This window comes from Numenius arquata, chromosome 2 (genome assembly GCF_964106895.1).
Source record: "Numenius arquata chromosome 2, bNumArq3.hap1.1, whole genome shotgun sequence".
In the NCBI taxonomy this organism is placed as follows: Eukaryota; Metazoa; Chordata; class Aves; order Charadriiformes; family Scolopacidae; genus Numenius; species Numenius arquata.
Window position 1 is genome coordinate 7,471,347 of NC_133577.1, and position 144,179 is coordinate 7,615,525.

General features: G+C 39.6%; 3 protein-coding genes across 4 annotated transcripts; 2 read left to right on the forward strand and 1 right to left on the reverse strand.

The window, feature by feature from the left end:
* Window positions 1–39,979: 39,979 nt before the first annotated feature.
* NMBR (neuromedin B receptor) lies at window positions 39,980–57,577 on the reverse strand. The gene is made up of 3 exons (XM_074168753.1): window positions 57,162–57,577; window positions 42,782–43,130; window positions 39,980–40,381 (listed from the first exon to the last, which is right to left on the reverse strand). Exons 1-3 carry the CDS (start codon window positions 57,575–57,577, stop codon window positions 39,980–39,982), a joined length of 1,167 nt encoding a protein of 388 aa, XP_074024854.1.
* Window positions 57,578–64,823: 7,246 nt separating this feature from the next.
* On the forward strand, window positions 64,824–67,087 carry GJE1 (gap junction protein epsilon 1). The gene is made up of 3 exons (XM_074144379.1): window positions 64,824–64,862; window positions 65,497–65,679; window positions 66,695–67,087. The coding sequence occupies exons 1-3, from the start codon at window positions 64,824–64,826 to the stop codon at window positions 67,085–67,087; spliced, it is 615 nt and encodes a 204-aa protein (XP_074000480.1).
* Window positions 67,088–72,358: 5,271 nt separating this feature from the next.
* Window positions 72,359–112,304, forward strand: VTA1 (vesicle trafficking 1). 2 transcript variants are annotated; one of them, XM_074167177.1, is made up of 8 exons: window positions 72,359–72,535; window positions 86,976–87,070; window positions 90,251–90,378; window positions 91,034–91,109; window positions 93,089–93,200; window positions 100,261–100,434; window positions 102,308–102,388; window positions 110,199–112,304. In XM_074167177.1, exons 1-8 carry the CDS (start codon window positions 72,427–72,429, stop codon window positions 110,342–110,344), a joined length of 921 nt encoding a protein of 306 aa, XP_074023278.1. In that variant the 5' UTR covers window positions 72,359–72,426; the 3' UTR covers window positions 110,345–112,304. The 2 variants fall into 2 exon arrangements, with proteins under 2 accessions (XP_074023278.1, XP_074023286.1); XM_074167185.1 differs by lacking the exon at window positions 102,308–102,388 and having other exon boundaries at window positions 72,427–72,535.
* Window positions 112,305–144,179: the final 31,875 nt, after the last annotated feature.

Sequence of the window (144,179 nt, forward strand, 5' to 3'; positions counted from 1 at the left end):
GTTGTGCAATTAGAAATCCAGCCATTCAGTCTCTGAATACATAGGATTGGATTAGATAATTTGGACTCGTGTATCTGTCTAAGAATCAGGATTCTTGATTCCTGTTTCACTATTCAATTTAAATAACTCTGTACCTCCTGCCCCTCTTGTTTCCTCTACAGTGTATTTTCAGGACAGAAGTGCATGGTGCACCCCTAGGTCATAAAGCCATCCCATCACCATGGGATGTGGAGTGCCACTGCTTGCTACAGGCTCTAGCAAATACAGTAACCAGCGCATTCAGAAATAGCTTTGTCCTTCTTAAGACTGAGTATTAAAGTTGCTTTTTTAATCAGTTGTAAACTGAAACTTCCTGAGGTTTTTTTTTTTTTTTTTTTACTTTGCCATCTAACTTCTGCCCAAGCCCCCAGTTTTTTCCCAAGAAATTGTTTTAAGGGAAAGAGACACAACTGTGATGGTTTGTGTAACTGCAGTAATTTAAACTCTCTTTTGTTACAAACCAGCCTGGACCCTGAACTGACATCCTTACAAGATAAGCTGTTATCACTACAGATGAGGACGTTTGTATCTCACCATACCTGAACAATATGCCCTGCAGAAAAAAAAAAAAAAAACAACAACAAAAAAACAAAAACAAAAACGAAAAAAGACATTCCCTCAGGACCATTACAAAGAAAGGATGAAAAAGCAGAGGAAATATTAAAAATGAGCAAACAAATAACCCCCACCCCCCAAAATAAGAAATGTCTCGTAAGAGGCATGACATGAACTAAATACCAGCTTTTCCTGACGGATTAATTTTTGGCTAGCTTGCACCCTTTATGCCATCTTCTGATAGTTTATGATACACTACTGACTATTTCCTGCACCTACCAATTTTTCATCATTCCCCCTAAATTTTATGATGTCTTTGGTGAATATAAATGTCATTGCCCAGGCAGCCCAGGCATGATAAGAAACAATCTGAGTGCCGGACCATCTTTAAATATATAGTGGGCTGGCAGAGCCAGGAGGGAAACGTTCACAAAGATGTGACCAAGGGGTATAAACCTCTTTGGGGGTGTTGGACCTCAGTATACCCAAATTAAGAGGCACGCCTCTGACATTACCCATGCCTGGTACTCAGTGTGTTAAGAAAGAGGAATTACTTCTCATTTGTGATTTCTGACCAAGTAGAGTTGGAACATGTTTCAGGTTTTTTAATTTCCTGAAAATTTTAGGGTGTAACATTTTCAAATGTTACTTATTTATTCCTTATTTACTCTTCTATACGAGGTCAGTGTTAACACTTTCTCTAATTATCTATATTTAAATGTCTTTTTGAATTTCTCTGAAACAACTGATTCTCAGTTTTCCTTGTGGTGTGGATCTTTCAGAAGTGCCTCCTTCGAGTCAGTATCCCTAATATGCCTCTTGCCTTGCAATACCCAGCAAAGCAAAACTTCCCATGTATACTCAGAATTTTTTCTTTGCTAACAGATAAGTGAAACATTTGCTTTATCAGTCAAATTCAGCTTCTTGAAAAGGTTTCTTGATACATAAAGAGGTGCAGTTCACATAACTGCAATATAGAGGAAAAACACAAACCGCTCACAGCTACATAGAATTGTCAGCATCATCAAACACTGTTGACATGGTTGAACTGTAACCAGATACTCTGACCTCATCCTTGATGGCTTGACACATTTTCCCATGTGTGGGCATTTAAAACGTGACTGGAGGCCTGGTACAAGACCTTTCCATGTCTGCTCAGTGTGACCCAGCACTCTGCACATTGGTACCTTCAGTCAGGACTCCTGACTAAATTTATCTCCTGTTCCCATCACTTTTCTGAAGATCAGCTCCAGAGCACCTCTGTAGCAGAAAGTGGGAATGAGTAAGTGGAAATACATTAAACTATCCCTCCTCTCCCTGTTCTTTTGCAATAGTATTTGTAGTGAGATGCAATTGCAGGTCGTTATGGCTTTTCCCAGAGGATGTTGCCCTCAGCCTAATCCTTTCATTAGAAAATATGTTTAAAAATTAGATCCTGTTTATTAAATTTGTTACTTCACTAGTAAAATTATTTGAATGCATTAAATATGTTTCAAGAAAAGAAATTTTGAAAATACTCTCTTAAAATTCATATCAATGAAATTCTGAGAGAAAATAGCATGAAACAGGTGACACAGGTTGCATAAATGTAAAAGAGCAGTGACAGTGGAAAAGAAGTATATGATAAAAAGAGGCAGCTTTTTTCCCTCTCTTCTGCAAATGATAGAGCAACTAAAAGGAAGTAACAGAGCCTGAAAATCACAGGCCAAGCATATGAAAAATAGAAACAGACAAAGGAAATTAATAATTTCCTGTACAACCAGAACAATGTTTTCAAGATACACAATAGGTTTACAAATGAAAACAAAAAGGGAGCAAAAGTTTCTAGAGATCATTCTTTCTTCTTGAAATACCCAACAGCACAAATTCTCTTTATGTTTTGAAAGAAACCATTTTGAGAAAAAGCTTTGTGATTGAGCTAAATGCAGCAAATATATTTCTTTGTTCTTTTCTTATACAATTAAGTGGCTCTGACATGTATAACAACATTTAGCCCAGAAGATAAATCATAGTTACAGCTTTTCGTGTGGATGCTAAGAATAGACAGCTAAAATGTTCTTTGCATAAAATTATGTGTGCTTCTTTATGATAGTTACTTTATTTGCATTAAATAGCAAGTTAAGGATATATTATATAAAATTATATAGGACATTATTACGCATGAATAAAACATGCTTTTGGTAATGTAGAGGATAGGAATATTTTTGAGGGGTGAGAGTCCCTAAAATTTAATGTAGGGAAAAATACACTCTGTGGAGCAGAACACAGCATGGGCCGGCACACACTGCTACAGCTCCACTCACATCGGTGATGCTGATTTATATCAAGTGAGGGTTTGGAATGAAACACTCCCTTTTCCCATTAACAGTCACCAGGTAAAGCAGATGTAGATATGATTTAGGGCAACTGAGTGATACGGCGCAAGACAGCTGATCAGTGGCCCTTTAACATCCTGCAGCTTGCGAGCAGCTCCAGAGCAGCTCCCACTCCACGGCAAAGTCACACAACCAGCAATGAGAATCTGGGGACAAAAGATTGCCAAGTAGTACAAATTCTCAGCTTTGGGAGCAGCTGCTGAGCCAAGCACAGGCTAATGAGTCTGATATCAGTGACTGCCTCGACACCCAAAGGGACCTCCAGGCCCACTCTGCAGAACACAGGAAACACATTGGTCTTTTAGCTCTTGGCTTTGATTTTAGGGCCACAGTAAATGGTCACCAGAGCATAATGGACGGAGACTCGGGTCAGCGGGACAGAGACTCGAGGCAGACACTTTGTTCAGGTTTCAGATTTTGATTCTCTAGCACCTCTGACAAAACTGAAAAAACTGACAAAAGATGCTCCAAGCTTGATATTCAAGAACCGAGCACTCAGTCAATATTAGCTAAAATCAGCATTTCTCCTTCTTGCTAGGACTGTATCAGAGACAAGACTGCAACTAGTGCAGAAAAGGATAGGAAGTGTAGGGTTGCTTTTTCTATTTCATTGTTCTTCAGTACTTCTGAATGTTAACTTAGTTTGATGAACAACTAGAAATTTTAAAAGCCGTTGCAAATGAATTGCCTGGCCAGAGCTAAATGGTAGATAATTCACACAGACTATAGAACCTCCTACTAGTCATGCTTGATAAGCAAGACGTGATGAGTTTCTTCTGCTTCATTTCCCCTACTATTTTGACAAGAAAATGAGGGAAGGATGTGATGTGATTGCAATGTGTATACAAGAAAAGAAGAGGGAAGGACTGAAAACTTAATTACAAAACATAGACTGACATAATACTGAATTTTTGTCTATCATAGATTTTTTTTAAAAAAAGAAAATATTTCCTGTTTAAAAAGAATAAAGAACATAGAAATAAAGACATAAAGAACATTTAGATGACCATTTTCCGTTTACTTGGGATAGAAGTGGTATCATCTCTGCCTTATACTGATTACACTGTAATGACACTGAGCCCTCTTCTTCAACGGATGTGTTGGCCTTATACTCACCTTGTCTGGAGTACTTCAGCCTTAAGCTGTGTGTCATACTACAAGAAGTTCACAATAGGAGCAAACAATCTGTCCCAAAGAATACTGTGGATTTTAAGCTAAATCACCACTCAGTCCCAGCAGCCTCTTGAGTTTACTTCATAAAGATAACAAGATAAGAAGTTCAAGCATTAGTATTATTCCCTAGAACACTTATTCCCTTGGCCACTAAAGGTTTTTACTGATGTAACTGCAAAGGTTTTTGCATTATTTATTTAACTACCGGCTCTGAGGGTGTTTGAACATCATCAGTGGTGAAAGTCACTGGAAGTCAATGAGATACTCTGGGAGTTCATTAAGCTAATAATTCTATTTAGCATAATGATGTAATGGAAAAATGACACAAATACTTTACACAAACATAACAGTGTGTAGGGATTACAATTATTTGGATTACCAATTAAACCTCCCATTTGGCCTCTTTGCTGCAAGTTTAATTTTATAAACTCATCATGCGTGTCATTCTATCAGTCATGAAGTAGTTAAACTGGTAGGCTATATATAAATTTTATGTCCTAATGGAGAACCTTACTGGGATTTTCCTTTGTGTTTGGGGGTTTGGCTTTTTTTTTGCTGAAAATACTCTGAAACAGTGGTAGTTAGTCAAATTCAAAGCCAGTTGAACCCCAGGGGTTTGATTCAAAGGTCATTAAAATCAGTAGGAAGTTTTCATGGGTGTCGTGGTTTAAGACCAAGTGACAGCATGAAGGTTAAATGCATTTGGATAGCAAATCACCAAATATATGCAATTGTTTGAATTCCCCAACTTTTCTGTTCTGTGGGAACAGACTCTGTGGGAGAATCAGTGCATTCCAGGAGGAAAGTCAAAAGGGGAGCCACCATGCCATGAGCTGCTGAACAAGACTAGAGCTAAGCTTTGATCCAAATGTGTTTAGGCTTAAGGACATAAACCACATTAATAGAAATATGAGTGTTACAAAACTTCTGATGTCTCTGGTAGGTTCAATCAAATATTTTCCTAGGAATGAGAGCTTGAATCACTGTGTTCAACCTCATTCCTGCCTTTGATTTGAAATGCATAACTTCTGCATCTTCCTGTCTTAAGTTTGGAAAAGTATGTTTTGAAAACAGTCAAACTAGTTTTCAGTGCCGTGCAGACACAATCTCTATTGCACAAATGATTTTTTTTAAGAAACCTTCTTTTCTCCCTCTTTTGATGCTAAGTATATTTGTAAAGACTGCAAAAAACATTGTCTTGGCAAGCGTGTCTGGACTCAGTACTCTGCCATTTTAATTATGGATTTGGTTCATGTCTTTTTAATAGACAGAGACTCACTAAGATTAAATTCTATCTACTCATGCTCCATTATGATCTATTGACAATGCAAACTCCCTTTAGCTGTGTGGTTAAACTGTGCTTGTGATGCCTGGGATTGCTGAAGAAATGTGGTCAATCCAAGAATTTCTCTTTAATCATTTCTGTGCTGTAAATTTTTAGCTGAAACTTCAGATGTGCACTTCAACATGCTATGCCCAATGACAGTTCATAAAAAATTATAACTGTTACTTATTATTGTTCTGTATAAAGAAAACTGGACCTCTTACAGCATCTAAGTAAGCAGGTTAAATCTGAAGATATATACAACCACTTTACAAATTTTCATAAGTATATATTCGGTCTGGACTTGACATTTACTTCTTTATATTGACTACATCGTTACTGTAAACAGAAAAGTGGTACCATTTTTCACGAGCAGAAAAGCAATTCATATGAGAAAGGTAAGTATAATTTACAAGACTTCGCTTTAAAGTTTGTGATATAAAAAAGATTCTTTTTATGACCAGTTAGTAATAGATGAAAGAATTTTGTTCTACAAATTTGAGAAATTATTCTTACAAATATGTTTTATGTGGTTAATGCTATATAATATCCTAACCATGTAATACAATGGAAAATAAAAATTAAATGACCAATCTATGTCTTGACAATATTATCTACATTTATCTTGCAGAAAATTCCTAACTACTGAATCATAACTTCTGAGCATTAATTTATACACGTTCTTTACATTTAAAAGGCAAAATTGAACTTCTTGTTACTTGGGTCTCATTGATTTTCTGAAAGCACAGAATTTAAATCTCTAAGACACAATTTGTGCAGTAGCATTAACACTCAGTAAGAGTCCCGTGGTGCTTTCTTGAGAATAGTCTTTGGTCTACATAATGGTTTGAATTATTACCTGCAATGATTTGCAGGTACCTCCCTTACCTGCGATGCTGTAGTCTGAAAATAAAAAAAGGGAGATGTCAGAACAGTATTAAATGCAAAAAGGGTTGATAACTTGAGGAAGTAATTTTAGTTAGGAAAAAAAGTTTAAGAAAACTGTTTATTCCTTGAGTATGAAAAAACTGAACACTGTCTTTTTCTCTTTGTATGACTTTTATAAGATGAAGGCTCTTCAAGGAAAAGTAGAGTTCACATTGTTTCTCCTACAGAAAGTAAATATACACCATTCTGATAGAAACCTAATTAAAACAGTGCATCCCAGGGGGGTGCTGTTTAAGGTCTACATTATACAGTTCCTGTTAACAACTGCTGAGGATGAATGACTCTTTGCACACACCAAATGCAAAATTCTTGTCATTTTGTTTTTATTGCGCGTCGTAGTATCTCTATGCTTTTTGGTTAGGCACTACTGGAATGAGTGCTACGAATCCACAAAAAAAGCAATTCCCCAGAGTGAGGAAGTGGTAGGACACCTCATCTCACACTACGAACAAAGATGTGATTCATTACAAGGGAAAATATAGAAGTGCTTATAGGAAAATTAACACCATAAAAGTTGTCCTTTAATTTGCCAAACAAGGTGTGAAAGTAGAAACAGAAGAGGACTAAGGAAAATAGAATAAAAATATTTATTTCCAAGCCAATATTTGTATCCCATAATCAATATCTTTTTTTGAAATGCACAAGTAACTGAACAGGTCATATAGTATTGAGTCTAAAATAGATTTTCATTAAGTTTGGTAGAAAAAGTAGCTTCATAGCTCATTCTGAATAAAGTCTGAAAACAGTAGAAGTAAGAAGGAAGCAGTCGAAAACTTAGGAAATCTTTAAAATATTCAGGGCCTGGTGCTTTTGATATTATATATTATATTAATAATTGATATTAATATTATATTGGTATATTTATATTTCTATATATTATACATATTATATTTTATACCTCAATTGTACACATATAACGTGCACAAACATGGACATGTTTATACCCACATATGCATACAATTTGATTATATTACATGACATATAACAAACCACAAATAAATAATATAATATGTGGACAGAGAGAGTCACATATATATATGCTACATTTGTAACATTTGACATCTTGGCCTTCATTTTGGTTTGAGTGTCTATGAAATTTTGATCGAAGATTTTTCTTTGGAAAAGACTTGCCTCTCTATAGAATCCCTATTTCTGGGGATTTTATAATGTTGGGAGAGACCTTTTTATTTTCATAACATGTATGCACATTCTTTTTGCCAGATGAGGAATATTTTTGGCATAGTTTCAAAGAACAATTTTAATTAACATTATCACTGGTGATAATCTTTAGTTACTTGGCACACAAGCAAGGACTAAACTGGTGTGCACTTTGGAACTGCCAAGACCAAAGTGAGAGACACCAGGCAGACTATTGGCATCAAAAGGTTTCCAGATTAAGAGCATTTACAGTGATTTTAACTGTCTCCAAGAGGCTAAAATTATAGTAGCTGAATCCAGAATAACGAGCTTCTGCCAATCCTTAATGCTTTGGCTTCAGGGACGTTTTGATTTATTGAAATGCACATAAGGTAATGGGAAAAAAAGAAGGAACTTTTAAAAATATTGCAATAATTCAACAGTTTTCTATGTGTTCAGATAGATGTGTATATACTTCACTCCCAAATCTCTGTGCCAAATTCCTACCAGCAGCAGCTTGTTACCATAGAGAGAACACAACGCATAAGATGGTGAACCAGGTGACAGAGCGAACTATGTACATCTGTTATCTCTGGAGACGGGATCGCCTGTATCAGCCGGGGACAAATGGGGTCGAATAGAGTTATCCAATGTTAGTGTCTGCCAAAACCCAACACAATTTGGCTAATTCTTTCCTCCTGATACAATTATCTGTTTAGCACAAGAGTTACCATATTCATTATAATTCTGGACATCTCCTCAATCTATATTAATTATAAGGATAATATTATTTAAAACACAGAGCTCACAGAGTCACATCGCCAGTCAGGGAAGCACATTAGCCTCAGGCTAATTGCTCAAGCAAATTGTTGTGCTTCTGTATGTATCATTTAGATTCTGTTCACAGCATAAATAATCACTAGCTTGGCCTAAGCTGTCCTTTCAGTACGAGTTCCTAGGCATGCATAAAAGAGGGAAGTTTCTGCCCTGTGGGTAAAGAAAAAGGTTTTGTTTATCTTCAGGTATCTGGAATTGCAACGGTCATTCCCTCAGCAGTGTCTGTGCCCTTTTATCATAAGATGGAGGCATGATAAGAATGAAAGAGGAAGCCAGTGTGCACACATATTTAATGGGATCTGGCTTCTTCAATCATTTGTAAAATCTAAGCAGCAAATGTATCCCACTGCATAAGACAGGATAAATGGCAAGCGATAAGGCAGCTGCAATGAAAAAAAGTGCAAAGCTAATTGTATCAGTCAGAATTGATAGAATAATAAACAGAGAAAAATGTGGGTATATTTCGTTGGTTTTATTGACAATCAACCAAAGCCACTAAGTTCATGAATTTTAGCCTTGCAAGGAGGATTAATCTAGATGTGTTTTGCAGAGCAGACTGATGGAGCATTTACCCTTGCACAAGAAAAAAACCAGCTGATAGATCTGGATACTCTAGCAAAACATAATGCAAATAGACATAAGTAACCATCAACCTTGGTACAGTAAATTTAAAAAAAAAAAAAAAAAAGTAAACCTGTTTTGGCAATGATTCATTCCATTCCAGATGTGGCAATTGGAACTTCTGCTTAGTAGAAATTTCATGTTGTTTAAGACATCATGACTAACTCCAGTTGGATTACGAAATGGATCAGTGGTAAAGAGAAATGTATTATGTCTGCTTTAGAAATCCATCAGGCCGTATGGGGGGAAGTGTGGGGCTCTGGAATAGGCAAATTAACACTAGCAGATTCGCTGAAATCAGACCAAATCAGATTTAATTCAGGATACATTTTCAGCGCAAAGATGCGTTAGGAACAAGACGTATAGCCATTTCCACCGGCAGATTTTTAATTTTGAAATAATAGTTCTTGTCTTGTCACCAGTCCCAAATGACAACGGTTTCTGTCTTCTTAGACTACTCAATACCATCCTAAACACACTTCCCCAAACATGACAGGTAATTGCGCAAATTAGCTGCTCTGCTTGGAAGAACTACCCTTTTCTCTGGGGTATGAAGAACCTGGTGCCGTCTCTGCTTCCATTTCACGTGCCCTTGGTTAAATGACCCTCCAGCACAGGGGAAGGCTCATTCCGAAATGTTCGTAAAAACCCATTCAGGTTCCTTTGAAGTCTCCAGTAGTCTTTCTGCTGACTTCAAACAGCTTGGGAGGGGCTCTGTCACGGGTAAACAAGGAGGAAATATAAGGTGAGCAAGGAAAATTGGCTGACAAAAATAATGTTGGTACTGATCTAAAAAGAAAAAACACACATATATTACACAGCATGTGATAAAGGCAAGGCGTTCCCGTGTAAAAGCTGCGTCATAATCCATTTTACACGCGTGGGCATTAGAGAAGGAAATTTCAGCATAATTATCAAGATTGTAGGTGGTACATTACTGAAGCTAATGCTTCAATACAGTACGCTGCTGAGGGAAAATTTTCCAGAAGAGTTTCATGCCAACAGACCCCTCAGAAGATTGCTACCATTACCTGATCCACCAAAGCTCATCCTGAAAGCTGTGTTCACCTAAGGCTGCCTCTAAGACTCACATGGCCTGCCTAGAGAAAGCACCTCCTGATCATGCCTGGATCTGACCTCCAACACCTGCAAGACATTTCTGCCCCACCATGTGAACTTGTGTCCAGGGTTAAATTAGGGACTTTCTGTCTTGGTCTCCATTTGCACTGCGAGCATGCTCAACATCCTGAGCATTAATATTCGGTGGTATCTGCTGCTTCTGAAGGTGTTAGATTGATCGGGAGGTTTCATCACCACCAGACACACATGCCAGGTATTCCTGGCTGCTCCGAGTCTGCTGAGGAGACTTTCCCATTGCAAAATGACTGCCCTTCTTCTTGCACAAAACCTTCACTATCCAAAGGAATTAGGTAACACACGTACACACACAGAGAATGGTAAGGGTTGGAAGGGACCTCTGGAGATCATCTAGTCCAATCCCCCCACCAAAGCAGAAACCTTCTGCGTGAAGTAAAATTGTCTTGACTAGGATCATTTTCTAATCCTATGGTGGTGTTTTGATAATCAGCACCTTAGGATGCTGTGATTTTGCTTAAAAATAAAAAAAAAATATTAAAAAAAAAAATCCAAGGCTGATCTAAAAGCACTATCTGAGGGAATAAAGTCTAACCTTGCATTGCAAATATTTTGATTAACAGACCACAGTCACAGAATTCCAGTGCTATAAACAAGGTCCTGATGTCAGCTACAGTGGTGTGGTGTTCTGACTGTCCATCTGCTCAGTTTTTGGTTATAAAAGTTACATTTTACTGCATTTTGGACCAGAAGTTAGGAACGGTGGGGTTTATTACCACGCTCCAGATTATATTAGATATTGCAACTGATGCATGGAACAACCTCACCCCGTCTCCTCCAACACGTTTTATAAATTTATCAGTTGAACTGGCAGGTGCTATTGGTAGTTCAGACATAAAAGAGTTTTTGCTAAGTATTACCTCCATAGAGCTTTCCTATCCTTCCAAGAGAAATCCTTCGCTATGCAAGCTTAGTGGTCGGAAACTACTCTGAGAGTTTGGGAGAAAGAGAGGAAAGAGAAAGGTGTTGCAGAAGATGCGCAGAAGTAGACTTCCCCTTTCCACCCACACATCCTTTATGTCTGCTCCATACTTTGCTACTATATATACAGTACATTGGTTTAAAAAATAAACCTGGAAGTGCGGATGCAAAACCTGAAAACTGGGAAAAACTGGCAATTTCTTTGACTTTTAATGTATCTTGAATTTCTCTCAGTTATTCTCATATTAACCTCATTAATTTGAATTTGACCACCATGTTTTTCCAGAAATAATTCAAACTTCATTTGAAGACCTTAATCAATAATAACTGATAATAATGTTCTTATTAGTATTTACTGCTTATCTTGGTAGTTTGTGTAATTGCGTAATTATGGCTTTTGTAAAAAATGTACTTAATTTTTCATCTAAATCATTCAGCTTTAATTTGAGATCATTGACTTTCATCCCATTTTATTATTTAGTTGGGCTGAAAAAAATTTTTATAAAGCTAGTCTTTTTCCTCCTGAAGATACTTTTATAACTGAATCACATCTCCTCTCACTCTTCCTTTCTAAACAAAGTGAACCCTTCTATTCTTTAAGAGAAAGCCATGTCTTACAGACCCCTCATCGCTTTTAGTCCTTGCACCTCCCTATGTGCAATTTTTCATCGTCCTTCTAGAAATGTGGGTAGCCATGGGATTCAATAAGTTCCTTCTGTAGGAAAAAATCCACTTAGAGAGGTAAAGTCATGCTTCTATTCCCTCCTTCTATAAATAAGGGTATAAACTAGACTTTTTGCTACAACAGAACATTGTGATTTTATTCTTGGTTACCTCTTTTGAAAATGCATTTTTCCATTACAGAAGTGCAGCAGCTTCTGTATTTGGGTCTGGTAATGTTTATGCATCCTTTTATTTGGAAATTATTTATCAAAACTTGTAAGTATAACTATCTGGTCTTCATTATTTGCCACTCAGTGGCACCTTCATGTAATGTGTACATTGGCATTAATTTATTTATTTTTTTAAATCTGGTTCTTGATTACTGATGAAAATATTGAGCCATGCTACACTGAAAACCACTCCTTGAAAGTCCTCAATGGAAACTCCAGCACAAGAAACTCCATTCACCGGTTATTTCTCATTAATGACAAGGTTTGAGAGCTCCAGGTCAGCTCTCATCTCGTTATCATGTGCATATCAAATGCCAGTTTTCAATTTGAAGGTCATTTTTTGCCCCATCCCTGGAAGCGTTCTGCCCCATCCCTGGAGGTGAGGTGTTCAAGGCCAGGCTGGATGGGGCTTTGAGCAACCTGGTCTGGTGGGAGGTGTCCCTGCCCATGGCAGGGGGGTTGGAACTCAATGATCTTTAAGGTCCCTTCCAACTCTAACCATTCTATGATGCATAAAGTAAAAATCAAACTGCTTACCAAAGGCTTCACGTTTTATAGAGCCTTTATCAGCTACACTCACTATCTCAATTTAAAATGAATATATATATTGTAAAACAGCTAGGCCATGTGCTGGGGATTTTTTTCAGTTTCTGTGGGGGTGGTTTGTTGTTGGTTTTTTCCCCCATAGGAAGTTACAGTGGCTGCCATTAATAATATTCTCTCTACTTCTTTATGGATTGAATCCAGTCGGATTTTTTCTGTTAAGCAGACTGTGACTCTCCAAGCAAAATAATGTCTGGTCTGCAGGAGGAGTAAAACAGCATTTGATGCTGGTGTCATGACAGGCTGTCTACAGGAAAAGATCAGGATTGTTGATTAGTGTATATAAGCAATATAAGTAAGTAATGTAAGCAATAACGGACAGCAGGGCAGATTATCTTTCTAATTCATTGAACCTCCAGGAACTGGGAAGGTTACCACCAAACATCCTACACACTGCAGAAAGCCTTGCATTTCACAAGGCACCTTTCTAGTTACTAAAATGCGTTGTATCAGTAGAAAAGCAACCCAGAGATTTCAAATTTACTTATCTGTGACCTTTCTGCCTGAATTTGTATGATCTCTGAATCCAAATGCAAAACTTGAAGTATCATCACATCTTTGGTTGCAAACTTTAAACTGGGAGTCCTGGTAGACAGCAAAATGACAATGAGCAAGCAGTGTGCTCTTGTGGCCAGGAAGGCCAACGGAATCCTGGGCTGCATAGGGAAGAGTGTGGCCAGTAGGTCGAGGGAAGTCATTCTCCCCCTCTACTCTGCACTGGTGAGGCCACAACTGGAGTATTGCATCCAGTTCTGGGCTCCCCAATTCAAGAGGGATAGGGAACTACTGGAAAGAGTCCAGCGAAGGGCAACAAAGATGATTAAGGGATTGGAGCATCTCCCTTATGAAGAAAGGCTAAGAGAGCTGGGACTCTTTAGCCTGGAGAAGAGAAGGCTGAGGGGAGACCTTATTAATGCTTACAGGTATCTCAAGGGTGGCTTGAAGGAGGAGGGAGCCAGACTCTTTTCAGTGGTTCCCAGTGACAGGACGAGGGGCAATGGGCACAAGTTGGAACATAGGAGGTTCCACTCGAATATGAGAAAGAATTTCTTCACGGTGAGGGTGACAGAGCCCTGGAACAGGCTGCCCAGGGAGGTTGTGGAGTCCCCTTCTTTGGAGATTTTCAAGACCCGCCTGGATGCAGTCCTGAGTAGCATTCTCTAAGCAATCCTGCTTCAGCAGGGGAGTTGGACTAGATGATCTATATGGTCCCTTCCAACTCTAAAAAAAAAAAAAATTCAGTGAAAAATTCAGTGAAAAAAATTCAGTGAAACTTTAAACACTGGTGATTTTGCTCTTTAATTTTGTCTCAACCCTATCAGTCAATTACAGCTTTTGAATGTATATGTTTAGTCATGTTGCTATGGTTCCTTTTGTTATGCTGAGCAAAACCCCATGAAAAGAATTTGCATTTTGCTGAGAGAAATCTGTCTTTTGCTTCTTCTCACCAGGAGATTCTTCTTTGTGCTATTTCAGTCTCTTGCTGAGAACATTGTCTTAAAATCTCGGAGAATTATGGCTTTATATCAGATGGCAATAACAAAAAAAAAAACCACCTACATGATTACTCTTAAAGCAAACACTATTCTTTATCAAAATGCTGTGTTGAAATTTAACAAAGATTATTTCATCAAGTTAAAAAAAAAAAACAAACAAGAAGAATCAATTAGAACTTAGGACACTGTACTTAACAGCAGTTTATTATAAAGGTGCATAAAAAAGAACACCTCAAATTTAGTTTTCTCCTATTTATTTTTTTTTTTTAGAGATAGAAACAAGAAGAAAAGAACTAAGGTATTGGAATAGATGCAATGAAATGCAGAAACTTTTTAATTGCTTTTACTTTCATATTTCACTATTAGAAAAAAAAATCAGTCAGATATTGAATAAAACCTTCAAATATTTTATATTTTCACTCCAAAATTGAGAAAAAAGAAAAAATAGGCTATTTTTTCTATACTAATTTTGTAAGCCAACATTTTGTGTTACTGTCTGATGCACTTAATAATGAAATAATCTGATATAAGTAATCTGCTTAATTCATGGGTTAGGGAATAACACTTATAAAATGCCTACATCTCCTGAACTAATTGCATTTGTAGGAAAAAAAAAAAAAAAGAAAAAAGAAACAGAACAGATGTTGTAATTGCAAAAAGAGGTGGTGCTTTGAGGTGCTATTGAAAATACAGGGATACAATTTTGCTAAAGAGCACTTTGTCAGCCTAGAATGAAAAGGCTGCACCCCAGGAGTCTAAATTGTGCTCGTTGCCAAGATCATGGCAAGGGTGCAAAGGTATCTATATATGTTGAGGATATATCACTTGTTCCTCCTCTCAGGAGGCAGAGAGAGGAACAAATTTGGAACTGGAGCCCATAGGACACTGAGTTTTCTGTTCCTACGGCCACACGTATTGGAGTGGTGTTGCCGATGTAACTTAAGGCAATTTACAGACACAAAATTATGGCAAATATCACCTTGATGGATAATTGCAGTAACGGTAGAGGTGCAAATGGGTCTAAACCTTTGTCTTTGAGCAGGACCAAGGTAGTTAAGGCTTCGTTCCAGTTAATCAATGGATGTATCATTCTTTACCTGCAGCAAAGACTGTGTGGCTCTTTTTTCACTTTAAGGGCTTGTATTATTTATTGTTTTACATCATATGGGAATTTAGTCATAAATAGTAAATAACTGTGGCTATGTGTAGATGTTGAATAAAAGGATAGCTTCTCCTTTTGATGCTAAAAGAGGAGGCAGATATAGACATATAGATATTCAGACATGGAATTAATAGAATTGACTGACACACCCTAAGGAGTTGCATTCATTTTTTAATATTTAATCACATTTTGACTTCGCAAATTAATACGCCTGCACTTTAGCAAATATTAGGTTTCTTTTGTAATAATTTACTTTCAGAGAAGGAATTACATTTGGCTAAAACAATACTGTAGATAAAATTTTGTTAGTATGTTTCATACCTATAGATCTCCACTACTGTGTTAGCCCAGAATAGTGCCCCACAAATGAGGCACATTTTTACAACTACAGATTTCAAGCCATGTTGAAGCCACACTTCTTCTATTCACACTTTAATCCCTCAAACGTGCCAGCACATGCTGCAGTTGCACCTAAAAGTGGTGGGAGTATCAATAGGAGGAAGAAGACACGAGACAACCATTCTCTTTTGTTTTTCAGAGCAAAAAGGAAGAGTTTAAAACTCCCTGCCTTAATGAAACATGGATTTTCGAGTGACAGAAGCCCACTTCCACTGCACTCCCTTTCCCTCCTCCTTCCTCCCTCAGGGTGAGTGAAGCAAGGACCAGATAATACGTTAGCGTCGTTCCTGGTGTTAACGAGTCCTCATGCTAGCATGTGGAGCTGCAACTTTTGTCAAAGGAGAGAGAAAATCTATTTCCTACAGGCCGCCATGCAGAAGAAGGCCAACAGGCCGCCACAGGGATGTCCAGAAAGGAAGGGCTGAATAACTAAATGGTATTTTTTAACAATAGGGAGAAATGAACCAGTTCTAAACAATTTGGGAGATAGTAGTGCATTCCAAACTGTTCAAAATGTTCAAAATAATCCTGTATAGCATCCACCTAGTACCTTTGAAGCTGATTTGTTATTCCAGGCCTAGCCATCAGAAGATGGTGCTATCTCCAGACACAAAATGAGAAAAGCTAATAACTAAATCAGCCATGTGAGATATTGAAATTAATTTCCAAGGCTAGACTTTGATTCATAACACCCGCAAGCCCTACAGTATTAAAAAGCATTGCTAGAGAGTTTGTGCCTAAGACCAATTCTCTTCTCAGAGAGCAAATCAGAGAGCACACGTTCATCAGCTGAACTTTACACAAGTGTCATTAAGAGCAAACATCTACTTTATCTTCATGCGAAAGGGCATTCTTCTTCAAAAGCTCAGTCAGATGACTGATCACAGCCAGCAATTATTCAAGCAGATAAGTCAAGATTTTGTCGTTAGTGGAGACAGTAATAGAATTGCATTGATTAATGTAATTAAGTGTAATCCAGCATTCAGACTTGCAGCCTGAGTTGGCATTAGGTGTTATTCACAGTTTTATTTTGTAAGAAGCTCCACACAAACATATTTTCTGAAAAAGATTAGAAGGTACTTTGCTGCTGGAGGTAGTGACTCTTAGTGAGATAAGATAAAAAACATAGTTTTCATTATAGAGATAAACGCAAATGCTGAATGTATTGGAGTAAAGAAAGTTAGAAGTAATTCTATTTTCTTTGGTGTCCCTAGCATAAGCATCTCAGAAAGCCACAGGTTTTAAGAGCAGAGCAGAAAGAGCACCCAAATAATTTGTTCTGTCTTCATATTTAATGATAGAGCAAAGCTTGCTTTTTAAAAGACTTGAGAATAAAAGGAGATAAGCCACATGTCTTAAAAAACATGGCAAATAATTTTCCCTCTTCCCTATGCTAAGCAGGCAGAATATTTACATTTCATTTTAATATAATCTAAGTACTAGTACAGACACCTTCATTTCCCACCTCATTTAGGTGTCATTAGATGTGGGCCACCATGGAACCAACTGAAAACTGGCTGGCATGGGCCATAAACACCACGAGAGGCAGTGTTTCCCTGTGCAGTTACTATTGGGGTCCTCACAAATGTTGCTTTGGTTTAATGCGAGACTGCAAATGTATGTTAAGTCCATGGTGACTTCCCTTTTATTGCCCAAGAGACAGAAAATAATGATTAATTTGGATAAATTCCTGTGCCTTAATCTTCTGCTGAGCCCGTAGCTCCTCAGAATTCCATTTTTGTGATCTCATTTTCATTGCACAAATAGCCAGCAGCAGATTTGTACAAGGAGATATAAGGTTTTACAGGATATGATTGTATCTGCAACTACAGTGAAAGAAGCCCTGGGGAATGGAAGGATGTTCAACAGGACTCTCCTGTCGGTGCAGTAAGGTGTTTCCAGTTAAAAGCTTTTTTTTCTTTGCAAAGGTATGCGTCCTCTGGGAGACCTGCGTGAGGCTGTGACACAGGGTGACACACTTTCCATGGCATGTAAAAAAGTTTAATGGCTTAGACTGTGCTCCTAGCAGCACTTCAGCTACTCAGAAGAGAGGCTTCTAGGAAACTAAAATGAAAACCATTTTGGGATCTTACACTGTGAAAATCAAACTACATCATTATAAGATTAATTTTTTTAAATTTCCTCTGAAGTGCCTTCTTTTTTTTTCAGTTAAATTCAAGAAGATAGAAGAGGAGCCTAAGCCAACATTTTAATGAATGTAATTCAGAAGGCTAACACTAATTTCTTAAGGAGTGACAAAGGGATCAGAGGGGTTTTTTTAGTGACGCTTCTCTGACTCAATACTTTATTAGAGAAAAATTAATGGGAGACAATTCTGACAAAGGTCATGTAAATCAGCACTTTAGGACAGGAACCAGCTATTCTAGTTACTTCAGAGGAGAAAATAAGTTACTGTCCTCTTAGATATACAGAAGAATTAGGACAGTGAAATATTAGAAGGAAAGTTCAATAATGCCAGTGTATGAAACATCAGGTCAATGGTACTTATCGGAAAGGCAGAGTATGGAATCATGAGTGGAATTATCCTTTTATTTCAAGATAGACTTCATAACTCTTTATCAGAGACAAAATATCAGTGGTTAAACTTGCTGTTATAGAGAACTGGCTGAGCAGGCCTTTAAAATTCTTTTCGGCTCGTGTTATTTCAGACTTCTCCTGTCCATCTCTCCTTTCACACCACCCCAAGAGAGAAACAGTATTATTTCAGTCTGAGAAAAGTCTGCGTTTGAGATTTCCTGACAAAACACATCATTCTGGAAGTTAGCAAAGTTCATTAAATGTATTTAAGCAAATCATTCTTTGTGATTTAACCTTATTCCTGAATTACCATTACAAATCCATTACCTGTGAAGGAGCTACAATGAATAGACAAAAGAGACAAAACAGATTTTAAAAATTTATTTTATTTTTCTTTCATAGTGATAATTATCTTTTTCACTCTCTATCCTTTTTCTGGCTATTCTTGCCCTTTCTTTCTTCTTTTTCTGCTTGCTCCTGGCTACAATAATTGTAGTGAGTAATAGTAACTCATGCTCTATCAAAAACCACATGGTGTCCATGTGATGAATAAGGTGATTAAGAAAGTGATTGCAGCAACCATTTTTGAGCATTTGTAGAATAAAATAACATACCTTCTAGAAGACTGTGCTGTGTTAGCAATGCGTATAAATGACGAGACAGGCAGGAAAGTTGTTGAACTAATATGTGGGAGATAAAACAGAGAAAGGAATTGGATGAGTATTTACGGTGCCTGTGATTAGGACTGGCCTTCTTCCCAGTCAAAGAAATCAAATGCTTTTAATATTATTAAGAACCAATATTGTGCTGAAAAGGCAATACATTTTGTTAACTGATCAAAGTGGATCTACATATTCAGATCTAAATGAAAGATATTTCATCTATAATTATCCCTTCTTTTCCTTAATTGCACATCCGTTAATTTAGCTCTTTCTTATCACATTACTGAAAATGAGTCTGCCCATCTATCTATCATCATTTGCAAGCAGTTCGGTGAGGAAAGAATGCCTAAATTCTCTTGTTTGCATTACTGGTTCGTTGGGCCTTGTTTTTATCAGGAGAAAAAGGTGTTTTCACAGTGTGGCAGCTGAAATGGAGCAACTAATCCTAGTGAAGGAAAGGTGACCTTGTAGCTGTCACATGACTTAGCAGAATGTAGTAAAGGATGATAGGAAACCAAGCATTTACCATGAGCTGGTGTCCTGGTAAGAAGTACTCGTTACACCTATGTTATCCCATGCTTTTTAGCGGCCATCATTAACCCCTGGAGGTTTTGTCTTAGGTCACAACTGTGTCCACCATAGCAAATAAATAAAATAGCTAGAGTGAAATAGAGCAAGAAAATGTATTTTCTCTGTTACTAGAAGATGAAGTCCATGCCCCATGAAGGCAGAAAAACTTCTTTGCAAAATCATTAATACACCTCTGGGGTAAGCAAGTAAGTGGCCTTAGTTCTGTCAACCAGCTACCTATGTCCTCTTCAGATTGGTTCTCATACTGCAAAAAGGTTTCATACTGTGATCTTTTTTTTTCATTCGAACCTTTGTCTGAAGTGTTAAAATTTCAAAACTGAAATAATGAAGTCTGAGATATCAGCATCAATGCATTGACGTTTAAAGTAACTTGTTAGATCATTTTGTACCCACGGATTATCTTTATGAGACTGTCATGGTCACAGATGACACCACCCACCAACTTTGGACTGAATGATTTCAACACAGGGGATACACAGAAAACAATCTCCTGTCGACAGCTAGGAACTTGGTAGCTAGAAATTTTCATTATCACAACAAGTTATACAAATGATGGCATAATTGCTATTTAATTAGTCAATTGAATTTTGCTGAACCTTAAAAATAATTCTGTCTTTAGCATACTCTTAGCTTAAGCAACAGGAAACAACTGTTGCTGGGTTCTTGCTAGTATATGCTACATATTTTAGTAATAATCATTTCCTGACACTTACGCTTAGCACAATTTTTTCCTCTAGCACAGAAGAGTGTTTGTTCTGGGAGGATGACTAGAAGCTATAAGCTATCATTTATGGCTTCCTCTGCTGGGAGCTGATCTCAGCTGGCCTTAAGGCTACACCAGGTAAGAACTGGGAGGACACAACTACGCTGCCTTTCTGTGCTGGATCCTTCCTTCACTGCAAATAGCAGTGGCAGGGATGCTACCTAGAGCAGCTTTAAACTAGTTTTTCATTTGAAGCAGCTTTCTTCTAATCTGTACTGCCTCAAAAAATGAGCTGAAATGGAAGAGACCTTGCAATACACTGTCCAAAGATTATTAGCTAGTAATTAGCTAGCTGCCTGGCAAGTCTTTTCTAGGAAGACACGGGTACAAGGCCAACCAATTTGTTCTACCTAAATAACCAGTGACTTTGCAACTTGCAGTTATAGTGAGCAGCTGGCAGTGAGACAGGATCTGGAGCTTTCAGCAAAGGCACACAAGGCTTACCTCCAATTCGTGTTTTGAACCAAAGGGTATTCTCAGCTGTACTTTCCTCTGTGCTATGGAAGATGTTGCAGAAAATACCTGGATATTCCCTGGACCATGGATCCTTGGATTTGAACTGGGTGGTTTTCATTGTTTGTGTACTGAGAGAAGCTAATATCCCCAGTGCTAGAATCCACATTCTTAATTACCTTAGGATAATTAAAGAATCATGTGATTTGAGCCCAATCAGCAAGTTTCCTCCCTTCCCACCATTTCCTTAAAGGACTAGATTTTTTTTCCAGCAGCTTCCATGGTTTCCCTCCAGTTTCTTTAATTTCTTTCTCTTTGACACTTATGTGTCTGGTTTCTACCATAAAAGCTCTCCTCGCTCCTTCTAGGAGTTACTTTCTAATGGCAGGTTTCTTGCCTGACCCACGAGGGTCAATCACGAGGAACATTTTATTTCCTGGATTACCCAGTGGCTTTCAGGAGAGGAAGCCTCTAGAGAGTGCCACAGGAGCCAGGCAGCATCACCTAGAAATGAGCAACTTTCCTTCTTGCTTCTCAGCTAGACCTTTTTCACAGAAAACAATATACAGTAAATTGAAAACAAATAAAGCTGTTACAGCAGCTGCCAGAAGTCCCACAGGTGCTGCACGGTTTTATCACTGAGCCATCATCTCTTAGTGCAGCTGTCTTCCCTGAAGCGATGAGAGCTTCTGTATGGCCAAAAGCCTTGTGTGACAGCAGCCTACTGACAAGCATACTGAGTAGCTTCACCTTCCCCTCACACAGCTCCCTGCTTCCCAGTTTCCCGCTTCCTCTTCCCCCTGCAGTGCCTTGTCTCCAAGCTAACGGATACAGAGTCATCTGCCTACCCCAGCCTCTCCTGTGTGTCCTCTCACATCCCCATTACCGTATGACAGCTTCTTGGCATCTCCCTACTCTCCGCAGCTAGTCTGTCTTTCTGACACCTACTCCACTCAAGGCAACACTGGCAAGTAAATTAATCACTTTCTCCCTCTCCTTCTTCTCCCATTCGCTCTCGTCATTTACTCAAAGGCCAAGGTGGCCCCAAACAGATTGTCACCTTTGCTCCAAAGGATAAGTCTTGTTTCAGATTTAGGATCCACCATTCAATACAGTGTGTGGAAACTGCTGGTGGTCCCCACTCTGCTGGGGCGGCTGGCTTCCCCGGCAGCCTTAGTGGAACACATGCCTTAGAAAAGGTAAACCAAATGGGACTCAAATGAAAAATAAGATAGGAGGGTATCCTGTGAGTGTTAATCAGAAATCTAACTGGAGAATTACCGAACAAACTCTATGAATCCCCAGAGAAAGGGGTAGGTTGGTAGGGCATACGAATGAAACAGATTTAGATGCTGAAACTCGCCTGATAGGTTTCAACTCCTTCTCTACTTACCTCATTAGTACCCATTCTGATGGTTTCCTCATTTTTTAAACTTCAAATATGGTGCTCAGGGAATATTTCCTCTCAAGTAAGATCATCCTTTTGTTTGTGGTTTGCAGAATTTCAGCCACTTCATGAGTGGTGGGCTGAGCCATTGCTACTTAACGGTCAGTCACATTGCCCCGGACACACCAAAAGAGCACCCCTTTGTCCAAGGAAGAGAATTTTTCTCTTTTTGCAAGGTTGATTCTTCAGCTTCATTTTTTCTTCCTGAGAAGCTTAAGTCTTCTTGGTATTTATATTGATGAAACATCATCAGTATAATAAAATAGTTGGCTTTAAGCACACAGCTAGAGGATTAATTATTTGAGAGAGAAATATATATTTGGATTCCTATTTGGTCAATCCCAAGCGCATAAATCCTTTGGAAATCCTGCATCAAAACATTATATTTTATGCAGAGCCAGAATATCTGCCAAGGACTAGTACAAGGTAACAACTCTGCTTAAAAGTACTATGTTGAAAACTTCTGAACAAATGAGGTTTGAGGTTGCATATTATGAAATAGTATTCTGGGCAAGCAAACTGGCAAAAGTTTGAGAGGCCAGTCATTAGGGGATTAAGCAAATTCAAATTCCATTCAGCTGTGTCAACAAAGAGTCTAATCCATTGTGGCTTACTACCAAAATGTGAAATTCACACCCTCGGAGAGAAAAGCCTTAATTAGGAAAGCTACCACACTATGTACTAATCAACCCTCTTCTTGGCAGTCATTACAGACACGCCGACAGCTGAATGAACATGACGTCTGGGAACCAGGCAGCTGCTGACACTTTTTGGAAATAGGAGGTCCACCTCAGACAAATTATTTATTATATGGTCTAGGTATTGAATATTGTCATTAGGGGAGAGGCATAGTGTTGGACTAAGACTAGTGATTAGGCTTCTGATTTTTCCCCTTCTTTTTCACAGCTGGATGAAACAGTTTTAGAGAGAGGGAATGAGGAATCAAGCAACACACTTTTTGTCACTTTATCAAAAATACTTTCAAATGAGAGCTAAGATGCATGGTTCAGACCAACATTCTTCATTCTAAGTGAGATTGTATTTATCATGCTGAGATAGGGAAAAGAAAAAAAAAAAAAAAAAGGAAAATATTTCACAACAGAAAAGAAAAGTAAACTAATGTCTATATAATTCAATGATACATCTACTTGTCTGCTGAGTACAGGAGACAGTAAGTCTGAGTTTATGAAATGTTCTTTTAGAAATAAACCATAAGATGGGTAAAATTCAGGCTCTCAAACCGCACGGTTATTGTCCCGAATGGTAAACCACTGAGGGTCATGGAGTATACAAAAGGCAAACATTTTATATAGCAGCATTTACAGAGAAGAGTAGGAGTTATGAATTAGATATTTTGAGTAGGATGTAATGAAAACATTTGTGTAATATTGCATCCAGACTTCAGAAATAGATACCATGACATTATTTTTATTAACTTTAGTTTCATTATACTAATGCCTAAAACACCAATATAGAGTGGACACCTTTAAAGGTACTGTATAGACACATGTTTACAGGATAAATAGATAAGCCAGTGAAAGAAGAGGAAATTAAATGGAGGACCATTTATCTTAAAGCACATTGTGGCCAGGAAAAGATTGCACTGCTGTGATTGTCATGTCCGTGTCCATCATGCTGGACCAGTGAACACCTTAGCAGGGACCTGCACTCTCACAAACCTAAACCTGCCTGGGGCTGGATACGTGACTGGGAAAGTGCAGTTATGCAAGCACGTAAAGCCAACGTATAAATATTTTAAATTAACATCTCTTATTAGATTTACTGCTGATCATAATTTTACCAGGACAATACATTTAGTGTTAATTCTTATCAGCACTTGCTTGTGTGTGTTAATGAGCCTGATTCTGGAAAGGAAGCCCGTGACTGTCAGCTGTCCATATATAAGGGAGTTAGGGAGGTGTAGCATATCCATCAGCAGTTTCTAATCTGTGCATAAGACAAGATATGGATATTTGTAGGGAGTGTAAGGGCTACTCAGCTTGCCCACACAGCCCTGGGGAGGGCCCAGAGAACCAGCATGTTGCTGTCTTCATATCTTGAGTGCCTGAGTGCCCTGAGCACAAGTTAAAGTGCTCAGATGGTGGCCACGATGGGGCACGTACTGTGGTTACCAATGTTTCCAAGGCTGGTTTTTCTGGGGCAAGGTCAGGCTGGCTCTGTCAGCACAAAAGGCGCTTTCGGGCACCAGGAGTCTGATGCTTCTCAGTCTTTTGTGGGGCCTCAGAACTAGGCAGTTTTTGAACTGGAAAGAAGATATTGCGGTAGCTTTTGCTCTCTGTGACAGCTTGAGAATTATTCCAGGCACGATCTGCCCTTAAAATTTCCATTATCTGCTCGGGGTGAAGTAGCAGTGTCCTATCTCAGTAAGGCTTTTAAAACAAACATGAGATCTCTTCTGTCAATACAGGATGCTGGGATTTATTTTTAAAAGTAAATAATAGTATTTCTTGGTCCTTTTACCTACTTTCTCAGCTACTTTCCTCTCTCTCTGCTGTACTTCTAATAAAGTGTTTCTCCAAATCACAGTAAGGGTCCTACCACAAAGACTTACCATTCTTTTTTCAGATAATCACAAAAAAGAGAAGTTTCCTTTTTACTAAAACTCCATGTATGTGGCGATTGTCTTAGAGACCAGCCTCAATGATGCTGTATTCTTTCTTCCTGAAAGGCGTACCAGTGCTGTAAGGATCTCTCTGTATTATAAGACACTTTCCAATTTTCAAGTCTGGATGAATGCCCTACCTATATACCAGCTTCAAATCAGCACAAGACCCTGGCACATGCTACGTTCCCCAGAACATCACAGACAGTAGTCTGTAGACAGCTTAAGTAATTTGCTTTCCTAAGCACCATAAACTTTCTGTAGGTAAAGTTAGTACTGCATAGTCTGTGTAGTCTCATATATTACCTCTTAAGACTTAAAGGCTGGTCTCAGATGTCTCCTTTCCCCACTCCATAAAACTATAATCTTATGAGGACCATTGATTTTTCAAGCTAATGTTCCATCTTCAACTCCCACCATGGAGAAAGTGGTTTTATTTTGTTATTTGCACCATGGAGTTTTTCCAGAAGGAACAACACTAACACTGCCACAGGAATGGGGAAGGAGAAGAAAAGCAAAATGTTATTTATCACCATAGCCCGAGGGCCTAAAAACAGACTGAGAATATCATATTCCTCCTTTTTTCTTTTAAGGCATTTCTATCATGATATTACTATATGAAAGATTAATTTCTGGCTTTGGGGTTTTTTTCTTTCTCTTCTGGAACTGACAAACTCACTGAATTTAAATAGAAAGAGAAAAAAATGTCTCTCTTAACTGCCACAGCACAAACTGCAGCATATGAAATTGTCCAGATGTTTCTCACGGCGCAAACTATCAGAATACCTGATAGAACTGAAAATCCTTGCATGTGCATGGCATTGTAATACACATTTAGAAGTGCCCACTGAACTCTCTGTTCGTGCCATACTGTACCCGTGCATCTTCTTATAGAAAGATGTTCCACTACCAGGAAGATGTAGGAATACCCATATGGCATTGACCTGTTCTAGTCCCCCATACCCTGGGAAAATACAATGTAGTCCTTGAAGTACATGTCCACTTACCCCTGGACTGTAAGTCCCAGTATGAAACCAAATCAGGTTTCCAGAGTAATATCTCCTCTATTTGGGAAACCTTAGCTTGTTCTCTGATACGTTCTTATTGTCTTCTGTTATTTCCTGTTATTTCCCCATCTCGTGTCAGAGGAACTCCTCCTTCTGGGTGAACGCGTTGCTGTAGCACCCAGGTAGGAGCATGTGTCATGCCCACCTTGTTGTGCACGGTGAGTAGCTATGGAATTGTGCAGGACTGACCAAGCTGTCTTTTCCAGCCAGGGAAGGGGGCTATTATTTAGGGCAGTCAGGGAACATTATGGTCGTGGTACAGTGTTGTCTGAGATACTCAACCACTTCTGCTTTCAGCACTGGTCTTATAGAGGTTATGTCTTTCTCTCCTGGCTTAACGCCATTATTTGCAGATTATGGGCTGCTTCTGTTATCGAGTCTTGAAAAGAAGGAAGGTTTTCCACCTTTATTTTGCAACAGTTATGATGTTTATGATGAGAAAGAAGGAACATGTGCAGAAACCAGAGTGTGCTCATTTGTGACTGCCCAACAAACACCTTCCTTTTAGTTACACGACTGTACAAACATCGAGGCATCCAGGCTGTACATTACTCGGGATGAGGGCATAGACATCTACAGCACAACACACTCTGTAGAAGGTGAACTACACATCTGTGGTAGCAGAAGTGGATTGCAATTAAAATGAGCACCGATTCTGGAAGATGTGCCCAGCCTATATTTGGATGAATACTTACAACCAGATGAAGAACATTGTTAATATTTACATTAAATTTAATTACTTTAGATTAATATTTAATATCTTCAATGATTTACCTAAAGACTGATACTGATTTGGTTTTGTGGACTTTTGTCAAATCCATTTTCCTGATGAGTCCTGTGCTGTTAGCTGTCCCCACATCTGACCAATGCCATAAGGCAACACACTCTTTGGAGGGTACAGAAGCCCTCAGCAAGCCTACATGAGTGTCTACTCAGCAGTGTCAGCTTTGTGAATTATTCCGGTTCTCTGCTATGTATTTATGGCTTGTGAGGGTTTTGTATCTTTCTAAACCTATTCGCCCCTTAGCAAAGAGAGCACAAAACAGATGCCCTGCAAAATCAGCATTCTCCCATTGTTTACGCCACCCATAGTATTTTCCGCTCGCTTGTCACGCTTTATTTGCGATATTTTTGAAAGCACAGGAGAATTAAAAAGTCACAGACTTGACATTTTATCTTGCTCTTTATGAGCATTGTGCACAGTCATTGATCCAACAAGATTTCATGAAAGACAATTTACCAAAAAAAAGGAAAGATTTTAATCTATTTGACGTGACTCAAGGGTGTACTCAACAGCAATATCTGCAGTGCCCATCTTTGCTTCAGTAAGAAGAGAAACTGCTTTTGCATTAAAACGTTCTCTTGGCTCTGCCGTTGTTAAAGCTCCGGGAACAAGCTGAAGGGTTCTGATGTGCCATGGCTTCACTTGTGCAGTGTCTGATATAAGACTTTGTCAGAAAATATCTTAATTTTCACTTGACAGACTGATGGAATAACCATTTTTACTTTCTGCCTTTCAGTAAATTACTATGTTGTGCTTGTTCATATCAATATCTTTCACATGAAACAAAAATCCTATGTAATTTAGTTAAATATAAAGGGGATTGTCTAGTAAAAATTCTCTGTACACAAGGACAGATCCTTTAAAACTTGACCTTTTGCAGATATCGTTGCTGCATGGGGACTGTCAAACAGTTCCCCAGATTCAAAAGTGATGCCAGAGAGTTTGAATTGAGCAGTTCGGGTTCTTCTGCTCCTCAAAACCAGAAAATCTCTGGCATTAAGTATAAAATCTGATTTTTCTCTGCTTTTTGCTTAGATTCAAACAGGACTGTCATTCTTCTTAATAGATTTTAAATTAGGTTTTTTCCACGTAAAATTTGATATTTTCAAGAAAAAAAATGTTGGTATTTTTTATATGAATTCTTTTTGGGGGAAGAATTTCCATTTTTCAGACAATCCTAGTACAAACCATCACTTAGGACACCTGAGTGTGGTTTTCAGTTGTTCTTTGTTGGGTTTGTGCTTCTGTGGGAATTATAGAGGCTAAATGAGATGAATAAATGGATTTTTAACAGGCTTATTACAATGAACACTTGCCAACATGTTTTCAGCTTGAAAAATAAAGCTCTTAAGATTTAATTTTTAGCAGCCTTTCTCCAAAAGTAAAATTTAATTAGAACCCAATTATACTGAAATTGAAGTAGTACTGAGGTAGTGCAATGAATACGCTGCCCCATATGGTCATATTTATAATCCATAAGCACTTTGAAGTACTATCCTATTGTCCTCTCTATATTCATATGCATTTCCTCTTAATATCAATAAGAATTTTATGGCTGATTTGCACATATTTGAGAAAATTCTTAAATAAATTAACATAAGAATCTTTATTTTATTGTATATTTACTATGGCTTTACACTGCCAAGAGTAAAAATGCATAAATTAATGTGAAATGTCAGAACCTTAAAGTTCCTGTTAGAAAAGTAAAGAGGAAAGTAAGTGAATCTTTTAGAAACATCAGTATCACATTAATTCTTTAGTACAGAAAACCCTTCCTGAAAAATTCAGAGTAAATTTTCCTATTTATACCCACTTCCACCAATGTGATCCCACAATAATGTTTCTGAAATTATGATTTGCAGTTATTCCTGACTTAAAATGAGTTCTAACAAACATCTCCAGGCTATATGGCGAACCATAACATAAAAGTTGGGTGTTTGTTTTTTTTAATAAAAAAAATCCAGAGATATTTTGCCAGACCATTTTCTTACCCTCCATCATTTTTCTCTCAGTGAATTCCTGACACTTTTAAAGGGCTTGTATCTGAGATTACTAGTTAATTACATGACCGGAACTTAGAGCAGGAAGCATCTTCACGCTCTCTGTACTTAAGGGGCAATGTAAGGTACAAGACAATGGAAAATCAGCAGAGTAAAAACAGTAAAGGAACAGCTGGTCTGCAGAAATGGCCGTTCTTGACTCATGCTCTAAATAACTTTTGGTCAAATTTCAAGTCAGAAATAGCTGCAATTGCTTATGTTTTAATGTCTAACTGGAAATGTTAATCATTGAATGGTAATTGGTTACTTACACAATTAGCACGTCCAACAAGATAGTTTTGATGTGGACTAAAACTAGCTTGTTAGGATCAAGTTACCTTCCCCAGGGATCATTTTGCATTTTCAAAATGGTTTCTGCAAGGTAGCAACCTACTTTCTAAAAAACAATTTTCTGTATGAGCAGCGCGATGATCAGGTTTTGCAGGCTACCCAAATGGCAGTGAGATACCAAGTTAGTGTACTAAGTGTTTTCTTAAGACCTAAAAAGCCTTTTTTTCTTTTGTAACCGAAAGCGCCTCTTACTTCCTCTCATTTTCTTACGTACAAGAGGCTTAAAAATGCTTTTATTGTATCTATTTTCTCCAGTTACACGGTCTGATTGCAGACCTGACAACGCCATGGGAATTGCCAACAGTTCTGCTTGTTGGCAGCTAAATGTCCCTGAACACTGATGCTGTACATCACCGCGTAACTTCCCACATCACACTTGCACCCCCAATCCAGGCGCTGCCACAGGAAGTTAACGGGTCTTCCTAAGAGGAGACGGGACTCTACAACCTCCCACGCAATCACTGATCTGCAGCTTTCAATGCTTGATTACACACTGTTGAAAGGTAGAAAACTCGGTAGCAATGTGCTCTTTTTTTAACCCAATTCAGGCTACTACTGTCATTATAGAATCATCATAATGACATCACCTGGAGAGCAGCTCTGAGGAAAAAGACCTGGGAGTCCTGGTGGACAACAGGATGACCATGAGCCAGCAATGTGCCCTTGTGGCCAAGAAGGCCAATGGCATCCTGGGGTGCATCAGGAAGAGTGTAACCAGCAGGTCAAGGGAGGTCATCTTCCCCCTCTGCTCTGCCCTGGTGAGGCCCCATCTGGAGAACTGGGTCCAGTTCTGGGCTCCCCAGTTCAAGAAGGACAGGGAACTGCTGGAGAGGGTACAGCAGAGGGCAACAAAGATGATTAGGGGCCTGGAGCATCTCTCTGATGAGGAAAGCTGAGGGACTTGGGGCTTTTTAGTCTGCAGAAGAGAAGACTGAGGGGGGATCTGATCAATGCTTATAAATACTTAAAGGATGGGTGTCAGGAGGATGGGGCCAGTCTTTTTTCAGTGGTGCCCAGAAACAGGACAAGAGGAAACAGGCACAAACTTGAACGTAAGAAGTTCCATCTAAACATGAGGAGGAATTTCTTTACTGTGAGGGTGGCAGAGCACTGGAAGAGGATGCCCAGAGAGGAGGTGGAGTCTCCATCTCCAGAGACATTCGAAACCTGCCTGGACATGTTCCTGTGCAACCTGCTCTAGGTAGACCTGTTTTGGCAGGGGGTTGGAGTAGATGATCTCCAGAGGTCCCTTCCAACCCCATATCATTCTGTGATTCTGTGATCATAAAACATCTTTACATCTTTGAAAAGGAGTTGAGAAGTTGAACAACTTCCAAGCATGTACTTGCCCATTTGGGAATCTCGCAAGGTGCAATCATCAGCACTGGCCCTCCTGTACACACCGTGTTAAAGGACCATTTCCTCTCCTCCACACGTTGTCTCTGTTCTCTATTGCATTTGTGGGCAAAAGAGCCAAACCGTGAATTTGCATCCGCTTAGGTTTTAATAACGTTATACAGAAATACATCTTGATTAGTTGTTTTTCTGGTCAGGCGCTGCTAAATCCTGTCCAGGTATAGGCTGATTTGAAGCTTTGATGTTTAATTGAAGTGTGTTCCTGAGCCTGCCATTAGTATTGGCCAGCAGACTGGAAAGTGCAGCCTGATTTCTTGTGATACAAGCTGTCAGGGTGACCCAGCCACTTTTTTTCAATAAAGGCTAAACCTACAAAAAAATACTCTTCCTCTGTGAACATCACACACAACATTCAAGAAAATCATAGTAAAAGGTCATTATTTAAGCAGCAAAGCAAAGCCCTCCAAAATTAGGAAATGCTGGATATACAGTGACCATTGCTATCTTTAGCTTCTGCCCTGTGCAATGAATAAAGAGAAGTCCAGTGGGAGTGGAAGAGTTTGTGGTCCTAGAAGTAACAACAACCTCAATGATGTCTCACTCAAAAAACAAGTGAGAGACACCAGTGATTTTAGCTTTTCCTTCTTTGCCATCGCTCAGGTCCATGAGCTGAGCCAGGCTATGAGAGCAACCACAATATAACGCTAAACTGAGGCGCAGGAGACCATACAGATTCCTAGGGGTTCACAGGTGGTTTAGGACAATGCCATTCCTTCACTGAGTGGAGCGCCGCTGCCGTCCCCAGGTTTTCTTCGCTGAATCTGTAGGGAAGTGATGAAAATGATGAAACATGGCAAATACTTCTGCCTTTGCCTAGAGAGGAAATGAAACCAAACAGTGTCTAGACATGGGAGAAGCATTTAACTGAGCTGGTGCACAGTAATATTTGCCATTGCTGGCATTCTCTCCTACGGATACCTCTCCTGCTGCTGACGGCTCCGTTCTCTGCAACTACAGGATCGGCTCAGAGAAGCTGCTGTAGACTCACAAGCCCGCTCAAAGATGGGCTGTGCTCTTCTGAAATGGCTGCACCATTACAGAAATTAGGTAACTCTTCTCTCAGACTTGCAAAACTGCTGGGGGCTTGGGCAGCATTTAGCTTGAGGCATTGGCATGCTTGAAAGTAAGGGTGCTTTGTCATCTTAGCACTTTGGCAGTGCTTTTAGTTCATATTGATTTTATTTCATTGTCTTGAGATCATCTACCCTTAGCTCTAAGTATAACTCCAGACCCTCACAACTCATGAAATACATTTAGTCCTATGTTATGCATAACTTAAGGCTGGAATGCACTCCTGTCCTGGGTTGAGAGACACAGGACTAATTTTTCTTCTAATGCTGGGGAAAATTGCACTTTTAGAAGACTCTAGTGTCTGAATTTGTGAAAATATTTACTTTATAGCCAGCCAGGCTCTGGGGGATTCAAGGTTAGTGTTTTCAAGCCTTGCCAGGTGCAGGGACAAGGAGGAGCAAGGCCTGGGCATTTGGCCCAGACTGGCCAACAGGATTATTTCATACCATGAACGTCACATCCAATATAAATTAGAAAAGTTTGCTGCGTATCTCTCTCTCTCCCTTGATGGTGGCAGTCCAGACAACTCCTTGCCCTGGTGCTGGAACCCTGAGGCCTTCCCTTCCTCCTGAAGCCATTGCGCTGGCAGTGTCCGACATTTGCTGTCCCTGCTGGGAGTGCACAGCTTCCTACTGATATAGTTGGCTGAGTATAATTCCTGTATATCCTATATCAGTATTGGGATTAATACTGGTTCTTTAGTATTATTGTTAATTCTTCCGTCTTAGTCTATTAAATCTATTTATATTTCAACCCTTGTGTTTCTTTGTGTTCCCCAATTCCCCTTTTCCGGGTGGGGAGGGGTCATGGGGTGATAGAATAATTGTCTAACGACAATAGATTGTTATGGGTTCTCTCAAACCATAACAACTCCCCAGCTCAGCCCGGGCAAGAGGCTGCGCACAGCTGTGCAGAGCACTGCAAAAAGGCTGAGAGAGAGAGAGAGAGTACGTGCTGCTGGGAATAGGGGTGCTCTGACAGCAACAGTCATGGCGCGCGGGCAAGGGCTAGCTGTCCAGGCCAGAGGCATCAAAGAGAGGAGACAAATCTTAGGATGTGCTTGTAGGTTTGCCCATCTGCTCTGGGGTTTGCAGTGAGAGGAGTGACAGTCGCAATGCATGGAGAGAAGGCACAAGGGGTTCTCAGGAACTCACCTTCTATGCCTAAAATATATATAACATTTTTGTCAGTAGTTCGGATGGACCACAGTCAGCTACATCAAGCACAGCTGGCTTTCCAAAGATGTTCACCTGTGGTGGAGCTGATTTCCCGTTATGCATATAGGAAGGGGACAAGCGTGTATAGGATATATCAGAAACACCTTCTCATCCTTGTCCTGTTATCCCTTTCCTATCCCCAGATACTGTGAGAAGCTGGCTGCTACTGGCCTTGGGCTTGAAATGAGAAGATGCTGAGAGGACTGAAATGAGAAGGGCCTTAAGTGACAGGCAGGTAAGTACTACATGGTACAAACGCTGGAAGGGCTGTCTGCTATAGAGCAAGGTCTTGCAAAATTGCTAATGTCAACAAGGATACCTTGTCTCAGATGCCGTGTAGATGGGACCCTCCAGTTTTACGGGAGCTAAGGCGGAAAGTTGCAACCCACGCGGATAGTGGGTCTGCTGAAGGTAGGCTGCTGGAGATGCATGGGAAACACAGCCTGTAGGCACTGGGAACCAGTAATAGACTGGTTCATGGAGCAGCTCAGAATCGGGAAGGGTTTAAACTACCTATGCCATGGTACCATCCCTCTTGGGAGAGAGAGAGCATTAATATCTTCTTGTGTTCACTTGATAGAAGTGTCTTTTCTGAATCAAACCCACACTGCAAAGTGAATCTGTAGTGCGCTGAGACAGAAATGACACAGAGCTTCTGACTCACAAATTACTCCCCTTGTTTTAAGAATGAAGCAATAAAATCTCTCTCCTGATAGATTAAAAACAGTTCACCAGATTGGATAAGCATGGCCATGTACTATACCTTCTCTGTTCAAAATCAACGCTATAGAAATTTGTTAGCTCTATCATGTTGTAATACAAATTTCAAACTTCTTTAATTTACCTTCTACACCAATAATCTTCATGGTCTCTAAAAGAAAAAAGAACATATTTATCTCAGTTTATTGCCAGTTTCTTGTTGACGTTGGTCATAAAAGTCATTAGTGGATGTTTGTTAAAAGCAAACACTACTCTTTTACATTGTTGCTAGTCACTAAAACAGCAGTAGTATTGGGGAGTCAGAAATAAGTCAGAAACAATCAGAAGTTAAGGCAACTTTTCAAAACTGAATTAAACGATTTTCTAAATTAAATGAGAAATCAAAAGCAGATCTGGCTAAGCAACATATTTTTGGTGCCAACCCACTGGTTTAGTGGCTGCAAAATGTGCTGTAACGTAAAGCACGGAGACAAGTTCTTCAGTCAGACTTCCCCCTTCCCTCCACTGGAGCAGGACCAACCCCAGAAGGGTCTGAATGTACTTGTGAATTGTACTTGGTTCTACCTTCGTTGTATATTTCCATAGCTTGAAATACAAAACGTCTTTGGGAAGCTACAGCTCTTGAGTTACAGCATGCACTTTTCAGATGTCTTTCTCTCTCATCCAGGTCCCAAGGGACTCCTACCCTATTAAAACTTTTATGTCTTCAGACTCTGTTTGCCAAAATGCAGTCATGCTGGAAATTTTCTGAGTCAGCAAATGCTATTTGAATACACATAGAATCATAGAATCATAGAATCATCCAGGTTGGAAGAGACCCTTGGGATCATCGAGTCCAACCATCTACCCTACACTACAAAGTTCTTCCCTATATCATATCCCCCAACACCACATCTAAACGGCTCTTAAACACATCCAGGGATGGTGACTCAACCACCTCCCTGGGCAGCCTATTCCAATGCCTGACCACTCTTTCTGTGAAAAATTCTTTCCTAATGTTCAGTCTAAACCTACCCTGCTGGAGCTTGAAGCCATTCCCTCTTGTTCTGTCGTTAATTACCTGTGCGAAGAGACCAGCACCAACCTCTCTACAGTGTCCTTTCAAGTAGTTGTAGAGAGTGATGAGGTCTCCCCTCAGCCTCCTCTTCCTCATACTAAACTCCTTCAACCGCTCTTCATATGATTTGTTTTCCAAATTCCACATTCCAAATTCCACATCTTTTTGGTCTATCCTTGTTCTCATTCTTCCTCCTCCCATACCCCCTTCTGGCACAGCGGATGGGGCCCCTCTAGCATTACACAGGCAGGAGAATGAGAAGACTCATTGTGGTACCAGAAAGAAGCAAGAAGCCAGGAGCAGGTAACAGCGAGCACCTGTGTAGAGCCCTGTGACTGTTACAAGCGCTGCAAACATACAGGAGGATGTTCAAAGGCATCCAGTGATTTTGTGAGGTTGAGTTGTGATTTCATTGAAAGGCTGACTATTGTGCAACAGATTCTTATTTTAGAAATAAGTGAAGAATGAAATGGGTACTGGAAATCAGCACTGCAAATCTTCAACTTAACACGAATCTGTTTAAATTATGAGAAAGCATTTTTCTCTCCTACTCACAAATTTACTTTTCCTGTGCTTATATTTCTGTGAATCTGCTTTGACTGAGTTAAGAAAAACATCCATGAGGCAGACGTGTTGTGAAAAGTAAAGACATTGTTCTGTATTGTAACCAAAGCGGCTTTGTTGAAGACATTTATCACTTCACACTGCAATGCTAAATGAGGTACTTCAAGTCTGTTGAGAATTCAACCACACTGACACTTCAGGATTCCGCGTTGTAATGTTTCTGTCACAAGCAGGGTGGGGTGACAAGATGCTATCAATCGTGCTAGTTCTAGTCTAGAAAAAAAGAAGTCATACACAGAGAAAGCAGTAATTACCTCTATTCTCTCATTTTTCAGAGACTGTTGGAAGGGATGGTAGTTTTCCCAATTGTTGCAAAAATATTATTGAAAGAAACCAACTCAAAATTCAGGAGAGAAAGATAGAAAAGAACTGATATTTCCGAAATAACAAATTTTTCACAACAGAAAAAAAAACAATCAAATGGCATTTTAATAATTGTTTTGGCATAGATCTCAATGGAGTACCTGAAAAGTTGACATACTCACATTTACAGATTTCCTTTGTTTCTCTGACTACAGAGTTCAAAGAAAATACTTCATGTAATGCATTCTACAGTCATTTTTTTAATTGTTAGCAAGCACTGCTGTTTAGAAATAGCCTCGTACATACAGCTGTACCTGTATACAATGTGTACAAAAGCACAGTAACAGACACTTCCAAAATGTGCATGTGGGGTTAGCGATGTAAAGCTCCAGACAGATTAATGAATTCCCACACACAGAATTTGAGAGGAGGTACACACAATTTAGGTTACTTACGCAAAACAGGCTTTGAGTACTAGGCCTGGGAAATAATGAACCAAAATGAACCTCTCTGACAAGAAGGAGTTATAGTCTAACTGGGAATACCTTCCCTGCACAACGAAAAAGAACAGGCTGTAGCTTGCATTTCTGCCAGAAGGCAAACTCATGCTGTCCATACCACACACAGCAATTTAAGACACTGAGAGAAGAGTGTAAATCAAACACAAGCATCAAATCTACTATAAATCAGATTATTATTTTTCCGGCAGGGTACCTGTATCATCTGGTAATGTCCACATCAGACAAATGCCTTCAGGAAATAAAAACCACAATGGATTTAGAAGGCCCATAAAATGTTATGCTGTGTAGAGAGATTGCCAAACAAAATGAGAAGCAAGGAACCAGAAAAAAAAATGCAGAAATAAAAGGGCAACTTGATCATAGCCAATGATCTCCACTGAGAACTGCGAAAGAAGGGCTTTAAGCTTTTGTGTTTTGTGGATGTAAAATACCCGGGGATAAAAATGATTCAAGACTGATCAGAGTCCTTTTAAAGGAGGCTGAGGGGAGACCTTATTGCTCTCTACAACTACCTGAAAGGAGGCTGTAGAGAGGTGGGGGTCGGTCTCTTCTCCCAAGTCACGGGCAACAGGACTAGAGGAAACGGCCTCAAGTTGCGCCAGGGGAGGTTCAGGCTGGATATTAGGAAAAAATTTTTCACTGAAAGGGTTATCAGACATTGGAATGGGCTGCCCAGGGAGGTGGTTGAGGCATCATCCCTGGAAGTGTTCAAAAGACAGGTTGACGTGCTGCTGGGAGACATGGTTTAGTGATGGTGTTGCATTTTGTTGTTTTGTGGGTGTTTATTTTTGTCAGTTAGGTTGTTGGTTGGACAAGATGATCTTGAAGGTCCCTTCCAACCTAGAAGATTCTGTGATTCTGTGATTCAGAGCAGAGGAATCTAAAACTCTGGCTGGCATCCAGGAAGAATTAGTGGCATAAAACTAAAGAGGAGTTCTGAGAACATGTGGGCTGACATGGAATTAAGGCACGGAGAGGGAAAAGAAGAGGTGAAATTTAGAAAAAGGAGGATGAGGCAGCGTCAGGCAGTTGACAACCTCCTAAACCGTTACAGATAGATTTACAAGATCATGTCAATCTGCTCCGTCCTGTAAAGTCTCCCAAGGAACCACAGGGCTACTGCAGTCAGCTAGGGCAGGCAGTATGGAGCTAGTCCACACTGAACTTCATAAATTTTGTCATTTGAATGCTGCACACAACTTTACATTACTTACTATTGGTCTCACCAGCTGGACCACGCTGGTTGACGTTCAGACATTCTATCTGTGACTTTCTCTGTTGAGTGCTAACAACTGGGGATTTTTTTTCCAGGTAATTAGCTAAAATCATGTACAGCTTATATCGATGTACCTTCTTGTTGCTTTAAAAATTGGGGTAGGAGGATAGCTGGCCTTGAAGTTACGGGAATTGGGAAAGAAATTTTGAACTTCAGCTGGCTACACAGAGTTAAAAATAGAACTAAATTAACAGCAAATGCATTAATAAGGACAAAAGGAACTATAAGCTACTACATTGTATTAGCACTTCAGCTTTTGAAATTTTAAGACTAGAAATTAATTCTGAAATCCAATCTAAATTTCTAGCATACTTTCTACTGTTCACCTTAGAGAAGTCACTGCAGAAGTACAGGCGACAGTGTTTTGACAGAGACAGATCTGTGCTGGAGCGGTTCCACTCAATTTGCAAGAAAGAGCTACTTAAAATTACATTTGGCTCATGAACTGGCCATAAAAAACTACTTTCCACAAGGTGCCATTGTCTGCCACTACTGCCCTTTCTCCTGAGAAGGACCTTGTGAGCATCTCCTCTCTGGACCTCAGACCCAGAACAGACCCTGCCCCAGCTAACCTCTCACCTGGCTTGGGGAACGGTTAGTCTGACAGCATCCAGATGTATAAAGGGGAAATCAGCTCCAATCCCATCAGCTCTTTCAGCAAAAGCTGATGCACCCCTGGAACAGATTAGAAACTTGTATATGAGTTTTTGCAGCAACAAGCTTCAGTCATTGTGTCTATTTGACTACATGTGTTGACACGTGAACTGATTTTAAAAAACAAAAGAGTCAAAAAAAAAATAAAATGAGGCATCACAAAGCTGAACTACATTCTTTCTTTCTTGTGGTCTGAAGGGCAGCTTTGCAAGCCTTGTATATGGTATCCCCAGCAGAAGAGTGTGAATTAAAAGAGACAGCAGTAAGCCCTCGTAGCGAATTTATTCTGGATAGGATGGAAATTGGTAACTACAACCTCACTCACCATTACCTACTGTTTTAATCTCAGTTCTGCACTGACCACGTATGCTCAGAATTTTCTCCTGGGAATACCAACAAAGACCTGTGCACTGGCCACGGCACTGAAATGTCTCAAAAAAAAAAAAAAAAAATTTGAAAATCCTTCTTTTAGGCAGCCCAGCTAGGATTTTCAGAAGTGCACTGACTGCTTATGCACAAGGGCCTTCAGGAAAAGAAAAAGAAAAAGTGCCTTTTAAAGATGAGATTTTCAATAGTACTTGGGCTTTGTATAGACTGGTAAACAGTACATGCAAGAGGAATAGTAGATCTAGACACCAAAACAGCTGGTACTGAGCCACCAATGCCAGCTACCCAGGTGTCATCACTTGGGGTTTATTTCATACTAGAGCTTGTCTGGTCCCATGGGCTGGATGATCACCAGTGATCAGAATATGTTAAGTATGTTCCCACAGGGCATCTCTCAGTTTGGTTTTTGTCTGGTAGTAATCTGGGTTCTGCACTCAGAGGCTGCTCAGAGCTGTAAGAAGCCTTGCCACAGACCCTCTCTGAAAAAGCCCCTTAGGACTTGACCTCTTTGAATGTTCAGCCATCTTATTACACTTAGCGTCCTTCTTAGCTGTGTACTGGTATCATGGAATCATAGAATCATAGAATGGTTAGAGCTGGAAAGATTATTGAGTTCTACCCCCCTGCCATGGGCAGGGACACCTCCCACTAGACAAAGTTGCTCAAAGCCCCATCCAGCCTGGTCTTGAACACCTCCAGGGATGGGGCATCCACAGCTTCTCTGAACAACCTGTTCCTGTGTCTCACCACCCTCACAGGAAAGAATTTCTTCCTAATGTCTGACTTAAATATCTCCTCCTTTGGTTTAAAACCATTACCCCTCGTCCTATCGCTCCACTCCCTGATCAAGAGTCCCTCCCCATCTCTCCTGTAGCCCCCTCTTGGTACTGGAAGGGGCTATAAGGTCTCCCTGGAGCCTTCTCTTCTCCAGGCTGAACAGCCCCAGCTCTTTCAGCCTGTCTTCAAAGGAGAGGTGCTCCAGCCATATCAGTTAGTAGTAGCAAATATAAAGCATGTAAACAATGTCATAAGCTTAATAAATCAGAGAAATGAGCTTGAGCTTCCAGACACTAAGTTCTAGAAAACCTGCACATTGCACACAACATTTTTCTTTCAAGATGTTAATCATGAAAAGAATGCCATTTTAGCAGATAAACTGCTGGACTCAACAGCAAACAGAACCCCCAAAAAGTAAATTCTCATCTGTACCTCTGCCAAAGAGAAAAAACAAGGTGGATTTAAATGAGGTAAAGAGCTGGCACTCGATACTGGAATATTTTTTTATCTGAAACTAAAATCTATGCATTGCAATGGCTCCGTAAGTGATTCAAAAAATGCCTACCATTCTTAATGAACACTGCTTGTACACACAGCACAGCTAAAATCATGCAAAAGCTATTAAACTAAGACATAAGCCTGGATCAATATTCAGTTAAAAATACATAATTTTCATATCTAAAAATCTATACTTTTTAAAGCAACATTCGATCAGCCACACTAATAGTCACCATTGTTTTTCTTTCTTATATTTTAAATGTACATTAGCATCTCCTTTAAAGTACAATACAAAGACAGATTTGTTTTCTTAATAAAACATACTCTTCAATTCTATGTAAAAGTGAGACTAGGTGTGAAATAACCTCAGATTGGCCAGACTCTAACAGATCCTCTGTTCTGAGGACTTAGATGGTCTAAGCATATGAGAGCCAAAAGCGAGTTACAAACTGCAAAGAAAAAGTTCAAATTTGTTCCGCAGTCAAAAATCACACCTATTAAATCATAACGACATTTCTTGTTTCAAGTTGTGCCCATTCAGTTGTGTCATGCTAGTCACTGTGTTCCTGGTATTGCTTTTCAGGGAACTCATCTGAATGGCAGAAGAGTTGCGCAAGTAGCTGGCAGATCTCTCTTGCCGAGCTTTCCTCCTGCAGCGAAGCTGGTTGTTGAAATGTCTTCTAAAACTCTCACTGAGAAAATACAGTGCGAAGGGGTTGACACAAGAGTTACAGAAGCTTAGCACTCGGGCCACTAAGGTGACGACCATGTGTCCCGTCGATGGGTCAATCTCATTGTAATTAAAAGATCGGTACATGTATAGCACATGGTTAGGAAACCAGCAGACAGCAAAGAAGCCAACGAAAACTAGAACAATTTTTGCCAGACGTTTCCGAGTTTCCATCTAAAAAGATGAAGAGAACCCAAATGAACAACAACAAACACAACTACTCCACAACAGACTTAATTAAAACACGTAGCACTTTGCTTTATATTATCTTTAACAACAATCATAAGTAAGGCCAGTAAAAATGCTTCCTTCAGGGGCTGAATTACATTTTCTATCTCATTTACTTTCCTTTCCCACTTTCCGTTTACTTTCAGTGAAAGATCCTATCTGTTTGCAGTCACAGAAGGTTGCTCTTTCTATATGATATACGCAGCAAGAGTGATTCATGACCCAACTAAACACTGGCGTTTAGCCTGAAAGCACGCACCAAAGGATGCCATGAAACACAACCTTTTCTGATGACATCTCAGTCCTTGGCTTGAAAGTTAGCTTTAGTTAGAAAGCCATTTAGAAACCATTGGCTTTGAAACGTAGAGACGTTCTGAGTGAAATGTAGAGGCATTTCTAGGGTGATATACAATGGTACTTACATCCCAATATTTTCCCTGAAATGCCTCAGTTTGCACCTCTCTCCTAGACAAATCACCAAATCTGCATTGCAGAGTCTGAAGCGCCTTACTCCCAGGGTAATGTGAAAAGTTCAGTTAATCTTCAACGATGACGTGAATGAAATGTACCTTAATTGCAGTGCTAAAGTATAATCGGATCACAATGTAGATACTGAGAGAGGCTGAAAAGTTGACAGGAGATGAGCTGACACATTGAGTCCAGACTGAGAGAGGGAGAGAAACTGGCCAGATAGAAGGCACCAAAAGGGAGGCAGAGACTTTCTACATTCTCCTCCCAAAAGATTTATTATGTATGTCAAGGACAAAAGTTTTGCAGAGGTAGGAAAGTTTTCTGGATTTGCTCAATTTTCTATCAATTTTAACCTGAAAAAGTCAGGTGGATTTATTCTAACACGGTTTCAAAATCTGTGAAATAAATTGGTAAGTAGTTTTCTTGGCTCCATCTAAACCAAAACCAGTGGAGAATTCACAAAAGATGGGAAAACTCTACCATTCCAATTTGGTAGGATTTGCACTCAGAGAGATTGCAAAGGCAGACAAAAAGGTACAGAGGTATAGGGTGAATATTACACTTTTGTGCTATGGCCTAAAGAAATGTGAGTTGATAGTGATAGTCTGAATTTAATTCCTCTTGCTGGGAGTTATGTAAGTACACCGGAATTTTCTATTCTTCAGAGCCTCGTAGATTGACAAAAAGAAAAAAAAAAACCTAAATAGAATGAAAAAATATGTTCTTACTTTGAAAATACATGTGGGTCCAGAAATGTGATATAAATTAAATATTGTTTCCATCCTGAGGGTTCAGCCAAAGGCTCTCTATGTTTCACAGGAAAATAAAATAATACATGAAGTACTAATATGTATGCATTTTTGAGAAGAAACAGGCCAGAGCAGAAATGAAGTGCCGAGCAAAAAGGACATGAGGGAATGTGGTCTTTCTTTTTAAAAGAATATGTACATGCTACATATGCAAGGAGATTTCAGTTAGCATAAGGGTATTTTACAAAATATTGGCAGAGAAAACCCTTCCAAAATGTTTTAATGGGCATAATTATTTTTCTCTATCAATACTAACACTTTTGTAAAGTAGCTGAGGCACTTTGTCTGCAAATGCTATTGTTTGTGTATATAAATGTTCCTGCTAATGAACAGCCTGTTGCTATTTTACTGCTTCCTATGCCTTACGGGGAAGCTGGCTTTCTCCAGCATTTAAAATGCTTTGTCTCAAAGTTACACAGAACCTAGACCAAAAGTTTAATAGCAACTACAATAGAAAGGGTATTAGAAAAGTGCAAGTTCAGGATTGTATCCCATAAAGATCTACTGAGAAAGCCAAAAATGAATCAGTTCATGCTCTGTGTTCATGTTTTCAGCACTCATCAGTCTGAGAAGAACCTTAGATCCCCTAAGAAAAATTTTCCCTCCCTATGTCAGGTTTTTTATTTCCAAGCACGAGTAAAACAGGGAGAATTCTTGAAAAGTTCGTGTAAGATTTATTCCCGAAATGGCTGCCTATAGAGAGAGGTGAAGCCACTACCATTAACTACAAAAACATTATTCCCCAGGAAGAACGCAAGTTATGGTTGCAGTAACAACGCATACAAACACATACACCAATCCCATTTCTTGTTAGGAATATGCATAGATGGCATTGAATTTATATTTTTCCTCGCTCATATTCATTTATATACCGGGCTTAATACTGAGTAATTGTGAAAACAAGGAGATTTTTCAGATAATCTTCAGTTTAGTTCACGCATGTGGAAACTGAACTAATCCTCTACAAAATCCAACAATTTGGATGTTGTAGTTCCTGTACTTTAATTTATAAGTGTATACAGCACACAAATCTTTCATCGGGATGTGTAAAAAGCAAATTGCTTACCTGTCTTTTGGAATGCTCACTGTATTCTCCAGGGATGTTGTGAGCACTTTTTATTAAACTCTTTGCAATATGATAGTAGTAGATACTAATAATGGCAAGGGGGATAAGAAAATACACCAGGAAAATCAGCACAGAATGGATCTTTGGGTGCATGTCGTCCGTCATGGGGTATGGTATGCATGCTGTGAAAGTGGCGTTGTCCGTGTCATTGATGTGGGCCAGTTCGGAGAAGACTGCTTCAGGAACTGCTAGGAGCATGGAGATTACCCAGATGGCAACGGCTTTGATGCAGGTCCATAGCACTGCACTGGAGGTCTGGATGTCCATGGGATTTACAATTGCTTTGTACCTGGAATTGATGCAAATTAAAAGGTACCTTTTCAAATTCAACGTGCGATTCATGAGGCCACTTCATAGCTTTGATTAAAATAACGTCATATTTTGTTCTTATTTGAAATGTCAAAGGTTTTCAATATTTCTTAAATTTGTATTTCCTAAATCTCTAGCTTTATCTGCATATATACTCACCAGAGGTGGCAAAAGTAGCCCCGGATACAACCTGGGGCCGTAGGTGCCTATTCCGTGCCAGCTTGGTGAGAGCACACAAGCAGCCACGACTCCACTCTTTCTTTCCCCAGTTCCTCCCAGCAAACCCAGAAACGCACATCCTACCTCCATACTTCCACCTCACCCTCGTACCAGCACACGCACATTACAGTTTGCTTTCCTCCTCGGCTCCCACAGCCCAGGATTCCCTCCACCGTGGCTTTCCCACTCTCAGCCCCCGGGAGTGCAGAGAAATAACCAGCATTAACCACCTTTTGTCAGATCTGCAACAACCGCTGCTACGGAGGCTCTTGCCTTCCCACCCCAGCACCTCGCCGCACACTGATATACTGTCCTGAGGGTAACGCCTGGGATATAAGCATCTTCATAAAGTCAGGCTGGAATGACTCCCAGTGGCCTTTGCAGAAGTATTAAACTCTTAAAGAAAGTAAGCATTTCCACATAAACAATTGGAGGCTGCGGCTCTACGCCGCGTTGTGGGAAACTGTCTCGTAATAGATGGTTACATATAAACCTTTGCAGAATTGATAATTTCATAAGCATTACAATGAAAGCAGAGAGTGGAAATACCACACTGCAGCAAAGTAAAATAAATGAATAGAAGTAGACTATCGTCAGAAATTATTTTATTAAAAAAAAAAAAAAATTCTTGCAGAAGGTGATACAAAGTGAAGCTTACCACAAGAAAAGGTCAGGTTTAGAAGGCCAAATATACTTTGAGAAAAATGTTTCAAGGAAACCTAAATGTTTTGCTCAGAGTTTTAATTTATTTTGAAAACATTTCTTTTCCAAACGTATGTAAATTATAGAATCATAGAATCATTTAGGTTGGAAAAGGCCCCTGAGATCATCGGGTCCAACCGTTAACCCAGCACTGCCAAGTCCACCACTAAACCACATCCCTCAACACCACAGGTTTTAATGTTTTTATTTGTAACTGAACATCGAACAAAACATTTCAGTTTGTCCAAGCTGTGGTAATTTGGAAGGTTGTTTTATCTGATTTTTTTTTTCTTCTTCAATTTTTTGTTTCTAGTTTTGATTTCATTTGAGATGGGTTGGGTTTTTTTTGAAATTGAAGAGGTTTTGAGAAATGGAAAAATTATATTTTTTTTTTAAATCTAAAGAAAAGTGTAAAAGGAAGATGGGAGTCAGGAGAGATTCATACTCTAGGTAGGTAACTTTATGCACGTTAAGGTCTTTCTAGTCAGTGGAGATGTACTTTCAAAGGGTGAATCAGGTTTAAGTGCATTAAATCACCTTCTGAGGTGCTTATTTTTCTCTGTTAGCTATACAATGAGGTTAGAGTGAGAAGAACTGTAATTTAGATGTCTCTACTCTCCTTATCTGTGCATGTAGATACATATACATGTATGTATATGTATCTACATGCACGGATAATGTGCATCATTGCATCGAGCATTGACTGCCATCAAAACCCACATAATGGGCAACCAGGGGATCAGGCTTAGTCAGCATGGGTTTATAGAAGGCAGGTCCTGCCAGACGAACCCGATCTCCTTCTATGACAAGATAACCAGATTATTGGACGAGGGAAAGGCTGTTGATATTGTATACCTGGACTTTCGAAAAGCATTCAATACTGTCCCCCATTCAATTCTTGTGGAAAAACTGGCTTCACACGGCCTGGATGAGCATACGATCCGCTGGGTCAAGCAATGGCTGACTGGAAGGTCCCAAAGAGTGGTGCTCAATGGATTTAAATCCAGCTGGCGGCAGGTCACAAGTGGTGTGCCTCAGGGCTCAGTGTTAGGGCCATTTCTGTTTAATGTCTTTATTGATGATATTGACAAGGACATAGGGTGTATCATCAGCAAGTTCGCAGATGACACCAAGCTAAGCAGGAGTGTTGATTCCCAGGAGGATAGGGAAGCTCTACAGAGAGACCTAGATAGATTGGATCATTGGGCCAAAATCAATGGCATGAGTTTCAACAAGGGCAAGTGCCAGGTTCTGCACTTGGGCCACAACAACCCCGTGCATTGCTACAGGCTTGGGGAAGTGTGGTTGGAAAGCTGCCTGGAAGAAAGAGACCTGGGGGTTCTAATTGACAAGTGGCTGAATATGAGCCGGCAGTGTGCCCAGGTGGCCAAGAAAGCCAACAGCATCCTGGCTTGTATTAGAAATAGCGTGGCCAGCAGAAGTAGGGAGGTGATTGTCCCCCTGTACTCAGCACTGGTGAGGCCACACCTCGAGTATTGTGTCCAGTTTTGGGCACCTCAATACAAGAGAGATATCGAGGTGCTGGAGCGAGTGCAGAGGAGGGCAACGAAGCTGGTGAAGGGCCTGGAGAATAAATCTTATGAAGAGCGGTTGAAGGAGCTGGGACTGTTTAGTATGAGGAAGAGGAGGCTGAGGGGAGACCTCATCACTCTCTACAACTACTTGAAAGGACACTGTAGAGAGGTTGGTGCTGGTCTCTTTGCACAGGTAATTAACGACAGAACAAGAGGGAATGGCTTCAAGCTCCAGCAGGGTAGGTTTAGACTGAACATTAGGAAAGAATTTTTCACAGAAAGAGTGGTCGGGCATTGGAACAGGCTGCCCAGGGAGGGGGTTGAGTCACCATCCCTGGATGTGTTTAAGAGACGTTTAGATGTGGTGTTGGGGGATATGATATAGGGAAGAACTTTGTAGTGTAGGGTAGATGGTTGGACTCGATGATCCCAAGGGTCTCTTCCAACCTGGATGATTCTATGATTCTATGATTCTATACATATACAGATATAAATATATATGGGTATAAACAGGTGTCTAAATACATACTCAGGGTTAGGTTATGGCTAAATATAACATAGTTGCTGAAGGGAATGCTGAGAAATGGAGTTGTGATCCCAAATACCCTTTATGGCTGATCTGCAGTTCCTGATAGGTACATCATAACCCCTCAAAACCTTGCGCAGATGTTTGAGGAACTGCAGATAAAAGCCATATCCCCAGCAGCACGTCGTGAGTTTGCTGGAAACCAACACTGGAAATGGCTGTGCCATGAAAACGTCTGGAGCAGAGCACTGTGTTGGTGCAAACGTTTTCTTCAGAGAATATTTGAGTCAAAATGTGCCTTGATGTCCTCTTTCTCAGGACTGTGATAAATTGTCCTATCACTAAATAATTAAAAATAATGGCTATTTATGTTCATATCCTCTCTGAATTCAAAGAGAAGATTTCTACCATGCATTCACCCTTATTACATAGAGTGGAAAATTAAACTCAGTAAATTGCATCTACTAATTTATGTTTAACATTTTTTTCTAACACATAATGAGAAACTCCCTGGACACCAGGGTGTAAAGAGATACTTTATACTGCCACGGGAAGGATAGAAGCTTCTGCACAAAGCATGAACGCTCCCCAGCACAAACTGTGACGTTATTATTCAATAATTTGCTTCCTATTGCTGTCTGCCTTGATTTCATTACATAAAGACAGACCTTCTATTTCATTTTACTCAGCTGAGGTGACGTCAAGTCCTTACATCTGCTCATTTCTTTAAAACTTCATATTGCTGGGGAAGAGCTGGTTTGGGGACTTCATGGGGCAGGGGGAGGGCATTGAGTAAAAATGACATTTTGTACTACAGATTTTTTTTCCTCTCTTTTCCCATTGCAGTGTTTCAAAATATTTTGATCACAGCCCTATCACCCAAGACAGTGACCATGTCACACACAATTCATTGTTTTAGCAGCACTTGATCTGGTTAATATCTAAATGGGAGATCTTTTCGGAAATAGCAGAAAAAATATGGCATATATTTGTGCCTTGGCATATGTTGCTGTTTCAGCAAATAGCATGCTTTCCCCTGAGCTACGACGGATTCCAAGTTGGAAGGCACTGGAGCAGAGCGCCCTTTCTCACAAAAACAGTTGGGCTCAGCCCAAAAAACTTCTTTAATCCTATCAAAATTCTACTTGCTACTTCAGCTGACTACAGGGTGGCACTCTCCTTCCTGGGGCTCAGCCCTGCACAGTACTCAGTGTCAACGGGGAGGAAAAGGCACTAAAAGTGCTTTACAAAATCTGTCATCTTGTTTATATCTCTGAAAAGATGTAGAGTGGAAAGAGACAGGTTACAGATAAAATCAAACGTAAACTGAGCGAAATGAGAAACGTTGCCAAAATGAACACCCAGCCTCTTCCTTTGTATAAAACCAGTCTAAGGCTGAAACCTACCACCTACCATTCAAATTACAAAGTGCATATTTTCTATCAGTAAAACAACACTGGTAAATCAGAGTAAAGGGGCAAATTATTTAGTCAAATCAGTAAGCAAAATCCATCTTTTCCTTTACTTCACTGATGAAAAAAGAAAATTACAGGTTGCCACGAAGATCAGGAAATAATTACAAATAGGCATTTGGTTTTAATTAAAAGCCTTCACGTAAATTTTGTCTTCCTACGTCCTCTATCATTATCACTGCTGACAAAGGCACCCCAACTCAGGAAATACTTTTATAACAAGTTTCCTTTCTTTGGAGCTGTGGTTTCTGCCAACAGACACAAGCACAAAGTCGCCCGTTCTGCAGATACTGGTTTTATTTTTTCCTTATAAAGCAATCTCCTCCCTTCCGTACAACCCAAAAGAACTGATGAAAGAAAGAATATCCTCTCCCTCCACAGTTATAACCTGTTACTGCCTTATAAACTCCAGTATAGCTTACCCAGTCCTCCCCAACTTTGTTTTCAAAACCCTTCGTAAAGGTATTTCCAGGCCCCCAATTATTATGGGATGCTCTACTCCCCTCTGCTATTCCCCCTGCCACACACTTGACTTCAAAAGAAGCTGCTTCATGACTAGTGCTCAGCTGTCCCTCCCTTGCAGTGCTACCTCTTCTTCTGGATTACTTTGTTGTGATGCCCTTCAAAAACAAATTAAAAAGAAAAACCAAAACAACTCAACAATACTTAGGCAGCCACTGGGCTATGATTACAGCCTACCATTCCAAGCAGAATTGCCTCAATATTTCCTTGCACTTCCATTTCTGTACCTTGTGTTGTCTCTACTTAACAACCTTTCAGGTCAGGGACTTCCTTCTTGTTCCTGTTCATATAGTATCCACCAGTTATCTACCCAGTTTCCTACAAGCCATCACAATGCAAATAAATAAATATAATAATGAAGTGTCATAAAACAAGCACAGGCCTAATTCAGGCAGGACAGTTAGATACTACTTGATTTAATTTGTATATTAATCCTTGAGCTGGAGGGGTTGGTATCATTGGACGAGGGGCAATGGGCACAATCTGGAACATAGGAAGTTGCATTCAAATATGAGGAAGAACTTCTTCAAGGTGAGGGTGACAGAGCCCTGGAACAGGCTGCCCAGGGAGGTCGTGGAGTCCCCTTCCCTGGAGATTTTCCAGACCCACCTGGATGCAGTCCTGAGTAATTGCTCTAGGCAATCCTGCTTTGGCAGGGGAGCTGGACTAGATGATCTCTAGAAGGTCCCTTCCAACTCCAACAATTCTGTGATTCCGTGATTCCGTGTTTGGCTTTATTATAAAGCTTCTGGTTTAAGTGATGTTACTGTGTCATAGTACTGCATTTCCCGCAAACGAGTCATTTATTAAAACCATTTCTATGCTAGGATTTTATTGTGTCATTGCACGAAGATTTCAAACACAAAAAGACAATATTTAGCCTCACAATATTAAAGGATCAAACTAAATCTGAATAGGCAACATGGCTGTATGGTCAATATTTGTTAAAAATACTAATATCGTGTCCAGGTGTAGTCTATTCCACTAAAGTGGAATGAAATTTTGAATGGGGCCAAATCCCTTTTCCTTCTTTGGGCAGTTCTGTTGACTCTGTTCCAGTTGCATCGTTAAGAAGAGGACAATTTATCCAGCTGAGAAGAATGCAGAATCAATTGATGTTCAGTGCCGTGGGAACTTCTTTCACAACACACAAATAGCCTGCAATTTCCATTTATTCTATTTTATTCTTTTAAATTCTTAAATTCGAAGTAGATTACTCCTTTTTTTATTTAGTTAGTCACAACATTTTTGTTCTATGTCTTATGCACAAAACTGCATTCACGGGGAACGAGGATCTCAGAGGTCTGATAGCTGACTATAATGAACAGTATTTGAAATGAAGACTAGCAGACCATGTGTAAACACAATTAACTGACTGTCAATGGCGTGTGTTCTGTGTTTCTCAGGAGGAAAATCCTAAGATTTTCCTAAGTGGAAAAAGTTTTCCACTCTATAGAAATATGCTCTGTTCAGCCAAAAACTGTCAATAAGGCTTAAACAAAAAAGTCTAATTTAGTCTTTTGGATGATGATTTCTCCACCTTAAAAAGAATCAAAACAAAATTTTCCTAGGATGGGGCTTTTTTTCTGCAGGAAATATATTACCTGTCCTGTCTACCCACTGTTTCAGAGGATAAATTTTCTTTTGCCTTTTCATTTTTTCTTCTCTTGCTACTTCTTTCTCTTGTTGTTCACCTCACATTAGCTAACTGTATTTCTTACAAGCTAGCACAAATCTTGCAATGGTAACTCACTGCCTGCAATCTGGCTTTTTAGTTCTACTTGCCTAAGCCCATTTACTTATAACTGCACTAGTTAAAAGTACCATCGTTAATTTGTTCAATTCTCCTCCTGAGAGCAATAATAGTAAATTGTTTCACTGACTGTTATTCTGAAGCATTCATTTATGTCAGCATTCCCAGTAGATTTATATTTAAGTTGGGTAATGCAAAGAGTCACTGATAAACATATTTGGACGTATTTTAAAACAGCCTAATATGTCTGTACTATTGCAGTTTCTGTAAGTTTCTGCTTTGAAAATGGAGAGGAGAGGAGAGGAGAGGAGAGGAGAGGGGAGGGGAGGGGAGGGGAGGAGAGGGGAGGGGAGGGGAGGGGAGGAGAGGAGAGGGGAGGGGAGGGGAGGGGAGGGGAGGGGAGGAGAGGAGAGGAGAGGAGAGAGGGGAAGGGAGGGGAGGGGAGGGGAGGGGAGGGGAGGGGAGGGGAGGGGAGGAGAGGAGAGGGGAGGGGAGGGGAGGGGAGGGGAGGAGAGGAGAGGAGAGGTTTTAGGGGTTTAGGTTGCCACATACAAAAGGCTATCGGACACTGGCATTTGCATTAATCAAAGCAAATTTGGCTGCTGCAAGCACGACACAGGCCTTGCATCAATCATTGGCCGGGATAAGCACCACGGCCATTTCTCACTCTGCCATCCTCAGGACTAAGCTGTTTCCCTGTGACCAGAAGAGCACACACAGGACACGCACAAAACCAGGAGTTTTAACAGATGCACGTGTCTGTATGAAGCTTGAGAAAGATCTGATAACTTGGGAGTAAGATGCTATTTGCTGACAAATCATTTTGCATCTGTGTAAAGATGGCCACAAGAGGAACTTCTCCAACAGCTGATTTGAATTGTCAGACTTGGGCAAACTTACCCTAAAACAGGTCATTCCTTAATTTACTCCAGACAGAAAATTCCTCCTGCATTGATGGGGGGGTGAGGGTGGGGGCGCCCCCATCCTTTTTTTCTTTCTGGAATATGTTCCATCATATTCCTTTTAGCTGCATGGAATGGTTACAAACGAACTAGAACATTTGGGGTGCAAAAAGGATTGCTCCTGACAAAATATGTCAGAGTTTCATCAAAGCTGTTCTGCGTAAGCTTTAGTTTGTGAGTCAAGTTTGCACATATAAGCTAAAGGGTGAGCTGAAAAAAAAATGTGAGACAAAGCTTGCCCAATCTCTCTTAAATTTCTTTTACTTTGCCTGTTATCACATAATTATAACAACATTGCTACAGCCTACAGTGAGAGAAACATCTGGACCATAATTGCTTTTAATGTACTTCAGTAAGTCATTCATTCAATACATTTATCTCAAGTGTCAGGGTTTCTAAGATATAAATTTATAGATTTCATAGGTCTACTGGTTCCGTATCATTTTGCTATATACAGTAAAGGAGTTGTTTTTCTTATACAGACAGTTTTTCATTTTACGTTTGACTATTTTTTCTTTATTCTTTGGTTACTTATAGGTAATTTTCAGGATATCAGGATATTTCTTTCCTTGTCAAGGCTCTTTAGTCCCTGAATGTCAGCTATTAGAGCTAGAAAGGAAATCATGTCCACTTCACTGCTTCACCTGCTACACTACATGTAATAAGAAATGAGGATTTTAGAGGTCTCCAATCACTGTATTTCAGCCTGAATCAGCACCTGACATCATAAAAGAAGAAGCTTTAAATAAATTCTGAAGAAGAGTAAGTAAGAAACTTTTATTAAGTAACTTTCATTACTTTAAAATCATAAAGTAGTTACTAGGGCACCTTTTCACGCAGAATGTCTTCAAAACATTTCCTGAGTCCCCAAAAAAGTAGGAGACAGTAGACATGCAGAATGGGTTTGTTATCAGTTGTAGTCAGAATTCAGCACAAAACTTTTTTGAGTCTTTTTACACTTTTAAAAATACAGGTTGCAATCTTCTAAAATCAAAGCAAATAGCTAAAGAAATAAAAAAACCCAAACAAACAAAAAAAAGGATCAAATAGGTTAGCCGTGCAAATCTATAGAATATATTTTAAGCATCTCAGGCACTGTATTTAGTTATTTAAGTGTGAATATAGATTTTCAAACTCCTTTCTTATTAAGACATAGGAAAGGACTCATGGCTCTAATTAAAAATAACCTTGTTACTTGGTTAATCAAGTCTCATCAATGGTGTCTTTCTGTCACATTTTTAGGAAGAATACAAAGAAGATGCTATTTCAATTGCAATAGGGCCAGTTGCTCCACTGTTCAGCTTCACTGTCTTCACTAGAGTGCAGCAGGACTGGACGCGAGCTAACACATTTAAACCCTTCATTAGAAGGAAAATTCAATCTAGAAAAAGTAGCAGGATTAAATTTAATCCTATTTCTACGGATCACCCCAAAAAATGAGGCATAAATGACAGCGAAACAGAAAAGGAAAGACTATGTGGGACAAATCTAAAGCTGTTTTAAGGGGCTGCTATTTATTCCTTTAAGACCCCGGGTCTCTTGGCGTTTTGTGGGTATAATTGCCCTTTGTCAGCATACACAATAATGCAGTGATGGCCAAAGGTGCACACTATAGCATCCTCTGTCCCCTAAGCTTTTCCAGCCACCTCTCTACGCTGTAGTTTATCCAGCCCTCTAGCTCTGAAATGAGTCTTGGAAACTCCCTTTCTGCACTTGCGCTCCATTTCCTTATCCTCAGTTCCTTCCCGGGCACAAAATGGCAAGAGCTCTCACCCTGAGAAGAGAGTGAGGAGCCCCATGGGCCCAATTTGCATTCTGAGCTAAGTGCACGGCCCACCATGGAGGTAAATTGGAAAAACTCCCTGAAGCAGTGAACATGGGATGGTTCAAGTCAGGCATAGCTCAAGTCAGGTTCATCCCTGGCTTCTGTCCTTTTTTCAGTGAGGAGATGCTGGCACTACTTCTCTTCATGTGTTATAGTCCCTCTGGCTACAGTTCTCTCTATTTTTATCCAAGAACACACCAAGTCCTAGGACTTTCTCATCAACATTCATTAGCCATGGCCAAAACTGCAGTCCAATGGCCTCTGGAGAAGCAAACTCGACAGGGGACCCATTTTTAGTTCCTTGTCCCACCACACCCCTAGGAAGTGCACCCCTGGCCATCACACACCAGCTCTGTGGGCACTTTCAGGGTGTGCTGAGTGCTTTTGGGGGTGTTCTCCCCTATGGCCCCCTTAGTTCCCTTTTTTGTTTGTTTTGTACATTTTTGTTCCTCAGCCCTTTTCCTTTTTTCATTTGTCATCCACTGTAATTATTAGGTTTTCTCTTTCTGTAATCCACTCTGGATTTTGTTGGGGGTTTTTTGTTTGGGTTTTTTATTTTTAAACCAGAGAAGTATTAAGGTTTCTAGAGGTGGTCTGGTTTCTCCACGATAAAGGAAAATCGATTGGAGCAGTGGCCTTGAGGGGCAGGGGTGCTGTCCCTGCACATCTCCTTAGCAAATCACCTTAGAGAGGTGATTCTGCCACTTTGCTCTGGTGAGAACTCACCTGGAGTACTGTGTGCAGGTCTGGAGCCCTCAATATAGAAAGGACATGGACCTGATGGAGCGGGTCCAGAGGAGGGCCACTGAAATGACCAGGGGGCTGGAGCACCTCTGCTATGAGGACAGGCTGAGGGATCTGGGGTTGTTCAGCTTGGAGAAAAGGAGGCTCCGGGGAGACCTCATAGCGGCCTTCCAGTACCTGAGGGGGGCTACAGGAAGGCTGGGGAGGGTCTGTTTACAAAGGCCTGCAGTGACAGGACGAGGGGCAATGGTTTTAAGTTGGAGAAGGGGAGATTTAGATTGGATATTAGGAAAAAGTTCTTTACCATGAGGGTGGTGGAACACTGGAACAGGTTGCCCAGGGAGGTGGTTGAGGCCCCTTCCCTTGAGATATTCAAGGTGAAGCTCGACGAGGCCCTGGGCAACCTGGTCTAGTTGGGGGTGTCCCTGCTCACTGCGGGGAGGTCGGACTAGATGACCTTTGGAGGTCCCTTCCGGCCTGGACCAATCTATGAATCTATGAATCTATGAATCTCCTGCCTGGCAGTGAGAGGCTCTGCACCCCAGAGGAGAGAGAGAACTGTACCCTCCTCTGATGCCCACACACTGCACAACCAGTGCCACCACTGGCTGCCACCATCTCCACCACTGCTGCTCATGTCCCTTCCCCCTCTGCCCCAAAACGTGTGGGGCTGCAGCAGGGCACTACCGCCCACCCCTGGCAGCCAGACCCACAGGAGCTCCAGGGTGGGAAGGGCTGTTTGATGGGACCAGCTGCTGTTCCTGGGATGGGGATGGGCAGATCTTGGGCAGATCCACTGTGTGCTGCCAATTTTAATCTGCAAGTGTCCTCTAGGGAAGGCTGGGAAGCACTGTTACAAATTACATATCATGTTTGTACACACACACAAAAAAAAACCCCAAACCCAAAACTCAAATAATCTCAGTATTAGATAATGAAGCTTCCAGATCGAAGGTGCATGTTTGTCACACTGAAAGCACTAGTGATGCTGAGAGGGACTTCTGTGACGAAAAGCCATGTGAAACAAAGCAACTTTGGAAAAGATGTATGTGCAATGAATACTACTTTTTCTTCCTTATAGCTTCAGTTTGTAAGTAACGATCGTTCAGAGTTTATTGCTTCTCTAGCTGTTGTCGTTAAATGTATCACATACACGTAATTTGCCATGCAGAATTTCCACATAAACAGTAAGGGCTAATTGCACTGTGGAAACCAAGACAACCTCCCTTATCCTAATTCATGTAGGCACGTTATAAAGAACTCTAAATAAATATTTATACTATATTTATAAATATTTATACTATGTTTATAAATATTTATAAATCCATTCCTTAGTGTAATCAGTTCTATATGGAGTTCTATACAGTCTATAGACTATATATACAGACTATAGTTCTATACAGTCTATAGACTATATATACAGTCCAGTGGCAATAGGAGTAAAAAGTAGGAAAGGCTTTAATGATCATGTATTAAAACGTACTTTGAGTATTACTTGTGAAAGAAGGGGTCACTGAGAAGACATTGTATACCAGACCAAACAGGCACTGGATTATAATGGATCTTTTTTAGCCATATCACTGCTTCCACGCTGCTAACATCCTATGCTACATTGGCTTATGTGGAGAAAGCACTGCCCCCAGCCAGGCATCACCTCCTCATCACCTCTTAGGTGCAAGATGCTGCCACCACTTCTCATCCGCCGGCATAATTCCACAAACAGTTTCCCCACAACCGAATTTAATCAAGATGACAGACATTAGGATCTGGCTACAAATTAGTGTGACAAAAACCTCTCCACACCAGCGCCTCCCCTTTAGTTCAATACAAGTGTGGTACAAAGAAGGAGACCTGGGTCTGACCCAGACTGCACTGAGAGTCCAGGCAGCTTCACCCACAGGGGACTTGGGTCCCTAGCAGATAAGAGACTGGTCTCTGAAATCACTGGGTGCTCTTCCGACTGAAAAAGAAATGAGTTTTGTTCTCAGCAACTGAAAATAAAACTACAGAGGGTAAAGAAACAGATTTGTTAAATTCTTAGTATAACCATTTCTGATACGGACTCCAAAATGCTGGAGGAACGTACTTATTATGAGCTTATGTGGTCACAGCACACCATCTGTAGCTGTTTTCTGGGATATGTAATTCTAAATGCATTCAGCGTAAACAGATTCAGCATTATTACTTCTCGAATCTTTACTGATATTAAAAGAAGGCTGTAAAATTATATGGAAAAAGCAAAAAATGAATGCTCCAAAGCTATATAAAAAGTAAATGAATGAATCCTTAAACAACCAGCATTCCCGCACATTATAATTCACTAGAGATACGATCTCCTCTGCAAATAACTTCTTCCCTTTTCAAATAAAATACCACAATTATACTTTTAAATGGTGGAAACAGAGCAGAAAGAAAACTGCAAGGTTTGCTTGGCTCTCTAAGGACAGTTTTTAACATACTCTTTAGCTGAGATAATCAGGGAGTTACAGGAGTTCACTTTAAAGTATGATTTTCAAGCTTTTCTTCAAAAGTATAGTCCATTTTCACATGTCACAAAGTATTTACACAGAAGTATTTTAGGTCCTGATTCAAACACCACTGAAATTGATGGCCACTGAAGACTACTCTCAGGTGCAATCAAATGATTTACTGTATTGGCTAAAAAAAGAAATAAATTACAGTTATACTCAAAAAAAAAAAAGATTAAAAGTTTTAAAGAAATGTTACTATAAGTGTGAAGATACATTACTGAACTCAAGCCTTTACATCATGCACCAATGTAATGCATTTGTTCAGCTTAAAATCCAACAAAAGAAAATGGGGTATTACCTATGGAGAAAGAATTAAACATTTTCTTTCTTGGCTGAAAAAAAAATAGTGTTTCGATAAGGGAAGAAAGATAATTTCATTTAAAGTTGCCAATTACCCTGCAAGATTTTGTCTTTCAGAGCCTGAAGCACTGCCCAACAGCCACCCAGTTGCTATAAATCCCTTAAGTATTCATTTATATTAATTGGAAGGAAAAGTTGGGGTCCAGCTTTTTGTTTCTTCCTAATTTGACAAGAATTACAGAAGGCAGTGTTACTTTCTAGTTTGTTTTGGGAGCTTTTTTTTTCTTTATTTTCTATGAATTCAGAAGCCAAAATGAACAGTTTGAACCGAAAGTTTAAGGCTGACAATTACAACAGAACAGTTGGGTGCCTCCGAATTCCCAGAGGCTGAACTAGTTCCGGCAGTCACCTCTGGTAACCTGCTCTTCTACTGGGGCACAAACACACACACACACACACACACACTTCCTTTCTCAGCAGAAAGAAGCAAATCTATTAAAAACACCTCTGTGCTCGACTTGGTTTAAGCTGCTCGCTGCCTGTTGACATATCACTGTGGTTTGTCACAGATTTTACTTAGGGTCTAAAACCTTCCTCTAATGAATAAGACTTCAGTACGTGGGCTCTTACAGAACCATCCCAGAGGTGCAGAAATCAGGACTAAACCCTGTTCTTGCAGCTGGCACCCTGGAAGTTGGAGGCCCAGGATCACCCATCTCCAGAAACCCTTCAACTTAAGTTAGTACCAACCAGACTTGCTGATGAGCCAGTGAGGGAAGTATGGGCCCCTCCCAAGTTGGAATGAGGGGATTGCAAACGAGGGGTACCTTATCAGAGGGGTCCTTCACCTTTCATGCCAGCTCTGGCTAGCCTTAGCCCAAGCTGCAGAGACCTGAGAAGGGGCAGCCCAGCTTTCCTACCTGTCGGCACTGAGGGTGGTGAGGGTGAAGACAGAGACACCAACAGAAGTCAGCTGGATGGCAGGGATGAGTTTGCAGCCCACCTCCCCGAAGAGCCACTCCTCAGAGAAATACCGGGAGGCATCCACGGGCACACAGGTCACCAGCAGCAGCAGATCACCAGCAGCGAGGCTGGAGATGAAGATGTTGGGCACGGTCCTCATGGCGCTGTTGGAGATGAAGACCTTCATGAGGGTGATGTTGCCCAGCAAGCCCACAGTGATGATGAGCAGGTAAAGCGAAGGGATCACACAGCGGATGATAAACATGGCCGTACCCTGCGCTGGGGGCATCAGGTCTGTGTCTGGCCCCAGCCGGGTGCTTCCATTCTCCCCGAGGGGCATTGCTGTGAGCTCGGGTGGCAGCTCTGCCTCCATCCCCCAGCTTTGAGCAGACCAGAGCTCTTCAATGCCAGGTGCAGTAGGAACCACTGGAAAGCTTCACCTCTCTGCAAGTCAACTAACTTTCTCACCCTTTCCCTCCTGCCTTTCTTCTCCCCCTTTTTCTCTGCCGAGTTTTCTCCCCTCAAGAATGCAGACGAAGCACTGTCCGCCGCTGGGGGTGGGGGGGGGAGGGATAAAAAAATCCTGTGCCGCTCCCTTTCAGCCCTTTGGAGAAGACCTCTCCCGGGGGGCGAGATCCTGAGCCTCGGGGGGGGGCGGTAGCGGCCATCAGGACCGCGGCTTGCCCTCGCCCCTCCACCCCCACCCCGGTAGCGCCCTCGGGGGAGGAGGGGGGGGTCCGGCCGCCTCCCCGCTCCCGCCGGGGCCGGGTGGGGGCCGCCGCGGGAGCTGTCCAGCGGCACCGGTGCTGCTCGCCCCGCGGCTGCGGGAGGCGCCGGAGCGGGAGCCGGGGGCGAGGAGCAGACCAAGCCCCGCTCCTCACTCTCTCCGCAGCCCCGATTTATACCTGGCGCTGGGAGGAGCCTCCCCGCCTCTCCTCCTGCAAGCGCTGGTGCCTTCGCCCCAGCCCCGAGCCGCCCGGGCGGATCTTGAGCGGAGGGGAGACGCGGAGAGAGGAGCCGCCTCCGTCCCGCGGGGTTCCAGCCGCTGAGCGCGATGGGGACGGCTCGGGGAAGGGGTGGAGGGGCGGGGTGGGGGGTGGCCCTCTCCTGCCGCCGCTGCCCTCTGCAAGCACCCCCCCGAGAGGCGCTGCCCGGCAAAGCTGTCCCCCACGTCGGGCAGAAGGTGGGGGTCGCCTCCGGGAAACCCGTCTTCCAGCATCTGAGCCCGGTGAAACCACGGCGCTTTGAAATACGGGGTGACGGGGAGCGAGGGACTTGGAGATGAAGAGATTTTATTCCTGTCAGCCAGCCATGGGTTCTGAATAGAGCCTACTCAAAGACATCAGCTGCCTTTAAAGTTTTAGGGTTTGATTTGAGAAGTTGCATTTCACATTAGTCTTGACTAAGAAAATGGGGAGAGGTGATGTGTTTTATCCATGACATACCCTGCAAATGGCATAACACAGTGGAGAATAAACGTTATTTGCCTCTTTGAAGTGTAGCATCTGTTTCTGGTGTTTCTTGCTTTCCAGTGAGGTAATACCTTTTACTTTCTAGTGTTTGCACGTGTACAGGCTTTCCAAACAGCCCCATCTGTTTCCAGCAAAAACCACGAATGTAGGTAGCAGCGCAAATATGCTGAAAGAGAGGCAGACCTCCCGAACCAAAGTTTTCAAGATAAAGAGCTAGGCAGAGGAATAACAGCATTTGCCAGTACCATTCTCTGCAGACTGATTCTTTCCCTTCCTCTTCTCAAAAAGGAAGATGTACGAGCTTGCAGTGAACCCGCTTGTTCATATTATTAAAACAGTTCTTTTGAAGCCTGTAAGTTTATGACAGGTGTACGGAGAAAGCAAAGGAACGCATGGTGGACCTGCTGAAATGGGAGAAAGAGTTTCACCACTGAATTATCAGAAGCAAATCGTGTCACCTGCGCAGCAATACATAGCCTGCCCATGGCATGCTCTTCAGTGTAGGCATTAAATTGAAAAGATTTATCAGTGATTTATTTTAAATAACCTTTTATTAAGATTATCAAACAAAGAGTACTATTGCTTCTTAAAAGTTACACCTTGCTGTATCTATTGATTGGTCTTTGTGATTCTTCTCACTTCCCTGAATTTATAAATGTTACAGTTGTGTAAATTACTGATTCATATAATGCTGATTAGCTATTAGAACACCCAGCCAGTGCTAATCCTTAGAAACGATCAGGCCAGAGACTTCACCTTTACCACGAGGCAGCTGATCAGAATTGTCACAGAGGTCCTCTGGAAGTGATTCTTGTCCCTGATCAAATTTCCTCTATAAATTCAACTACATTCCTTCCGAGGTAGTCTTCCTGCCAGCTGGGATATTTATCACAATTGCTGGTACCCTCTACTTTGCTGAGCATACACGAACTTTTCTAAGACCATCAGTATTCAGGTTTCTGCTAACAGTCCCAATCAGCCTTTTTGGTTCCCATCGGTTGGATTCAATATGTGTCTTTAATGCTGACCTCAGAGTATGGCCCTTTCACTAATTTAGTTGAAAATGGGTTTATGTGTGAGCAATCAATATGATTCCCATTGGGAGAACAGTTTAAAGTCAGCATGTCTTTAATATTGATTTACCTGAGACCTCAAGCAGCTGAGTCTTTTTGATCAGAACAGAACATTTTAAAAGCTTCTATTGGCATAAACTTCTTGCAGTTTGCGTGGAGAAAGGTGGGACCTTTTTGTTGCACACCACGCAGGAGAATTTCTTCTATCCTAATAATTTTTACCTGTCCTTTAGTTCAAATGATGGAATTCCTAAGGTTGAGGAATTAGGGACATATTCAGTGGGAATTTATGTTCCTGATTTTTGTCATTACTTGATTGTATCTACTCTATATTTTCCGAACTCTGAACAGCAAGGAAATAAGCTTTGGAGACAATGAGTGTCTCCAGCTCAAAGGAAACAGAAAGTTAGATTATGCTTCTAATGTCATTCAACAGATGTCTCTGTAAAGACAAGGGAATATATTTGAACAGCATGAATACAATTTCCTGTGGAGACAAAAAGGAGAGGGAAAAGATCCACAGACCCTGACATAAACCAGCCGGAATTCAGATCCCCACATACAAACTGTTCATCATTCTCTTTTCAAACAAAAGAATCCATCCGACTCTTTGGATGTTATTTCAGATTATAACAGTCTAAAGACAATCTCGTCGTCCAGCTGTGGCACAGTACCTTAGCACAAGAGCAAAGGAGAGAGAGAGAGCCACAGGTAAGTCTCTTTAGTGGGAAAGAAACTGCGTACAGGTTGAAATCAGCCAGCGCAGAGAGAATGCATCTGGGAGTGCAACGCCACAGGGTAGGGGCTGCCACAACTTGGAAACATGGGAGACAAATCTGCTTCACCAGTAATTCCCAAACAGAGGGAGGCAATGCCAGTCTGTGTAGGAATGAGACACTCCACACATCTCACAAACGCCCTCTACCGAGAACTGCTTCTAACCGGGAAAAAGGCTCCTTTCATGTGTTTGTGCAGCTCAAGGCGCTTGATAATTCCAGGGCGGATTCCAGATTTGCACCTCACAATAAACTTTGTGCAGTCCCATGAAGAGCCAAGCACATCTGCCACCAAAACTGCCTGCAGTAAGCACCCTTTAAGAAAGTATGCATGCTTGCAAGCTAAAGGAGAACTATGTTCAAATGCAAGTCTGGTAGTAATCATCTTTGAAGGCCTGATCATCAGTCACGCATTAAAAAGAAACAAGGCCAAAAAAAGGAACCAATACTATTTGATTTTACAGAATCACAGAATCACAGAATCTTCTTGGTTGGAAGGGACCTTTGAGATCATCGAGTCCAACCACAAAACAAAACAAAACAAAACAAAACAAAAAAAAAACACAACAAAACCAAAACAAAACCAAAAACCACACAAACCAAACACCCACACCCCCACATCACACCCACCCACAAACAGACGCAAACCAACAATCCCGGGCACTAGAGCATGCCCTGAAGTGCCATGTCTACACGTTTCCTAAATACCTCCAGGGATGGCGACTCCCCCACCTCCCTGGGCAGGCTGTTCCAGTGCCTGACCACCCTCTCAGTAAAGTAATTCTTCCTAATATCTAATCTAAACCTCCCCTGCTGCAACTTCAGACCATTTCCTCTGGTCCTGTCATTATTCCCTTGGGAGAAGAGGCCAACACCCACCTCTCTACACCCTCCTTTCACTGAGCATTAGGAAGCAAACTTAGAAACTTTTGTAGTATCACGCATGTTAAGTTTGCGTGACTGGACACGGTGACTGTAGAAAAGAAAGCTAGAGTGATTCATCATGCCTATTTCTTACTTTTTTCAAAATATGTTTTTTAGATTAAACAGACTTTGCAGTAATTAAAAAAGTGATGAAGAAGCTTTATGTATGGCACATGTTTCCCCAGACTGAGCGCCGTGGCTGAGCCCATACCCCTGTGCAATAAACCCAGACTCTCTTTAGTCCATCCTTCTCAACTCCCAGACTTTGCATCCTGCCTGCCAGTCTTTGTGCTAAACATAAACCAGCAGGCCGTTCTCCAAGATTTAGGCACGCAAGCTCTCTTTTGGCAGACCAAAACTTATCTTACCGATTGCAGTTCATTTTTTGGGCCATTTCATTTTGTGCCATTTTCATGGTGCCGTTTTTTCATGACACAGGTGCCGTTACATTTAACCACGCTAATAAAGCAATGATCAGGGTGCTTAATGTTAAACACGCAGTTCACCCCTCTAAGCACAAGCGCAGCTTTACACGCGCGTTTGTTTCACTGTGATTATTGAGTAGGACTTCAACTCATTAAAAGGTTAAAGAGCACACTGCTGAGTTACAACCTGGAGCTGAAAGCCAGGCTTGGGACTTGCTTGTGATATCAACATCTTCCATCACATTTGTGCATGAGAGGCAACCGACAGACAGCCGTTCCCGCAGATTCAAAACAAATAATGATTTTCTGTCAAGAAAATCCCAAGGAACAGCTTGAGTTGCCTTAGCAGGCTGCATTCAAAAGGACTGCACAATCCCAGTTTACTCTACTCCCATCTCAAGTCATCCTCTTAATGTGGTGGTACGAAGCACGCTATTGAACGCACATGACAAAAGAAAAACATTGCTATTAGTTCCTCCTCGTGCGAAGATAACGGCCTTCCTGTGCTTCAGCTCCCATGGCACGTACTGAGCCACTTCAAAGAAACCGACAGTTTCATTGTGGGCCCATTCATCACATTCAGTGGGGTTTGACTGCAGACACCCGTGGGGTTTGTATTGGGTTTATTTATTTGACAACCCCTCCAGAATTCGTTTTTTATTTCAATGCAGCTGTATCCCTTATGTGTTCCCAGAACTCAAGCAGAACATTGACGGCTAACTCTTATTTTAGCATCTTTATCACGGGACAGAAATAAAAGTTTCCATAATGTTACTGAGGTCGTACAGAGATTTTCTTAGATTAGATAATCCGGTCAGGTAAGTAATTATGTTATGCTTACCTAACAATAACAAGATACAAAGTAGCATTTGTATAGTGAAGCTTTTCACCTAAAATGTGTTCGTAAATATTTTTTCTGTCTACCGCGAAATCAAATACTTCCTGACCAAACTTAATGATGATAGTGGCTTCAAGTTCATCAGTTAATGTAAAAATAATTGCTAATATACTAAGCATAATAAAAGGCATTGAAAGATTAATCTCAGGTTAGAAACTAGAAGCTTTTCAGTTTTCTGTTATTGCTTTTTTAAACATTTCTGCTTAAAGAAATTATAAGAAATACCAATACAAGTATTCTTTGAAGTACAGTTCAACAGTAGGTTTTCTGTAGCAATTCACATTTTTAAAAGAATTAAACGATTAAGATATTACTGATATTAAACATTTTTCCAGCATGCTGAGCCAATTTAATAATTTTACAGTATTGTGGGAACATTAAAGATTGCTTCTGGATGATAATTAAGCTCCATATGTATTATGAGCAGAAGAAAAACAAGTGACTGTAACCACAATTATTGCATTTTTGTGAAGGTTAGTCACATACCCTGAGAACCACAGTGTTTTATTGCAGATCACATGCCACCGTGAGATATTATTGCTTTCGGTTCATTCAATATATACAAAGCTCAGCATTCTCTCTACGCAGCCGAGCGACAGATTGTGTTAAAAAAAAGTTTAAAAACCCAGTCTCAGCACTACTAATACAGCACCTTTTACAGGCCTCTAGGAGATAAATAGCCATTTAATTAACTGCCTAAAAAGGGAGCTGTAGTAAATAACATGCACTTAGTGAAGCGCGTTTCACCTTCTTTATACTCTAGCTGCTTCAGCAGATGTGGGGCAGGTTCCCCTTACAAAGGGTATTCTGATTTCTTGCAGCAGCTACTCCAAGCCTGGCACTAATATAGTCACTGTGGTGCCTTTTAGAGCCACAGCAGCCAAATCCACACATAGAACGAACCCTGGTTCCCATCTCTTTCCTCCTCCTGCCTACCTTGCCATGCCTATGAGCATACATCACAGAGGGGGCAACACTTCCTGGTACCTCAGCTTGAAGTCACGCTGCAGCCGGTTACAAGGGAGGCTCTCTCATGACTTTAGAGGCAAAAGAGTAAATGCCCCTCTTAGATTTGGTGGCTCGATTTCACTTTCCTGTGCCTCCTCTTCAGAACACTGAATAAGCTACTGCACACCAGCGACTGAATGATGAGCTACCTCTTCCCCTCCTCTGGTTTCTCATCTCCATCCTTCTTCTCTCCACCTCCTCATAAAACTCCCGCTAGGTTCAAACTAACGTGTCGAGGTACGTCCCTGCGGCTGTTTCCCAGCGCACGCATGAGCTGGCACACACAGCTCTTCTGGAGTCCTTTCTACTGCGCATATGGAGTACGCTGGCAAATTATTAACAGCAATTAATTGCCATTAAGTTACTTGCAGCAATATTGGAGTGGTTATTCGTTTGAATTCAATTTTTTTTTTTTTAATTCAAATTTTTTTTTAATTCAATTTTTTTTTTTATTCGTTTGAATTCAATTGCTGTTATTTCTTTGAAAGAAAGAATATTGGACCTGCAGCTTCCAAGTTCGGTTGCATCCTTACTTTTTATTGGATTTAGCTAAAAATAAGTTATTAAGCTCTAGAGGGTGTAAATTGAACCTGTCAGGAGGCTGATGCTGTGCCCTGGCTGGCGGGGTCCCAGCTACTCCCTCCGGCGGTAGCCCCAAGACCTCCGCGTCGTGGCTGTGTCTTCTGCCTAGTCCCTCCCCGGGACCGGGACCGGGACCGGGACCGGGTCCGGGACCGGGACCGGAGCGGGGCAGGAGAGAGGCAGCGTGTGGGGATCCCCGCTGCCGGTGCCGGGCCGGGGTGACGGTGGGTACGGCGGGTACCCCGAGGCGGCGGGGCAGGGGAGCACCCGGCAGCGGCGCGGCGGCGGAGGCTGGCGCTGCTGACGGTGCTGGCCGGGGATTACCGCCCGGCGCCGCCGGTCCCACTGTCGCCGCGCCAGCTCCCTGCCCGAGAACTGGGGACCGCCCGGGGGTAGAGGGAGGAGCGAGCCGGGGCCGGGGCCGGGGCCGGGGCCGGCGGCGCAGGGCGCCTTCCCCAGACATGTCCCCCAACTACATGCGGAGCTTCTCGGAGGGATGTGTGAGTACGGGGCGGACCCGCGGCCGCAGCCGGGAGCGAGGGGTCCGGTCCCAAACCGGCAGGGAGCCGCCCGCCTCCCCCATCCCCCGAGCAGCGAGCGGCGCTGCGGGATGTCTTCCATCCCTCATATCCCGCTGGGAAGAAAGGCTCCCCGAGAGAGACCCGACGGCCATCAAAAGAGGCCTTGCCGGGAAGCCAGCAATGCCCCTTTGGGGAGGCTGAAATTCAGTTTAAAAGAATAATTAACGTTGGGTTTGATGACGGCATGGCGGTCCTTCTGTTGCCGTCACCTGCCATCACGGAAACCGCCAGAACAGCAAAATGAATGGAGCTTCCATCCAAGGCATCAGCTCCGCCGGGAGCATTCCGCAAGAGCAGAACCCAGATAAGGGCAGTGAAACAAATTAACTGACCAGTGCTTGGCAAATGAATGTTTATCTAAAATTAGTAGCGACAATAAAGTGTTTCTAAGCCGTCATTTTGTTCGAAAGCTACTGCAGCCTTCATAGGCAAACTCCTTTTAAAACAAATAGAATAAAGTAAATATTTTGGATAATGAAATAGAGCAAGTACGCCTCCAACACTAAAGCTGTTCATTTTTGTTTTTCTTGTCGAATAACCCTGTGATTTGCAGCTCAGGCCACCAACGGTAATTGGCCAATTCCACACTCTTTTCTTTGGCTCAGTCCGGATGTTTTTCCTTGGCGTTTTGGGCTTTGCTGTTTATGGAAATGAGGCCTTGCATTTCAGCTGTGACCCAGACAAGAGAGAGGTTAATCTTTTCTGTTACAACCAGTTCAGGCCTATAACTCCTCAGGTAATTCTCTTTCTTTTTTTTTTTTTGTTTTAATTGTAGAAATCCATTGTTAAGAAAATGAACTGAAAAAATTAAATATAATTATTCCATATAAGAAGTAGTAATGGATTGGGCTAATTATCACTTAGCTTTTTCATGAGTATTTTCTTTTTAATAACCTTTCATCCGTGACTAAATATGGCGTTGTGCTTTCTATCCTTCATACCAACAACCTTCACGTTTCAGAAACCAACTGAACATTTCCAATTAAAACATAACACTGATTTTTACCTTATATTGTCATCTAAGTGTTTATACATTTACAGAATCACAAAATCACAGAATGATATGGGGTTGGAAGGGACCTCTGGAGATCATCTACTCCAACCCCCCTGCCAAAAGCAGGTCCACCCAGAGCAGGTTGCACAGGAACGTGTCCAGGAGGGTTTTGAATGTCCCCAGAGACGGAGACTCCACCACCTCTCTGGGCAGCCTGTTCCAGGGCTCTGCCACCCTCAAAGTGAAGAAGTTCCTCCTCATGTTTAGATGGAACTTCTTATGTTCAAGTTTGTGCCCATTTCCTCTTGTCCTGTGTCTGGGCACCACTGAAAAAAGACTGGCCCCATCCTCCTGACACCCACCCTTTAAGTATTTATAAGCATTGATCAGATCCCCCCTCAGTCTTCTCTTCTGCAGACTAAAAAGACCCAAGTCCCTCAGCCTTTCCTCATAACAGACATGTTCTAGTCCCCTAATCATCTTTGTTGCCCTCTGCTGTACCCTCTCCAGCAGTTCCCTGTCCTTCTTGAACTGGGGAGCCCAGAACTGGACACAATACTCCAGATGTGGCCTCACCAGGGCAGAGTAGAGGGGAAGGATGACCTCCCTCAACCTGCTGGTTACACTCTTCTTGATGCACCCCAGGATGCATAATATATATAAAAACAGACTTGCAAAATGTTCCAATACGTGCGTGTTTTAACTGTCCTGATGCAGTTGTAAATGATCTGACAACTACATTTCTGCTCCATTTTAGGTATTCTGGGCATTACAGCTAGTGATTGTACTGGTACCCGGAGCCTTTTTTCACCTTTATGCTACGTGTAAGAGCATCAAACAGGAAGATATCCTCCAAAAGTCCTTCTACAGTGGTTTTTATATGTTCTCTGTTTTCTTAAGGATTGTCCTTGAAACTGTGGCTTTTTGGCTTCAGATTCAGCTCTTTGGTTTCAAAGTGAACGCAATCTACATGTGTGATGTGGGAGCACTTGAAAAGAAGTTTGTTTCCCGATGCATGGTGCCAGAGCACCTCGAAAAGACAATTTTTCTTATTGCAATGTACACATTTACTGTGATCACAGTGGTCTTGTGTGTTGCCGAAATTTTTGAGATCTCATGCAGAAGGCTAGGTTTCTTAAAAACTCAGTGATGTCCAGTCACTCCTAGTCGTTTACCACCCTGTCCACCTGCAGTTTTGTAACAATGACTGCAGAAGAGAACCGCACTCGTGATTACTGGCCGCAGGGTAGTCACCTGGCACTGACTACTTACCTAAAACCCACCCCATTACGGGAATAATCTTTGTTTCCACGTCAAGACCAAAGGAAATAAGATTTACAAGAGTGACATGTTCTCATGACCTACCACATACATTGGCTCCAGAGGAGTGTCTGTGTGTGAGGGGGAGGTTATTTATAAACTTATTTTTATTCACAGCTCTTCTGAACACATGGCCATTGGAGCTAATAACGTTATTGACCTTCCAGGAAAAACTACTCCAAATTTCTTACATGTTTTTATGGCTTGAGAATTAAGCCGTAATGGTGGATAATCTCTGGGTACTGGAAAGAGTTCAAACACTTTCCCAAGCAGGGCCACTGTTGCAACCTGCGTCTCAGACCCCAGGGGCAGAGACTCCTGGTCAGGCTGCGGTGACAACACATCCATCGCTATCAGCAGCCCAGCCAGCGTCATCCGCTAGCTGTGAATCTCCTCCTAAAAATCAAAAGACTAGCGTGATATTCTTTGCACTGACTGGAATGCCCTACCTTCAGTATGTTTTGGCTTATTTTGTACGATTACATTTTGAAGGAGTAAAGGGGCTTCCTGACTTAGCTTTGCCTAAGAGGCTTAAAAGTGTCAAAAGAAAATCTTGGAGAAAAGCCTTTTCCGGGTCCAGTCATGCCTTGATTTCAGCGAGAGTTTTGCTTGTGTGTGCCTGCGGAATTGGAGCCGCAGGATTTTTTGCTGTGTGTGTCACATCTAACTTCTTATTGCTCTGACTAAAGTTGTTAGAATAACAATTAAAAAGAAGTCTGCATACTAAAATTTTTCCATGCAATAGTAAGTGTATTTGGATAGGTTAGGTCTTAAACTTTATATAGGTATCATCAGAAGGCAACAGTTTCTTCTTAAGGACTAATAGACATCTTAAACTTAGAAATTATTTCATCCCCTGTGCTGAAGTGATGTAATAGGGAAAAAAAAAAAAAAAACAGATTTCAGGACTGGAAAGAAAGCAGGAGGTAGTCTTCTGTATAAAATATGTACAAATAGCAATCATAACAATTAGCTGTTTTCCATCTGTTTTTCAAATACGAGAATATTCGAATACTTCTAGGGGAAAAAAAATGGAAGGTCTCTTTCTCTTCCTCTTTCATCATTTTCTGCAGCTACTAAATTGAACAATTTCTGTTCTGAATCTCAGTGAAACAAGAGATTCAGACTCATCGCTACTCTGACAGTGATCCAGGAACCAGCAAAGTCAAAAGGAATCCATCAGCACCTTTGGACACAGTTTGAAGGGAAGAACATCTTTCCTTCTTGAATTAAGTTTGGGTCCTTTCAGGAATATTTTGAAAATTCTGGAAAAGTTACTACAAAATCTTTTTAGCACCAACCATTAGTTAAGCAGTCCCAAACAAGGCTGGGTTATAAGAGCCTTGTAATCTTCACCCACAAAATTAGTCCTCATTACATAAACGGAGTTGCATGACTTGGGTGTCTGGGATTTGATTGATTCTGGGCCATTTAAATCAAAGTGGGTCACAACTAGATGTGTGATTTTTTTAATATGCTTATCAACAACAAGGTGATAAATTTCAATACAGTCACTGTATTAAAGCATTACTATTTTTGTTATTTTTTCCCTACAGAATGCGTTATACATTGTCTAAATATATGTCCAGTCAACACTATCACATTTATGCAATATTAAACTAGTTATTTGATATTTGCGAGCATTACAAGTGGAACAGGAATCACTGTGCTAACTTCTTGTTTGCATAACATGCCATGTGCTTTGGTCGGCACATGCTTAATTTTTTGTTGTATACATCGGTATGTAGATGTAGTGCCAAGGGACATGGTCTAGTGGTAACTTGGCAGTGTTAGGTTAATGAGTGGACCTGATGATCTTAAAGGTCTCTTCCAACCAAAACGACTCTGTGATTCTATGATCTATCTGGAATTATTCTTTGCAATTTAAACTTGTAAACCCTAGGTACAAAAAAAAATTATTTCTAAATAACATACAATATGTATTACTACTAAAAAGAAGAATTTACTTCCATGTGCTAGGTACAGTCGTGGCCAACTGTACTCAAATCACAATCAGATGATTGTATAATAATAAAATAACTTCATCACAACCTTACCAGTATTTTCCCTGGTGCTAAATATTTGCATATTTGCATTGCTTGTTCTTCTGTAGATTTCAAAACACTTCAGAAAGGTCAGAGGAGTGCCAAAACCCCCAGCCCCTCAGGGGACTTCCCTGTTACCATCAAGCGCCTTGCAGAGCCAGGACTGGTGTAGGACTGTCTGAGGACCCCTGGGGACCCTCTAGGAGCTGGATTAGCCACCACCATGACCCTTGCCTTGGCAGTCAAAATCTGGACCAATCAAAGTGTGTTCTTCCAAATCAGATGCAATGCAGATTTTTTCTGCATTTCCTGTGAAATTAAAATTGTCAAATTCCTCAGTTTCAGTTTTTCATTTAAAAACAAAATGTGCATTATTGCCTTTTAGTGCAAATGTTTTTCTGTGACTGATTCCATCATTAGTTTCTCAAACACGTTGATGGAGATATTATGTCCATGTAAAGAAACCATTTCCCCATGGCTGTCAACACTTCTCTTTCTTATATTTGCCATTTGTTTTCCTGGCACTCGTATTCTCAAGTGTCTCTAAATTTTTCTTTCTCCTAGGCTTCCACACTCCCACCACTTTTGTCCTCATTTACATTACTTTCTATCAGCTTCCTTCCACCCTTTCTCCCACTGAGATTTATAACACGCCTGCAAGCATTTCTCAGTGTTGCGCTGATTTTAGCTCAAATGCTTAGCAAATATTTGAGATGATCCTGAAGGCTTTTTTTTTTTTTTTTTTTTTGCCATTGTGAAAGGAATGACATAACACACTTGGGGATTCTTGGATTTAATTCTATTTCTTTACACAGCGAACATGAAGTCCTGTCTCCCTGAACACAGTATTTTCGTTGCTTACATCAGGGTCACATTATAAGTGTTTCTTTGACTTTTTCATAGTTTTCCCCATATTCTTGCTGCTTCGTTTTCAGAGACAGCACTCAAAGCAATCCCCAGCCTATGCATTTACAGTCAGTTTTGTCTCCAGCCAGACATCATGCCCATTTAAGTTCTCACTTAACAAAGAGCCGTAATTGTTCCCTCCATCATCTTCAATGAAACAAGCTAAATACACCCAGTAAATGACGCGGTTGCCTTTACATCAAAGGTATAGTTGCTCTGGGCCAGCCAACTTCTAGCACACCTCCACAACATCCCACTCCTATAACCACTCCTTGTTCTGTTCCTTTCTTGTCTGTCTTTCTTCTGTTTAGCCATCATTTCCCTTCTGTTCTCTTTTCAGCACTCTCCCATGACAGCAATGAGACAACGCAGCCACCTGTCCTACCCTGTGCCTCCCTCCAACACACATCTTTCTTTATGCCCTAGAGCATTGACATTCTCCCGTCTGGTAGACAGCCATTTTGAGACCAGGAGAAAGTTTGGCAACAGGGCCATTTAAAAGAAATTTAAAAACTGTTTAACTACGCTGTCAGAATGAGAAGATGACAGACACTTGGCCTGGTTTGAGGCAAAACAGAACCAATTTTCTTCTCAGTAATTTTACTTTTCAGTTAAGTCTCTTCTAACTAACTCCCTGAAATTAATGGCATATTTTTCAGACAGTGTCTGTTTCTAGCAAATAACCTCTGATGTTTATAGTTAATACCAGGGACTGACAAGCAGAGAGGAACCTGCTTATACTTATGGCTATAACAACCAAGGTCTGCTACCTTTGTTATGTACCAAGTTGGAGGGCTGGAAGTGGAAAAGCATAAAAGGGCCTCACCTGCGAGGAGGAGCAGACAGGACAGGTGACCCCAAACTGACCAACAGGGCATTCCATCCCATCTGCATCATGCTCAATATAAAAGCTGAGGGATCAAGTGGTCTAGCCTCTTTCTTCAATGGCCAGTGTCTGAGAAGGACTCTGTCTGTTTGTCTGTCTTTGATCCCAATCCATGCATTCCTGAATTCAGATCTGGAATACAGTTCCCATTGCTGAGTCCAGCCTGGGACCTTCCCAGTGCCTGTCAGTAGTGTGATCATCATCCTGCGAGCTCGAAACTGGTTTTGATGTATCATACATCTTTCATAATTTTAATATTCATGTTATTATCCCTTTTTATTATTACTATTTCATTAAAATAGTTTAGGGTTTTTTTTTTTTTCAATCCATAAGTCTCTCTCTCTATTTTCTCTCCCTTCTCTTTCAGGGAAGGGAGAGAGAGGCTAAGGAGAGCATCTGTCATTCGTTTAGTGGCCAGTCCAGCCTAAAGCACGACAACCCTACAATAATAATAATTTTGCAGATTGTGAGGTCCGTTTACTTCAACTGTTCCCATTTCTTTTGCTGTTCTTATCCCCTCTCAGCAAAAAGAGAAATCATTGGAGGTTCCTCTGAGAAAAAGTTGTCCCGGAAGTGGTGATCCTGTGGGAAGCACTTTCCAGGGCTGGTGGACTTGCTGCCGGGATCCTGCCCAGTCCGGTGAAGTGTTATTAGCCAGGCCACGGTAGCACCAGGCTTCTCCAGTGAGCAGCAGTGGGATGAAGGCCCAAGGCCTGGGAGCAAAGGTGTGGTTTGGTGCTCCAGGGCCGCCCAGACCTCTGGCAAGCCTTGGGGCAGCCCAAGGGGAAAGTTTTTCCACCTGAAAAGGGATTTTTCTTGCAGCTCTACCTCCAGGGGGAAGGTCTTAACAGCTCTTTGGGCTGAGGTGCCAAAGGAAGGGGCACAGAAGGGCTAGGGAGGGCTCTGCCGCTGGGCCCCCGCAGAATGGCCAGGCCGCCATTCCCCCGGCAAGGCCCGGAGAAGCCCTGGCCGCCCCTGCGTCTCCAGGCCCCGGCGCACGGCGGCTGGGGCACGCGCTCCAAACACTAACGAGTCACGCAGGAGAAGCGTGAGGCTGTGCGGCCCCGGAGAAAGGGCCAGCGGCCCAGCCCGCCCGGCGCTGCCCGGCTCCGGCGGGGACAGGGCCGAGGCCCGGTGAGGCCGCCCCGTGGCCGGCTCCATTCTCCCGCCCCTCCCGCTCAGCAGGGGGCGCTCTGGGAAGAGCGCCCCCCCCCACGGGCGGCAGCCCGCCCACCGCGCAGGCGCCCTGGCGTCCCCTGCCGGAAGCGGAAGCGGCCGGTGCCAGGCTGGGGAGCCCGAGCCGTCGTTCGGCCGCCCGTTGTCGCCCCCGTGATGGCGGCTACGGCGCTTCCCCCGCTGCCGCCGCAGTTCAAGAGCATCCAGCACCATCTGCGAACCGCGCAGGAGCTGGACAAGCGAGAGCCGGTGGTGGCGTACTACTGTGAGTGAGGCGGCCCCAGCGCCGCCCCGCCCCGCCGGACCCCGAGATCGGCCCGGCCCGGCCCGGCCTGTCGCGTCCCGCCCTGCCCTGCCCCGTCCTGTCCTGCCACCGCCCCCCCGGCCACCAGTGGCTGCGCTCCCCTCCCGCCGTCCGGCTGGCTTGTTGGGTTGCGCGGAGTGTCCGTCGGGTGTAGGGAGCAGTGGGAGCGGGTGGAGGGGGGGGAAGCCCCACCTCATGGGGCGGTGCGGGGCGTTCACGGCCTTCCCTGTCCCCTGCTTCAGCTGCGAGCCCCAACCCGCCTTTCGTGTGCTCTGTTGTTTGTTGGGTTAAGCCTCTTTGCACTGGTAGTGGCTGTGCCAGCAGCCTAGGAAGGACATGGACCTGTTGGAACGTGTCCAGCGGAGGGCCACGAAGATGGTCAGAGTGCTGGAGCACCTCCCCTATGAAGACAGGCTGAGAGAGCTGGGGTTGTTCAGCTTGGAGAAGAGGAGGCTCCAGGGAGACCTCATAGCAGCCTTCCAATATCTGAAGGGAGCCTACAGGAAAGCCAGAGAGGGACTCTGTCAGGAAGTGTAGTGACAGGACAAGGGGTAATGGTTTTAAATTGGAAGAGGGGAGGTGTAGATTAGATATTAGGAGGAAATTCTTTCCTGTGAGGGTGGTGAGGCACTGGAACAGGTTGCCCAGGGAAGTTGTGGATGCCCCATCCCTAGAGGTGTTCAAGGCCAGGCTGGATGGGGCTTTGAGCAACCTGCTCTAGTGGGAGGTGTCCCTGCCCATGGCAGGGGAGTTGGAACTGGATGATCTTTAAGGTCCCTTCCAACTCTAACCATTCTATGATTCTAAAAACATGATTGTACGCGCGTGTGTAAAGTCAAGTCTTCTGTGTTGGGATAGTCCTAGTAAGTATCACCAAAGGCTGACGTGCGAGAGTCCTTCCAGAGTTTTTCGCCTGCTGAAAAGACCTTTCTATCCTGTATCTGAGTAAGCAATTTAGGGCTTGAGAGTTTTTAATTATTTTAATAGCGTTCATTTTATTTTCTGTGAAGCGTTGTCGCTTCTTCAGGGTTCTCTAAGGGGCGGAGTGGGTGGCTCTTCTGTTTGTTTCATTGAAATGAACGCAGCTAAGTCTTACTGTAAATCTTTCAAATGAATATGTAAATTTTTCAAGCTAATTTATGGCTTCTAATCTAATGGTCGTCAGAGTGGTCTGTGAGCCTTTCTTAAAGGTTTTGCACAGTTAATTAAGAAATGCAAGCCCATTGTTAATAGTCTTAAATCCCTGTCACAGCTAATCACCACACTTGGAAAATTTCTAAGACATCAGAAATCTATGTTTATGTTGTTTATTTTTTTTTCTTTTTATTGAGATGTGAGGAGATCATTTGGGGGGTTTACTTGGCAATAGTTTGTCTTCAAAAATAGTTAAATAAAAAAAATAGAGGTAGAATTAGTTGTTAATTTGTAAGGCAATCTTACATTTAGAAGGATGAACTCATGAGTTTCGGACTCCAGAGAGCTCTGAAAAGCCTGTCAGCTTAGTGTCACGAGAATAATTTTAATTTCTATGCGTTACGCAGGAATACTGTGCTAATGTGGAAAAGTGCCACCAGAGAAGCAGGATAAGCCACATATCAGAACACTGGATGTTCTTAATAGTACTTGCTCTTTAGTGGAAAAACATAGGACAAATCATACTTTGTGTGGCAGGAAGCACCAGCTAGGTCAAATTGCACTGTTTTCTTGTTTTTCTTTATTTCTTTGGGGTTTTTAACTGAATGTGATACCCTGTCTGGCTGTAAAATAAAAATACTAGCATTTAGTGTAGGTAACAAAATACAAGTCTATTTCTATTTTAAAACAGGATGTTTGGGTGGCTGATGTCTGTTTTTCTTAATGTCTTTTCCATTCTGAAACTCAATGTAAGTCTTAGTGTACAGGAAAACTGTGTTGAATAATTAACATTTTCTGTAAAGTTCTTTGTGTTCTCTGTCCTAAGTAGCCTGAAAATTTGCATATCTTATTTTTTCATTTCACAGAGTACTTCAGCACATCTGATTCATTACTGAGTATAGTGAAGACTGTATTCTAGAGATAACTTTCTCATTACATAAAGTAAAAAGCAGTGACACCTCTTTTACAAGACAGATCTTGCTTGAATCCTTTATTCCTTTAAATGCACAAAGGAGAAGAAATATTTTTCACCAGTGTTCCACTGATGACACTTACTTCCTCCCATAGTTGATGAGTTTGTCTGGATTGACAGAAATGCAGAACTCCTGTTTCATAGGCTTTTTTTTGTTAGTTTAATTCTGGCTTTGAAGCAAAAATAAGGGTTATGAACCACTAATTTTGAATATTGTGGGTTTGGAGCAATTGTGTAGAATCCCAAAGTATTAATTATTAATATTGCTATCAGCATGTCTTGTGTTCTCTCTGCCTATGATTCTCTGCCAGCCTCCTCTGCAGGCCTGTGCTTGGCACCACGCATGTGGTGGGACCAGGAGGGTGCACAGCCCCCAGCCGAGGGGACCCTGTGGTGTAAGGTCATGTGATGGGACATCGCTGCGTGTTTTGTCACAAGTCTGCTTGCACAGCCACTGTGTGAGGGAGAACATCTGAATTTTGGTCATATGATGGATGTAACTATCAGTCTGAAGAAAAGAGTGAGGTGTTTATAGGTTTGGAATGTTGCCAGAAGTGATTCATCCCTAGAAAAAAAAACTTTGGTGCTAATATTAATGTTTCCAGGGCACAGTAGTTTTCAGTGTGGACGTATGTTTGCTAGGTTTTGATTTGTGTGCATTTTACTTCAATTCCACTTGTATATGTCTGTTAAGAAGAGCTGCAATGTGAACTAATTTGAATATCAGAAGGAAGTGAACTCTGGTAAGATGTGTTTGCAACGTAAAATATTACTTTCTATACCTTAGCAATAGAATTGTGAGGAGTTAATATTTTTGTCTCTTATCAGCATCCACTGGTGCCAGAGGGGTGATCTAAGAGCTGGGAACTTGAATGGCAGTTACACATTTTATTTGCATACACCATTTTAAAATTCTTTCTCTTATGTTTTTTGGGTGTAGTTTGTTTGAAGCATTAAACTAGCGTAAATCAGCACTGCCACCTAAAGAAGATAACTGTATTCCTTCTCTGGCTTCTCATTCCCAACCCTAATGTGCTTCAGAAGCAAACGTTGATGTAATTGTATGATGAAGACCAACAATAAGTTATTTTTCAGCCAGGCCAATTCACTGCCGCTTAAACAGCTGTGCTCCCACACAGGCAAAGACAAGGAACAAGACACAGTCGCTTGGGGTGAAGACAGGGCTCCTACTTTTTTGATATTGCTGGCATATGTTGATTTAAAGAAATTGTAATTTGATGAACATTAATCTCTGTTTTATACAATATGAATAACTACACTAGGGATGATTTTTATTTTTCAACTGCCATGTCATTTTCCATGGGAAAAATAAACCACTGAAGAACAACATTGATGCTCTCATGTACCATAACACATCACAGATGCTTTTTGTTGTGGTACTTGCTAGAAACATTGCAAAAATTAAAAAATGGTTTTGTTTCTGGTAGTCCTGTTTATTCCTTACAAAGCCTTCATGCTTAACTCCATTTTTAGGTATTCAAATTGAAAGCAGCATATGATTAGTAGCTTTATGTTTTTTGTAAACTGTTAATTTTTTTTAGGCCTGGCCACTCCTAGTAGATGGACATAATTGATTGAAGCAATTAAAATATATTTGCTTCCTGACAGTATGTACCATAAATTTGCTTGATTGTGAAATGTGTCCTACTTAGAACATAGACTGTAGAGAAATAAAGAAACCAAGTTTATCTTTTTTAAGTTGTGTAGGACATGATCTCACAAAATAATTCTCCTTTTAAAGAGATTAGACGCTTTATATTTAATGTAAGTGTTCAGTACTGGGCTAATCTACCACCTTATTTTAAAGTGCTTATCTCCCCATATGATACTTTTTCTCACATTTCATATTATTTTGTTAATCATTGTCATTAAGTATGTAGCTATTTCAGGTTCAGTAAAGGTCAGCTGATTCAATAGATACAAGGGAATACCAGTAAAGGATGCTGCATTGATGGCCTCACAAAAGGAAAATAAGTGTTTGGTGATTCCTTATGTTAAAAACTTACATGAGTCTCACTGTTTGACTGCTTTGAGATGTTATTCTGCAAACACAAGGAGGCAGGCTTTGATAAAACATCTGGCCTGTGTAATAACTAAAGAAATTGTATCTCTTAACTGTGCTATAGGCAGTTTGACTCAGAAGTTGGTTTTTGAAAAATTGCAAAGTTTGAGAGGTGGTTTTGTCTTCTGAAAACTTCTGGTTTAGTGTTTAAAGCAAGATTTTTCCTTAATAGTTGTTGTTTCAGCCTTTCAGCAGTGTTGTTAAGCTCTTTTCAAAGATGATTGGTAGTTTATTTTATACTTCTGTGCTTACTGACCATTCATGTTCTAATTCAAAAGCATTGAGAGAATGCCAGTGAGTTGCCAGAAAAGTGCTGATGTTTCGTGATATGTAACATCCTAACACACAACAGTGTTTGCATATCCAGTGAATGCAACATGAAAAATTATGGTTCTAGTAACTTTTGAAAAGCAGGGCTGTGAGGTTTTTGCTTTACATTCTGCTGAACATCAGACTAAGACCAGACATATTTTCATTGAACTTTCAATTTATTCAACTTTTTATTATATCATGATGAATTTTGAATGATTAATTTAAAAGATGCATGTAATTCAGAAGTATTAATGGAAATAGTAACTGGTGTTCACTGTATTTAACTGCAGAGGTTCTGCACATACTTAATGACTTCATTTAACTGGGACATTGTAGAACTGAAATGCATAACATAATGTTCTTATAACATTTCTTATCTAATAAGATCAAATTCCTGAACTTTCCGGTTTAAATAGTCTTTTTTTTTTTTTTGCTAGTTTTCTATAATCCATTTGTAAAAGTGAATTTCCATATTTTCTTACTGTTGGTGGCAGAAAACTGGTTTGTGTGCTGCCAGCAATACTACAAGGTTTAAAGGCTTTTGTTGAGATTACATACTGAAGAATAGATTTAATCTGTTCTTTACTCAGGATAAGTTAATCAAAATAGTCAAATATTTAAGAAGTAGATAACCATTTTGTAGTGTACTGTGAGAGTTGTTTTGATTGCACTGAGTAAACCCAAAATATTTCTCAATTTCTTTTTTTGCCCTGTGCTTTCTATGTTTTTCTGTTTTCAGTCTTAGTTTGTTTGCTCTGATTTGTTTCAGAGATTTGTAAGTGAGAAAACCGTGCTTTTAAAACTCTGGTTTGTCTGTGGAGACAGAAAAACAGTGAGAAGTGATTGGAATAACAAAGATAAATACATAAACCCCACAGTCCTCAAAGCAAACTGTGGGTAGAAGCAAAACTTAAAGATGATGTTAACTATTGTATAGTGCTTTGGGCACTTACTTTGATTACATAGGTGGTAATTAAAAATAATCTGCTCTGACAGAGATAGGGATGAGAACATAAAATAGAACAAGTGCACTTCAGTGATTGAAACTTTATTTCTGAGGTATGTGTATATTTGTATATATATTTGTATAAAACTCCTAAACTTCAATTGTACAGTGTAAATATACTATCATGCATTTTTCCACCAGATAATTCACAGGTTTTTTGGTGGATCTTTATTCAACTTGAACCTCTGGAAGTAGAATTAAAAACTGTCTTTTCGTGGCTGAGGTTTGCTGCTGCTTCTGAAGAAGGGATGCAGAATCATTGAGGTTGAAGGGAACTTTGTAGATCATCTAGTCCCATCCCCTGCTCAAAGCATGATCCCTAGTGCAGGTTGGGCAGGACCATGTCCTAGCAGGTTTTTAATATTCCCAAGGATGGAGAATCCACAGCTGCTGGGAGCAAGCTATTCCAGTGTGTGATTATCCTCACAGTAGAAAATTTTCCTTGTGTTTAAATGGTATTTCCTGTGTTTCATTTTGTGCCCGTTACCTCTTGTCCTGTCCCTGAGCACCACTGAGAAGAGTCTGGCTTTGTCTTCACTCCTCACTGTCCCCTACCCCATATCAAGTATTCAAGACCTCTGAACCTTCTCTTTTCAAGACTGAACAGTCCCACTTCTTACCTCTCCTGCTATGACAGTTGTCCCTTCATCATCTATGTGGCCTTTCCCATGTGTCTCGTACTGGGAGCCCAGAACTGGACCCAGCACTCCAGGTGTGTCATGGCATTGCTGAGTAGAAGGGAAAGATCACCTCCCTCAACCTGCTGTCAGTGCTTCTCCTTATGCAGCCCTGGATGCCATTAGCAATTAAGGTCAGGAGAACACTTTGGAAACTTATTTCGTTGTCATGCCCGTCTGGTGTGCTTTGGTTCACCTCACAGAGTAGTTTGTGAGCATGAAATAGGTTTCTTCCGGTGTAAGCTTACCACCTTACCACAAAAAAGACATTGAGGTGTTGGAGCGGGTCCAGAGAAGGGCAATGAAGCTGGTGAGGGGTCTGGAGAACAAGTCTTATGAGGAGAGGCTGAGGGAGCTGGGGTTGTTCAGCCTGGAGAAAAGGAGGCTGAGGGGGGACCTTATTGCTCTCTACAACTACCTGAAAGGAGGTTGTAGAGAGGTGGGGGTCGGTTTCTTCTTCCAAGTTACAGGCGACAGGACTAGAGGAAACAGCTTCAAGTTGCACCAGGGGAGGTTCGGATTGGATATTAGGAAGAATTTTTACTCTGAAAGGGTTATCAAGCATTGGAATGGGCTGCCCAGGAAGTGGTTGAGGCACCATCCCTGGAGGTGTTCAAAAGACGGGTTGACATGGTGCTGGGGGACATGGTTTAGTGATGGGGTTTTTTTATCAGAGTTAGGTTGATGGTTGGACTAGATGATCTTGAAGGTCCCTTCCAACCTAGACAATTCTATGATTCTAAGCTAAAATGGAGGGCGTTCCAGACGAGCGCTTCAGATTTGTGCTCTAATCACTACAAGCTGTTTTATCTGCATGACTTGACCATAACTAATCCAGAGTAGCTGCCTTCTCCTTTTGCCTTCTTGAGATCTTAATTACTATAAATCCTAGAGTTGAGGTAGTTTTTCTGTTTTAATTAGAAATATTTCACTTTCTTTATTAGACTGTAGAGACTTTGAAAAATACTGATAGTTTAAATACTGCACCAGAGCTTAGAAACCTATAAATTCCACTTACAGATCTCTTACTCAAATTTTACAAGACCAAACTTCGTCCTTAAACCACACTAGGAATGTAGAATACTGAGTGATTTCCTAGGTTTTGTAATTGATATTGCATTACTTATTTTGTCATCTAACCCTAATAATTACCACTCTTGTTTGTAATTGCAAATTTTGTTGCACTTAGTTTTTTTTACAAGTTGTTATCCAAATAACAGTGAATTCTAACATAATTCTAATTCTACTGTAACTTTTGGTAATTTTGAGTAAGAGACATTTTACTTGAGATAGTTTTGACTTGACAAAGTTTGTCTAGCATGTAACATAACCTTGAAATATAAAGTTATCAATTCATTTTCCTCTCTAGGATTTAGAATACTATGAAAGAAACTGATAGGGAAGAGGGGGTCACGATACTATCCTTTTTTGGTTTTGAGTTTCTTAATAAAATTTGTGTGTAGTTTTCCTTCCTCCCACTTTTGTCTTAGAATATTTTTTTCCTTGCATTTCTCCTTAAACTAATTTTACCTGAAAATAAATATTTTAAGTAATTTGTTTTCTTGGTAAGATTCCTCATTTTGAATTAATGATTCCAGCCTAATACTTACCTTGTCTTTTGCCGCTTTCCTTCAACATCATGTAATGAAGAGGAAGTATAAGACCCTTCGAAGTTTGTTTGTCAGTACTTTTAAATCTGTTTTTAAAAGTCCTTCAGTTCAGACAACTTTGACTTAGCCATGGAGAAATAGCTTATGCTATCATAATTTATGATCTACATGCAGAAATTACATGAATGAAGTCTGATACATTAATGTTCATGAAAGCAAGAATAATTAAATTTTGTTATTATTTGCAGATGCATTCTTTATATGAAAATACATTTGCAGTAGTTTGAGTACAATCCAATTTAATGTTTTTGTGTTCCTTGCTTCCCACATTTGTGTTCCAACTGTTGTCTTCCTGTACCAAGCAGTTAACAAACATTTTTCTGTCAGTGTTTTGACAAAGGGAAGAGGAAGGTGTAGAATGTGAATGACTAATAAATTACAGCCTGAAAAAGCTTTCATCTCTTAATCAGAATCAAAATATGGCTAAAGTTTATGGCAATGTTTTATGTTACAATTTAATGTCAATTTGTTACTGTGAAATGTCAGAAATATTCCAGTCCCTAATACTTCTTTTTTCTATACTAGAGAATTAAATACGCGTGGGGAAAAAGGACTGTAATCTTTTGATCCTGTTAGACCAGGAAAAAAGGATGGATAGTAGGACAGAATTTAAAAGATAGAATCAACCTATTGTGCATGCTTGCTGGCTGGAACTTCTGTTCTCCAGCATTTTTACTTGGCACGGAGTTAGTTTAAAATGGGAGTGAGGGGAGTTTCAGTTGTTATCCAAACATAAATCTGGAATAACTTACTGTGTATTAGGAATGAATGCCTGGCACGTCCTAAAGACAAAATACTCGCTCTGAAATTGTACTGTGTATTAGCAAAGGAAAAATAACGTGGTATTACGTGACATAAATAAAAGCAGAGAAGTTTCTGTAAAGCTCACTGTATAATTCCTTCCAGCACACCCACACTTAGTATTTGCTGAACAAAGATTAAGGGCAACAAATCAGGACATAAATTTTGCAGTTGTCTTGGCAAAACATTTTTCTGAGAATGATTACTTGCCAAGTCTTTATGAATTTGAAGATAAATGTCCTGTCTACAAACTGGGAGCAAACCCTCTTCTAGTTAATAATTGGCAAAACAGTTCTGTCTTTGTGCATAAAAGATTACAAGTGACTTGAGCTCTACTTATAATATTAATTAATTTGTAGACATTAGCTCTATGTAGCCTCCTTTGCCTCCTTAGTGCTTTACTTTATGCGTATACTACTGTTGCTGGCCACACAAAAATCTTTTTTGCTCCTTGGTTTGGATAAAGGGGCAAAAAATGTAGGTTTTGTCTGTGATGAAGTCAGGTACCCAAAACAAGCTTAAAAAGAACCAATAATGGCATTCATCTATTTGTTTCCAGATATTCCAGATCTTCATCATGAGAGTTACAGGTCACTTATTTTCAAGATTGCCTGCATTCTTCTAATACTTCATTTAGGCTTTAAAAACTTGAAAACTTTTGCAGATAAAATGTATGGGTTTAGTTGTCTCTTTTATATCAGAATTTTCAGTAGCTTGGCTTTTCATAGAGGAATTTTTTAGTCAAAAGTTACGCAATAAATGGCTCCTGTAAGCCTCGTTGTTGCTTAGTTTTACAGTATATTGCTGTGGTCATCAGGGACATGCACTTTAAACATTTTTCAGTGTGTGGAGGGATAATTCTGAAGAGAAGAACTCTGAAATAATTTTGTTGTAAAATGACACCTCAAGTGCACTATTTTTAAAAGGTGTAATAATGCAATTGTCATACAGAACACAAAGAGGTTTTCTTTCTGTGGTATCCATACCATTCAGGAGAGTACCCTACCTGTTAGAAGTTGAATCACTTGCATGAAAGCAAAATTTTTGTGATTTAGCAAGCACAGTAATAACACATTCCACTGCTTTTGCAATATTGTAGAAATCAGAACATCTGTATTTAAAGGAATGTAAATAATTACTCTCTTTTCTTTCAGATATAGGGGAGGGGAAACCAAACTCATGTTCCATTAGGCTTTCTCAGCAGGGATGTTGGAGGCAGTAAACTTCTGGCCTCTTACTTGTGAGTTCCTTGCTGCTGAGATTACTCATCAACATAAACATGGAGGACAGTTCTTTGACCATTAATTTCTAGTTTAAAATTTTGCTGCTGACATTGACACAGGGAAATTAAGTTTTGCTTATTGCTGCTGAAGATTCTGTAATGAAGTGAGTTTGCCCAATTGCTGCAAGGTAGGCAGGAAAAGGCAATACTAGATTTCCTTCACTAGCTCAAAGTATATCTCTCAGTTACTATCATGTATCGTTACCATAAGTAATATTTGTGTGATAAACTACACACAAAACTAAAAGATACGTAAGAGACTTCTGACACCTTAATTAGCAAAGGTAGTATAGTATCAAAACCAACATGGTATTACAGGTAGACTTCATATAGAATCCTTGGGACATTTCAAAATTAGAGAGAGCAGAGAGAAGGATGACAAAAGATGCAGGTATGGAAAAACTTGTGTTTGGAAATAAATTAAGATTATTTCCCTTAGGAATAAGATGTAATAATAATATAAAAAAAAAAATAATGCAATGAGTAGAACTAGTAGACACTTTCTGCTGTTGTCTGTGGTAAGGCGAGGGATTACTTACTGCTCAGAGTCACTCACATATTGCTCTTCATAAGGATAATTTCAAAACATTAAGAGAGTATTATTTTTATTTCAGTGGTGTCTGTAGAGGCAAATATCAAATTTTTCTCTTCTTCCTATTCTGTTTCTGTCAGAGAAATCCCTAGTTATTTCAGTTTTTCAACTATCTGACTTGCTGTCTGCTTGGTAAATTTAATCATTGTTAACAGAGATTTTCAGCCCCCAAACCCCACTTTTAACTAGAGCAGCTCTGAGTAAAGCACTAAGTGTGCCTAAATGTACTTAACATTTTGTTTGTCACTGGGGAGTTTCAAGCACTGGAGAGGATACTTTCCTTCTGTGTCTTCAGTTCATCAGTTGAAACTGATGTTCCAGGAGATTTTGACTGGTAGGGTATGGTTTGTGTTTTCCAAGCTGCAGGTTGCCTAGTTCTTCATTACAATCGGGTTGTTTCATCAAAGGTATTTGAGTCAAGACTCCCTTTCAGTACTGGATGCTATTAGGTGGTCATTCTCTGTCAGTAGTTTTCACAAACATCGTACTCCTTCTTGATCACCACTTGAGAAAGAAGGAATCACTTTTGCCCTTACCTCAGTGATTGCCTCATCAGAAGCCTGTCTCTGGGCATATTTTGCTATTCCATACTCCTTTTGAACATATTAGATACCAGAAGGAAATTCTTTCCTGTGAGGGTGGTGAGGCACTGGAACAGATTGCCCAGGGAAGTTGTGGCTGCCCCATCCCTGGAGGTGTTCAAGGCCAGGCTGGATGGGGCTTTGAGCAACCTGGTCTGGTGGGAGGTGTCCCTGGAACTTGATGATCTTAGGGTCCCTTCTAACTCTAACCATTCTATGATTCTATGATATGACTGTCATTGAAGAAGTGAGTATGCACAAATTTTGAACTTAGAAAGTTCTTAAAGTTTTCAGTAGACTCTCTTGTTAGGGTAACTTAAATGTGCTTTGGCCTTTTACTAGTTAATAAGATCATGCAGGAAGTCTCCTCTCCCATTTATACAGCCCTTGGTACCAGTCGGGGTTTGATGGTTAAATGTGGTAACTGTCTCCTATAGTCATTCGTGTGCTGCAGAGATGTAATTGCTGTGACAGGTGCAACACATTTAATCTTAGTTCAGGTGGCATTAATGGTCTGTCTGTAGGAAGTCTCTGTTCTTAATATCTGCTGTGAGAGCACCCTCGTGTTTTCTTGACAAGCTGTACACTTTGGACAATAGTCCTTTGATCTGGAATGACCTGAGGACTCTTGGGCTCCTCGGTCCCGAAGTCTTTTGTTAGCAGAAAAGCGGTGTTGGTATGGAACATTGCTTGATGTCACCCACAGTGTAAATTTATATCTAGACAAGAAAAACATGTTCCTTATCTGCGACTATTGTTCTTTGACCTGTGTTCTCTGTGTTCAAGACTCGCTCTTCTGTGTTTGTTCGTTGGAATGTCCGAAGGAGTCTTTGAGATTTTCTCAGTCTCTGAAATGCTTACAGGGGAGAGGGCTGGCTTCTTAGGGCTGCCTACAAAGCATAAGGATGTCGCAGTCCTGTAAATACATCCCTTTGGATGTTACTGAGGAAAAAAATTACCTTGTTTTCATTATATAAGTGGATGTATTTGCAATGAATGTGAAAAAAAGCAACATATAGGTAACAGAAGACTAACAATGAAGCAGATAACAAATGAGCAGATCTTTTAATAATTTAATGATTACACTGATCCTCAAGGCTAAAGACCTTTGCAGGATTTCCATTTATATGGAAACAGGGTTCTTTTTATGTAAGTGAATTTTGGAAGAGATATGAATATGCATACTTCAGCAAGTAGAATAAATCCATATCCAGTAATGACCAAGGATATTCTGAATTTATGTTGCCCTAACTCATATCAGTCTAAAATTAATTTACTTTCCTCTGAAAATGTCTGATATTTGCATCTGTCAAAAAGAAATAACTGATCTAGATGGCTCATAGGTCTAGCATCCATTATGTTAATTCCTAAATTTTACATTATTAAATCACACCATGAAATGTGTTCAGGGAAGCTTACAATCAACTATGTATTTAAAAGTCAGTTTAATTGAAGAATGTAAGTATTAACTTCTCATCATGTGATTGTGGTATTTTAATAGGCAGCAGACTTAAATTGAGTGCCTTAGGTACAAATATATCTTTCTATGTTTAGATTTCTTTGAAATGTAATTTCAAATTTACTTGTGCTGGTTTCATAATTTTTAATATTAATATGTCAACATCCTAAAGGTAAATAAGGTCGGCTTAAGAGTACGTATCAGTAATTAGCTTAATATTAATGTCGTCACTTGATAAAACCTCCATAGCATAGAACCTACTTAGCAATTTTGTTAAAATTGCTGTCTTTTATTTGCTGTATTCAGTTGTTGTAGTTGTTCATAGTGTTTATTCATTCCTGAAGTTTCGCTCAGAGCAGACTTTTACTTGGTTGTTCTGTACTTAACGCTTGAATACAAAGGTGCTAGGTTGTGTTATAAATTGTAAATGTAGAAGTCGAGAGGCATTAGAGGGCACAAGGAGTTTATTTTTGGGCATCTTTAAAAGGTTGGGTAGCCCAACAGCTGTAACATTAAAAAATTTGTCAGCTCTGTAGTAACAAATAAGGAATATACACTTTATCTGGTATGTATAATCAATTGTATATGAAATGTGAAATACTACTTTCAAAATCCAGAAAAATTAGTTAAATTATGATGCTCACCAGCAGAACCTAGGTAAATTTTGTAGAGAGAAATCTATGGAAAAGGTAGACAAGCTTTATTCTGCAGCAAACATCAGGATAAGTGCAGTTTGAAAACAACTGTGTTATATTCATGTTTACTGAGATAATTTGAAGGGAAAAGGCTGTCTCTAGTGCATGAAGAGACACTTGGAAGGAGAGAGTAAAGCTGTGAAGCAAGTAAGGATCGCTTGCAGAGAACTCTTGTCCTGCAGGAGGAAGGGCTTTGGGGTATGCCGTAATAACTAGCTCATGATATTTGGTAGAGTTACAGCTTTTAGTTCTTAAGCTCTGCATTTGAAGGTGTTTTATAGGACTCCCTTAAGGGTCAGGAGTGAGAGTTAGTGGAATGGGGTTTTTTTTGTGAAAAACGTGCTGCATTTCGTTATTGAATGTTTCTGTCCATTTTCTCTTTTCTGTGTGTGTTAATCCTAGTAAATAGTAGTTGTTTAGTTTTACCCACAGTTTCATAGAGCATATAAAGCTCTGCCACGTGCATATCTAAAACTAATAGATTTTTGGTATTGAAAAGATAATTTTTAATCAGAAGGTGTTAATCATTCATTTTCAAGATAATATGAAAAACTGGCAACTTTACTTGCAGGGAAAGTTTAATAAATTCTCTCTTGTCTGATTTAAAGATCAGGTTTGTGTCTTGTGTCTTTTGATGATATGTATGCATATACATGGATATAATAGATGCTTAATTCCATTTGCTGAAGTGGAGTTTTTAAGCTAGCTAGTTCCTGCTACATGAAGTGCCATTTTTGAGATGTATACACTTACTCTATACCTATATGTAAGTCATATGGAGATTATTCATGCATAATTAGAGATAAAAATCAACTTGTTCCTATTTGAGTTGCAAATGAGGATGATTATTATTTACAAAAGCACTTAATATTGCATCATAGTGATACAAGCATCAATCTGAAATCAGCAGAAATGATCTCTAAGAAAAATAAAGCATAAATCTTAGAAAAATATCTCCCAGTATACTGAATATATCTAGATTTTGCTGTCATTGCGCACCGGTACTGTAGTAATACTTTGTTAAACCACAAGATGAGTTTTACATGTGTTGGGGGTGGCATTGGTGTGTTTGCTTATGGATTTTGCCTTAAATAATAACTTCTGAATTTTTTTTGTGTGTTTTGTCTACTTTAAAGGTCGTTTGTATGCAATGCAAACAGGGATGAAGATTGATAGTAAAACCCCAGAATGCCGTAAATTTTTATCTAAACTTATGGATCAGCTGGAAGCTGTAAGTAGAATTTATTGCTTTTCTCTAAAATGATTCATGATGTTACTTTAATTTTTATTTAAGCTTCTGAAAATACTATCTTTCCTCTGTCATCAGTCATTGATGCAACTGTTCTGTATGCAGGCATAGTGCATAAATGAAGTTGTGTATAACAAATTGGCAGAAGAATTGAAAAGAGATAAAGCTATATGTGTATGTATGTTTATATATATGTATGCATGCATAAACATAATTGAGATTTCATACAGCAGACATTTGCCATAAGGTTTTGTCTAGACAACATGAATTACAATGCTTTATTCATACATATTCTCATAAGAAGTCATAATTTATTGCGAAATAAATGAAGGAGTTCTAGAAGACTTCTTTTATTGATTTGTCCTTGATGCCTTGAAGTTTGTGAGAGTTATTTTCACTGCTGTAGGACTGGCTAGCCTAGTCCTTGGTGCTTTTGAAATTTTTGACCTAAACTGTTGTACCCAGGGAGTTTTTTAAAACATTATCTGAAACATAAAGATACTTTAGATCATATCCTCTGTTAGAGGTTGGGAGTCCTATACTATGAATTTTTGTAAGCACATTCTTATCTGTGTTAGGAAGCGATAGCTATGCCATGCTCTTTGGAGTGGACCTGATAGTATTAAAAGGTGAACAGCCTTAAATAGAACAGTTAAACAAAGGTAAAGTCATTGTACAGATGGTCAGTTTAAGTTCCAGGAGATGTTTATGTTCATATGCTGTAGTTTTCAATAGTCTCAAAGCAAGTAGTGTGTGGATTTGCAGGTCTAACTGCTCATTTGGAAGCAGAAAGTAACATTGAAAAATGTTACTTTTTTGTGTTTAGTATTAATGATTCCATACAAAATCTGGCCATAGCAATGCCTGAAGAATTTGTGTGAAACTAGTGCAACAGCCTTCAATTCTTCAGAAAAAAAGAAAAAAAAAAGAAATATGAACCACTTGTCTTTTATTCGTACCTTATGATTTTTGTTATCTTTTATCTCTGATTTTTTAGCAATGGAAAATCCAGTGTGCGTTGACTTATTTCATCAAATTTTAACATCTGTAATGGGTCTGATTTTAATGCTCAAAAGGAAAAAGAAATGACAGGACAGAGAGATTAAAACTCTGAATTTCCTCTTCATTCCCGAAGAATTGTTAAAAATTATTTGATCCCCTGTGGTACTGCAGCAACTAATTTGTCTGCAGTGTTCAGTTACTCCTTTTGTTTCAAATTTGGAAAGAGTTAGAAAACCAGCAAAAATCCACGGTTTCGTTTTTCAGTTGCTGGTAAGATTGTCTGCGTGACAACTGATGCTCAGGTATTGAAGTTCCTTCTACGTAGCCAAGTGGTGGAAGGATGGAGATAGCACTTCTGAGCAGATCTAATACAGCATTTTGGGGGCTAGGAATTCCACTTGGGTATATTGAGAAGTTAAGCTCTGCAGTAATTCAGTAGCAGCGATTTTTTGTCTGCCCTTTACCAGCAGGGGGCACAAAGGGGTGCTGCAGGTGTGTGCTAAGTATTTCTCACAGCTTTGTGTGTGTTGCCACAATTTATTATTTTAGAGGTTAAGACAGAAGCCTACAAACAAGACTGAACTTTATAGTAGCAAAGAATAAAAGTGTAGATGCATCCAGAAATTACCAGATGTGTAATATAAACTGCATAATATTCCAATATGTGAATTAATTAAATACGGTGATTTTTATATCCCAAATGCATGTTTCTGTCAGAAATATTTTAATATATGATCGTGTTGTTTTGCTTTTCTAATAGGTAACTGCTTCATTTAAATGCTTTGAGTAAAATAATACCAAATTTGCTTGATTTTAGGTTCAAACTATGAATTGTCATTTGATACATCAGTACTGCTGTACTAAATCACAGATTATGTGATTGACAGTTTCAAAAGTTAATATTTTTAGAAGCGTATGTAACTAAGTGTCATTTGTGCATTTGAAATCTCCACTCAACATCAGATCAAGTATAGTAATAAGTTATTTTCTGAGTGTAAGATGTATAGATAGACTGGTGAAGTATATATATATAAACAAATAATTTTCTTCCTCAGCTCCAGTGTTTCATTTCAGTTACATATCTTGCAATTTACAAATTGTACACTCACAAGAAAAACAATTACACTTTGTGAAACAAATATTTTTGAAAATTATGTAGAGTATGAGTTTGACAAAAGTCTTCAGATGTATAGTTCTATTTAGAAAGTTTATGTTTCATTGCTGTAATCAAGTAACTTTTCTGGCAACATTCTACGTATTAAAAAATCGGCAGCAATCTAAAAAAATATGGAAATGCAGCCTGCGTGATTAAATTTTCTTCACACACACAATGAAAAATAACTGCTATTCAGAGATTGTTTTTAAATCTTTTGGCAAAATAAAGGCTGCAGGTTAGTATCATGCAGTGTTCCTGTTTTTGTTCTCTAAGGATAACCTGAGGTTTCCTTAGGTGCCAACAGTAAGCCTATTCAGAAGCTGTAAATCCACCTGTTGTAACTGTTAGAGGGTTATTTGCTTTACTGATTTTTATTAGGAAACCTGAGGATTCTTGTACTCTAACGTCTTTGAAAAGAGGTCTTTGAATTGCAGTACACTGCTTACACTGAAAATTCCATTTAGTCCATAGGTCACTAAACCAGTCATGGCAGGGCTCAGATGCTTTGAAAGATGTAATGAACTGCAGTGAAATAACCTTACAAGGGAGAAGATACATGATCACTCTGACCTACAGTATCTTTATAAAGCCTGCATTACTTTATCAATTCAACTGTGTTGAATCCTGACACAGGCTTCAGAGTGCTTGGTCTTTGGGGTAGTAAGGGAAAAAATATCTGTAGCTGTTCCTCCACAATATTTTAGTTGTGTTTAACGGGGGATATTTTAATTTTGTTTTGGGTTTTTTTGAAAGTATTTTGTGATTGTAGATGTTACTCAGAGCTACTTATTCATAACATTTCTCCTTCCAAATGAATGTGCTTTCTCTTTAGCCTGCTACTTATACCATTTGTTATGTCAGAAGCTGGAGATGTGTATGTTGTTTCTTGTTTAAATTGTGTTTGCCTTTGTCTAAATCAGCAGCTTCTTCTGGTGTTTGCGTTAGATTGCAGAGTTGCTAGGGTCTGATAAGGTAATTAATGTATTTTTTTAAAACTTTTTCAGATGAAAAAGCAATTTGGTGATAATGAAGCAATTACTCAGGAAATTGTTGGTTCTGCTCATGTGGAGAATTATGCTTTGAAAATGTTTTTGTATGCAGACAATGAAGACAGAGCTGGGCAATTTCATAAGTAGGTGAAAATCTTTGGGTTTGTTATCTGAATTAAGATCCTGGTCAGGAAATTTGAATATCCAAACTCTCTTTCATTTGACTAGAAACAAGAATTGGGCTTTAATGCATATATTTCTCTTTGAGAACTCAATTTGTTACTACTTACATGTCTCTAACTTCACACATTAACTGGTATCCTCCTTCTTGTGCTCTTTAAGAGGTTGCTCACCTACTGGGCAAGCCTTCTAAAACCCCAGGCTAATCTTGAGCTTGACATCAAACATGTTATAGGTTCTATTGTCCAATGATATTAAAATAATTGTTATGATACATTATGTGGTTTGATTTACAGCAGTTACTACAGCACGTTGATGTCTTTGCTAGGCTTTTCCTAAGATAATATAGGATGTCCTATGTTGAACATTCCAAACTAGAAACTAAGTGCAGAACACAAGACCAGCTTTAAAATAATACTGAAAACTTTCTGCATAGTAGTCAGGAGGCTTGTCGATATATTGCCAAATTTAAACATTGTGAAGTAAGTTCTGTAACATTGGACTAAAAAAAAAAAGATCAGTGATGATTGGCTTGAAAAAAGCCAAAATGCCAACTTCTAAAGTGTGATCCCGAGTGACCAACGTTATAAAGTTAATGAAATGTTTTCTTTTTTACAGAAATATGATAAAGTCCTTTTATACTGCAAGTCTCCTGATAGACGTTCTGACAGTATTTGGGGAGCTCTCTGAAGAGGTAAGTGTTAGGGATATCGGTGTATTATCTGATTGCTTTTCTTAGCACAGGTGCAAATTGCTGAGTTTGTTCTGTAAAGTTGTTTTTATAGTTTGTGAATATGAACATCAAAGAACATAGGTTCTAATTGTGTAGCCAAATACACGTTAACAAGTCATAAGGAATTGTGCTAAGAAATTCAAATAAATTATATGTGAAATATTAGATAAGTGTTATCTTTTAGAAGACGCTTCATGATGCTTCAAGTATCAGTTAGAAATTCTGATTATTACTGTGGAAAACACAGCATTACATTGACCAAGCAGGAATTATTATGGGGAAAAACGATGCAAGGTTCCTGGCTTTTTCTGCCTTCGCTTTTTTTCACCCTACAACCAATAGATTTTTTTGAAGTACAGTTTGGAATTTCAGTTTATTAATTCTCAAAAATTTTGCACGTAATTTCAGTCCGGACTTTTAAAGAGATTATTCTGTTTACCTCAGTTTCCAAACCACTTTACCTGTGGTTATTACTGTGGAAATTTGAGTTCATCCAAGTACCTTGCAGGTGATGGTGTTGATGCGAAACATGGTATTAACCTGTATTGTTTGCTTGGCCAAATTATTCCACTCATCCTTCCACATTTCTCATCTCTGTTTATATTCAGCCTTGTTCCTTGAAATATATTACCTCCTAACTGTCAGATCTGGTTATTTTTCTTAGAACTTTTTACAAAGTAGTTGATTTGCATAATCAGTTTTAAGATTTCTCATAACAATTGAAAACTCTTCCTGGATTAAAAAAAAACAGTATTGTAACAGTTCCAGGAGATGTAAAGTGGCCAATCTTCATTTCAAGTTTTGACATATTAAAGTTGTACCTAAGAACAGTAAAGTATACTTTAAAAAATTAAATGGAAAACCTCAAAGTAGTTGAGATTCTGACATTTATTTCAATCACTCATGTTTTGTGAAAAGAAGAATCTATGAAAACCAAAGTGAAATGCTTTTTCTCAATTCCTTTTTCCCAGAAACTGAAAATAGTGAAAAATCATGTTGTTGGTGTTTTGTGTTTTTTTTTAAATACTGAAGTTGCTACCACATTTTTCTGTTTCAAACTGTTACAGTGGAAATGGAATGAGAAAGGCAAGCAGGAGTTTCGCTTCTCACTGCTATTGCTTCATACTGACACCATTTCGGATGAGAGTTGGCAAAAAACTATCTTGACTGTCAATATAGCGGTTAATTTTTTTGAGAAGTATTAATATTTTTTTTGATAACTGAACTATTAAAATTGTCATTAACAGTTTCTTTAAAGTCCTTATTGTCATAACCCTTCGCTCTGCAGGTAGTATTGCTAAAGTCCTTCATCTTATTTTTAGCAATGTTGTGAAGATACTAAATCAAAATACTGTATGTTCCAGAATATCACATACACACACTACATTAATCTGTGACTATAGCAGCTTTTCTGTATTCATACTTCTAAATACATTTTTAAAATTTAAAATAATGGAATTAGAAAAAAAAATATATATTATTGATATGCAGGATTTTGCATTTCAGATATTTGTATCTAAATTTCAGATATTTGTATCTAAAGTAAATAAGTATCTAAGTTTATGGAGACAGGAATAAAGGAAGTTTCCTTTATTATTTCACATCAGTAATTACTACACAGTACTCTGTCTTTCACACTAGATGGTCCTGGTATAATTTATTTCCTTTTCCTGACATGCTGCACTAATTGAAGATCGACACATTTTCCTTTCATGCTGAGATCCTATCAGAGCTGTTCTTTTCTTTTTCTGTTATTTTTAAATTCACTGATTAATTTCGCATGTGTAGTTTATCTTTAAAGGTGTGTCTAATGACAGCAAAGAAAGCAGTTTAGTTTTAGAATCTCTTTTCAGGGTGGAAAATTTGCTTATATTTCTGTTTTGAATGCATTAATTCATGGAAGTGAGTAGTTAAAACGGGTGGCCTTTTCCCTTCCCCAGAACGCCCAGCACAGGAAATATGCCAGGTGGAAGGCAGCATACATTCATAACTGCCTGAAAAATGGGGAGACTCCTCAGCCCGGGCCTATTGGGATGGAAGGAGAGAGCTTTGGTATGTATTTGCCTTTTCTTTTTAGAAGAGCAGAGGGTTGGGCCAAAACTGAAATGGTGGTTTGCGCAGTTCTGCAGGGAGCACCCCACAGGAAGCACAGCTTCCCTGTAATGTTCCATTCACTCTGCCCTCTGCTTTTTCTTTTCTGCTTCTCCGACTTATTTTTATTGGACCTTACTATTCAATTGACTTATTAATATATTTTTTTCTTTCCTCTGTAGTGGAGATTACTATTTTGAATATAACTACTGTCTAAGAAGGCATTGTCACCGTTGGGCCAGAACCATGCATTTCTTTAACACTCCCACAGTCCTCCTTTGAAATATGTTCTCTAAAGTTATGATCCTTTGCCAGTTGATCCTCTCTCAGAAGTTAAATAGGAGTCAAAAATGGTTTAATCGTAGATGAATTCAGCTTCAAAGCAAACGCCTGAGACACCCCCTTCCTCCCTGTATAATAATGTGGTTTTCAAAGCAGATTTATGGCCTACTCTTTTTAGATTGGATTTCCTGCCACTTTCTCACTCATCCCCCTTTTCCTCATGCTTTTAGTTACTCCCTGTGTTCTTCTGACTACCTGACTTTCCTGTACTGGATTCCTCGAAGTTACCTCCTTAACCATTAGATAAAAAGTGATTTCCAAGGACACCCACCCACCAGAATGAATCTGTATCAGAACAGGTTGTTTTAAACCTCCCAAATTGTAACTTTTACTGTCTTCTATTTAATGCACTCAGACCTGTCCAAACTCTGCTGCTTTTCAGTAAGAAGTGTCAGGGACATCCAAACCTTTCTCATTTCGAGCTTTTTGAAAAGAGGCCCCACCAATGAGGAGACACAAACTGGCCTCTCCATGAAGTAACAAAACACATACTACGCAGACTCTCTCTTACAAGAGCACAGAGATCACATCCTAACCTATTCTGAGAAAGACAGCTCCAGTCTTTTATTTCGTCTTATGTATTTTTACTAAAAATAACTAAACAATCAAACCGGAGCTGCTATATTATTTCTAAACTTTATAAATGTCACCCTGTTTCTAAAGTGTAGATCCACAAACTTCACAGATATGTATGAATTTTGTGAAGTCAAATGAAATACTGTATAAAACTATTTTTGTTAAACTGCTGAAACAGATAATAGTATTTCTGCTCTGTGTATAAACTGATCATTCTTTTCAGTTATTGATAAAAGCAAAATATATGCAAAAATGATTCATTTCTGTTAAGAGTAAACAAAAGCGTCTACAAAGTATTTCTTTGTAGTTTCCTGGATGAAATACTGTTTGGGTATTAATACTCCAGGAACACTACAACATAAGTAAATTCAAATATTTGTGAAAAAATAACGTGTGATATAATTTGATTTCCAAACTACCAGTTTATTCTTGCTATTATGTTTTCCTTACCTAAAGATGCCCTACAGACTTAAGCCCTGGAATGGCTCTCTTACCCACCTAAATATGCTCCAATCAGTCTAGGCATAGCTATATTTGAAGTGAAGCATTAGCAAATTGATTTCTTCTTCAACATACAATCTTTTTCAAGGAAGTTTTCTTAACTGTCAGTGCAGCTGTAGTGAGAGAAACTTATGATGATCAGAGGGCTGGAGCACCTCTCCTATGAGGACAGGCTGAGACAGTTGGGGTTGTTCAGCCTGGAGAAGAGAAGACTCCAGAGGGACCTTATAGCCTCTTCCAGTACCTAAAGGGTCTACAGGAGTGATGGGGAGGGACTCTTGATCAGGGAGTAGAGTGATAGGATGAGGAGTAACGCTTTTAAACTGAAAGAGAGTAGATCTAGATTAGATATTAGGAAGGAATTCTTTCCTATGGGGGTGATGAGGCACCGGAAAGAGGTTGCCCAGAGAAGCTGTGGCTGCCCCATCCCTGAAGGTGTTCAAGGCCGGGTTGGACAGGACTTTGATCAACCTGGTCTAGTGGAAAGTGTCCCTACCCATGGCAGTGGGGTTGGGACTAGAGGATTTTTAAGGTCCCTTCCAATCCAAACCATTCTATGATTCTATTCAACTCCAGCTGCAAACATCACCGCATCTTTGTAAGTCAAATTACAGCAGTTTGATAATTTAAGGGAAAAGACAACATTTGGGAAAAACTCTTGTTATAGTGAATGTAATGAATAGCCCAATTACATATTTCTAGCTTTAAATGAGTGCTCTTTAGTGCTCTGGCTCATAATGTGGTAATGTTTACAAAGCTCACCTGATCGTGTGACATGAATTATAAATTCTAAACAATTGCAAAAATAGAATTTCTGAGCAAAGATTACAGAGCTTTTGCTAAAAATCTGTGTATGCAGCTTGTATAGAAACAATAAATTGCTCCTCAGCAGCAACGAAGAGGTTCTGTCTAATGTGGAGGCAAAGGTAACTGACTTGATCAAGGCTGCAAAAGAAACTCAGGCAAAGACTTGCTTTCATTAGTGAATAGGCAAAGACTTGCTTTCATTAGTGAGTTATGTCTACAACTTAAAAGGGACACAAATGATGAGTGACACAAAATTTTTAACATCCTTATTGATAGGGAACCTCCAATATCTATAATTTGGTAATAACTTTTTATTTGTTGAATTGTATTTCATTTAGTAAGAGAATTTCTGACACTTTTATTTTCTGAGCAACGAAATGAAAAATACTTTTTGATGTTTATTTTTGGAAATTAACTCCATAGTGTAGGTGTACATAATGCTTTACACAACCAAGACAAAAAATGTATGCAAATTAATTTTTATTAGAAGAATCAGTAAAACGAAGTGTCAATTCTTGCTTTGTGCATCATAAGAAGAAAAGCAGCATTGTTTGAATGTACGACTGAACCTTCCCCATTCCTTTCTGCTTGCTCATTTTCTTCCTCCCCTTGCAAGTGGAAAAAGTCTGTTTAAACAGAGTGAAACTAGGTCTCTGTAGCTTGACAAATTACCATTTTTTTCCAAAGTGTTATTTTCTTTGTGATTCTTGAAAACCATACTGTAACTCTTGGAGATGTTTTTACAGTAACATAGGCATGCTTTATGTAGTTCTACTGTTGGATTTATGGATGCTTTTGTCAGGATGCCACCATGGAAACCTTAAAATGACATGCTTGATGTATTAATGCAGTTGGAATACAAGTCATAGAGTACACATAAAGGTCACTTAGCAGTAGCCCTAGGTCATCCAGCAAGATTTTATGCTAATGGAAAAAAAAATAAAAATGTAATTTCAAATATGAAAAAGTTCCTAAATGGTCATGGTGTAGCCAAAGTAAAATACATTAAATATCACCACTTCCCTTGCAATATATAATAAGTATTCTACATTTATATTACAGAATTCCAGGAAACTTTTATAGTCCCAACTAGTAAAAAGAACAGTGTATGAAAGGTTGATGGATTTTTGAGTCTATTTCTCAATGTTGTGGAAAAATATACATAAATATATACATACATATTTAAAAAGCAGTTCCAATAGAACCTTACATTGAGCATCTTTTAGAAGCATTTCAAACTAAGAGAAACAGTGCAGTAGAATGAGAAAAAGATGTTGTTAAATTATAATTAATAGATTACCTTTTTAATTCTCTGGACTCCCTAACAATAAGAGTCCAGGGAATAGGAAGAGTCTGAACTCCTTCAAAAGAAAAATTTTGCAAGTTTTAAATTTAGTGCTTCGGGCTGCTGAAGTTAAGTCATAATTGGTGCTCCCTTAGGCTAGACAAGGGAATGTCATTAAGCCTCAAGAATCCTTGATTTATATGAAAGTATCTTTGGACAGCCTTATTCCATGAAGTCTTGCCTTCAATAAATAAATAATAATTTAAAACAAACAAACAGATAGTCTGAGTATACTGTAGCTCGGAGGAAAATCTAAATAGCACATGGATGCATTATGCTGGGATCCAAGCACAAAGGCTGATCAGGTTCCAAGACAAGAAACTCAGCTGGAGCTGAAACTGAATGTTAAACAATTGTGTCCCTGTTTCATAGCCTACTATTTCACCATTCTTAAGCAAATAGCCAGGAACTTTAAATTCTAGGTTAATACTGCTTGATGAGAAATTAATTCTCTTAATTTTTCTAGTGTTCATTCCCATTCCCTGGAAAAGATTTGTTTTCCAATAATCTTATGGATGTTCTAACCACAGAACTTAACAGTTTGTTGACTTAAATGTTCTTTTCCAGCAGCCTGAAATCTTTTTATGTAGCACTGCTGTTAAAACCCTTCACAAATACTGCAAGCGCTTATCTCAAAAATGGTTCTAATACTTCAATCTTCAATAAAGAATATTTTAAATATTTACTTTGCAGAAAGAGTAGTTACAATGCTTTGATGACATTTGGGCACTTTAAACACCTAAGAAGAGTTAATTTAAACAAAGCTACTGTTATGTCTAATACAGTTTAACATTTGCCAATTGCATAATGAGCAAATCAAACAGTTGAGCTTGATCTTTTGATACATATAACTGATTAAAAAATATATTGCCCTTTTGTGAATTTGCCTCTTACAGGCACTGTTATTAAGGGTGGTCAGCACTGGGTTTTTTGGGTTGTTTTTTTTTGTTAATAACATTGCCAGACTTTAACTGTTTTGAGTTCACATCATCCATGACCAGTGTTACCTCCAGCATTGCGCCTTTACAGGAGCGACTAGAGACCATGAACTATCCCGTGAGGAATTTTGAGGCTCAATCTGAGAATGCGTAGGAGAGAAGATTGAGAGACGGTGCAAGACAGACACAAGTATGGGGCAAAGGGTTGCACATAGGGGATTTGAAGTCCTGGTGCAAGGGGAAATCAGAGTGGGACTGAAGAGCCAGATCAGGGCAACAGGAAGCTGCAGGGAACAGAATAAAGGAATAAATCCATTAATGGTTTAGGTCTGGGTGAGAACTTACAGGTAATTTCTCTTAATTGATACACTAAGTACAATGAAAGCATATTTTCTCCCATTCCTTCAGTCTCAAAAGTGACTTAGTAATTTTTACAACAGCTTTTCTGGCATACTAGCTTCAGGCAGACACCAACATGGAAAATCCATCTTTATGGCTACAATTTGACCAAGCTATAAATAATTGATAGCAGTGGCACAAGTAAACTTGGGCAGCCTTACCTTCAGACAGCATGATGAGTGTTTTATGTAACTGTTTCCTTGATCTTATGTACAGTAAATCTCTGGGATTTTGTTAAACTAAATTTTATTTTCCGAAACTTTTAAAATCATTTTTTTTGTTAACACCAAAACCACTGAAAAATACAGCTTTTCACCAATCGCTTATTCCTATCATTACATTATTATTTAAAAGGTAGCATATCTGGTGTTTACTTTTGAATCTCACTTTATTTTTTTTGCCAACTTTAACATATTTAATTTTTACTTCTATGCATGTTAGCCATATGATATTGCAGTATGAGTTACTAGCAAAAAATACAGCAAAGGAAAAATCTGGCACCTTAAGATATCCTTCGCCTTCCAGAAGTCTGCCAGATGTTTGTTTGCTTATGTCAGAAATAGCTTCTTAAAACCACAGCCCAAATTACTGGTTGCAGCAAGTGAAAGTAATTTTCGCAAGAGTAACATACATTTTATAATGTTCAGTGTTTTTACATTAAATATTGCTAGCAGTGCTGGACACTCCTGACAGAACTTTACTTCTAGGTTTCTTTACTTTTTAATACTTTTAAATAAATATTCTTGGTATTAGACTGTGGATTTGGGGGATTTGTGGATTTATTAGTATTTGGATGTTCTGAATAAAAGTAAACTACTACAACTTTGCAATATAAACCAAAAATATATTCTTTAACTGTGTATTTATTAAAGTCCAGTAGAAAGTCCTAATGACAAGACTGTTGACTTTACTCTGCATTATAGCCTTTTGTTGTAGTAAATTGTATTGTGAATTAGAATGTGTTTAGTCATTTTTAGTAAAGGTAGTAACTGAACTTTTTCTGTGAGGAATAGGATCTTACATGGGAAAAAATCTGACATTTGTAATAGTAGACTGTTTAATTATTAAGCAGTAGAGGTGTTTGCATAACACGTAATCCTGTATAGTTGAAGATCAGTGTGGATTTCATAAAGAAAAAACATCTATTTTGCCAGCTCTAGATGTATACGAGTTTTGTGCTCCCATATTTGTTTTGTTCCCTTTCAAGAACTGGCTGTTAACAAAGCCATTCCCAAAACTGTGCTTGTTCCACCTGATGTTATTGATAGAGATGAACACATACACTGTAAAAGAAAATTAGCTTTTTACAGTTGAACTGAATTCACGTAGTCTGTGATTCAAATTAAGGAGCAGAAATGAACCATATTCTCCATTATCTGCATAATTAGCATAATACAATTGGACCATTACTTTTGCAACCTTCAAAGCAACATTGAATAAATGAGACTAGAACCTTGAGAACATGACTAGATTGAAAAATAATGTGTAATTTCTTTGTTCATGCTATGGGTTATATTGAACCTCGTTATTCTTGTAGTGCATTATGTGCACTAACTGTTCTAGATAACAGTTATGACTTGGCTAATCTGCATTTCGTTTTCTTGTTTGGTATTACTTTCCCAAAGGACCTCTTTTTTGGTATTTATTTGTGGTTTATTTAATTGTTATGGGGTGAAGGATTGGCGCTGCCTTTCTTTTTATGAAGAGTTGGCAAGGCAAATACAGCTTTTCGTATTCTGGTTCATGTATGTATTAAAATATAGGTTACTGCATGTTTGTAGTATCTTGGTCAACTAATGTGGATGCAGTACACAGAAGTATAAGGGGTTGTAGTTATAAGACAAATTGCTTATATTCGGACCAGTAATGAGACAATCCTTCAATTTAAACAGGAGGGATCTTTGAAAGTATATGAGTTTCTAGACCCTTATCCTATGGTATGTTGCTTTTTTACTTTGTCAAATCAACCGTATGTGGTTTGGGTTGATAAATGTTTTATGTTGTGCTGTGGTTGCAATTTTTCTACTAACAAAAATTTGAAAGGTGGTTTTAAAAGAAAGCCTAAGTTTTCAAGAAGAGTTGCAGTAATTCCTATTTTGTGTCATCTTGGCAGATGTTGAAAGGGAAGAAGCAGGGTCATCTTCTGTCCATAGTGGAGGAACAACTCAACCATCATCATCTACGTATGAAGCTAACAACATACCAACTAGTAATTTCACTGGCATACATATACCCCCAGGTGCCCACGCACCAGCCAACACTCCAGCTGAAGTACCTCACAACACAGGTATGTCCGAATCCCACCCAAAAAGTTCATGCCTTTATTGAGAGGGAAATTCTAGCCCTCTTTCCATAACATACAAAGTAAAATAATATAGGTATTCTATCGCAGAAGCAATTTCATAAATTAACATCGTAAAAATGCCACTGGAGATATTTTTTTATGTTTTTATGCTTTTTAAATTATGTTATTCATATTTTTGAGCATTTTGCCAGAACAGATCTATGGACTGAAAGAGTGAGTGTTCCTGCAGACAGAATGGTTTTTTCTTCTCTAGAATCAGGCATTGCGACATCTATACTGTGAAGCACCATTTGAATCTTTCACTTGATAGATGAAATTATATTACTTAGTTTCATATTTAACTTTCTCTGTGCAGATAGATTGCTCTTCTTTATGTGGGAACATATCTAACAGAGTCTTGAAACTGTTACAACAACATTATCACAATCATACCTGATGTACCATTCATACCTTTCTTCTATTTGGTTTATGCTCCTTTTCCCATGCAACTATTGTAGGGTGATTGACCTCAAACAATATTATTAATGGAAATTTTGTCCCTACTGCTAAACATACTGGCCCCTACATCCTTCTTGGGGGCGTGGGTGTGTTATCTTTTGTGTCATTTTTGGACCAAAACCAAGTTCTTAAAAATACAAAGTTCTTCCCAGTTGCTGTATTAAAAAAAAAAAAAAAAAAAAAGTTCTATTAAACCGTTTGTGAATAAAACTTTTTCATTTCGTGTTACCTTTTTATAATAATGTTTAATAAGACTAAAAAATTAAAAGCTCTTGATTTCAGTCCTGACGATCATTTGGTTGTTCAGATACATTTTTATATTACAGAACATACAAGACGTTTTTGTCACACCCCTCCTCCTTTTCTTTTGCTTTCTCATTATAAAAATGCTTCACCCTATGAAAAGTTCAGGATGCTCTTTTTTTTCAGCTTTATCAAAGGGAAATCCTTCAGATAGGTGGGTTTTTTTGGGTCTGGGAAGGGGAGAGTGTTGTTTTTGCATTCAACCTTGCTAAATATTTAGCTCTTTGTTTTTACCAGATCTGAAAATAATGGAATATGAATCTTGTTGGAATACAATAATTTTTTGTGTTACATAGTTTTAGCCCCATCAGTCATTCCATGAAATAAGAGATAATTTAGAAAAGTGGTTCTACCATCTTTCTACATAGCAGATGTTGTAGAAATAACTTTAGATTAGTCTGGCATGTTCTAGACATACCAGAAAAATAGAGTTTTGGATCAATGCAAATGAGAGTGTCTAAAATGTGACCACAGATACAAGAATGCTTCACAGCACAAAGTGCTGTTTCTTCTTCTAGCATCACCATTTCCCTTTTAAATCCAGCTGGCTTTTTTATTCTCACCAATTGTTTTCAAAGGAATTAGGAAGGACATTGTTTGCAGGTGTGAGATGGCAGGCATGGGGCTTTAAAAATACAATAATGGAGACTCTCATATTAAAAGGCAGAATTTAGACTTCAAAAATAAAAGTTTACTCCTACTCTTCTTTAAGAGATTTTCCTCCATACTCTAGGGCAACCAGTGGTTTTTGGAGTAGTATTTTCTTTTTTTTCTTTTTAATGCTTGAAATTAAACTTCTTTGAAATACTGTACCGATAAAATGAATGACAGCATGTAAATTCTTCTGTGTTATTTTATAAAACATTCATAGACAGAAAGTGAGGGCTTTGAATTTATTTGTTACAAACTTTCAGAATTGGGAAGCTGTCAGCTGCTTAACTTAAAATCATTGAACCGTTAGGTTTATCTGTTCCACTTTCATATTTTGTCTGCTTACTTTTAATGTCTATAAATAAAAATAACCCAAGTCCAATTTTTTTGCATGGCTTTGCAGGAGTGACAAGTAACACTATTCAGCCTGCTCCTCAGAATATTCCTCTGGTGGATCCTTCCCTTTACAGTGCTCAGTCTGCAGGTAAGGGGGTGGCGTTTGAAGTGTCAGTACGTGGATGTGCTCTGTCCTGTGTGCCTCCCCTCCGTTGAAGGGAGAAGTTCGAGAATTGTCATTATCTGAATGCTGCTAATTCAGAAATTCTAAAAACAGTGGACATCATCTAAACATTGTGTTGCTAAGAGTTTAATAGTTCCTGAAAGCTTTGCTGCAGTGTGTGATTAGTGTTGTCTGACTTCTTTGAACCAATGATCTAGCGTTGTGTTAGGCTTTTTATTATTTATGTTCGTGCTTCTCAGATGAGGTTCTGATACACTTAGCAAAGCCTATATTCCTAATGGTCTTGCTAAATTATATTTTTGGTAATTAATACACATTCCTTTTACTTACGTACTGACCCTGTAGAAGAAATTTTAAGTTATTTATTCACTTCGTTAAATAATTGCAACATTCCAGTGGTGTTTTCTGTTGCAGCATAATTGTTATGTGTGCTTGTTGATTCTAAGTAGTACCTGTATTAAATGAAATAATTTATATGGTACCACTAATGATGTCATTTTGATGTACCATATAATCAAGGCTTTTATCTTTTAAAATGCCGTCTGTCTTTTGATGTTAAAATCACTGATAACCTATCTTACGTGTATTTTATGGCTGCTTGCATATATCACACTTTGAAGTGCAGACATAAATGCTAACCTTAGGGAACCTGTGGCCCGTGAAAGAGTAGTGACTGACAATAAAGCTGGAATTATCCTAGATTCTAATTTGAACACTGATGTACAGTTGGGCAAATCATTAACTGTTTTGTAGGAATTTTTCCAACTGTGGAATAGAGATAAAGATAACTTACAGCTGTTAGTAATAATCAGATTTTTGTTGCCAACATAGATGTTGAGTGAGGAGAAGGTGGAGAAATCCTGGTGTTAAGTTCTGGTATTAGACACAGTTAAATGTTGCCTGTTATGACTACCAAGTTTAGATAGGTATATTCCTATATATTGTAACTTAAAAATAGTTAGATATTTTAGTTTATTATGTTGTTGAAATACCAGCTTTCCTGAAAAAGCATTTTTGATTCAATTGAATGCTTTAATAGGAACTCAGTATTTAGCTTGATGCTAGTCTGCTGTCATAAGCAGGCTTAGGGATGTGTCCATCTTACTATATTAGGAAGCCATTGTTGTAGATGTCTTAAAAAGATAAAAATAACAAAATTTACCTTTGATAGAGACACATTAGCCTTTAGTATTCTCTTGAAGAACAAAAGGCACATCCTATAGTTTGGGGTATGACTGTAATGTCTCAGGTGACAGCTTGTTTTATTGAAAACAAGACCTCAGATCTGTAGTTGAACCATTTAAACTTGGTGATAGTTTCTGAGTTTTAGGGGCTGTTGTGGGGGTTTTGGTAGCACCTTAACCAAAACAGCTGAAGGCTTTACTGAAGCGTTATTGCAGTAACTGCTGGTGGGAAAGCAAGTTTTGTGTTGTTTGGCAGCAGAGCTTTCATATTTAACCAGCTTATAGTGGTGCTCTACACAGTCATTCAAATAAGTATTTGGATCGCTACTCTGAACATTTTAATCATCGTTTCTTGGTTTGAATGTTTAATTCTAATTGTCACAAATGTCATAATTTTGATTTAAACTTTAATTCTTCATCGCGTATTAGAAGCTGCATTGTTTAATAGCTGGATGGTATCGGTGCATTGCTCCCTCTCACCACTTACGTGTGATAACCTGATTTAACAAGTACATAAATGTAAATAAAAAGGAATTGAGTGAATTAAGATACCCTGTGTTTGTGAGAATTCATAATAACTACTATCCTATAATTAAGAGATTAAGACCATTGCTAGCACAGTGATGAATCTCTAACCTGATCTAACCTGAGGATTTGCATGCCTGAATTCCTCCTCTGCACATCTGTTGTGTCACTACAAGTTTGGGTCTTGTAACAGCTTAAAGTGTTAGATTCTTATGAGGGCATCTAGCAAAAGTGCACCCTGAGAGATGCTACAGCTCCTGCAGATCCTTGGTTCTGAAAGCTTAGAAAATACCCTCTCAGTTACGCAGGTGTCTGAGAGGGCGCAAGGGGTATGTCAGTCAGCAGAGATACGGTAACGGTTTTGTTTGCATACGCAGAATTAAGAAGCTTGGGAGAAATGGAAGGGGTTTGTCCTTGCCTATCACCATCCTGTCATGCATGCCTGGTCATTACCCAAATCATCCTCCCTTCAGCTATACGTGTAAGAGTAACAGGAAATAGCATTCTTCTGCTCATGCTGCTGAGGAATCCTTCTCATGCCAACAGTGCTCTGTTCCACGGTAGCCTTATTCCTGACCTCTAATGAGATTTAGAAACGTCTGTATCTCACAACAGATGTACTAAACTGTGGGACCCAGGAGCCCTCCCCAGTTTCTGAGTTGCAATATATATATTTGGGATAGGTCCTGACTGCATATTGAGGTTAGACTTTGGTACACACCATTCCTATGGAACTGAAGTTTCCTTTGGATGGGAAGGAGGAGGGATCAGTGTTGCTCCCCAGTAGATCCACAGAGCTAGCACAGCACAAAGTACACTTGCTCCATGATTTAGACATCATGTCTGTGTCTGTACTAATAAATTAAATATGCCGGTAAATATTTGACACTGAGAACAGCTGGCACAGAACCACTCACATCCATACTATTAAACTTTTAAACCTTCCAAACAAGGTATTCTGTGAAGACTGCCAATGCTGAATGGTCTCTAGCCTGCTCTAACCACAAGTCATGCCCAGGAATTGTTTGGGAAAGTGCTAGTTTGCGTGGGCCAAAACCATACTGGAGTCTGTTCCAGCAGTTTGACAGTGTAGACAGTCAAGTTTGAGTGCTGAGACGAATTCCCTGGCACTGCTCAATGTACTAGTATAGTCATAGCCAAACAGGATATTCCACATATTCCTGCAAGACTCCTTCTGGTAGAAGATCAAATGTATATTTTTAAAATAAATTATATATTTTCTTTCCTTCCCATAACATGGGAGAAGCAATTTGATTAATGCTATGATGGGAGAGAAACTTTTCATGGAAAAGAGTGGAATACTTTATCAAAAGAAAATTACATTAAAATAACAGCGTTCCTTTGATTTTAGATGATGTGAATCCTTTAATAATTGTCTTGTCCTGTGGGAACAGGTTTCAGAGTTTAACATTGACTTTGAGTGTCAAAGCTCATGCAATTAAGCATTGGTTAATGTTTCTGACAACAGAATGTAGAGCTACACAGCAACTTTGTATAATGTGTGTGTGCACTTCTCCGGTGTAGTTTGCTTAAAAAATTTATTACCCTTAGATTTTGCTAACACTAAATGCATTCATGGTTGTGCTACACAGAGTTTTTGTAAGATCTTATAATACCATATGCTCCCTTCCACAGATGGCATAGTATAGAGAAACCATTTGTCCGTCCTAGTTGTGTGTATAATAATGTTTGATTTTCTACACATAAAGTAGAAATAATAATTTGGCATTTTACTGTTTTCATGGTCTTAAGAAGAAATCTTTGAGAATTCATATTTCAAATACCCTAAGCGCTTTAGTGGGGAAAAAAGAGCATCTTGTTTCAAAAAGCATTTCAGTTACCTTTGAAATCACTGTTTTTATACACAAAGTTGCATTATTAAAATGTTCTTAAATCAGCTGCCTTGTATTTGGGCAACTTCATAAAAAGGAAAAACATCTGCTGGATGGAAAAGGGATGCCAGGGAGAAGCAGACTCATCATGTAAAATACACATTATTTTCAATTTAAATCTGCTTTTTTTCCCCAACATGATTTTCAGCATCTCTAGTCAAATTGCCTTTTGGTTTTCACTTTGCGTTCCTCAAACTAAAAGAATTGTGCTTGTTGACATTAGTTATGGATTCTTTCTGTCTACCACATGTCAGTAATGGCCCATGTGAACCTCATGAGGTTCAACAAGACCAAGTGCAGGGTCCTGCATCTGAGCTGGGGCAACCCCCGGTATTAATACAGGCTGGGGGATGAAGGGATTGAGTGTAGCCCTGAGGAAAAGGACTTGGGGGTACTCGTGGATGAAAAGCTGGACATGAGCCAACAATGTGCGGCCACAGCCCATAAAGCCAACCATATCCTGGGCTTCATGAAAAGCAGCGGCCAGCAGGTCGAGGGAGGTGATTCTGCCCCTCTGCTCTGCTCTCATGAGACCCCACCTGGAGTACTGCGTCCAACTCTGGAGTCCTCAGCACAGGAAAGGCATGGACCTGTTGGAGCAGAGGAGGGCCACGAAAATTATCAGTGGGCTGGAGCACCTCTGCCGAGAGAGCTGGGGTTGTTCAGCCTGGAGAAGAGAAGGCTGCAGGGAGACCCTCTAGTGGACTTCCAGTGCTTAAAAGGAGGTCTACAGAAAAGATGGGGACAAATGTTTTAGCAGGGCCTGTCACAATAGGACATGGGGTAATGGTTTTAAACTGAAAGAGCAAAGATTTAGACTAGATATAAAGAAGACTTTTTTTTTACAATAAGGGTGGTGAAACAAAGGTTGCCCAGAGCGGTGGTAGATGCCCCACCCCTGATAACATTCAAGTCCAGATCAAAGCCAGACTGGACAGAGCTCTGAGCAACCTGATCTAATTGAAGATGTCCCTGCTCATTGCAGGGAGATTGGACTAGATGACCTTTAAAGGTCCCTTCCAACCCAAACTAGTCTATGATTCTATTCTATAGCTACTGTGCTAATAATTTCAGATTAACACAGAAGCAGGTTTGTTTCAGGGTAAGTACAGTATACTTTTATCATCTCAGTGTTGTTGGGCTTTTCACAGCTCAGAATCACAGGGTGGTTGAGGTTGGAGGGGATCTCTGGAGGACACCTGGTCCAACCCCTCTGCTCAAGCAAGGGTCCTGTAAAACAGGTTGCTCTGGATCATGTCCTTCATGTCTCCTCCTGCACTTTCCCCATAGTTTCATTTGCAGCACGGAGACAGCTTTTGAATCTCTCCAAGGATGGAGACTCCACAGCATCTCTGAGCAACCTGTGTCAGTGCTTGGTCACCATCACAGTAAGAAGTGTTTCCTGATGTTCAGACAAGACCCTCATGTGTTTCAGCTTGTGCTCACCACCTCTGGTCCTGTAACTGGGCACCACTGAAGAGCCAGGCTCTGTCCTCTATGCACCCTCCCTTCAGGTATTTATATACATTGATGAGATCCCCCTGAGCCTTCTCTTCTCCAGGCTGAACAGTCCCACCTCTCTCAGCATGAGACGCTCCAGTCCCTTCTTCATCTTTGGCCCTTCACTGAACTCTCTCCAGGATATCAGTCTCTCTCATACTGAGGAACCCAGAATTGGACACAGTTCTCCACATGTGGCCTCACTGACGTTGAATAAAGGGTCAGGATCCTTTCCTTCCACCTGCTGGCAACACTCCCCCTAGTGCAGCCCAGGATGCCATGAACCCTCTTTGCCGCAAGGGCAGATTGTTGGCTCATGGACAAATTGTGTCCACCAGGAGCCCCAGGTTTTTTTTCTGCAAAGCTGCTTTCCTTTTCTCCAAAGCTGCCTAACCCTTAGAATATGTAAATTGAAGTCCATTGCTAACTTTTGTGGTTATACCTTTGATGTAAGTACAGACGTTACAGTGGAGTTTCACGTTATTTTGAAAACTTAAGAACACGGAGCTGTTTCATTTTTATTCTGCTGGTCCATTGTGAGGTGCTGACTTCAATAGGAGCTGAGGCCACTGAGCACATCAAAAGATCAACACCCTTACTGTGTAAACTTTAGTTTATAAATTTAAAATTGTTAACTTTTTTCCCCTCAAGTTATGTCATAATAGCATCTGAAGTAGATTTCATAATAAATAAGGCTTTATGCCAGCAAAACATTAATAGAGCTCATACTGTAAAAATAAGATTAGACTGGTGAATTTAGGCTTCCTTCCAATAAATTAGTTGAATACTGGACTGATGCCTTGGCCAGTTTTTAAAGAATGATTTTGTAGTTTCTTTTGGCATCAGAGCATAAAGCCACTTTGAGGGGAACTTGGTCTTTTTAATTTCTTAAAGATGTTCAGTAATGTAGTTGCAGATTGACCCCAGTTGCTTTTAGGCTGTGACTTTATTTAAGTTACAAAGTAACCTAAGTGTGTGCTTGTGTTTATGCATTCTCTCACGTGTATTTATTCACGTGTGTGTATTTTAAGAGATTTAACGTGACTTCACTTACTCAACAATAAACTAATGTACGTTGCAATGATAATAAGCCCACCAAGTTGTCATGTGCCTCAATATTCAATAGTTATTTTGTGGTTATACTTATTTATTGAAGGGAAAATAACTAGACTTCTAGAGTATATTTTAAACATTGATAAAACTAATCTTAAAGAGCACTTACCTTTCTGCTTTTTATTGGGGTAGGGTTGTTTGGAAAACCAGGAGACCAGTCTAGTTTTTAATATTCCCAGGTTTTCCGTTTTATTTGTTTAAAAGCTGTTCTTAAATAATAAGATTGGGGAAAGGAAAAGCAAATATAATAGACATTTTCTGATAAGAACTGGGATTCCTTAGTAAACATTCTCACAGTATTGCTAACAACAGTTTTATTGTGAAAGAAAGGGATCCAGCTAACTGCAATTGTACCATAAAAATGCATTTAAGTATACTCATGCCCTTGCTTAAAATTAGAAAGCTGGACTTAGAGAGCTAAATCTGTTTAACCAATTTTATATAAAATCTATGGCACATTATAAAATGCATTTTTTCTTATTAATATGTGAAATCTGTTCATTGTTTATAAGATGCTGTGAGAAAACCTATTAAATAAATGCATAATTTTTTAGTATTGCATATAATTATTTATCCATGTCCATAAAAATCAGTCTTTACAATTTAAGTTGTTCAGAAAAGAACACGAGTAAAGGTTTTATAATTTATCCGTAGGTTATTGAGGTGGCATGGGATTAGTATTAAAATTCCCAGTGAATTTGTGGGTGGAAGGAGGGACAGTAACATAACTACTTTATTTTATGCACACGTCAGTGATGCTATTCATATATTAAATCTTCTGTGCTTTCTAGAAGACTGAATGCATGTGTTTGAGCATTACAGAATTCCCAATGTTTTAACTTATGTCAAGAAAATATTCTGATTAATAAATAACAGTTAATGGTTTTATACTATATTATGAAAATATTTTTTGCTAGTGTTCTCTGGTATTACAAAAATGGGCACGTTTAATGAGATCAATCTTGGTTTCAGTCATCTGACATAAAATTGGAAACATAAACATGGCTTGGATAAAACAGAAATATAATAATATGTGCCCAAACATGCCACTGAGAAATGCTTCTAGATTTTGAAATGTTTTTTCGGTTGAGAAGGAACAGTTTCTAATTATGTATTATTCCTGAAGACAAGAGCAAAGTAACTATCCTGTAAACACAAAAACCACTGTCCTTGTTTCTTGCAGGTCGTAGTATGATTACAGGTAACTTATTGTTGTTTAAAAGCTTTCCTTTGCTGCCTTAGATGAAGAGCAGATCTTTCTCAAAGGTATTGACTTACTTTTGAAAGGCACTGGGTCATACAAATACCAGTGTTTAGAAAGATCCTCTTATATTTTTCAAGTGCCAGCAGCAAAGAAGTTAAACATTATACAAATGGAAAGAAAAATGAATAGAAGAAACACCGTAGCTTGGTCTTTGTAATATTACCATAAATATTAGCCTGGTTTTCATAATACTATCACAAATATAAAAATCATGTGAAAGGAAGCCTCAGTCAGGTTTCTTTTATAGTAACTTTGTAATACTTATGTTTTTGCAGGGGACGTCCGCTTGACTCCAGAGGACTTTGCCAGAGCTCAAAAATACTGCAAATATGCTGGCAGTGCTTTGCAATATGAAGATGTGAGCACGGCTGTGCAGAATCTACAGAAGGCCCTCAAGTTACTGATTACGGGCAGAGAATGAAACCTTTATTCAACAGATTCATGTCCTTTGCCTAAAGAACTAACAGCTTATTACTGTACCTGTTAGGGGAGTGGAGTTATACAGACATTCTCAATCCCATCACCCGTGACAATGAAATCACTTTTTCAGTGTCATAATAGAAATTAATGGTACAGGAGGAATCTCTCTTTTCTTTTTACAAACGATGGAGCTAGAAACATATGAACGCGGTAGGTTGATGTCAGCGCAATACTGAAGAGAGTACTGTGAACATGCTCAAGAGTTAGAATTCATCTTGCAATATTTAGATTATTGGAATGGGAAAATGCTGAACCTGTAAAAAAAACTCGCACATAAGAATGTTCTGTTAAAATTCTTACTCAGATTTTGTTATTTCAAACAGTTATTTAAAAAGTATAATAGCTTTAAAATGGTAACTAAGATTAGCGCTTTCCTCCTGAAATGAGAGCATGTGAGAAAGCCGACACATCCGCAACGGGAAGGACTTTTTTCTAGACATAAATTATTTGGGTATTATCTGAGACATAAGTCAAAATTGAGGGAGACTTGAGGACATTTGTATTTCATTTTAAAACACGCTGGAAAGAACATCTCTTGGTACTTCAGAGAGAGTCATTTTGATGGTGTTCCAACCCAATCCCCCACAACTGTATGGACTGCTACATGTATTCTTGATCATCAGTTCTTGCTCCTTTTGTGTGAACACTTACAATTTTGTATATGTATGGGTAATTAAGAGAAAGTACTAATATTTATCAGAGATGAACCTGAAACTGAAGGCAAAAATTCTAAACAATATGAACTTTTAGGGAAATTTTCTTTGTAGCTCTTCCATCTTTTTAAGAGGATGAAAAAAAGACCTGTTCTTCAGCCATTAAAGCAGTATAGGTTCATCTCTGGTATTAGTGTCATAGAGCTTCATATTTCCAGCTAATATTCTTCCTGTCTGCTTTGTTGTGGAGACTTTTTGGACTTGGGATCTAATTAAAATTGCTTGGAAACTGAATTTTGAGTCTTTATGAGGTCTGCCCTTGCAATTATAGAGCTCTTGATTGTCAAAAATCCATCCATGCTGTTTAAAAGAAAGAATAAGTAGTCTTTTAACTGACATGACATAATAGTTGAGTACACCATAAAGCATGTCTGATTTATGTAATAACTTTAATGACGTACTATCTGATCTGTGTTGCTTTACAAGCTGCCGGATCAAATCCACGTATTCTTTATAGCTAAAATACATCTGATATTCAAAGCAAAAAGACGAGGAAAAGAAAATTAAATATAAGCATGCGTTAAAGTGTAGCTCGTTGTCTCCTTTTAAGAGTGTAGAGTCTTTGACAGCAAGTGTGAAAAGGGTAGTATGAAACTTGTAAATGTATGCTTTAGCATTTTAGTTGAGTGAGACTTAATAGATAAAACATCTGGGATTGTTTGTGTTGCTTTCTGATACGGGATAGCATGCTAATCTGGACAGTGATTTGGATTATTTTTTAATTGTGTTGGGAAATTTAGAATAAATCAGTCCAAAACTTTTTTTGACTGTAATGCTGTACAGACCTGGGCAATCAGCCTGTTTTGTACAGTGCTTCATGCACTTCAGTATCAAACTGAATTACTGTAGATGATTCCGTGTATATTATTGTGGTGTTAGACTGTGATTGGAAAAGCTGCTTTTCAGTTGAAAGAACATAGAACATTGATCCATGTAGAAATGTATTTATTGCATTGGTATAAAAAAATCAGAAGTTGCTTTCATTTGGAGATCATATTTACTAATACCACTATTTACTCATACCTGCCTCAGTCCCCAGCTCTTGAAGGAGGAAAGTCAGTTTTTCTTGTTTCTATTTATAAAATAATTAAAAGAACTTCAGGGCTTTTGTATTACATGGAAAAAATAAGCAAGCTGTGATATAATACTGTATTAATATAAGGCTTTTCAATTAAAATTGATACTAATTTTTTTTTTTTGGTGATTGAATTATATGAAATAGACGTACGTGACTTAAGGAGGTTGCAAATGAAAATTCAGTGTTTCTCAAAGTGTATAAAAGATTTTCTGTTGCCCATGTTTATGTTGAACCTCAAGGTTCCTCTAGCAAACCAGGCAAGATGCAATGAAAAAACCGTAAGTAATTTTTTTGAGTGATCATTTACAAGTGTGTAACGTTCTTATGCCTAGAGAGAAATTAAAATAAGTGTCTCTGAGTGGAACGGAGATAAAAATGCTAATATGAAAGTTGAAGAATTTCTTAGAGAAGCTATCAGGACATTCTTTTTGAAAATAGATTAGTGTTTATCATACAAAGATTTATCATATAAAATTTGAAGATTCATCATATAAAGATTTATTATATAAAATTCTTATGAATTCTGTAAAAGTAAACATATCCTAATACTGACCTTCAGACCACGATACCTGAATTAGCATATTGAATTTTATTTGGCATAAAATTATATTGCTCTGATCATTTATTTTTTAATTTAGAAGTTTTGTAACAGCCCATCAAACCATGTTCGAAGCCACATCTTTAAGCTGCTAATATTTGATGCAACAGACTCTTGAGTATTTATCATCCAAACTGATGCCTGAAGTAAATTATAGGAAAACGTTTCCATTCCACTAAGTATAGCCTGTGGGACAGCTTTAAATGTGGCAGATAGCCCAAAAGTGCAAAGCAACGTTGCAGAACAGTTCAGAAAGTGTCCATATTTGAAAATGGCAGGAGAATGTAGGTAGATAGCCTCTAATTATTCCAAATTGGAATTTGTGGTAGGCACTGGAATTTATGGCCCCATTGTTAAATATTGTGTGAGCTTTAAGTGTTGACTGATTCATTTTACAGCCGCTCTGGATGATAAAGTATCAACCCAGAGCTCCTCTTAAGCCAGTTCCCAATACAAAACTGCAAGTCCAGTATTAAATAAAGGCGAGTGCCCATTTTGTTGCATGCTACAGCCGACAGCTCTCTTCTCCAGTATGACCGTCACCTACGTGCACGTTGGCTTTTCTCCTTTGGATTGTGAGTTCTCAATCTTCTCAATCTTGTTCAGGAAAGGAGAAAGAAGTGTTTTCTGTCAGATGTTCCATGTTCAATTTTTGCTGCTTGTGTAAGCTAGATTTTTAGTAAATCTGTCCAATATTTGTTATTTAACAGGCCTTTGGTATTACTTCATGGGTTTGCAGTTCTTTATACTTTTTCCTCTCTGCAGGGAAAGTTCCATACAGGATTCCTACAACAGTCTTTGAAAAGTATCATGTGGAGCAGGTCATAGTTTATGAAATGGTGGAGATATTTTCAAACATACACTAATTGGATTTACTAATACTGGAGGTGTTCTTTTCCGATTGTTGCAGTCATTTCACATGGAATTTTTAATTATGTCCTTTGTAAGTGAAGTTTCAGAAGCACAGACTTAAGTATGATCATATTTCAGGATGTGATGGTAATTGTAGTATTTGATGCTGTATCATACTTACCTACGAGAAATTAACAACGGAGAAACTTCCTGTCTGAAGTAGGATGGGGGGAAGATTGCCAACAGCATCCTGGCCTGTATCAGGAATAGCGTGGCCAGCAGGAGTAGGGAAGTGATGGTGCCTCTGTACTGAGCACTGGTGAGGCCTCACCTCGAGTGCTGTGTTCAGTTCTGGGCCCCTCACTGCAGGAAGGACATTGAGCTGCTGGAGCGTGTCCAGAGGAGAGCCACCAAGCTGGTGAGGGGTCTTCTAGAGAAAAGTCATACGACGAGAGGCTGAGGGAACTGGGCTTGTTTAGTTTGGAGAAGAGGAGGCTGAGGGGGGACCTCATTGACCTCTACAACTACCTGAAAGGAGGTACAAGTACCTAAAGGGTGGGTTGAAGGATGATGGAGCTGGACTCTTTTTCAGTGGTTTCCAGTGATAGGACAAGGGGCAACGGGCACAAGCTGGAGCATAGGAAGTTGCATTTAAATTTGAGGAGAAACTTCTTTATGGTGAGGGTGACAGAGCACTGGAACAGGCTGCCCAGAGAGGTCGTGGAATCCCCTTCTCCGGAGATTTTCAAGACCCTCCTTGATGCAGTCCTGTGTAATGTGCTCTAGGCAACCCTGCTTCAGCAGGGGAGTTGGACTAGGTGATCTCTAGAGGTCCCTTCCAACTCTGACAATTCTGTGATTCCATGAGGTTGTAGAGAGGTGGGTGTTGGCCTCTTCTCCCAAGGGAATAATGACAGGACCAGAGGAAATGGTCTGAAGTTGCGGCAGGGGAGGTTTAGATTAGGTATTAGGAAGAATTACTTTACTGAGAGGGTGGTCAAGCACTGGAACAGCCTGTCCAGGGAGGTGGTGGAGTCGCCATCCCTGGAGGTATTTAAGAAATGTGTAGACATGGCACTTCAGGGCATGCTCTAGTGCCTGAGATTGTGGGAGTCTTTTGTGTGTGTATGGTTGGACTCGGTGATCTCAGAGGTCCTTTCCAACCACGATGATTCTGTGAGGGGTGGGTGTATGCAGACACGTGTGTCTGCACCTATAGTATAATACCTGTGCATTTATAATATAATGCATGTAAATTCAGTGGTGAGCTAGAAGAATGCCTTCCAAAAAAACATAATTAGTACCTTGTTTACGAGTATTGGAAAAATGTCAGGTACGAATATGTAGACAAATATGCTGACAAATATTGTTCTTAATGCTAGTATAGTGCCAGAAGTTAACTTTTAGTTGTGCAGTATTCTAAATGACTGGTCTTTGTTTTTCTCCTTTTTCATGTCAACAATAAAACAGTAGCCTGGTACAAAAGAATGACAACACAAATTTAGAGGAAGTTAGATTTACTGAAGGCCAAAGAGAGTTTCTGTGTTTTATAAAGTCTTTGTGGTAATGTTCTGATTGAGATTGGAGAGTGCCCTTGCTTATAAAGTATAATTCTTGCTTCCTTTTAAAATGTCCTTTCTTGTGCAGTTTATGGAATTAGAGCCTGGATTAGGAAAACCTGAAGTTTGATGCTAAGTTTCGAACCACCATGCATCCTGATGCTGACAGCAACTGTTCTTCACAATCACCTCACAGTTCCTATTTTTAAATGTTGGGATTCTAACCAAGTTTAATGGGAAAAAGGAGCAATGTTTTTTTAATTGCATTGCCACCTTTCAGTGCACAGCTGTAGTAACAAGAATTGGAGAAAACAGGAATTTACATTCGATATTTCACTATCGGCAAGAAAAGATTATTATGTTGACAGCAGAGCTCTTTTTAACTTACAGGAGTATTGAAACAGTCTGATCACAGAGGTGGTTTTGAATGTAGTGCCCTAAATGATCTCAGTAGAGGAGCTTTGTAGATAAGAGCATTGAAAACAAACTTGAAAGAGAGCGGAGACATATGCTAGGGGAGAAAAAAGAAATCACACTCACAGAATGGGAAGGGGCACAAAAATGGTTGCAGAAGGAAATAGAAGAAATACCTAAAATCCAACATAAGATGGGAGGATGGCAGTGATTGGAATGAGGTTAGAGTTGTCGGCTGATTTACTTAGAAACTTGAAAGATGTGAGAAAGAAAGCAAAAGGTTACAGGAACCTAGGAGTGGAGGGAAGGAGCACTAGAATGATTAAAAAAAAAAAAAACAAATTTTTTTTTTACAGCAAACTGGGAAAAATGTGAGTTACAGCACAAGAGAAAGTTAACCTAAGTTGAGGAAATGATAGCAGAGTAAGTTTAGCTCTAAAAGGGGAGAAAAAAAAAAATACAGGTTGACAACATTCTGAAAATGGAAAGGAGCAGTTCTTCTCATCCTTGGGACCTTTGTGATCATTAAAATATGTCATATTTATTAAATAATTAAAATTGGCCTTTTAGAAAACTTAGGAGACTGCATAACTAACTTTACAGTTAATCTGCAGAGAACTGCAGAGATCCATGTTTGTCCTTAAAATGCTGTTTCCTGGTTTTTTGCTTTCCTTCCTGATTTGAATTGCCTCCCCTTTTTCACTGTGTTTATCCTGTGGTGCTCCCATAGCTGGAGGGGAGGTGGTTGTGGTTGATTGCAACGCTAAGTATGAGTGATAGCCCACATGTTTAGACATTGTCAGGTAATTTGGGAAGATTAAAAGATCTGGGTTTTACCTGGTGTGTGCAATGGAGAATAACGTAGCGATTCTACTTCCCTCCTGAGCTCCAGAGGCTCTTTGGCAGTGGTATGACTACAATATTTAAAGAAGGATATGTGGAAATTAACTCTACTCGGAGCCATGTTTCCAATCGGAACCCAACAAACTGATCTCTAGGAGTTTGGAGACCTGAAGCCTAAGTGGTTGGTGAAATTGGCAACTTTTCCTTGCCACAATTAACCCATCTGTAAAATGGGCTTCTTCAGATAAAACTTTCCTTAATATAGTCAGGATTTTTGTAATACTGACAAGCAGTGACAAGATAAGGGTTGATTATGGTAACAAGTTCCCAAAATAAATAAGAGTTTCTAGAAGAAGCAGAGAAGATATTAATATGTAATAAGAACATGTATAAGAATGTAAGAAATGGAAAAAAACTTGACAGGATAATTTAGGGGACAATGGACAGGAATGAGGAGATCTGAGGTCCAGAGACAGTGTAGTTGTAAGTCATGGGCAGCAATTTATATAGAGTAACACTGTCTTTGAGCAACCTGCTCTAGTGGGAGGTGTCCCTGCCCATGGCAGGGGGGTTGGAACTCGATGATCTTTAAGGTCCCTTCCAACCCAAACCATTCTATGATTCTGTGATTATATGTCTAATGCAAATCTTAAAATGTTGTATTTATCAGACGACCAACATAACCTCCATTCTGCAGTACTGAAGGAAGTATAAATCCAGTAACAAGAACTTTTAATGGATCTATAAGTTCAGAGTTAGTATTTTATAGTAGAAGAACAGCAAATAAAGCAATTGTATTAAAAAAAAGAAAAAAAGAAAAAGTTGTGATCAGCTTTAGGCCTGTTGGTTGAACCACCGGTTTGAGATTGTTTCAATACAGAGAGTACATAAACTGTCACAATACTGGGTTTGATTCTGATCATTGTTGATGAAAGTTCTTTACTAGTAAGAGATGCGAAGACGGGCTACTGAGGTGATGAAAATCTTATTTTTTGAAAATAGATTAAGTCTGGTTATGGAGTGGCTGTCTTAAGGCATTAGGGTCAAAGCATTAATTTATTTTAAGACATCTTGATAAATTTATGGATTGGATTGCAAGACTGAAGTAGTTCTAGAGTTAAAATTTCAGTTTGCCCATCACTGAGCTTTTGGGATGGTTTTTCTGGCTTCTGATCTACCTTGAGGTAGTGGTCCCTCTCCCAAAATACCTTGAAATATTACTGTTAAAAAAGGTGTTGCAGGACCTGAGATGTTGTGATGACCCAATTTCTCCCAGTGTCTTCTAGTGATGCATTGTTTTGTCTTGATGAGATCTGATGTTTGTTATGATGCAATGTATGCGTTTTGTGAGTAATAACGAGTGTGGGGCAGAACGAAGAGATTTTTATGCATTGTATGAATTCAATACCTAGTGTAATGTTCGCTTGTGACTGGAAGAATATCCACAGTCTGCACGTTTCTAAATGCAGACACCTTTTAAACTTGCAATATGAAAAGTTTATCAAAGATTTAGATGTATGGCACTGCTCAAAATAGAGGCCATACCTGCTGGTGTGGATACAGCTTTGCAGGAACTGGCCCATACTGAAATCCCTGGAAGCTGTTGTAAAAAACCAGCAAATATTTCTTTTTTTCTTTTTTTTTTTTTTTTTTGCCGAAGGTAATCAAGTGTATCAGTACAGTCTTGGGAAAAATACTTTAAACGGTGTAAATATTAAATCTCTATTTGTAAAACAAGCATGCAGGTACTCGTGGCTGCTGCACTTCAGCTCAGCAGCCCTTTGGTAACAGAAGCTCTACACACATGTGGCCTTTATCCTACGCTTACTTGCCCGAGTAACTTCACCCGTGTGAATGCTCCTATTGAGGCAGTAAGAGTACTCATGAAGGTAAGTGTTTGCTGTGCTCAAGCAGAAAGCTTTCTTTGCTTGTCGTTCAGTAAAATACAGCCAGAACAATGGCGGTGGCTTTAATGGGTCCAGGTGTGGTATGCTGCTAGTTCCCCGGTGTGGGGGGTTCTAATCTCTTACTCTTTGAGACAGAAGTCTTGACTTTTTCCCATTTATGTTTTCTGTTGGGAAATGCTGAGTTTTTATTTGTACTTCATGCAAAATAATAATGATAAATCTTATTGTTGAACCTAACTGCACTAGACTTGCAGAAAAGGACAGTACTCCTTTGAAAGCTCTGTTGGTATGTTTTATGGTACAGACAGATCTAAACACAGCTCTTATTAGCAAAGAAATTTTTATTCTCAGCAACACCTGCAGGAACGTGCACAAAGCCCACAGTACAGGCCCATCCATGTGTACTGCAGGTGTTCATGAGAAAGAGCAGCTTTTATTCTTGTTCACTCTCTGCCACCTGCCTAAATCAGAACATTCAGCTCTCTTTCGAAGAGAGTGTTGTGAACACTCTTAAAGCTTTCTTCCTCTCACCACATACCTTTGGTGATGTATCTGTCCCTCAGACTCTTTGGAGTACTTGGCAGTTGTCCCTGCTGAAGCTCCAGCGAGATACGAGCAGCATTAAGTGTGAGGGTTTCTTTCTACAGCCACTTTTCATAGTAACTGTAATGTTTGGTGGTACTGTACAGTCAGCTTTCTGTGAAGTAATCTGCTTGTAAATGTGTGGCCAGTAGGTCGAGGGAAGTCATTCTCCCCCTCTACTCTGCACTGGTGAGGCCACAACTGGAATACTGCATCCAGTTCTGGGCTCCCCAGTTCAAGAGAGACAGGGAACTACTGGAAAGAGTCCAGCAAAGGGCAACGAAGATGATTCAAGGATTGGAGCATCTCCCTTATGAAGAAAGGCTGAGAGAGCTGGGACTCTTTAGCCTGGAGAAGAGAAGGCTGAGGGGAGACCTTATCAATGCTTATAAGTATCTAAAGGGTGGGTTGAAGGAGGAGGGAGCCAGACTCTTTTCAGTGGTTGCCAGTGAGAGGACGAGGGGCAACGGGCACAAGCTGGAACACAGGAGGTTCCATTCAAATATGAGGAGAAACTTCTTTCCAGTGAGGGTGACAGAGCCCTGGAACAGGCTGCCCAGGGACGTTGTGGAGTCCCCTTTGGAGATTTTCAAGACCCGCCTGGATGCAGTCCTGAGTAACATGCTCTGACATGCTCTGGGCAATCCTGCTTCAGCAGGGGAGTTGGACTAGATGATCTTTATGGTCCCTTCCAACTCTAAAAATTCAGTGAAATTCAGTGAAATGTTTCCACCTGTGTATGTCAGGTTTACAGATCCTAGTGATTTGGTCAAATCACTAAGCTCTCTGAAGCTAAGTACATTGGAGGATGCTAAACGCCTTCCAAGAGAAAACATCTGGTTATGCTCTCAACTTAAAATGTAGTAGCATTCCTAGCACTTGCAATTTCTTCAGTTTCTGACAATGGAAATACCTAGCAAGATTACTCTCTGTGAAATCTAAGTCCTAATTCCACAACTTCTTCCTCTGTCACAGTTCATCTTTTCAGAGATCACCTTGCCCCTTTTGACTGCTTTGATCAGCCTTCCCAGTCGCTGTAGACAGCTGCCACAAACATCTGCGCGTTGTGCAAATCCTCAAGACGAGTCTCGGGATAGCCCACTTACTTTTTCCTTTAGTTTACACAGCTCCAGTCTTAGATTAAAAATAAGATGACTTTCTACAAGCATTCGCTCTCGGTGACTAGTGTTCTGTTAGTCTCCTGTCTAGAAATTTCTTGATCTTCAGTCAACTTCCTTGTCTTTTTAGTCCTCAGCTATGCAAAATGTAAGGACTCGAGCTCCCAAGAGAAAACATCTGGTTATGCTCTCAACTTAAAAGCTCTTTCACATTCAAGCCATTAGAAAAGGGAAATGCAAAACACAGGGTGGGAACCTTGAGTTTTCCAGACATAATGTTTTTAGAGACTGAAGAGGCTCCAAGCATTGAATACAGAAGCCAAGGTACAGCTGCTGGTTGAAGCTGCAGGTTTCTGAATGTTCTCTCCTGTATCTGAAGCATTTGGTGATGGCTTCTCCCTTTATTGAAAGACAGAATCTTTGCTGTCACTTAATCTTGTCTTTGTATTTTTGTTTTACCAGCCTTTTGATCAAGGGCTATACTGTCTCCTGTAAAGAAAACATTTTTTCTACTAGCTATCCATCTGGTCAGGAGAGTTGGAAAGAATCAGTTTCTAGGGTACAAACCTGATGTTCTACATCCTTTGAGGAGTATGTTACTTTGAGGATTCACCATAAGTTGTTTTTTCTTTTTTCTAAAGATGGGTATTAAGTTTCACTTGAAACCATTGCCTGTCCTCATCCTTAAGCATGTTCACAGAACCAAGGGTAGGTGAGTGCTGTGTTGGCTTCGTCTTTTTCTCTTCATAGAAGTTCATCCAGGTTGTCCTCTTGTCTGTGTCTATAAGCAATTGGCAGTTTTGGTGTGGAAGTCCTCTCATTAGACTGTGAGAAGTGGTAGAACCATGGATGACAGTGGAGCAGATGCTGCTGGAAACATGCCATTGTAAGAGTGAATGGAAAGGGTTGAAAGAGAAATTATCTCGCTAGCGCTGCTGTATCTGTAGGTAAGACATCTTAGAAGGAATTAAATATAGGTTACTAATCTCTTTCATACAAGTTTTTATTGTATGAATTGTATATTATTTTTTCACCATTTTGGGGGTGAAGATGCAATGTAAATTATAAAGTTAATGCGTATGTAAAATATAAAATAATAAAAAATTTAGGGTGGACGTTCATATTTATCCTTCTTTCCAGCTATGCTCTGGGCAGTGCCCAGTAAAAGGACTTTATTTGGAAATCACATCCCACACAAAAATTTCCACACAGACGTGGATGGAAGAAAGAAAAAGGAACACAGATTCTCAAGTAAAGCAAATGTTGAAAATTGAATTGCCTACATCTTTGTTGCAGTGGGGGTTTTGGGGGGTGTGTATGCTAATTTCTGCTTTCAATACTGTAAGCTTCTATTTTGATTTTATGTGGGCATCATAATAAGATGAATATGTGCTCAACTCATGTAAGTGAAATTACAGTTTTAAATTTAATTAATATTTGTCTGGCTAGATATAATTGAAACCAGAGGGTCTATTTGAAGTCTCAAAATAATAAAATGCAAGAGAGGCCAGAAGTGGGAGAGAAAACTTCCCCAGAAAAATTCACTCATCCTTTAAGTATTTTTCTTAGCAGATTACGCTATAGGTTAATTTGATTGTCCAGAATGAGAGATTTCATAGAATCATAGAATGGTTAGAGTTGGAAGGGACCTTAAAGATCATCCAGTTCCAACTCCCCTGCCATGGGCAGGGACACCTCCACTAGAGCAGGTTGCTCAAAGCCCCATCCAGCCTGGCCTTGAGCACTTCCAGGGATGGGGCATCCACAGCTTCCCTGGGCAACCTGTTCCAGTGTCTCCCCACCCTCACAGGAAAGAATTTCCTCCTAATATATAATGTAAGTCTCCCCTCTTCCAATTTAAAACCATTACCCCTTGTCCTGTCACTACATCTCCTGACAAAGAGTCCCTCTCTGGCTCTCTTGTAGGCCCTCTTCAGGTACTGGAAGGCTGCTATGAGGTCTCCCTGGAGCCTTTTCTTCTCCAGGCTGAACAACCCCAGCTCTCTCAGCCTGTCTTCATAGGAGAGGTGCTCCATCCCTCTGGTCATCTTCATGGCCCTTTGCTGGACCCGTTCCAACAGGTCTATGTCCTTCCTGTGTTGAGGACTCCAGAGCTGGACACAGTATTCCAGGTGGGGTCTCATGAGCGCGGAGTAGAGGGGTAGAATCACCTCCCGTGACCCTCTGGCCACACTTCTCTTGATGCAGCCCAGGATGCAGTTGGCTTTCTGGACTGCCAGCGCACATTGCCAGCTCATGTTGAGCTTCTCATCCACCAACACCCTCAAGTCTCTCCTCAGGGCTGCTCTCCAGCCATTCTCTGCCCAACCTGTATTTGTGCCTGGGATTGCCATGTCCCAGGTGCAGGACCCTGCACTTGGCCTGGTTGAACTTTATGCGGTTTGCACAAGCCCACCTCTCCAGCCTGTCCAGGTCCCTCTGGATGGCATCCCTTCCCTCCAGTGTGTCGACCGCGCCACCAAGCTTGGTGTCGTTGGCAAACTTGCTGAGGGTGCACTCTATCCCATTGTCTATGTCTCCGACAAAGGTGTTGAACAGTACTGGTCCCAGTACCGACCCCTGAGGAACACCACTCATCACTGGCCACCAATTGGACATTGAACCATTGACCATAACCCTTTGAGTGCGGCCATCCAGCCAGTTCCTTATCCACTGAGTGGTCCATCCATCAAACTCATGACTTTCCAATTTTGAGACCAGGATGTCATGCGGCACAGTGTCAAACGCTTTGCATAAGTCTATGTCATTTGCACTGACATTTTGTATCCAGGGTTTTTACTAAGTTAAGTGCTTAACTAACTACTATTGTACTTAAAATTGTATTTTAGGCCAAATAGGTGCGAAGTAAAAAGCTTGGGAAACGTTGACGCAAATTTGTATTTTGCCTCATAGACATTTAAATATATTCCACACTTGGGAAGTAGGGCTTTAAAAGTTACGATGGTGTATCCATTTTTATCTGATATTTCTTCAAATGCTACAGTTGCCACCAAATGGAGGCTCGTAATTTGCATTATGGTGTTTTCAAACAAGTTAATGTGCTCCATGACCACACTAAATCCTGGAATCTGTTGCAAACGTCCAGCTGTTGAATGCAAATAGACTTTTTTTTCAGCGGTCCCCTTCCCCGGTACCACACATTTTGATTAGTGTCATCAAAATAGGCAAGGAGAGAAGAAAATGACCTGGTCAGATTCTACATGAAAAGAAAGCTAATAAAATTCAGCATATGAACATCAGTCTCCAGCTTAGTAATGTCTGGTTCTATCGCATCTAATTTAGTGTCAAGTTTTCTGCTTATGGGAGGAGGAATCTAGAGCCATAGAGATCTTCTACTAAAATGATGACATTAGCACGTTCCTGGGGACAAAAATAAGAACTTTCAGTTAGTATGTGGAATTCCGTGCAGAGAAGATTATGCAATATGAATATTTATGTGCAAGAAAAATTACACCTTTTTTTCCTTTCTTTTTTTTTTTTTTTTCTTTACCTCTCTCTGACTGCTTTTAATTACTGTTCCATGCATGCGGCCAGCTTGTTGGTTCCTGGAGTTGCCATGAGTCATGAACAAATCACAGAAACAGTTTAAAAGAAACTCAATCGGACCCCTGCAGTGTGGCAACACTGATGGCAGGTACTTTAGACTTGTCAATAGCTTTTTTTTTTTTTTTTTTTTTTTTTTTTTCTAACGTTATGTTGTAAAAATTACGTGAGTTGCTGGTGAATGGCTTTCTTTGTTCTTCTGAGATACAGAGCACGCTCATCCATATGTATCCTATTTACATATTGCTGCAAGCGAGATTTCCATGAATCTGTACAGTTGCTACAGGAACAGTAGGTTCTTGGAGAAGGGACAGATATTCTTTGGTGACACATGATCGCAGAGCATGTAAAGGAGAAGTGGGGGAAATTTCCAGGGGTGGAAGTGGAGAATAATTTGATGATGCTGGAGAACTTACATCCAGATTGCAGTAAGTGGAAGCAAAAATGAGAAAAGCAGGAAAATGCTCTTAAGAATCAGTTCAGAGGTTTAGGGCTAAATTTGCTCTGAAGATTTTAGCTACCAAACTGTGCTCCTAAAGTTTTTTAACACAGGTTCAAATTTTATACAGATGAAATATCATCAATGGCTATCATGGTTTTGTCTATTTGCTTTGCGATACCAGGGTCTGCTATCTGTAGAGCACATGGTATAAAAAGAGCTACGTATATGTTATAAAGGCTTTTGTGTGTCACATTTGTTCAGATATTTTGCTTCCTACCTCTATAGTGGTTTTTTTCCCAACATTTGTTTGGAAATGGGAGTTGTAAAGACCAGCTGGGATATCCCCATCTGGGCACCCCTGCAGAGCACGGTTTTCTGCCTGTGCCATGACATGGTTGACGTGCGATAGAATTTCCATATGTTTTCTCCTGGGATACAGGTTTCCACAATTTCTCACTTTTTGTTCTAGATCCACATTCTTGTTCAAAGCAGCCTAGCTCTGGATGGAAGGATTCACTTATTTCTATATCTTGTCAACTCTCCTAAAAGTCAGCAGACTAACCAAAGATTATCTTCTTCTCCTTACAACTAATCTTGAATGTATTTTTCTTGAGCATCTTATACAAGAAAAACAATTTTCAAGCTAGAAAGAGAAAATTACATCACTTTATATGATTTTTTTTAATATATATTTAGCTTTATTCCACATTGGCAAATACTGGCTTTTCAGTTGTTTTTTCCATTATAATTTTGAGTGTATGATTTCTTAACAGGATACATCTCGGTTTATTTTCTCTAATTACAGTTTTGGATGTGAAACTTGACTAGATTTGCCAAAATTACAACCCAGTGAACCAAGAATAGTTTAGGGGGAAAAAGTGAGTCAGTATTTTGCAGTGCAGGTTCCATTTTGATCAAGTTTGACTTTGTCTTTTGGAATATTCTTGGATAACAAAACTTTAGGGTAACAAACCCAGAGGAACCCGGGCAGGAGAGTGGGAAGCAGATCGCTGCATCAAACAGCATCCCTCAGCTTTGCATCAGTAGCTGTCATTACCCTGCGTAAGAGCTACCAGTTTTCTATATGGGGGATTTACCTATTCAATAGGTGTGCTCTGGTTTTTTGTTATTTTTTTTTTCCTTTCGTTCTAACTAATTTCTTTCTAATAGGAGTGATGTTCTGGGAAGAAAAAAAAAAAAAAAAAAGGCATTTAAGTGTATATTAATTTTGTCCTGGAAGCTGCTCTGATGGGTATCGAAGAGCAGTACTTGTGACCACAGTATAGTGCATTACGAAAGAAAAAGGATGTAAGCATGCCAGACTTTTACAAAGCACCCTTCTTTTAAAAATGGGAGTGTATTAATGTGTTGAAGTATGTCCAGTGTCAATTAGACTACAAAGGAATAACCATCTCTTTGCAGACTAATTAGACTTCCTATCTTGCCTGTTTGTTATTGTGTACTGCTTCCTTGGCAAAACTAGGAGCCGTGCAGAGCAGAGGATCAGACAGGGCTTTGCCTTTCCTACCTCCCTAATGAAACTGAACTTCTAAAGGGAGAGCTGTGCGTTTTTGTATTTGGCTTTGATTACTTGTTTTATGAATCCTCCCTGACATGGGACTGGCATTAAAAAAAAAAATAAAAAAAAAAGAAAATCTAGCTTTTACTTTGATTCAGTGATGGCTTTCTATAATCATGTTTAGTTTTAATTTTTATTTTATTTTACTAGTAAATTCTTATGAGTCTTATGCAACTAGTGCCTCTTCTTCTATTTTCTATAGCACAAGCTCAATAAAACTGATAAACTTTAAGAAAAGTCGCTATTGAGGGGAACCAAAATCATAAAAGGTTCAACAGTCAAGTGCTTCTTACTTCACCTGGTGCAATTTATTAATCATAAAATTTATTAATGATGAAGTTTTAATATATTTTACTGTCTTCTCAGAGGGACTTGCCATTGGTGTACAAGAGATTAAATTTATGCATCTGCAGAAAAGAGGGATCACCACTGTGGCTGTTCCTCAGTTATCCATAAGGGCCGTACGTGTTGGAGGGGTTCTGCCTTCCCCAGCCCATCTCTCTGCTTTTCTGTGAAGGTAGTTGGCAGTAAAAGTAAAAGCTATTCATAAATTTTTAAACAACACTCCTGAAACACATAAGGAGAATGTGCGATTGCAAACAGCATTTTCAGCACAAATTCTGTTCCTCGGAGCTCTGTTTCCTTAGGATGCCTCCTGCCACGCTTGTGGCAGGGGGGCTGGTGCAGGCACGAGGGAGGCAGTGGTTGGGGCAGGGACCATCACATACGGCTCAGACCCTTCCCCTTGTGTCTAACCAGATTTTCTGGCTTTATTGGAGCAGTGACTGCGCCCATTTGCCTTGTCTGGTTGGAGCTGGTATCCAGTGCCGTGACAGATTACTCCACTGAAGGATCTAATCTGCCTTCTCTGTTTTAATCCCCTCTTCCAATGTTTTTCTGCTTTTTTTCCTGTAGTTGTGCCAAACTTGAAGAAATATTTATGTTCTAATATGTATTTTGTATAAATGCAGGACCTTTGATCCTGAAGTGTGCTAATGCAATAATTTAGATATGAATGACGCCAGTGGCGAAGAAGGGAAACAAACTGGGAAACAGTGTATTCTGGCCAAGTAATTTGAGGGGAGGATATCTGGGTAAATTCTACTTTCCATAAACCGCCACAGCTTCTAAATCTTAACAGCAGAAGGTCTCAGCACTCAGCATCACTAAGGGGCTACACAGAAGAGGCACAGCTGGTTCCACACAGCACTCGAGTTATCCAAATGCTTAGAAAGAGAAAATAAATCATGCCTGGCATTAAACTAGTACGGTGGCTCTAGAAAGTCTAACCCAACCTTTTCTTTTCATTAGCGCACATACTTCCAGTTTCATACTCGGTTATGCTGATGTTTGAGTTTTAGCTGTGCTTTTGGCCCTGGCGATCGCAGCTCCTGGACTGAGAGCAACTGAACAAGGTGTTACAGATTAAGGTTCTGTACTACCATACACTGCGGCAATTATCACAATGGAAAACAGACAAATGGTATGTAAACAAGTAAATGAGTGTAGTAGAGTGATCATATCGTCCAAGTGAAATAAGGAATTTCTGAATGTATCTTTTTAACTCTTCAGAAGGTCACTATTAAAATTGCATCTTTTTAACACACGGACAGATACACAGAAACATAGTCTGAGGATGACAACAGGTAGTCTAACAGTTATTTTCAAACACACCAAATAAGCAGGAGCTTTAATTGCCCTTCAGTTTCTCGCTTTCTGAAGACTTCACTGAGGAGAAGCAGCTATAGTGAAACACACACTGACATGTCGTAAGGTCAGACTGTATTTAACCTACTGCATCTCCTTCTCTGGAGACGTTCCAAACCCACCTGGACATGTTCCTGTGCAACCTGCTCTAGGTGGACCTGCTTTGGCAGGGGGGTTGGACTAGATGATCTCCAGAGGTCCCTTCCAACCCCATATCATTCTGTGATTCAATGTACAAGAAAAGGATGAACTGTAAGAACATTGTGTAAATAATTCTGCTGAAGGAACGCAATATGGGGCTGGGTGGAATTCATGGCACATTTTCACCAATCAAGAATTAAAGTTTCCTTTTTGTTACTGTTCCTATTTCCACCTCTCCTTATATCCAGCTGGGCAGGGTTAATAATTCCATATATCATAGAATCATAGAATGGTTAGAGTTGGAAGGGACCTTAAAGATCATCTAGTTCCAACCCCCCTGCCATGGGCAGGGACACCTCCACTAGAGCAGGTTGCTCAAAGCCTCATCCAGCCTGGCCTTAAACACTTCCAGGGATGGGGCATCCACAGCTTCCCTGGGCAACCTGTTCCAGTGCTTCACTACCCTTACAGTAAAAAATTTCCTCCTAATATCTAATCTACATCTCCCCTCTTCCAATTTAAAACCATTACCCCTTGTCCTGTCACTACATCTCCTGACAAAGAGTCCCTGACATGTATGGGGGATATATGAGTATGACAATATGATACAGTATAGAATAAAACTTTAGACTCATCATATCCTATTCTAAAATGCCCACAGAGATGCAAAACCTTTGCATTTCATTGATAAGTAGTATTTAAAATGTCTCTGTTCTCAAACTACCAGACAGATACCAATTCAGTTTAAATTACCTATCTGCCCGGGTGGAGAGCTGTCCCCAGGAGCAGCTTCCATATACCCCTACAGTGGTTGGAACAAGGTGAGGAAGCTTCAGGTATGTGTGGTCTATGAGAACTACAGTTGTAAGTGTAGGAAATTTGGGGGAAGCCATATATTTGTAAACTCTGGTGTCTTCACAGTTACTAATCCAACATTCTCCATTCTAAAGGCAGCTTCCTGGTTTGATATTAATATTCCTCATCTCACTGATAGTTTTGATGGCACCAATATCTTTCTGTAGACAAATTCTTTGCATAGTTGAGTGGTATTCTCTGATAGTGCTCTTCAGTTGCTGTTTCACCAGAACTGTTGATGTTGTCATCTTACATCTTAATCTTGCGTAAGTGTGGTGTGTGCTGAAAAAAAAAAAATCAACAAAGTACATGAGAACCTGATCCTTAAAGTATTTCTCTGTAGATGACTCGGAGTAGATGAATGGCTCTGTTTGTACACACAAACACATTTTCCCTGTTTAATATCTAATATAATAGCGCTATCGTTCATGAAAAATGATTAGCTGAGTACCTGTCATGTGAATTTAAATCCTGTTTCCTTGCTGCTTATCAGAAAGCCAGAGGCGATACGCAGTTTCTGGTCTTCTGTTCCCAGGGGAGACAGAGGTGCTATAGCTGCGGCAAATGGAAACCTGACAGACACTGGAGACGGGGAGGGGGAAGGAAGTACGTGAAGTGCTTAAAGCTGGGTAGTGTAAATATCCTTTTCCCACTCCCCATGCCGCTGAAATCCTGAACGTTTAGACCAACTGATAAAAGGGAGCTCTTTGTTTCCACGGGCAAAGCAACAAGTGGCTTATGGTGCTTTCTGGACCTGGGTTGATTAAAATATTAGTCTCTGTACATTACCGTTTAAGCAGTCAGATTATGCTTAAATTACTAAATTAGACTGTTAAACAGGTTCCTCTGAATGGTGAAGTAATAGTGCCCTAGTTTACCCCTTTGTCTGTCAAATTAAGCATTTTAGTGTTGCCCTTTACTTGGGAAGAGCTTACTTTAGGAATAATATTTCTAATGCATTGTCTGCATTTCCTACTAGTGAAGAAGCTTTAGCTACTGATCGTGCTCTATTTTTTTCCTCAAGTCAAAATGCCTTTCAAGACCTTTTTTACTGCTATACAATAATTGCTCTATTTGGAAACTGATGTGCACTGAAACACCTTTGGAGCCATACCAAATCCAATTTAATTTGCCCAAATGATTTCTGTTTTTCAAAGGATACATGCAGAAATGCTACTAAAAAAGCAGATGTAGAGAACTATTTGGCATCATCTATACTTCAGTAGTATATCCCTATAACAGAAATGGAAAAAGTGTTTCTTTTTTATATTTAGGTATTTTTAAAGTAAGGTTTTCACATGAATTGCCTATGCTTCAGATAAGCTACTTTTAAAAGACCAGTGTCCTGGGGGAAGAAGAATGTTTATGACCTTTCATACTTTGATACCAATGCAGAACTTGAGCTAAAGAATTAACTATAATAAATGTCATTTCCTTATCATATAGATACACTACAGCTAAATGCAATTTTCAAACACAATGCAGCCGAAATTCCACTCAAATTCACTGAAGCCAACTGAGCCACTCCAGCCAAATTCATGCAGCGTATTCCCACGTCAAGCTGCACCATGTTTTCCTCACTGACTTTTAGTTTGCATCTGTATATACAGCTGGAAAAGGTGATCCACCAAAGCTAACTTTATCCTAGGGAGGTAAACTTTCCTAAAGTACATTTCTAATCTTCAGTTCCAGGTAATAATATGTTCCCTGTCAGCAGTTAAGCTTAATTCTGGAAACTGCTGAAGCTGTATCCACTCTGCAGGAGGTACCTGAATACCTGTTGGATATAGAACTTAGTTGATTCTAGTGCAAAAGATATTTATTTTTTTTAAGCAAGAAAAGATGGATTTTAATTATAATTTGACTGTTACCTGAAGAAGTGAGGAAGATACAGGATTTTACCACAAAAATCCAAGGAACCGCCTAAGTCTCTGCTAGGTGTTGGTGTTGTGGTTCTCAGCTGTACTGAGCTCACCTTCTGTTAGGCTGTGGAACTACGTGCTTTGCTTTCCAGAGAAGCCTGACTTTCTTAGTCGTGCAACGTTGCACTTTTAGCATTTATTTGCTGTCCTTCGAATTAAAGTTGAATTTAACTGGCTTTGTCTGGACCGCAGCCTGCTCTTTATAACTAGTGTATTAGTATTACCATTATTAGCTCCAGAGAAGATAAATAACATGTCAATTTTCGAGGGACCTGTAAAAAGCGGTAAACACAAATTGTTTCATTAATGGCAGTGTTCTGACATGAAAGAATTAAAACCAATAACTGGAAATAGTAGATTAGGCATGAAAAATAAGACCTTCCTCAAAACTGACTTTATGCTGCTCCCTAAGTCTTTTCCTACTCTGGAACTGCCTGTTCGAATCTGTTTAATTAAATCTTGGTGCTGAGGGCTGTAACAATTATAGTGTTGTTAATGACAGACAACAGCAAAACTTTCTCTTTCAGTGTCTTCACTTTATGTACAGTTTCTCAGACTTTAATATTGGGAGGAACAGCGTATTTCAGTTGTCCTGGCTCTGTTTTTTTATTGAATAGTTACTACACCAAACCTGGTAATTCTGTAGCTGATTTGGGTAATAGCTTTCAGTGACACCTTAGGACTGGATCTGTATAATTTCTGTTTTGGTAGAACTATGTAGAGAGTTACATCTACACAATGCCCTTTGGGAGCATCAGCACGCTTAGCATAGTTTAGTCTCCCCTCCTGACGGATGCAAATTATTTCAGTATTAAGAGGTCAATGCCAGGGTATGACTGCACTGGTTGTCTCAGTTGATGAAGTGCAACAATCTCTCTGTGCAAAGAAGGCTTATATCCATTTTAATTTTTATTAGGGAGGGTTTTTTTACCTCTGGGCATTCTCCTTATACTTAATCTCTCTACTTTTTTCCTATCAAATCTTAACGAATAATGCTGCATAGTGTTTTGTATTTGAAAGTGCTAAATTAATGAAATTAATAGATTGATAGTTGCATCTAGCCAAAATAAATGTCTTGTACAACAAAGCAAGGAAGTAAATGAGAAACAAGATGTGCACACGGATCCTGTCCATCCAGTGGAGTGCAATGAAATCAAAAAAATACTTAAAACATTGTGTTGTCCTCTATAAAATATTTTTCTAATGGAAGGCAGGCAGTACATGGCCATATGAAATAGGCATTCTAGATAGTGGAAAGAACAGCAAATCACTTGCAAATTGGCAAGCATTTTCAGTAAACAAAAAAGGCCAACTAGTGAGCACTACAGCCACCTGCAAGCTCTTCCAAAGAAAATTCCAATTCTTAAAAGGAGGGACAGCATGAGTCAAGATGAATTAATGAAAAGGAGCTCTCTGTCTTCTCTCCCTGCCTCTTTCCACCTACTGTAAAAAACATGGTCATGTCTACAAGTATTAATTGTTGAGTTCCTTTCCCATATCTTAAAATGTGCTCCACAAGCTACTAAGCCATGTTTGGAAATATTTCAGATGGGAAAGCTTCAGCTTTGAAATTCTCATGTGCAATCAGGAAAGGAACAGACGTGTCAAAAGCATTGACTTGCAGCAATTAGGAGCAAAAAAGTCAAGGAAGCCTTCAAATGTGGACAGGAGAATGATAGCTACTTACAGGATAAAAGTTATATCTGGCATAGCATCTATTGAAAAGTGAAATACTGTCACCTTTAGGAACTTGTTGCTTGAGTGATTAAATGCACTTCATTACAGATCCATATGAAATAATTTATGCCTGTAAATGAAAAATGGCCAATCACCTCGGGCCATTTTAGGGGAGAATTAAAAACTTAAATTCTAATTCTGATCACTGATGTGTTGGAAAAGAATATTGCTTTTTATTTATTTTTATAAAGAGAGGAGTAAATAGATTTTTGGAAAGGTGGCCTTTTCTGGCTGGGGACAACGCAGCCAAACAACCATTCGCGAACAGAAATCTTAGCTTAATTGACGAGTGTTCTATGTTTGATGTAAATGGCAAGTGCTGCTATCAGTGATTCTCACCCTGACTTGCTCTGGCAAGTTCAGCATTCAGTACCTATCAAGAAAAAACCCATGTTTTTTCTGGCATATTCTCCCAGCATCTTTAAATGCCAGTGGTAGCTACACTTCTTGCAGAGAGAACTATTTGTGTTACAAGATCATAGTCCTCAAAAATGCCACTAAGACAAGCCTCCATACCTCGTTCTTGCAATATTCCACTCATTTCATTAGATGTATGTCCACTCAGTGAACAAATGCGAACCCTAAAGAGTTTACATGTTGGTCCCACCATCCTTCAGTTGGAACCCTGGCTATTCATAGGCTTCTGCTTTGCGTAATGGAAACCAGAGATATTTCTCAGCTATATCATTAATGTATTTCTCGTTAAAGTTGAAGGGAGGGTTCTTGCTGATGTGACTGGTAAAAGACAAGATGGAAATGCTCATTCATACAGCACTCAGATGTATTCTGTGGCTCATACTAAGGTGAGGATTGTATGTAAACTTTGGGTCCTGCAGAGAAATACATGCAGGGAGCATCCAGATAGAAGGTAGAATCTTATCACACAACAAATAGGAGATTAATTTCCTACAGTGACAGGACAAAGTCAAGTAAATTTTCTGTTACCGTGTGCTAATTTATCTGTCATTCTGTCAAAATACAAAAGGACGTTGGAAGAAAATACAAATGTTTTAGAAGCTCTCCTGAGAGTAAACCAGCCTGAAGTGACAGCCAAAAAAAATGAATCTCAAGAGAAAGACAATACGAAAGGTTTAGCCTAGAAGGAAGATCAATACAGCCTTTCCTTCAAAAGCCATAGCCCTAATCTCTTAAACCATGCAGTGGAAGATGATATGCACACCATTACCTCCGGAAAGACCTGCAGAGAGGAAGGACAGTGTCCCATTAAAGCTTTCAGATCTTGAAAAAAAGAATTTGTTCTGAACTGTTGGATCACACAGACACGTATGTATAAGATGTTCTGATTTCCCAAGAGTACTTAGTGCTGCGTGTTTTCTTGAGGGGACTGTGGCTGGAAGGCAGAAAAGGAAGTAGCTTATCGTCTTGTCTTGTCAAGGCTCTCTCAGCCCAGAAAACCCTGGGGAAGAAAGTGAAGATTGCACCATTGCTTAGCAAGGTGAGAAGTTCACAACACAAGAGTGAAAGAGAGTGCAATGGGATCCTGGGAGCACTGTGAGGAAAGCAGTGACTAGGGAAATAATAACAAGAAAGTAGTTTTCATAGACACACAAGGAGGACAATGCAGTGCCCAGTGCTGTACAGAAAGCTGCTGGAAAATGCTGAACTGGAAATCAGGCTTTAAGTACAGGTCTTGTCATTTAAAAACAAGGGCAGGCAACAGAGAAAATCTCTTTTCAAATGCTTTAATTTTTGTCTGATTTATCTAGCAGATCTAAAGACCTCTTTTTTGAGTCATCTGGTTCTAGTGTTTGTTCTGAGTATGCCAATATAGGTAGAGGATCTCATTGGGATGTTCAGTACACACTCCCAGGAAAAAGTGCAGGCAGATATACCACAAAAGTTTGGGCTGTTTTGAGATCCCATTATAGAGTCCAACAGCCAAAACCTTAAAGGCCTTATGCAGCTTTCAGTAAATGTGGTGGGATTACCACATGCAGTTAAAAACCTACAACCAACATGTTCTAAAGGCGCTTTGTAAAGAGAGGTTAAGCGATATGCATTCCAACTGAAGGAGGAGCTCAGACTCAGTATCAGAAAGAGAGGTAAAGATTTAAGTCCTGCCACAGGCCCTGCCTGATAGCATTGCAGCAAGGGAGGTGGATGGGATGGGATGGGATGGGATGGGATGGGATCTCACTTGGCAGCTGCTGAACCGGTGCTGTGCCAAGGCTAAAACAAGTGGGTATGATCGTGAGAGGACAACTCAGAAAACCACTCAGATTCCCAGGAGCAGTGTGGGGGAAGGAGTCAGAATAGACCAGTCTGGACTATGCATTACTTCTTTTAGGGAATAACCTTCCTGAAGGCTGAGACTTCGTTCACCATAAGCAATGAGCTTTGAGAGGCCAGAGGGGGAGGGAGATTGGACCAGGTGGAGAGAGCATTTGTACCTTGAGTTCTGACACTGTGTAATGGGAAATTGAAACCAAAGGATGACTGCCAAAGCCATCACGAAGATGGATATGTTATTGATTGTCTCCATAAACATATTGCTGGCTTATTGTTACACTTTCCAAAAATGAAAGCCAGATTTCTTTCCTCTAAAATTTTTCTTTGTTTAGATGCCAGTATCATTCTTAAGAGAGAAAGGAAATACAGAAATTGTGTGGAGCCTGTTTCCATCCTTTGCTTGCTGTGATTGAATTAAGTTGTGGTCTATTATCTTTTTTAGTAATTCTGTAAAGGAAAGAGTAGAAGTGGATGACAAACTAACAAATATTATAAATGGTCATAGCAACCATTACAAAAAGATTTTCCTTCACTCATTTGATGGCCATTTGAGGGAAGTCTAGTCACTTTGTTTCTGTGCAAACAACATAAACGGCCCTCGGCTACTGAAAGGATCTTCTGAGGAAATACTGGCAATCTTTTGACTATCAACTAAGCTGACATGCAAAATGGGAAATCATTTTAGAATAGTTTCTCCTGGAGTAAAAGCAACTCTGTGACACTAAGAACAAGCTCTCTTGGAATTTACCTCAGTCTCCCCTTGTAGATGTGCAAAATTGTACTCTAAGTTCTTCTTTAGTATGGTTATGTGTATACCATAGTAAGGGTGTACACATAAAACTTGTGAATCATTGGTTTACAGTCATTCTGATTAGATTAAGCCTAAAATAAGTGTTTGCATTGGGAAATTGCAGTTTCCTATCTTCAAGCTTATAACAGGATATGTCAAGAGTTATGTATCAAGTTTTTGATACTGAATTTAATTATTCACTTCACATCTCACCATCTTGCAGTTAAAGTGCCGTGCCAGTTAAAAATGCTTCTCATTATTTTGAGAAACAGCCAATAAAATTGTTATTGCCTGTTGCATAATAGGAATTTGGTTACATATATATATATGTATGCATATCTAAAGGTAACTGGCTTTTCATGAAAATAAGCCTCAGTTTTCAGGGAAGAAGATTTCGCCTCTGTTGTCTCAGTATGTGAAACTCAACATGTTTATCAGTGACATTCATACAGTCAACAAAATCAGCAGTGAGTTAGCCCCTCCTGGAAGTTCTGTTTAATAGTGTTTCTTAAGGTCACAGTTCTACCTGAAACTTTTTGAAAAACTCTTCGGCTTATTTTGAAATAAGGAGGAGCATTCTGGCATGTGAGAAGTAGCTCCAGCCTGCCACGACACAGTAATAATAGAGGCAGAGCCAGGGTAAGAGGAAAGAAATTATTTGCAATGGCTTATAAATACCGGAAGGGGACTCCAAAAGTGTGGCAGAGAAAACAGTGTCAAATTTATTTTATTTATTGCTCGTTAACATAAACTTCTAATAATTGTTTCAGAAAAAGAAACCACAAACAATTAAACAAACACAAGGGAAACATCTTTCCCTTCTCTTTCCTAGGCTCAGCTTCAGTCAAATGTCACTCCTCCACTCCTCCTGGTTTCAACTCCCCTCACCTGTCTTCTAGATAGCTTCATTTTTAGCTGCTCAATGAATCCCAACTCCATGTTTTCAGTTATCAGTTATAAAACGAATTATAAAATCCACGCTACTTTCACAGACCTAGCATTGTGAGAAAATTTATAATTTAATGGCACATAATTTTTCTCTTGGTGTCAGCTTACTTGTTTTTCTTCCATGTTTCTGTTGAGAATAGCCACAGAGCTATTCTCAAAGTCATATATAAGTGGGTATTTCCATAATGGCTCCGACATCTTTCCCATTTCCACAGAGGTTAGTTCAGTCTTCTCTAAGAACAGCCCATGGGTTAGTTAAGTTCTGCAGGTTCCCTTTCTTTCATCTGGTTCATGCCAGCTTGTTTCTCTCATTTAACAGGTCTACATCCAGAGTCTGAGGACGCAGTGAGGCAGGCTGGGATGGAGGGAGTGTGAAGGAAAAGAGTTGTAAGTAAAAGGCTATGGTCTGAAAAAAAGTGACAGTACAGGAAATTACTTTCTTTATGACCACAACAGGGTGGAAAGCAGACCTGGAAGAGGATTCAAGGTTGGCATCTTCTTGCATTGCACCAAGCACTACGGGGAACAGCGCTGAGGTTCACTGGGATGTGATGGAGGCTGCAGGGCTGGGTTCTCCATGGCACAGGAAAGGTCAGGAGAGGAAGGGGCTTTTGAAAAGACGTGGGCAGTATATAGGTTGGAGGTACCAAAATTTTCCCAGGCAGCTGCTTTCTTTTCAACACCATGGGGGCCAGTTCAGCATCCATCAAGCAGAAGGCAATTTTGAAATTTTAGTATATCATGACTGTGAGATGAAGGACTAAAAGGCTGCATTTACCATGGTTTAAGCAGCTTGAAATACAAGCAGAAGTACGTGGATAAAGCATTAGATGAAGGAGCATTGATTTTTGGTTGGACAGTGTTACCCTCATTTGGATTCTGGATCTTAACTGTTGTCTTGGTGATCTTACTCACTGGGCTATGCAAGATTTGTTTTTATTACATCAGTAATTTAAATGAGTAATTCTATCATAAGCTACAGCTACAATAATAAACTAGAATATATTTACATCTATATAGACACAAGTGGGTTCTTAGCTCCTTTATTAAGGTAATATTTTTTTTGAGCAATACACATTAGCAAGCTGATTATTTTTCCATGTTATTTTCTGAATACAGCACTTCTTTTTCAGCGTGCATCTATGAGTCCTCAGTTTCTTTCAGTCCCCAAGTAGACAATAAATTAATTAGTTATTAGTCACCACATATATATATATTTGTGTGTGTATATAGGATATATATGAATATATTTTGATCATGACAACGTCATTTTCTCTGAAAACTCTTTTGTACTAACTGCTCTCGCTGTCGTGCTGTTTCTTATGCAAAGCAAGTAGAAAAGGCATGGTGAGTTGCCAAGGAACTATTACCTCAAGGGAAAATAAAACCAAAACCTCAGGCATTTGGATCTATTGTGCATTGAAAGTAAAAACCTAGCCCATGCTGAAAGAGACCCAAGTCAGGGGACCTGCAATCTCATCAAGGCTCATTCATATACCTGTGTCACCAACGAACAGAAGTAGAATATAAGATATTGCACCCAACTTGCCTGCAACAACTTTTGCATCATTAACTAAAATTGCACTGAATTTGGCCCCGCTCTTTAAGAATCTAATTGTCAAGATGACTTTTTTAGGCATGTCGTGGTAAAGCAACCCTAATGTATCGCTGTATTATTTTCCTGCTAAGTTTGGGCTCGGGGGTGTGGTGAATGGGTTACAGTCAAGGGATTTTTTTTTAATTGTGCTTCCCAACTGCTTTTACATGATTCCCACCAAAAAAAAATGTTAGTGGGAAGCTTAACTTTATATTTTCTAAAGAAAAAAGCCTCAAGGGCCACATTTTTTCAGAAGCTTAGACAATAATGTGTAAATTGCACGTATTTGCACTGCTGACACTGGGAAAGATGAATGTGCTCTCTGGCTCAGAAAAGGACAAATGCTTTCCTCTGCACTGGAAGCTCAGAGTCTTTATGAACTTGCTTCCCTGCACCAGTCTTTGTTCAAACCTGGTTTTCTGGTAAAAATTATCTATTTGTTATATCTTAAAAACACTGGTGTCCTACAATAAATTTAATACAGTGCTCACATTTTGTCTACATGTCTGCTTGAGCAGAAAGTGCTTGAGGACAAAAACGGTGATTAATCCATTGATGGTCTAAAGGATACAATGTTTAAGCACTTGTGGTGCTTAATATAACCATTTAATACATGTCCAGCCTATGTCATGAACATTAATCAATGCTTTTAATTCTGGTCTAGCGTATAAATTATTTATTTTCAAGGTGTTGTGCCCCCCCTTTGTAATAACTTTTAAATCTAGTGTAATTCAGAAGGCATTAAAACCTAATTAATTTACAAATATGAAAACCTGTGGAAAATTAAGAGAAAAAAATGGAATTTTTGCTATGTCCCCACACAAGATTAACTTTTAGAGGATGTCTTACTGTAATCTCAATAAAAAGAGCATTCAATAAAAGGGACATTCCTTGGCTCTTAATATTCCTATATTTGATAAAAGAGAGGAGGAATGTTATATATCGTATTGAAGAGGATATCCCAGTATTAATCGTCAGACTATTTTCAAACAAGCACGAAGTAGATGCTGATGGGGAATGGGATTCTCCAGTGTACGTTCTGACATTTAACCTGAAACTTTGTTTCGACAAATTGTCTGTGGGTTCTAACACCATTGACTGTTTTCCTAGATCATACCTTCCTTTATTTTGGTTGTTGTCACTGTTAGTAAAGACTATTTAAAGCAGATTTGTTTCTCTTGAATGTACTCACATTCTGTTGAAGATTTGAGAGCAAAAAGGAAAATTCAGCCTTTTATCCTCTTTCTTTCCTCCTGACCCTTTTTTTGGATGGGGAATAATTAGAGCTAAAAAACAAAGGATAGAAAGTCTCATCTCTTCCAGGAATGAAGCTTTCTGAAATTCCCTGTTTCTCTTTCCGTGTTTATCTGGCAGAGCTCCAGATTCTGTCACCAGTATTTACCCTGCGCAGCTCCTTACTCAAGACTTAATCCAAAGCCTGTTGAAGTCAGTGGGAACCTTTCCCTTAACCTCAGGGGGAACCAGCTCTGCTTGTGTAGGCAGAGCAGTTTCGAATTATTTCCACCACTGATTACAGTATAAGTACTGGCTGAAATCAGCAACCTGCCCTGAGAATCCAACGCTAGAGCTAAGCTGATGATGTCTTAAGTTACTATTATACTCTTTTAGTTGTGCTTTAAGAAGCTTAAGTAGTAACAGCTGCCAGAAAAACAACAGATAAATGACTTTTTTCTTCTCTACTGAGAGTAAAGAAATTAAGAACAACTGTACAGCTTCTAAAGACTCTGTCATTTATGACCATCACTGGAGACATCATAATGATTCTTCTTGTCTTTTGAAATGTTTATGTCAATAATACGAGGTAATCTAGTCATTATAACTCAGGAAAAAAAGCTTGGTTTTGCCTGGAGATTGTTTTTAACGGTAGAGGAAGTTCTTCTGATACAAGACGAGGAGACAAAATTTGGAGGGCAGCTTAATAGACACTGTTCTTACCAACTTCAGTAGGAATTTGGGGTGTTTGGAACTTCCTGAATCTGAGCTGGCTATTTATGGAAATTCTACAAAAAGTCAGATTTAAATCTTACCAACTATTGAACCACGCAGCATTGGGAGCCATTCCAGGCAGACTGGAGCAAATTCAGCTCCATTTTCCTCATTAGCTTAATGGATGTCTGCATTCAAGTTCATAAAAAAAAAAAGGATGGGAAATGGAGGAAGAATGTAATGATTGCAAATTCATGGGTTTTAATGATTTAGATTGTTCATCTTTATAATATATAGTATAGTGGGCATTATCTCTACACAAACATTCTCACATAATATGGGTGATACCTAAAAACAGTGCTCCAAAAGGTGCATTTCCAGTTAGATTGTTAAAATGATTACAAAAATACTTGCTTGCAGTGTATAAACTCCAGGTCCAAGTTTTTGCATCATCTTTTCCACACCCATTTCCTTTTGATATAACAATTTTAATTTTAATAAACTTAATGCTTACTTCATATTTTTAAAGTTTTCCAATTTAATTTGTTTTTTTCCTTCTGTACATCCTTCTACCCTCTTCCATTCTTTCATCTTTTTATTTCGATGACATCTCTTGCCATTTTTTCACTTTGTAGCAGTGCTTCCATTTCTCTTCTCTCCATTATGAGGTCCTGACTCCATCTCTTCAGCACCTCTTTCGTTTATCCATCTGGCCTCCTTCCACTAATCTGTCTTTGACACTTCCGATCATTTTCCCAGCATCTTCCTTTGGAACTTCTCACCTCCTGAGATTGCCTCTATCTTCTTAATCACCCCACAGATGTTTGTCTTCTGCCACCTCATGCGCTCACCCTTCTTCCTCAACAGTGCTTAGGGTTTTTGCACTCCTTATGTGCCTTATTTGCTAAGATGATGTGTGAAATTCCAGCGCAGGGTGGATCCAGTTCCCTATTATTGAGCGAGGGGAAGGTGGAGGGGGAGTGCTGTGTGCCTGGGGGGCAGAAAGATGACTAGGAAGCCATTGTTGTGGTCTGCGGACACAGTGCTGTTTCCTTTTCATCGTCCTCCAAAAACCGCATGAGGCAATAAGGGCAGAGAGGAGACGGGGAGGAGGCTTGTTTCGCAAGAAAGGACAGTACCCGTAGGAACACCCACTCTGAATACCTAAATGCAGCCTTTTATGGTAGGATCATTTAATGGTACACAAAATAACTCTACTAATATGTTAATATTTCTAGCATACTACTTTAAATGCCCTAAGGCAGCTATTTGAAAGTGGGACTCTAGTGGTGCAGACTACCCTTTCATAGGAGGGAGTTTGGGGTAGACATTGCTGCCATCTCAGGTCATTCAACTAATGACTTTCCCAGGTCATTCTTGTCCATAAATTGAATGGTATATACGTACCTTAAAAGAGAGCTCGGCCCTCACTGCGGTTCCATTCACTTCTCTGCTGAGACTTGAAATAAAGATCCCAAGGCAGATATTTAGAGTTATGATGTGATGATGGTAAAACCCAGTCATTGAGAACCGGACTCCAATAACTTAGGACATAAAAGAACCTGTACATTAGATCATTGCTTTAGGGACATATTTGAGCTGCTGAGTCATTAACTCTAACTGGTCCGCCAAATATCTCTGGTTTGATAAATTACTGACAATATTAATGTTGTGAAATTAATAAGCAGCACTAACATTCAACAGTCTGAATTTCCTTTTCTATTTGAAAAAATAAATAATAGGTTCAGGATAGATTAGACAAAGGCTAGATGCAGGAAGACGTTTCAACATCATAATGAAAATGGTGAACTTCAAAAGAATTACCGTATTATTTTAATTAATCTTTGTGGATTATCAAAAAAAATCATTAAACTAAGTTCAGATTTTTTTTACAAGGGATTTATTTGGACTTTGTTCTTTAACCCTCTGCATTCTTGTGATTGCCCATTTCTAACAAAAATAATTTAAGAATAGCAAAACATGAAAGTTAAATCTGAATTATATTCAAACATCTTTAAACTTTAGGAATCTTGAATATTTATACTTTATCTGTATATACGTTATTTTCAATGGTTTCTCTCTGTCATAGTTTATTGTAATAGATTTCAGAGATTAAGGGTGTATATAAGTAGTCAGTAGTTAATGTTATTAATAATAAGAGTAGATTTTGCTTATTTCTTTTAGCTCAGAAGCACAGTAACCCTAATATGCGCTATGGTGTAACACTTAGAGCATGTAAGCAGTAGCAGCTCTCATGATGAGCTAGACCTTAAGACTGAAACACGAAGCGAGGCGCGGGAACGCGGGAGCAGCCACGGTTCCTGTGCTGAGGGCTCTGTCCTCTCCTCCCGTGTCCTGGTCCGTGGGCAAAGCTTGCTCCTCACCTCAGTAAGTAACGGGTGATTTCTTCTCATGGGCTAGGCTCTGCTGAGGGTGAGTTATGGGCTCTTGCTGCAGTCGTTCCACTGGGAAACGCTGTCCCCTGCCTTTTTTAACTACAGCCCTGGGGAGGGGGTTGTTGTATGGGGGGGATTATGCTGCCAGCTACATCTGCACTTAAAGTCCTCCTGGCGGTCAGGGATACGGTCCACAGGATTATTTTGTATAGCCACATATAATATAATTAATATAATATAATATAACACTTAGGGAAGTAAAATAAACAGTCTCCGGGTACCGGTAAAAGAATACAGGAGGTGCCTCTACCGAGGGTGGGATTGGTCCGTGTTTCCCAAAATCAAACGGAAAGTAGTGCTTAAAAATTATGAAGGAGTTAGAGGTAGGGGTGGTTTCTTTCTTTCTTTTTTTCTCTTTTTTTTTTTTTTTTTTTTTTTTGAGGAAGAGGTTTTGACTGACTTTGTTCTGCAATACAGTTTGTTCTTTTTACGATGTTTTGAAAATTTTAATACAATTCAGGGAAATGACTGAATATCTCTAGGTAATACAAGATGGGAGTTTGTGGCTTGGGGTAGTTTTCCACAAACACACGTTAATCTCACTACTTATCAAAATACATGCAAAATATAGATTTTTCTAATACTCTAAAAAGTGTATCATAATTTTTCATTTAAGTAGGTCTTAATATAAAGTTGAATAACATTGATTTCAGAATCTCTAATTGAAACAATTTTACCATCAAATATTTGTAAGGGAGGGAAGTAAGGGGAGAAATGACAAGGAAGGGAGGGGAAACAGAGCAGGAGGGAAAGAAGGGGTGAAAGAGGGTAGGAAGAATTTTACAATAGTAAGAATGAAACACCAGTTTCACACAGGGTTAAATGGAAAATATTTTCTTTTCTCCTTATATAGCTTTCTGTGACTTGTCAAGCCCTGATTTCAAATTAGGGAAGTAGACATTCCTTGTTTCTTTCCTCTTCCCCGCAAAATTTTCCAGGTCTTATTTATTCATCATGAAGAAATACAACCTCAGCTGTTTTCCTTATGCACTCTCTCTTAAATTAGGGAAGAAAAGCATAGACATAACCATTCAACACATGCCCCATAGCAGTAACACTAAAAGATTAAGTGATTCCAATTCCGGAGGCTGTGTTTTAGAATGTTTTACTATGTCTCATTCTAAAAAAACAAAGAAAATGCATGAACTTTCATGAAGGATCTAAAAGATATGAAAAAATTTGAGTGACTTGGGCTATGATAACTTATAAGCACATCCTGCAAACATAGCCTTAATTACCTCACTAAACGGGAAATTCACGGGGCCGCACATTCACGTTGCGGTACAAGTAGGTGCAGTCTTGCTTCTATGATGAGAGTCACAGCAGTGTTTAAAAAGGAATAAAATAAATTGAAAACATATGCAACAAGCTCAGCTTTCACAACGAATTAAGCATGTTCAGATGGTGGACTAGGTCTTCTATTACAATTCTGAATTAAAGCCGTCTATAAAACTTCGGTGTCCGTTTCTCCACTGCTGACTTCCTTACCCTGTTCTGCAGCTGGTCTGTGGAAAGTCACCACAGATGCCTCTCCTCATCCCCCGCAATCACAAAAAGATATTCCTCTTCTAATAATTATTCTCTTAATGGGGCTGTGCCTTTGCTTTTCAGGGGGTTTTGCTGCATTTTTTGTATTTTCTGCCTGTGAAAGGAAAATAAAAGATACAAAGAAGAAACAGCCTGGGGGTCTGCAGAGGTGTGGATTCCTAAATCTTCTGGAAAAGTCCAGGTTTGGGTGAGGCAAATATACATTAATGTAGTGATTCTGAACTCATTTTGGCTCATTTAGTGGTATTCCTTTGAGTAAATAAATTATAACCTGTTTCAGATAAGCTCTTTTCCCTCACAGCTTTTTTTTTCTTTAGTTGCAGGTCCTAACAAGGATGTTGTGTCAGTGTCAGGTCAAGTTGGATAAAATATGGTGACTTAATTGGAGGTTCTGGAGTTAGATGATCCAGTTTTAAGAGCAGCTCAGTGAGCTGAACATGGTTAGAAAGTATCATAACAATATATATTGTGATATAACCATTTGTTTCCCACCACACCTTCCTCAAAGTGCCAGCCTTATTCACTGCTGGGAGTTTATACATATTCCTGCAAGAATCAGAATTATTTGTAGAATTTGAGGTGTTTCTTCACAGTGAGGAAGGGAGAACCACACGTGGGAAAGGAGTTGA

What these genes read in the sequence shown, in the direction of transcription:
- NMBR (XM_074168753.1), bottom strand. Translation starts at nt 57,577, where the DNA reads ATGGAGGCAGAGCTGCCACCCGAGCTCACAGCAATGCCCCTCGGGGAG. An exon ending in ACCACCCTCAGTGCCGACAG is followed by an intron (nt 43,131 to 57,161) that starts GTAGGAAAGCTG and finishes CATCAATTCCAG; the next exon opens with GTACAAAGCAATTGTAAATC. An exon ending in GTGAGCATTCCAAAAGACAG is followed by an intron (nt 40,382 to 42,781) that starts GTAAGCAATTTG and finishes TCATCTTTTTAG; the next exon opens with ATGGAAACTCGGAAACGTCT.
- GJE1 (XM_074144379.1), top strand. Translation starts at nt 64,824, where the DNA reads ATGTCCCCCAACTACATGCGGAGCTTCTCGGAGGGATGT. An exon ending in GGAGCTTCTCGGAGGGATGT is followed by an intron (nt 64,863 to 65,496) that starts GTGAGTACGGGG and finishes TGTGATTTGCAG; the next exon opens with CTCAGGCCACCAACGGTAAT. An exon ending in TCAGGCCTATAACTCCTCAG is followed by an intron (nt 65,680 to 66,694) that starts GTAATTCTCTTT and finishes GCTCCATTTTAG; the next exon opens with GTATTCTGGGCATTACAGCT.
- VTA1 (XM_074167177.1), top strand. Translation starts at nt 72,427, where the DNA reads ATGGCGGCTACGGCGCTTCCCCCGCTGCCGCCGCAGTTCAAGAGCATC. An exon ending in TTATGGATCAGCTGGAAGCT is followed by an intron (nt 87,071 to 90,250) that starts GTAAGTAGAATT and finishes AAACTTTTTCAG; the next exon opens with ATGAAAAAGCAATTTGGTGA. An exon ending in GATGGAAGGAGAGAGCTTTG is followed by an intron (nt 93,201 to 100,260) that starts GTATGTATTTGC and finishes TCATCTTGGCAG; the next exon opens with ATGTTGAAAGGGAAGAAGCA.